This window comes from Bufo bufo, chromosome 6 (genome assembly GCF_905171765.1).
Source record: "Bufo bufo chromosome 6, aBufBuf1.1, whole genome shotgun sequence".
In the NCBI taxonomy this organism is placed as follows: Eukaryota; Metazoa; Chordata; class Amphibia; order Anura; family Bufonidae; genus Bufo; species Bufo bufo.
In genome coordinates this window covers 73,420,931-73,545,026 of record NC_053394.1, presented here as the reverse complement: position 1 = coordinate 73,545,026, position 124,096 = coordinate 73,420,931, and the positions used below count along the sequence as shown (strand labels likewise).

The 124,096-nt window shown below is 44.6% G+C and overlaps 2 protein-coding genes across 3 annotated transcripts; one reads left to right on the top strand and one right to left on the bottom strand.

Moving 5' to 3' along the window:
• Window positions 1–5,118: 5,118 nt before the first annotated feature.
• Window positions 5,119–16,114, top strand: HNRNPH3 (heterogeneous nuclear ribonucleoprotein H3). Of its 2 annotated transcripts, none has more exons than XM_040435759.1 (12): window positions 5,119–5,269; window positions 6,770–6,858; window positions 8,345–8,500; window positions 8,771–8,911; window positions 9,462–9,600; window positions 9,927–10,114; window positions 11,681–11,767; window positions 12,888–13,000; window positions 13,146–13,281; window positions 13,410–13,526; window positions 13,638–13,727; window positions 15,837–16,114. In XM_040435759.1, the coding sequence occupies exons 2-12, from the start codon at window positions 6,780–6,782 to the stop codon at window positions 15,917–15,919; spliced, it is 1,329 nt and encodes a 442-aa protein (XP_040291693.1). In that variant the 5' UTR covers window positions 5,119–5,269; window positions 6,770–6,779; the 3' UTR covers window positions 15,920–16,114. The 2 variants fall into 2 exon arrangements, with proteins under 2 accessions (XP_040291693.1, XP_040291694.1); XM_040435760.1 differs by having other exon boundaries at window positions 13,638–13,732.
• Window positions 16,115–18,725: 2,611 nt separating this feature from the next.
• RUFY2 (RUN and FYVE domain containing 2) lies at window positions 18,726–63,446 on the bottom strand. Its single transcript, XM_040436369.1, has 14 exons — window positions 63,410–63,446; window positions 50,702–50,815; window positions 45,403–45,573; window positions 44,511–44,628; window positions 42,029–42,130; window positions 41,625–41,748; window positions 37,801–37,865; window positions 34,311–34,376; window positions 32,240–32,309; window positions 29,883–29,981; window positions 29,107–29,220; window positions 24,800–24,964; window positions 22,641–22,735; window positions 18,726–19,003 (listed from the first exon to the last, which is right to left on the bottom strand). The coding sequence occupies exons 2-14, from the start codon at window positions 50,775–50,777 to the stop codon at window positions 18,895–18,897; spliced, it is 1,374 nt and encodes a 457-aa protein (XP_040292303.1). The 5' UTR covers window positions 50,778–50,815; window positions 63,410–63,446; the 3' UTR covers window positions 18,726–18,894.
• Between the last annotated feature and the right edge of the window lie 60,650 nt (window positions 63,447–124,096).

Below are 124,096 nucleotides of genomic sequence, written 5' to 3'. Positions count from 1 at the left end.
GCCATGGCAGCGTGCACCTGCACATTGGAAGGTGCTGATTAACTCCCTTTTTTTTTGCAAATGGAGGCACTGGGGGAGTGGGGGACATGGCAATGGAGGGGCTGATGGCACTGGGGGAACGGAGCTGATGGCACGGAGGGGGGAAGCTGATGGCACTGGTGGATAGTGGAACTGGGGGAACTGATTGCACGGGGGGGAACGAAGGGTGTTGGGGTCTGATGAGTTTTTATAAAGGAAAACAGTCTATTAATTCATTTTTTCTTATTAGAGTACTCGATTAATCGTAAAAGTATTCGATAGAATACTCGATTTCTCAAATAATCGTTTACTGAAGCCCTACTTCGCAATAATACGAATCTCCATACAGTATTAGAATGTATGGGCTCCAATGAGCCAAACTTAGTTATTCACGAAGTCGCATGTGACTTCATTGAATAACTTTGGTAAGTGATTTTTAAAGTGGGAAACCACTTTAAAAATTGAAGCCAAACTCTGGTTCGGTTCTGACTAGTACCTCGGAACCAAAGCCGAGTTCGGTTTCAAATTTTAAGTGGTTTTCCATTTTAAAATCAATTACCAAAGTCACAGTATTATTCAATATTTTTGAACGAAAAGACACTAAAAAATAAACGCAAGAACAAGGGGATACATTCTGAAGTTAGCTGGGGGTAAGATCAGGAGGGAAATATTGGCAGGAAAGAGTGGTTGAAGCTTGGAACAAACTTCCAGCAGATGTGGTTGGGAAATCTACAGTATGAGAATGTAAATATACCTGAGATACAAACACGTATCTGATCGCTAGCGGAGAAGACCGCTGCATTTACATGCACTGATCTCCTCCAGAGTATGGGGAGGAGTGATCGCTATTGCCATTGCTCTTCCCCATACTGTCTCGTTGTTTCCCAGAAGCAGATCGTCTTTACACAGCATGATCTGCCACCGGGACACAAAGATTTTTATGCTGCACTAACGATCCAATTAACCGATGAACGAGCGTTTTGCTTGTTCATCAGGTAATTCGCGGTACATTTACACCGCCCGATCATTGATAAAGAGCATTACTATGAACGCCTGTTAGTGATGATCTTTTTAATTCTCAGCCCAAGTAAAGGGCCCTTAAAGGGGTATTCCCATCACAGACAATGGGGCATATCGCTAGGCTATGCCCCCATTGTCTGATAGGTGCAGGTCCCACCGGTGGGACCCACATCTACATCGAGAACGGAGCGGGGAGAGCGGTGGTTGGAGGACCCAGGGTTTCCCAGGGTCCGGGCCCCAGCCAAGCTCTCTCCCATACAAGGAAATAGGAGCGAACCATGCTTGCGGAGCTGCCGCTTCAATTCATTTCTATGTGATCTACGGAAATAGCCAAGCCAGTGCTTAGCTATTTTCGGTATAGAAATGAATGGAGGACGGCTGTACACGCGCAGTGCACCCTCCGCTACCTTTCCCCGCCCCGTTCTCTGTGTAGCTGCGGGTCCCAGAGATGAGACCCGCACCTATCAGACAATGGGGGCACCTCCTAGCGATATGCCCCCATTGCCTGTGATGGAAAACCCCCTTCAAGATTAGAAAAAAAAGAAATAAGGGCAGACTAGATGTACCAGGTGGTATTTTTCTGCCCATAATCATCTATGTTTCCAAGGAGGAATACTGGGTGCGATGCAAATCAGGTACACTACTACACAATGGTGTCTTGGTACCATCAGGACAGATAATATTACCATAACACAAGCATAGATAACCATATGTAAGGTGTCAGGACTGGTATTCAGAGTCAGATACTGGTGGAAGAGAAATCATTTGTATGGATGCATTGTGTACACCTCCATGTGTTATGTATACACTTCTATGTCTGCTGCAAATTAGCAAATCCACTGCAGGTCCAGTTCCACCAATCTACATATGACATACCTGGTATTGCTAAAATAGAGGGAGGGTGAATTTTCTTGTTGGTTTTCCTGATGTAAAGGTAGATTAAGGCTACGTCTACACAATGACATTTGTCGCACTAATGTCGCGCGACAATTTTTATAATGGCAGTCTATGGTGTCGCACTGGAACATGCTGCGACTGCGACGCAACAGTCGCAGAAAATCCATTCGAGATGGATTTTTCTGCGACTGTTGCGTCGCAATTGCAGCATGTTGCATGTTCCAGTGCGACACCATAGACTGCCATTATAAAAATTGTCGCGCGACATTAGTGCAACAAAATGTTGCGCTACAAATGTTGCAGCGTAGTTGTGCTCTATCTGTGCGGCAAATGTCGTCGTGTAGACGTAGCCTTAGACGGCTAAATAATTGGGCTGATTATCGAGAACAAATGTTCCTGTGAATGCTCATTCTCGACAATCTGCCCGTGTAAAGGTGCCACCGCTCACCGGATGAACGAGTGAAATGCTCGTTCATCTAGTGAAACTGTTGTTTGTGTAGACAAGTAGATTATCGTTTCTAGAAGACATAAAATCGTGCTGTCTAAACAGTGATCTGCTGCCCAGAAACAATGCAGCTGTATGAGGACAAGGGATTGCAATAGCAATCCATTATTCTCATACTGTGGAGGAGATCGCTGCATGTAAATGCAGCAGTCTTCTCTACTTAACAAGCAGCCGACTATCGGGAAGGAACGGATTCTTTCAGACAATCGGCTTTAGCTCAGCACGTCTAAATCCACATTAACAGGAAATGATTGAAATATATGATGTCCTCAGAGACGGGGGATGTATTCACACATGCACTAATGCTGCTGGATTTTATCACTTCCACACTGTACTGCCCCAAAACCTAGTCTTCAGGGCATGCTGCTTGTATTTGTCAAGTTTTCTCCCATTGAGTTGAATATTTAGAAATAAAAAATGGGTACAACAACCCAAATAGGACATTCACAATTAATATAGTTGCGCCAATTTTTTCATACGGTTCTTTTTGACTTATCCAAATATCCTACATAAGAGAGTAAAGCACGAGGCTGCCCAAAAAAAAAACATGAGCTAAGGCTCAGTGCACACTATGTCTGAGCTGTACGTTTAATGTGTACGCAGGGAAAAGATGATGGTGTACATAAAAAAACATATCTATAGGACCGTATTCACCCGAGGGACCCCAATAGTGTCCTCTATCATGCCGGTAGGCACAGCAGACTACACTTTTCTATACAGAGGCAAATTTGGTGCGCATTTTCCCTCTGCAGATTTTCAACACCTATATGTTAGATACACTGCTATAATACCAAAAGACTCAACTTATATATAGCACTTATATGTTCTGTTGGATATTCTTAAAGGGGTTTTCTCATCTCAGACAATAGGGGCATATCGCTAGGATATTCCACCATTGTCCTATAGGTGCGGGTCCCACCGCTGGGACCCGCACCTATATCTAGACTGGAGCCCCGAAAGTGAAGGAAGGCGCAATGCGCATGCGCCCTCCATTCATTTCTATGGGGCCCCGAAAATAGCCGAGCGCTGGCTCAGCTATTGCCGTCTGCCCCTATAGAAATGAATGGGAGCATGGGCCACGCCCTCCCATTCACTTTTATGGGAGAGGCGGGGATTAGCGCTTGGTGGTGGGCGGACCCTAGGAAATCTGAGGTCCTCCAGCCACAGCGCTCCCCGTTCCATTCTCGATATAGGTGCGGGTCCCAGCGGTGGGACCTGCTCCTATCAGACAATGGGGGCATATCCTAGCGATATGCCCCCATTGTTCAAGATGGGAATACCCCTTTAAGTAAAATCACTTGCCAAACATATGTATAATAATACATTTCTCTATAAGGGTCAATGTGCACAAGTTCCACATGAATTTCCGGGTGGATTCCTGCACCCAAATTGCAATAAATAATAGCGTTTTTTGGTGCAGATTAGATGCGTTTTTGCTGCAGATCTTATAAAATGCTCTGATGCTCCACTCAGAGGGGCTGCCTGGGTGAAGAAGGGGATGATACGTCCAGGTTCAGCTCTGAACCCGGACAACCCCTTTAAAAGCAATGCAAGAAGGGACCAAACACATTATATATATATATATATATATATATATATATATATATATATATATATAATTTCATTCATATATATTCACAGCTGGTGCAAAATTACTATTGTGCCAAAACAACATAATAAATGGTTTATCCAATACAATAGTTCAGTCATAATGCAGTATTGATGGTGTATGTATAAACCACCGTTAATTACATTTAATTATAGCATAGTGCTAAGAAATACACCAGTCTTAGCATGTTACCAACCAAGTGGCAACATAACAGGCACAGGGTAACCAGGACCCCTCAGACCCCTGTATCACCCCACGGCTCCTTCAGAGGATACAGAGTAATTCTAGGATATGGAATAGCACATCATCACTGAACTATAGTACTGGATATACAGTTTAGGGCTCATGCACACAAACGTGTCCGTTCCGTTTTCTTTGCAGACGGTATCTGGAACCATTCATTTCAATGGGTCCGCAAAAAAACAGAAGTTACTCCGTGTGCATTCCGTTTCAGTATGTACATATTTCCGTTCTGCAAAAAAATAGAACATGTCCTATTATTGTCTGCATGACGGACAAGGATAGGACTGTTCTTTTAGGGGCCAGCTGTTCCGTACGGAATGCACACGGACGTCATCAGTATTTTTTGTGGACTGCAAAATACATATTGTCGTATGCAGGAGTCCTTATTAGGTTGTACATTGGCACATTTTTGCACTAGCTGTGAATATTTTAAAGGTAGGTTCTTGCATTGCTTTTAAAGGGGTTTAGAGTGTGTAACGGGGTTGTCAGAGTGTTTAACTGATCGTGGGGGTCCGACACCCAGCACCCTTGCTGATCACCTTGGTGCTCAAGTGAGCAACATGTCCTCTTCTTTGGCCAGTGACTATACTTCATCGGTCACACGCTCTAGGCGCAGCTTAGACCCATTCAAGAGAATGGGACTGAGTGGCAGTACAAAGTACAGTCACTATACAATGAAAGGCACTGTGCTGTGTAATGTAAATTAGCTTTTATACATGTAGAGAAACAATAGGCTCCACTAAAATGGCGCCGGATGAACAAGACAGGAAGTAACCCCCCCTCCCCCTCTCTCTGTTTACGTGCCAACAGACGTCCTTGCGTCACATCCTGTCTTGCCTTCCCGCTTTCGAAGAGAGACGGTTGTGACGTCAGCGCGCACAGCGTCTTGCCCCGCGAGTGGTGTGTGTATGAAAGGAACGCCCCGCGCTCTCGGCCAGTCTCTCCTACAGTAACCACACCGTCTGCAAGTCCTCCAGGTAAGTGGCTCCCGATTGTTGACTGGATGCTTGGCTGTGAATACTCGGCGGCGCCGTGTGAATGGCGCGGCGTTTATTCAACAAAAGCTTCCGGCCTGTTCCTCTTCACGCTCCAGTGTGCGGCTCGCGCAGTAACGACCGGGCCGCCGCCATTTTGTGCCGACTTGTAGTACAATAGCGACGGGTAAATCACTCTGGGAGTGCGGCGGGAAACCCGCGGTGGCTGTAGTCAGGGGCGCCGTGCCTGGGTGAGGTGATTGTGTGTGCGCGCCATCGCGCGGTTTCCGGTCAGCAGAGCCGCCTCCGTCCGCACCCCACTGGTTTGCCGGGAGAGTCCCCAGCGCTTTATCGCTGCGTTACACCGAGCCGTTTACGCTGCGGTAATGTTGCTCGGACATAATTGAGTCTCATGCGGTTCTCATGTGTAACCCGCACGTGTCGTGGGTTGGGCCTAGAGATCGCAGTTCTCCCCGCGCATGTCACGTCGGCTGATGGCCGCATGTACCGGGGAGGAGAGAGGCGGCGGCAGCGCCATGTGCGACCGGGCAGTGTAGTCCGTGCGGGGAGGACTTCCTCTGTGCTTTGTTCACACCAGGAAATCGCCGGTTATTATCCCCGCAGCGAAGGGCCACAAGGCCGTGTCTGGGGTGCGTGCTCGGCTTCCCCAGCACTTTGCTCAGTGCTATGGTGTCTGCTGGCGCTATGTAAATGAATGGTTCTGCTAGAACAGGGGCACAACAGTACTTACCGGAGTCTGCTGCTAAACAAATCTATAAGGAGAGACAACAAGTGCCCCCCCCCCCCCATAGTAGTAATCACCATTGTGCCCCCTTCCCAGTAATAATGCCCCCTTAATAGTAGTAATGCCCATTGTGCCTGCTCCCTCCTGTTAAAAAGTACCTACTCACCTTGTCCTGTTCCTGAAGCTCAGATCACTGTGAAGCACTATGTGAGCCTTATGCAGGTTTCCATCCCCTTTAGACTCTATTATGTACCACATTCAAAGTAGTACCAAACATGTCTGGGCTGTTTAGTGCCTGAAGATACAGGGTTTGTATAATGGATCAAACCAATTTGTATGTCAGAAATTTAGGTTCTTGCTTGCATATTCCACCATAAAGGCCTCCTGCACACGAGTGTGTGCCTTCTGCGGGCTGCAATGCACGAACATATATGTGTGTGTATATATATATATATATATATATATATATATATATATATATATATATATAATATTATAGAGAGAGCAGCACTCCAGTATGGTGAAAAGAGGCTTGAGAAAGGCTTCATGTTGGAGGCGAATCGTCTCGTCACCATTGGGTCAATAAATGGCTTTCTTTTTTCACCATACTAGATAGATATATATACACAAACATGGCCGTGTCTGGTGGCCTGCAGATGTGTTTCATGTATTGACGAGACGCTGAGCTGTGTGGAGATACTGGGTCTGTATGTGGCAGAACTACCTGCTGTGCCTTGTTAATGTTAATTTCCCTTCAGAGCTGTAACCATGTCAGACGAATGCATCGTGAGAGTCCGAGGACTGCCGTGGTCCTGCACTTGCGAGGAGGTGCTGGAGTTTTTCTCAGGTAATGCACACAATGCGGATGTTTGTTCTGTGAAGGAATTCCTGTTACTTAATCTCTGGCTTTTACCTTGAAACAATGGGACACAAGTATCGGGACAAAGGTGCCCACAGCGAGTACTCGGCGCAGACAGGGAGCAAAGACCTCAAAACTGGCTTTATAGAGGGTTTTCTAAGTCTGCCCCATAGCGTAGCCCCCTTCCACAGCAAACGTTTTGAAGTGAATGGGGCGGAGGAGCTGTATCTGCACTGGTGAGCAGAAAACACAGCGCTGACGCCATCTGATACTGACTTATCCTGAGGATAGGTCATCAGTATAAGAAAGCGGACAACCCCTGTGGTTGCTGTGGCCAGCTAAACCTATTTTTCCTTTGCACCAGTTGTGATAAATCTCCCCTTAAAGGGAACCTGTCACCGGGATTTTGTGTATAGAGCTGAGGACATGGGTTGCTAGATGGCCGCTAGCACATCCGCAATACCCAGTACCTATAGCTCTGTGTGCTTTTATTGTGTAAAAAAAAACGATTTGATACATATGCAAATTAACCCGAGATGAGTCCTGTACGTGAGATGAGTCAGGGACAGGACTCATCTCAGGTATATTTGCATATGTATCAAATCGTGTTTTTTTTTCACAATAAAAGCACACAGAGCTATGGGGACTGGGTATTGCGGATGTGCTAGCGGCCATCTAGCAACCCATGTCCTCAGCTCTATACCCAAAATCCTGGTGACAGGTTCCCTTTAAGGGCTGTATTACACCTGCAGAGGGTCAGCCAGATCATTGCTAACAGACATTTGTAGGGACGCTTGCTAGTGGTGACCTGCCTGTGTAGGTGCTGCCTGAACAAGATTGTTCATTGGGCAATCGCATGGCAGATTGTGCCATCTAATCACACTCTGCTCCCAGCAAATAATCAATCGCGATGGAGTTAGCGATCTCTCCATGTAATAGCAGCGGTCTCCTCCACTAATGAGCCAGTGATTGGCTGGAAGGAACACTTCCCTCCTGACAGTCATAATGCTCATCTGCAGGTCTAATACAGCCCATAGTCTGTGCTACATTATCAGGAGGACAGGAAATATTTGGGTGGAATGGAGGTGGTGGTGCTATACATATACAATGTGCATGAGGCACAACTCTATTCTCTTCTAGCTGTATCATAGAGGGGCTTGTTTAATAGCCCTCACTCCCCTGTCCACAGGATGGAGAAAAGGGGTTCAAGTGCTGGAACATCCTGCGGTCATGAGAATGGGGGGGTCTGCAAGTACACCTGTGCGGCATTCTCTTTAGGCAGTTTGGCGGCACTTGCGGACCTTTGTTCTTATATGCCATAATCGCACACATTCCCTAAGAGTGACACCACCCCTTTAATATTGTTGGGCAGCCTATATAGTGCACTGGCAGATGGAAAACATTGCTCACTTAGGACTTTTTTACCCCAAAATTTGTGTATTTATAAGCACAATGTGCACGGTTTTATTTGTAGACTGCGGTATTGCGGATGGAGTGGGCGGCATTCACTTCACAACGTCCAAGGAAGGCCGTCCTAGTGGCGAAGCCTTTATTGTACTGGAAACAGAAGACGATCTCAAGAAAGCATTGGAGAAAGACCGCAAATACATGGGCCACAGGTACATTGAAGGTAAGGACTGCTGTAGAGCAAGCACTCGGCCTCATCATCCCAGAAATTCAGAGCGTGCTTCTAGTGAAGCTGCTTATCGACCTCCCCAAGATTGTGGGAGAACTTGCCTAATTTGCCATAAATGTGGTGCAGGGGGATAACAAGACCAGCGAAGGAAGCACTGGGGTCTTGATAAATCTTTCCCTATGTATTTCCTTGAGGAAATTGACAATGTAGTGCTTTTTTTTTCTTTTTTCTTTTTTTTATTTTCTTTTTTTCCCCCTGTTCTAGTTTTTAAATCAAACAACACTGAAATGGAGTGGGTTCTGAAACACAATTCCAGTGAAGGGGAGTCTGAGACCGACGGCACGGTCCGACTCCGTGGTCTTCCATTTGGCTGCAGCAAGGAAGAAATTGTGCAGTTTTTCTCAGGTACCTGTAGCTTCATAATACTTGATTTGCTGTAGTTAAGCCTTGACATTGAATGTTAATTAGGACCTAAATCAACACAGCTCTTCGTTATTGAGAATCCATTGTACCGTAACCTGCTAAGTAAGAAGCTTACAGTGTAATAACTGGTAAATGGTTTATATGGCTCACTTACACCAGCGTGTTACATGTCCATGTTCTCTTCCATGTTTTCTTTTTCTCAATAACAGGATTTTATCCTAGCTGTAGGATATGTGTTTTCCTTTATCTGCTGGGATCATTTTCTGTTTTGTTTTTTTTTTTTTTGTTTTTTTTAAATATATATTTCTATAAAGAATGAATTATGGAACTAAGCATTGATCATGCATTGCGTGAGTGAGCCCTAAGTAACTTGTAGAAATGTTAATATTGCGGGGTGGCGGGAGCAAAGCATTAATAATTGAGCTGATGTTAGGCTATTGGGATTTTTAAAGTTGTTAGTATTGTTAAGATGGGTTTGTTGCAGCCTTTAACACTGTTCCCCTTGATGGGGTTATTTGTCCTTGGGTTAAAGGGTTGAGAATCCTGCCAAATGGGATAACATTGACGATGGACTACCAGGGGAGAAGCACAGGGGAGGCCTTCGTGCAGTTTGCTTCAAAGGAGATAGCAGAAAATGCTCTGGGGAAACACAAGGAAAGAATAGGGCACAGGTGGGGATGGACAGAACGGGACGGTTATCTCTGTTTTGTTTCATGTTTTCTTTATTATTTTTGGGCTCCATGGTGGTGGGAGGGGGTTCTGATTTTATTTTTTAATCGTAAATACAGTCAATGCAAAGTGATATCTACTAATTTTCTCCAAATGCTTTCTTTGAGAATCAGCTTTCCATTTTCTGAGCTCTTAAAACTCGGTTGTGCAGATGCCTGTAGTACCGCTTATACATTCAGTGGAGCCACTATATAGATTTTATTATTAAAGGTAGGCGCTTTTATTTAACCCTTACTGACATTTCTTTTCTCCAACACCTCTGGCATAGATACATTGAAATCTTTAAAAGCAGCAGAAGTGAAATCCGATCATCGTATGATCCGCCCAGAAGGATGATGGGGGGGCAGCGCCCTGGCCCATATGACAGGCCAATGGGAGGTCGTGGTGCTTATTACGGAGCTGGCCGTGGTGGTAACATGTATGATCGCATGCGTGGTAGTGGAGGTTATGGGGGTGGTAAGTAAGAATAAGACGTCATGCTTGCATTATTGCTCTGAACTTCTACATATACACTCACCTAAAGAATTATTAGGAACACCATACTAATACGGTGTTGGACCCCCTTTTTTCCTTCAGAACTGCCTTAATTCTACGTGCCATTGATTCCACAAGGTGCTGATAGCATTCTTTAGAAATGTTGGCCCATATTGATAGGATAGCATCTTGCAGTTGATGGAGATTTGAGGGATGCACATCCAGGGCACGAAGCTCCCGTTCCACCACATCCCAAAGATGCTCTATTGGGTTGACATCTGGTGACTGTGGGGGCCATTTTAGTACAGTGAACTCATTGTCATGTTCAAGAAACCAATTTGAAATGATTCGAGCTTTGTGACATGGTGCATTATCCTGCTGGAAGTAGCCATCAGAGGATGGATACATGTTCTTATTCTGTTTATGCCAAATTCGGACTCTACCATTTGAATGTCTCAACAGAAATCGAGACTCCTCAGACCAAGCAACCTTTTTCCAGTCTTCAACAGTCAAATTTTGGTGAGCTTGTGCAAATTGTAGCCTCTTTTTCCTATTTGTAGTGGAGATGAGTGGTACCCGGTGGGGTCTTCTGCTGTTGTAGCCCATCCGCCTCAAGGTTGTGCGTGTTGTGGCTTCACAAATGCTTTGCTGCATACCTCAGTTGTAACGAGTGGTTATTTCAGTCAACGTTGCTCTTCTATCAGTCGGCCCATTCTCCTCTGACCTCTAGCATCCACAAGGCATTTTTGCCCACAGGACTGCCGCATACTGGATGTTTTTCCCTTTTCACACCATTCTTTGTAAACCCTAGAAATGGTTGTGCGTGAAAATTCCAGTAACTGAGCAGATTGTGAAATACTCAGACCGGCCCGTCTGGCACCAACAACCATGCCACGCTCAAAATTGCTTAAAGAGGACCTTTCACCATAATAAAACCTCTAAACTAACTATACAGACGTGTAGAGCGGCGCCCAGGGATCTCCCTGCACTTACTGTTATCCCCGGGCGCCGCTCCGTTCTCTGGTTATAGCCTCCGGTATCTTCATAGTTAGGCTCCACCCAGGGGAACCTGACGCCGTCATGCAGCGCTCAGCTCATAGCCTGAGTTTTTTTTTCTCTCAGGCTCTGAGTTGAGCGCTGCGATTGGTCAGCGCTACAGCATGGGAGAAGGAGACGCCGGCAGGTTCCGAACGGAGCGGCGCCCGGGGATAACAATAAGTGCAGGGGATCCCTGGGTGCCGATCTACGCGTCTGTATAGTTCGTTTAGAGGTTTTATTATGGTGAAAGGTCCTCTTTAAATCACCTTTCTTTCCCATTCTGGCATTGAAGCAACTGCCATGTGATTGGTTGACTAGATAATTGCATTAATGAGAAATAGAACAGGTGTTCCTAATAATTCTTTGTGTGTATGTATATATATATATATATATAAATTTTTATTTTTTTATTTTTTATTTTTTCTTCAGCAAATACATTAGTTAATAAGTCTTAATTTCATTGAAATATATTATGCGGTTTTAATTTTAGTTGAAATCTTGTCTATTTAGGTTATGGAGGATTTGAGGAGTACAGTGGGTACAACAACTTTGGTTATGGGGCAGATGGTTTTGACGATCGACTCAGAGAAAGCAGAGGTATGTCCGAAGGGGGAATGCTTTGACGCCGTGTACGTGACTCAGTAGTTTGCAGTTAGATTCAAAGGAATGACTCACATCTCCAGTATTTAGAGGAAACCAAAGTTAGGTTCACACCACATTTGTGCCAGATGTACAGACACATTATAAGCAGGCACACTAACTTTCTACCGTGCAGTTCTATAATGGGACTCTGTCGGACATAAGTCGCCCTCCGGCTGGATGTGAACAGACTGACTTGACTAGCAGATATCTACTCTTTTTATTTTTTTTTATTTTTTTTATAGGAAAAGCTTTTATTGAGTATGAGAAATATGGAGTGATCTGATCACCCCCTTTCCTTCATTATCTTCACCAAGAAGATCAGAGCAGATTTTAGCGTAATTTGCACAATTAAAAGCAGGATTGTTACCTCTGTATTTCTGAGACTAAACGTGCCTATTCAGCTAAATCTAATGACTTTGGTATGACTGCCTATCTGGTCTGTTTGGAGGGTGCCCTGATGTTTTCCAGATGGCAGATATTCTTGAGTGGTTCTCATGTCCCTATTACAGAACACCTGCTTGTTTGGCCAAGCCCAGCGTGTGTATGACTGGGTCGGGGAGGAATAGCTGACTTAACAGCTAACTTAAAGGGGTTATCCAGGTAAAGGTAATGTCCTCAGTATAGATTATCATATCACACTGGTGGGGTCCAAGCCTCTGAGTGCAGGCAGGTTCCAGCAGCTTTCCAAGCACAGTGCTGTACATAGCATAGCGGCTGTGCTTAGTATTGCAGCTCGACCCCATTGACTTGATTGGGGCTGAGCTGCAACTAAGCCATATGACCAGTGTACGGTGACATCACATTGCCTAGGAGACCACAGCACTGATTCTAACAGCTGATCAGCAGGGGTGTCGGACCCATGCCAATCTGATATTGATGACCTATCCTAAGGGTAGGTAATCCATATAAATTACCAGATAACCCCATAAGTTGCCCGCTATTAGTTGTAAAAGTAATAATGGTAGTATGATTTGGGTATGTTGCAAAATTGTGCTCCCAGGGATAAGGTAAAGGCCATATTAGAAAAAAGACCTAGTTTGTAATTGAAATTAACGCATACAACCATTTTCCTTAGGTATTCCCCAAGGTTACCCTGGAGCTGGAGATGCAAGCTCAGGTTTTCACAGCGGGCACTTTGTTCATATGCGCGGCTTACCATTCCGTGCCACTGAAAGCGACATTGCCAATGTAAGTAGTTTGGTGCTTGGGATATCTTTGTGGTTTAAGTATAGTAGAACATTGTACATTTTAGCTGAGAAACTTGTCAGAAATGTCTGCCTTTCTCATTACCCTAAAGAGCATAAATAATGCCTGAACATTTTTGTATTTGTAGTTCTTCTCCCCACTTACACCAATCAGAGTTCATATTGACATTGGAGCAGATGGTAGGGCCACCGGAGAATCTGATGTGGAATTTGCAACCCATGAAGATGCTGTAGCAGCCATGTCAAAAGACAAAAACAATATGCGTATGTAGACGTCTTAATTTGTATATTTTTTATTTATTTTTGTTTGTTTTTTAGTTAACGAGTTACATAAATTCTTGAGCAATTCTGCGGTAAAGCCCTTATTTATGTGTCTTTTTTTTTTTTTTTAGAGCATCGGTATATTGAGTTGTTCCTGAATTCAACAGCTGGTGGTGGTGCTGGTATGGGTGCTGGAATGGGCGCAGGCATGGGTACAGGAATGGGATGTTACGGTCGGGAAGCTCTAGGTATGTTTTATGCACTAACCTGCTCTACAGTGTTGGTGTACTGTTTTTTTGGTTGCCCCTCAGTGTCATGCACCTGTAGTCACCTTTAGTTGTATTTTATTTTTCCCTCAGATGGCGCAGGATATGGTGCTGTAGGGAGAATGGGCATGACTGGCAACTACAGTGGATGCTATGCTAACCCTGATGGTCTCGGTGGTTATGGTAATGTATGACATGCCATGATTAATGGCTTTGCAGGTTACTTTCTTACTTTTCTAATTATAGTATGAAAATTGCTGATAAGACTCCAGGTTCTTGGGGAAAGTGTGGGTTTTTTGTTAGTTTTTTTTTTGCGGAGCCGCGGACAGCACACTGTGTGCTGTCCACAACTTTTCCATCCCCGTTGAAAATGAATGGGTCTGCATAATTGCAGAACAGATCGGGGGCCCAAAGTGCGGACGTCTGAATGGAGCCTTAAATGTTCTCCAGGAAAAGAATGCTATTTTAAAGGGCTTCTGTCACCCCCAAAACTTATTATTATTATTATTATTTTTTGGGCTTGTTATAAAAGGATTTTAACAACTATTCCCTATATAGGGATCTTACCTTTTTGTCTGTGGCTTTGTTTCCTTAAAAATCGATCTTTTAAAATATGCAAATGACTTCACTACCAGCAAGTAGGGCGTCTACTTGCTGGTAGCCGCTGCAAAAAACAGCCCCCTCCTCCTGTTGATTGACAGGGCCAGCGAACGCTCTCCTCCTCCGGCTGGCCCTGTCAGCATTTCAAATCACGCGCCTATCTTCATTCGGCGCAGGCGCTTTGAGAGAAGGACGCTCGCCCCCTCAGTGCGCCGATGACATCTTCTCTTTCGGTGACGTCATCTGCGCAGGCGCACTGAGGGAGTGCTGAGGAGGCGAGCGTCCTTCTCTCAGAGCGCCTGCGCCGAATGAAGACAGGCGCGGGATTTGAAATGCTGACAGGGCCAGCCGGAGGAGGAGAGCGCTCGCTGGCCCGGTCAATCAACAGGAGGAGGGGGTGGTTTTTTGCAGCGGCTACCAGCAAGTAGTCGCCCTACTTGCTGGTAGTGAAGTCATTTGCATATTTTAAAAGATCGATTTTTAAGGAAATGAAGCCACAGACAAAGGTAAGATCCCTATATAGGGAATAGTTGTTATAAAAGGATTTTAACAAGTCCAACAAAAAAAATTGTTTTGGGGGTGACAGAAGTCCTTTAACATAAAGAGAAAAACCTTAACAAATCCCCAATGCTGCTTCTTGTGACCACTGCAGCCAGTTTGTGGCATTGCTGAACCTAGGAGCTGAGGCACCGAGAAGCAGACAGTTGTTCTTTTAAAAATTACCCATACCAGGATGGATATATATATATATAACACCCATGGAGCCTGATTTGTATGTTTAAACGATGTTATCCAATCTGCTCCTCACCTAACAAAGTAGTTGGCACAGTTGTACACGCTGTCCCTGTCAGAGTTGCATTTTTTTTTTGTTCTGGTGAATATTCCTGAGGTTCCACTTTAGTCGGTGGGATGTTCCAGTAAAATCTATGCCAATCTACAGAGCCTTTCCCCCTGCTCTGTATGACGTGATGAAGACTTTAGGTGCAATTGATGATTTTAATATTTTTTTTCTATAAACTGCTTGCAAGTAAAGGGGGCTGTCCAGCTCCTCAAGATAGGTGAACACTAACTGATCAGCATGGGTCAGACACCACACATCCTGCCAATCAGTGTAGCTCCAGCACTTGGACTACTGTGTAGTGGGGGCAGCTCTTTACTACAAAGCAGCTCCCATTAAAGAGGTTCTGCAGTTTGTTTAAACTTAAGATCTATCCTCTGGATAGATCATCAGCATATCGGCGGGGGTCTGACACCCGGGACCCCCGCCGATCAGCTGTTTGAGAAGGCGGGAGCGCTGCAGCCTTCTCACGGTTTCCCTCAGGCCCAGTGACGTCACGACTAGTATCAATGGCCTGGGCACGGCTAAGCTCTGTTCACTTGAATGGAGCTTAGCCCCGCCCAGGCCAGTTGATGCAAGTCATGACATCACTGGGCCTGTGGTAAACAGTGAGAAGGCCGTGGTGCTCCTGAAGCGCCGCTGCCTTCTCAAACAGCTAATCGGCGAGGGTCCAGCAGCGTTGCACTGATCAGCTCTGCCCATTACAGTTGACAGAGAGCTGTGTAGTTCTGGTACTGGAGATGAACACACAGCTGATTGCTGATCAGTTAGTGATGGCCTATCCAGAGGAAAGGACATGACTTGATACATCTGGACTACCCATTTTAATTTGAATGTTTTTTTGTTTCCCACAGGAAGGGGGAATTCTGGAAACAGTGGGGGCTACTTTGGACAGCATGAGGGCATGAACACAGCTGGATGGCGTGGACTATATTAAATGCTTTGTTACAATGACCGTTGTGTAAGAAGCAGTTCGTTAGTTATGTTTTTGTGTTTTGCTCTTGTACAGAATTTGTACAAGGATGTTGATCTTAAAAATTTTTAGTGAGCCGAGTACAGTGGACATTGTTACTGTAGGATTTAATTTGTTTGAATGCAAACATTGACTTTGAATAAATTTTTTTTATAATCACCTGTGTCGATTTATGCTTCCGACTCAGACTAGATTCTGCTATCGGACTAAACAGTGATGTAGCTGGACATGTGGTGGTTGCATTACGGCTATACCATAAATGTCGGATAAGACTATGCTGGTCCACATATGAGAAGAAATGACAGCGCTGGAGGGGTGGAGCAATGAAAGGTTCTGTCACGGCTCGGGGGGAGGAGCCGTTACAGAGCCAGGGGCATTGATAGAACTCTCCACTCGGCCAACATCCCTTTCTGCATGTGTTGTCAAACTGGGAAGGTGGGGGGTCCTTTTCATGCCACATCAGCAGCTAATTTGCCTAAACCACCTAGAGGTACGGGTAATGCACTAAACAAATTGCTGTGATCACATCAAGGCCTTGTTCACACCAGGCAGTGGTGTTCCAGCCTGATTCTGTCCAGAATGCACTGCACCGCTTTGCGGCCGGCTAACTATATTGTTGGGGGGGGGGGGGGGGGGGGCTGTTGAAGTGATTGCCTGCATAGTCGGCGTGTGTAAATGCGCCGTTAAACACAGAGAATGCTATCAATCACTGATGCCCCTGTGTACAGTACATTGAGTGTCTCTGGGCCAGTTACAGAACCAGGCGAGTGGTATATATTGCATTTTATATATTACAGAGCTTTTTCTTCTAAAATCAGTAAATAACACTGAGCTGTCTACTCCTCCAAAAAGGGCTTGTCCAGGGTTAGGGTACTTTCACACTAGTGTTATTTTTTTCCGGCATAGAGTTCTGTCCTAGGGGCTCAATACCGGAAAAGAACTGATCAGTTTTACCCCCTTGCATTCTGAATAGAGAGCAATCTGTTCAGGATGTCTTCAGTTCAGTCTTTTTGACTGATCAGGACAGAGATAATACCACAGCATGCTGCGTTTTTTTTATCTCCGGCCAAAAAAAACTGAACACTTGCCTGAATGCTGGATCCGGCCTTTTTTTTTTTTTTTTTTTTTTTTGGAATGTATTAGTGCCGGATTCAGCATTCAAAGTGCTGGATCAGTCCTTCTGCGCAGACCGAAAAAAATAAATGCTGGATCTGTTTTTCCGGATGAAAGACGAACCCGGCATTTCAATGCATTTGTAAGACTGATCAGGATCCTGATCAGTCTTACAAATGCCATCAGTTGGCATACATTTTGACGGATCCGACAGGCAGTTCCGGCGACTGAACTGCTTTCCGGATCGCTCTGCTGCAAGTGTGAAAGTAGCCTTAGAGGGTTTTGGGCTATGCTGATATACCAGTCACAAATGGACTAGCAAAGATGTTAACAATTTTATTTAGCCATTTTAATTATACTTCTGTAATCACCAAAAGTCAAAACAGGAAATAAGTGGATTGACAGATCCAATGAGGGCTGGCACTGAGTTCTCCTGGACTCCCAAATGTCAGATTATCTGCTTTGGAATCAGATCAGAAATTAGCAGCAGTAAACTACATAAGTGTAAGTGCTGTGGGAAAAAAACCTGTCTAGTTTCCTGGCAGCAGATCGATGAAATAGCGTTTCGGTGCATTTGCACTGCTAGATCATTGCTAACCAGCGTTACTACAAACGGAGATAATCTGTTCAATTCTTGGTCCTGGTGCAGGGCCCTTTATGCTTATGGATTTCCACTGTGGATTTCACCCCATCTGGATGCAAGGAGTGTTCTGAACATGCCTTCCGGACTGAATCCTGACCCATTCATGTCAGTGGGTCTGTGTACACGAGTAGTGTTCATCACTGATCATCTCTGCATTCAGAAAAAATTGTAACATGTTTTATATTGAGTTTTTCACACAGCTCTGGCTCCATAGGAGTCAATGCGGCTTGCGGGAATAGGAGGCATCCGGATGCAATGTGTTTTTCACTGATGGATGCTAGGAGACGTAGATGTCTATTTTTTTTTTTTTCTGTATTTCTTCACTCGCATGAAAATCTCTTTCAATCCAGATACAATCCGACGGAAAAACGCAAACGCTGAACTCAGTTGCAGAAAAAGCTGATTCAAGTTGCTTGCCAAACCATCAGTTTTTTCCTGAATACATCTTGAAACAATACAGATCGCTTGTGTCAAAGAGGTTTAAGGCCTCATGCACGCGTCCATGCCCGTATTGCAGGGCAACAATATACGGTCCACGGCTTTGTGCACACCGCATCACGGATGCGGACCAATTCACTTCAATGGGTCTGCAATCCGGAAGATGCGGAACCACCTCCGAGTGCATCGTGGGGATTCTATCCGTACCTCCACACTGCAAAAAAAGTTCTATTTTTTTGCGGTGTGGATTCAAGTTGAATGGGTCTGGATCCGTCTGCGGCAGCCGCACGGATGGTGCTGGTGCAAATTACCATGTGCATGAAGCCTAAGTTGTGGATTTTCCTCTGCAAATTTAAGTTCCATGGGAACTCCGCATACAGTGAATACACAGTTATATACTTACAAGTGCTCAAAGTATCACAACTTGGTGGAAATCTTCTGTTGGCTTTAGATCTGCAGGACTCATTGTTTTTCCTGTACTCTGCAATAACTTAAAAGCTAATCTTGGCCCAAAAAAAAATGAAGACAAGCTCAAACAGTAAGAAAATACTCTTTACTATTATGGGAGTTAATTAACCATTAATACATCATTTCTCGGTGTGTACAAAGTGCTGTAAGTAACATCTGTGTATTTTAGTGTATTACAAATGTATATATACTGCAGGTAAAACAAATTCTACTAAATAGATCAGCAAAATGTATGTTTTTACTCCTTCCCTACTGATGTCACTATATGTATGCAGTGCTAGAATGATATGTCTTTAATGAGCTTATATTGTGGAGCAGATTCTACTCCCGAGTGCTTCATGTAGGATATGTCAATGTGTCTCGGCTTGGTTAAAACCTCTTTATCACTGTTTTGAGAACAAAAGTATGTGACAAATAATAGTAAAAAAAAATAAAAAATGGAGAGAACAGAAAAGACAAATTACTATAATGCAGATGAATGCTAGGATTGTTGCTTAGTACTGTACGTTATATACATTTCTGTGTAGTTTACACAGAACGACTACAGCTCGTCCAGCCCTAATACCAGACTGTGGGTGTACACAGCATTTATAGGATAAAGTCACCAGTTACGGTAATATCAGTTGTCCTCATATGACGTTAGGGGTTACATATACAAGTTCTACAGTAATGTCACTTAGCTTTTACTAGAGGCCTAAATGCTAAAACTGCAGAGCTGTAAAGCAGTGCAGGACTGGGGGATATAGTGCAGCTTCACTGGGTACAAATGCCCTTTGTCAGCCCTGAAAAGCTCTTTGTGAGTTGTACTGGCAGCCATATTCATTGTTACACACAAGTAAGGAGATTTTGAATTTCTAATAACTTGGAAAAGGACAACACAATGGCCCACTTTTGCAACGTTTCCAGCACCACAAGAGATTCTCCCTTAGGGATAGAAAACTTGCATATAAAAATAAGCAGCCCCCATGGAGAGACTCCTAGAGCTTCCTCAGGAGTCCCAGCAGTTTAAAAGGGTTTTTCTGAGATTTCCAGGACCCCCGCCAATCGGCTGTTTTGAGGAGGCAGGGGCGCTCCTGTGAGCTCCGCTGCCTTCTCGCAGCTTACCAAGCACAGCACCGTACATTGTATAGTGGCCGTGCTTGGTATTCCAGTTCAGCCCTTTTCACTTGAATGGGACTGGGCTGTACTTAGGCCAAGTGACAGATGAACATGACATCACTGGCATAGGAAAAGCAGAGAGAAGGCCGCTGCCTTCTCACACAGCTGGGTGTCAGACCCCCACCAATCAGATACTGATGACCTATCCTCTGGATAGGTCATCAATAAAAAAAATCTCAGAAAACCTCTTTAACCACCTAGCTGTTTTGCCGGAGTCCAGCTCCAGCAGTGGGACAATTAGACAACTGGAGGGGGGAAAGACTGTTTTAGATGCTGCTATCCCCTGAATGGTGGCAGCTAGAAACATGCAACTGGTCTTGTTTGAAAGCTGGCTTTGATACAAGACCAAAATGACAGCTAAAGTCCAAGCAACAGAGGAGAAATCACTGTCAGGAATAATCGCGGGTAAAACCTGTTTTTACTTTCAGCTGTATTCACTGCATCCCGATTTCTATCAGTGATCTCTTCCCCTGTGCTGGACATATTGCTGTCATTCTGGTATAGCCTTGAAAGCTTGGAATATCAGATTTCAAACAAGACCTAGCTGCTACCATTCAGGAGATAGCAGCATCTAAAGCAGCCCACCCCGTCCAGTTAGATACTTATCCCACTACTGGAGCTGGACTGGGGCAAAACAGTTAGGGGGTTAATTCTACCTGTGGAGTTGCATTTAATCTGGCTCCTTCAGATATCTGTTTGGTCCTGAGTTTATGGATTGCTATGCTGTTGGCCTGGCCTTGGTACACATGGTCATTGTGACATTGGATGCAACTAAGAGCAGCACAGAATGCATGTGGGCAAATTTTTCAGGCAGTTTGCAGGTTGCGCCAGGATGTGGTGACCCATCGGGTTCTTGAAGCTTTACAATTGGGAGTGGATGTGAGGAAGACATGGATTTTTTTTTAAAGGTTATAAACAGATGAACTTCTGAGGAAATAATGGAAAGTAGCAGCGTTTAATCCTATTATTGTAGGAAATATGTACAGCCAGGTTTTTAGATATCTGACTAGACTATTTGAGGAGCATTTAAAAACTTGATCGCCCAGTTTGTAGAGTCCTTGCCCACGTAGAATTTATTGTGACTGCTTCTGTAGTCACCATACAGCTGCTGACTTAATGTTCACCCCTTTGATTAAGTCGTGGTTGATGGATATGAAATAGACTTCCATGCCATATGATGGGATTTTTCTGTTTTGGGTTTCCAGGTGGATTTTGCTGTTCAGTTCCTAGTCCCATATCAGCAATTCTCTAAATGGCACCAGATGTAGGGTAGGGAGACATCTAAAAGGCCTCTTGCGGCTTGCTCCTGCATTTCAGAAAGTCGTTGAGACCTAGGTATTGTTTGAAAAGATCTAAAACTTGGTTTCATGTCCCCTTCTCCAACAATTTCATAAATAACTCCTTCAAATCAGGGTCACAGCACTCTAACAGAGTTCAGTTCCTAAAAAATCTTTGAGTGTCTTTTATTAAGACCGGCGTTTTTCACTTGGTAAGGCTACTTTTACACTAGCGTCGGGGCTCCGCTTGTGAGCTCCGTTTGAAGGCTCTCACAAGCGGCCCCGAACGCATCCGTCCAGCTACCAATGCATTCTGAGTGGATGCGGATCCGCTCAGAATGCATCAGTCTGGCAGCGTTCAGCCTCCGCTCCGCTCAGCAGGCGGACACCCGAACTTGCAGCGTTCGGGTGTCCGCCTGGCCGTGCGGAGGCAAACGGATCCGTCCAGACTTACAATGTAAGTCAATGGGGACGGATCCGTTTGAAGTTGACACAATATGGCTCAATTTTTTAAACGGATCCGTCCCCCATTGACTTTCAATGTAAAGTCTGGACGGATCCGTCTGAACAACTTTCAGACTTTGAATTTTTTCTAAACTATAATGCAGACGGATCCGTTCTGAACGGATCCAAACGTCTGCATTATAGGAGAGGATTCGTCTGTGCAGACACCAGACGGATCCTCTCCGAACGCAAGTGTGAAAGTAGCCTTATCCAGTGGGGTGAGAAAGGAAGGACTTGTTTTTACATCCAGATTTCCTGCCCCTATTATAGGGTGTCTCTATCGTAGTGCTGTCGTGGGATCAAGAAAATCGAATACCCTTTTGAGTAAATAGTATTTTGGTGTAAACTGCTTTAAAAACTACATGCAAGAAATATACAGAAAAAGTCAAATTTTCTAGGTACTTAATTTGAAAGGTGATGAGAAAATTGGAGAACACTCCACATAACGTTAACACAGAGCACAATATTGTGAGGGTTTATTACCACTCTGCAGTATGTGAGAGCGGTATATGGGATAACTGTAGGGTAGTGCAGTAGAATCAGTCCTGTTTTTTGGGAAAATGATTTCTGCTGTTCTGCAGGGACCCTGTCAAAATATACTTCTCTATAAAAAGGACTCCTTAGGATTTTTCTAATTGGATATTTCAGTCTTTTCTGCTAAGTCTTGTTTCTGGAATTTCACCGTATGTCACCATTCACACAATCTTAGGACGGCCGTGCCCGTGTTGCAGAAGACAAACCGCGGATCTGCATCTCCCATGTACACCCTACCTCGTGGTGCGTCCTTTTGACTTCAATGGTTCCGCGATCTGCAAGATGCGGCCAAAGATAAAACAGGTCCTATCTTTTGCGGCGCAGAGGCATGCACCTGGAAGCACACAGAAACACGCGGAAGGGCTTCTGGGTACGTGTCTCCAAGCCACAAAAGGTAGGACATCTTCTATCTTCGGCTGTATCTTGCGTATCGCAGACCCATTGAGTGTACACGGCCGATGCCTGTGTTTTGTAGATTTGCGGTTTGCTGTCTGCAACACGGTCATGTGAATGCAGCCTTAACTGTGGTTTCACTTTTTACGTCACTTACCTTGGTTCTTGTGGTTTCATGGCAGCTGCAATCTGACCGGACTTCCCGTCTTGTCTCTCTTTCACATCCCGTTCTTTGGCATTCTCTTCATAATTCTGTACAAAGTGGCAATAATTTTATCACAAACATTTTCAATAAAAATATATAGCTATCCACACTGTATAAAATGCAGACTTGCAGTGTCTTTACCCAAAGAGATTTCACTGTCCTACCTTGGTTCTTTCCCATGCTACTTGAGAAATTCTAAATCCTCCAGTGCTATATTACAACACACATTCATCATCTGACCACACCACAGCTCTGTACAGTGTGTAGTGGTCGGGCCTGCTTACGGCAGCGCTGCAGTAACCAGGTACAGCCATTACATAATGTAGCAGCTGGTATACAGCAGCTCCTGCAAACAGCTGATCTGATATTGATGCCCTGTTCCATCCAAAGGAAAGGTTATTAATATTAACACAGGTTTTTTTTGTGGCAAAAATGGCATGTATTTTTTTATCATTTTTGTGACATTTTTAGGTGCCTATTACCGTATTTTTCGCCCCATAAGACACATTTCTTCCCCCCCCCCCCCCCCCCAAAAGTGGGGGGAAAATGCCCTGATGGGAAGCGGTGAAAATGCTATACTCACCTCTTTCTGGTCCTCGGCGCTCTGCTGTGAAGGCTGCGCACATGTGAGGGTGAGTTGTGACCTCACACTGTGCGTGCCGAACACAGCAGACTGAAGAGGAGGATTACCGAGTGCGGGCGGTGAGGAGCAGCGGCGTCCGGAGCAGGAAAGGTAAGTGATTTTTTTTTTTTATTTCAGGGCTGAAGAGAGGCATATGGGGGCTAAAGAGAGGCATATGGGGGCTGATGAGAGGCGCATGGGGCTCTTATCTGAGGTCTGATTATGGGGTCATTCATATTGGGGTCTAAGCTGAGGTCTGATTGGGGGTTTGATCTGAGGTCTAATTGGGGTCTTATTAACATTGGGGGTCTGATTGGTGGACTGACCTAAGGTGTAATAAAAAATAATCATTTCTTATTGTCCCCCTCTAAAACCTAGGTGCGTCTTATAGGGTGAAAAATACGGTAATTCATATCTAAGGGAAATATGCATGCTGTGTTTTGTAAGGAGCACTAAAAATGCACAATGCAAAGCAAAAAGCACCATGAAAAAAACACTTTGTGGTTTGTGGTGCATCACATAATACACCACAGAATGTAAAGTAACATCTGGCCTAAAAATAAAATATGAAAAAAATCCCACCAAAATGCAGAGAAAACCGGTAAAAATGCTAAAAACAGATTGCGTGAAACCACTCAGCTCACACTTTCATGCTCAATGTTCTTGTAAAAAAGGCACAGTTTTTGTGGTAGTTTTTCAACCAAAGCCAAAATTGAATTTAAAAGGAGTGGAAAACACAAAGGAAGGATTTGTACTTTTCCTTCCGGCTGGATCCACTCTTGGCTTAGGCTCCAAAAACGACAGTCTTTAAAAGGGTTCTCTGGGAATAATATAAAATGGCCACCAGCAACCTGTCCTAGAATGTGAGAAGGACTAGTTGCCACCACTTGCAGAGCTGCCTCACTACACTGCTCTACAATACGTAATGATGATGCGATCCTGCCTACGATATGCCATCATGGCCGAGCAGCCTGACAGGAACATTCACCAATATGTAAGTGCCAAAACATACCGTGTAGTGAGGCCCCGCACCCTCACCCCTCAGCTCTGTTGGCAAACAGTCTTGCTGACATTCTAGGACAGGTTACTGGTGGCCATTTTAAATCATTCCCAGCGAACCCCTTTAATAACAAACCATTATTACAAGGTAGTTGTAATTCTGATGCATCTCCTGGAGTCCTGTGCCTGCAGGCAGGTGGAGCCGATTTTAGGAGTAATGTGAGCCAGTTTTCTGACACTCAAAATAGTGAATGTAATAGGCAGCAGGTGACCTATCCGTGGCCCATTCCCTCTCTCTCTGGGAACAAGTCTCAAAATATTGGTGAAAAACCGCAATTGTGACAAAATTTGCGACTTAAATGTGGTTTGGCAGGAAATATATTTTAGGTCAACAGAACATAATTTGTATTTCCTGGAAACCTCTCTAAACTTCAGAGGCAGCTTGCACAACAGGATCAGCCCCTCCACATACATTCTATATAATACATACCTGCTTTTTCTCATACATCTCATAATTATTTGCTTTCACTTCTTTTAGTTGTTCTTTGAGGCCGATGAGCGTTTCTTGTTTGTCCTGAATATCTTTCTCCAAGAAATTCACTGCAAATTCAATTTCACGTTGCATCCTAGCTGGCACAAGATCCGTGTCAGATTCCTGTAATGGTGGTAAACACAGGGATCACATGAACCTCTGAAGAACTAAAGCATGCTTTATGGCATGACAGGCTGTGAAATGGTGCTTGAAGTGTAAATTGGCTGCTGCATTACCATGAATTGCCAGGAAGCATCACTTTATGAGGTTTATTTTTACTACTTTAAAGGGGTTGTGTCACTTCAACAAATGGCATTTAGTAGGCACATACTAATGTATTGTGATTGTCAATATTGCCTCCTTTGCTGGCTGGATTTAATTTTACATCACATTATACACTGCTTGTTTTCATCATTACGACCACTATAGAAAAAAGTACCAGCCTATGTGTGCTTCCACGGTCCTGGCTACCAGAGAGGCCGGCACTTTTTCCCATAGTGTGTAAAAATGGCCGCCGCTAATGGATTGCAGCGGTGGTCATAACCTCTTGATATAAGAAGTGTATAATGTGATGGAAAAATGAATCCAGCCAGCAAAGGAAGCAATATGGAGAATCACAATACATTAGTAAGTGCCTTGTATTAACTTTGTCTACATGATAAAAGCCACTTGCTGAAGTGAGACGCCCCTTTAACTGTACTTTTTAGAGTTGTCTAGTATACTTCAACATGCATTTTCATCTCTTAAAGCAGGGATGCCCAACCTGCAGCCCTCCAGCTGTTGCAAAACTACAAGTTCCAACATGCCCGGACAGCCTACAGCTATTAGGGCATGCTGGGAAGTTGTAGTTTTGCAACAGCTAGAGGGCCGAAGGTTGAGCATCCCTGTCTTGGGGTACATTCACACGACTGTGTGTAATGCTTTCCGTTTTGCGGTCCGCAAATAACGGAACCGCATGTCCGCATTTTGCAGACGAATAACTTCCTTTTGTGTTCCGTATGTCGTCTTTTTTTTTTTTACGGTTCGCAAAAAACGGAAGGAAAAAAAAAAGAGAGAGAGAAAAATTTGCAATTTGCGGATCCATTGACTTGAATGGGGCTGCAGACCGATCTGTGCGGACAATAGTAGTACAAGCTTCATATTTTTCAGGACCAGAAATGCAGAAACACGGATGCGGACCACATACTGAACGTTGTCCGCACATTTTATTCACCCATAGAAATTAATGGATCCGCATCTATTCCGTAAAATGCGGAACGGATCGGATGCGGATCAAATTATACGGTCGTGTGAATGTACCCTTAAAGCGATTAGTGACATAAAGCATACAGGGAGTGCAGAATTATTAGGCAAGTTGTATTTTTGAGGATTAATTTTATTATTGAACAACAACCATGTTCTCAATGAACCCAAAAAACTCATTAATATCAAAGCTGAATATTTTTGGAAGTAGTTTTTAGTTTGTTTTTAGTTTTAGCTATTTTAGGGGGATATCTGTGTGTGCAGGTGACTATTACTGTGCATAATTATTAGGCAACTTAACAAAAAACAAATATATACCCATTTCAATTATTTATTTTTACCAGTGAAACCAATATAACATCTCAACATTCACAAATATACATTTCTGACATTCAAAAACAAAACAAAAACAAATCAGTGACCAATATAGCCACCTTTCTTTGCAAGGACACTCAAAAGCCTGCCATCCATTGATTCTATCAGTGTTTTGATCTGTTCACCATCAACATTGCGTGCAGCAGCAACCACAGCCTCCCAGACACTGTTCAGAGAGGTGTACTGTTTTCCCTCCTTGTAAATCTCACATTTGATGATGGACCACAGGTTCTCAATGGGGTTCAGATCAGGTGAACAAGGAGGCCATGTCATTAGATTTTCTTCTTTTATACCCTTTCTTGCCAGCCACGCTGTGGAGTACTTGGACGCGTGTGATGGAGCATTGTCCTGCATGAAAATCATGTTTTTCTTGAAGGATGCAGACTTCTTCCTGTACCACTGCTTGAAGAAGGTATCTTCCAGAAACTGGCAGTAGGACTGGGAGTTGAGCTTGACTCCATCCTCAACCCGAAAAGGCCCCACAAGCTCATCTTTGATGATACCAGTCCAAACCAGTACTCCACCTCCATCTTGCTGGCGTCTGAGTCGGACTGGAGCTCTCTGCCCTTTACCAATCCAGCCACGGGCCCATCCATCTGGCCCATCAAGACTCACTCTCATTTCATCAGTCCATAAAACCTTAGAAAAATCAGTCTTGAGATATTTCTTGGCCCAGTCTTGACGTTTCAGCTTGTGTGTCTTGTTCAGTGGTGGTCGTCTTTCAGCCTTTCTTACCTTGGCCATGTCTCTGAGTATTGCACACCTTGTGCTTTTGGGCACTCCAGTGATGTTGCAGCTCTGAAATATGGCCAAACTGGTGGCAAGTGGCATCTTGGCAGCTGCACGCTTGACTTTTCTCAGTTCATGGGCAGTTATTTTGCGCCTTGGTTTTTCCACACGCTTCTTGCGACCCTGTTGACTATTTTGAATGAAACGCTTGATTGTTCGATGATCACGCTTCAGAAGCTTTGCAATTTTAAGAGTGCTGCATCCCTCTGCAAGATATCTCACTATTTTTGACTTTTCTGAGCCTGTCAAGTCCTTCTTTTGACCCATTTTGCCAAAGGAAAGGAGGTTGCCTAATAATTATGCACACCTGATATAGGGTGTTGATGTCATTAGACCACACCCCTTCTCATTACAGAGATGCACATCACCTAATATGCTTAATTGGTAGTAGGCTTTCGAGCCTATACAGCTTGGAGTAAGACAACATGCATAAAGAGGATGATGTGGTCAAAATACTCATTTGCCTAATAATTCTGCACTCCCTGTATTGTTAGAATATGTCATCATTTGATGATCGTTGGGGATCTGACCTCTTTGACCCTCAGACTGTGTGCAGAGAAAGACTTTCATTTTCAGTATAATTGGGTGTCCCAGGGGTGGACCCTCGCCGATCAAAAAGCGATGAGATATATTCTAAAGATATGCCATCAATTTATGAGACGTGAATACCCCTGTAAGTGTTATATCATGAAGATTTCTGATTGATATCAGAGAATGGGCATTTTTTTACAACCAGACATAATAATTCTAGGCACATAAATGCATAGAGTTTAAGAAACTCCTAAATTTCTGTTTGATGTTGGGGTTAGGTCCAACTAAATGTCCTCACTGCAAATATGACATGGCTTCTGGAGATCAGTTGGCTGGATGTGATGTATACAATTATTTTAACATAGTGTATTCTGCTAATGTTGCCATTTGTTCATATACTGGGCTACGTGAAGGACCTAACGATCACCAAGCTATACGGATGCTTTACATGGCCTGGAAACTGATGCAATGCGCAGCACTGGCTGGATGAGAACAGCCTTACTAGGAGCGAATATGTGTCCAAAATAAGCTGGCAACTAAACTTGGAAAAGGAGGTCTACAGGATAAGAGTAGCTATGCCTAAATTTGAAAAATGATGGGTGCTTTTGACTGATTCTGCCGGTCTAGTGTCAAGAGAATTGATGATATATTGTTTGAGCTATAACTCACAGACTGTGCGCTCTGTGGTTTGACGTGTGGTGGTAAGAGGGTCCATCTTCTTCCATGTATTTTGGAATGTGCCATAGTATGTTTATTTCCTTTATATTATATTGTATGGTCTCACTCAGATGATATTTGTATATGATCAACATTCTGCTGTGGTTTGGGCTGAAAAAGTCGGGAGATGGACATGGACTTGAAAAACTCATGGATATTCTGGACTTTTCAAGACTGGCGCACTTTTTCTTTTAATGCTGGTTATGCGGAGGGGGGATTATATTCAAAAATCTTTAATAAAGAAACTATTTTTTTTAAAAAGCCATAATACATCTCACAGCAAAGAGTTTTCTATGTTTCCCTTATTTCAAAAGGGGTTTTATTGATAAGAGAAACCCCCCTTTGTTCTAGGCATTGGTGGGCTCCCAGTGGTCAGACCCCACTGATCCCTATAAGGGTGTAACTAATGAGAGAAGTGGTAACTCTATGCAGTATGTTAATGGCCACACAGTTTGCCACAAAAACAAAATGCACAGCCATTAAGAAAATTGCAAGAAGCTAGCACTGCTCTCATTAGTAATCTGCACAACCCTGCTGTGCTGGACCACATGGAGGCAGATGCTATGTGTGACAGCACCCTAACATTGCACCCTACAATGCCGTAAGCGTACCTGTTCCAGCTGTGATTCGTCATGATGAGTGCATATCTCAGTAAAGATGTCGCTCATTCCATGTCTTGAATGTTGTCTGTAGATGTGCTCAGCTTCAATTTCAGCTTTGGCCGCCTACATGAAAAGCAACTGAATTGAGTCTTAAGGGTACTTTCACACTTGCGTTAAAGTTTTCCGGTATTGAGTTCCATCCTCGAGCTCAATACCGGAAAAAAACTGAACTGAGTTTTATCCTAAAGCATTCTGAATGGAGAGCATTCCATTCAGGATGCATCAGTTCAGTCCCTCTTACGTTTTTTGGCCGGAGAAAATACTGCAGCATGCTGCAGTTTTCTCTCCGGCCAAAAATCCTGAACGCTTGCCGGAATGAATTGAAATGCATTAATGCCGGATCTGGCCCCAAGTGTTCTGGCAAAACGGATCCGGTTTTGCGGTCCACGCTTGCGCAGTCCTTTGAAAATGAGAAAAAAAATAAATACAGGATCTGTTTTTCTGGATGACAACCGGAAAGAGGGATCCGGTATTGCAAAGCATTTGTGCCCGGATTGCCGGATCCGGCAGGCAGTTCCGGCGACGGAACTGCCTGCCGGAATCCTCTGCCGCAAGTGTGAAAGTACCCTAAGATGATACATTCGTACATGGGTCATTATGGCCCAGATGTGGCAGATATATGGTGGTCTTTAGGCATGAAGTAATACTCAACATAGCACTTTTCTGTATTGGATTAATGTGCAAATCACCCGCTGAAATGACTTATCAAAGAGATACTTCTTTACCTCAAGTTGTTGCGCTCTCATGAAAATCAGAGCATTTTCATTCCTTAACTGATGATTTTCTTCCTGAATTTTGATGATATTATTCTGAGCTATGGCTAACTAAAAGACAAAAAAAAGAAAACATTTAAGATCCTACAGAACGAGCTGACCATTCACAAGCCAATCTCTGAAGTCTTATACCTTTTCCACACTTCCACTGCAGTCCCTGTAGTTTGCATTTGGAGACTGTATCTGGCTAGGCCGGTGTGATGGCTAACCTCCGGCACTCCAGATGTGGTAAAACTACGACTCCCAAGATGTACAGTTATGGCCAAAAGTTTTGAGAATGACACAAATATTCGTTTTCACAAAGTTTGCTGCTAAACTGCTTTTAGATCTTTGTTTCAGTTGTTTCTGTGATGTAGTGAAATATAATTACACGCACTTCATACGTTTCAAAGGCTTTTATCGACAATTACATGACATTTATGCAAAGAGTCAGTATTTGCAGTGTTGGCCCTTCTTTTTCAGGACCTCTGCAATTCGACTGGGCATGCTCTCAATCAACTTCTGGGCCAATTCCTGACTGATAGCATTAGCAACCCATTCTTTCATAATCACTTCTTGGAGTTTGTCAGAATTAGTGGGTTTTTGTTTTTCCACCCGCCTCTTCAGGATTGACCACAAGTTCTCAATGGGATTAAGATCTGGGGAGTTTCCAGGCCATGGACCCAAAATGTCAACGTTTTGGTCCCCGAGCCACTTAGTTATCACTTTTGCCTTATGGCACGGTGCTCCATCGTGCTGGAAAATGCATTGTTCTTCACCAAACTGTTGTTGGATTGTTGGAAGAAGTTGCTGTTGGAGGGTGTTTTGGTACCATTCTTTATTCATGACTGTGTTTTTGGGCAAAATTGTGAGTGAGCCCACTCCCTTGGATGAGAAGCAACCCCACACATGAATGGTCTCAGGATGCTTTACTGTTGGCATGACACAGGACTGATGGTAGCGCTCACCTTTTCTTCTCCAGACAAGCCTTTTTCCAGATGCCCCAAACAATCGGAAAGAGGCTTCATCGGAGAATATGACTTTGCCCCAGTCCTCAGCAGTCCATTCACCATACTTTCTGCAGAAGATCAATCTGTCCCTGATGTTTTTTTTGGAGAGAAGTGGCTTCTTTGCTGCCCTTCTTGACACCAGGCCATCTTCCAAAAGTCTTCGCCTCACTGTGCATGCAGATGCGCTCATACCTGCCTGCTGCCATTCCTGAGCAAGCTCTGCACTGGTGGCACTCCGATCCCGCAGCTGAATCCTCTTTAGGAGACGATCCTGGCGCTTGCTGGACTTTCTTGGATGCCCTGAAGCCTTCTTAACAAGAATTGAACCTCTTTCCTTGAAGTTCTTGATGATCCTATAAATTGTTGATTGAGGTGCAATCTTAGTAGCCACAATATCCTTGCCTGTGAAGCCATTTTTATGCAACGCAATGATGGCTGCACGCGTTTCTTTGCAGGTCACCATGGTTAACAATGGAAGAACAATGATTTCAAGCATCACCATCCTTTTAACATGTCAAGTCTGCCATTTTAACCCAATCAGTCTGACATAATGATCTCCAGCCTTGTGCTCGTCAACATTCTCACCTGAGATAACAAGATGATTACTGAAATGATCTTAGCAGGTCCTTTAATGACAGCAATGAAATGCAGTTGAAAGTTTTTTTTGGGATTAAGTTAATTTTCATGGCAAAGAAGGACTATGCAATTCATCTGATCATTCTTCATAACATTCTGGAGTATATGCAAATTGCTATTATAAAAACTTAAGCAGCAACTTTTCCAATTTCCAATATTTATGTAATTCTCAAAACTTTTGGCCACGACTCTACACATGCTTGGATTTTTTCAGAACTCCATAGAAATGAATGGAGCATGCTGGGAGTCGTAGTTTCACCACAGCTGGAGTGCTGGAGGTTAGTCATCACTGGGCCGCTAGGGTATTCAGGCATACCTGGAATCCTTATAAATAAGTGTCCAGACCACTTTATGTAGGACCTATAACCTCTCCTGACATTTCTGCTTTCTTAGCTACTTGCATTCCCCATGTACTAAGAATTCTGAAGCAACTATTCTACATTACATGGTGGATGCAAGTAGCGGCTAAAACAGACCTGTCAGGAGAGGTTACAGGTCCTAAAGCTTTTTACACCGCCGGATCATCACTAACGAGTGTTACTATGAACGCTTGTTAGTGATAATCTTTTCAATTCTCGTCCATGTAAAGGGCTCTTTAGTGTACAACACATACAACAGACAGGGCACACAACGGAAATTGAGACTATGGATGGTTGGAAATAGTCCCTATTTTAACTACATTACCTCTTCAATAAGTTTTGCATTTGACTTCTCCATTGTGTCAATTCTTGTGTGAAGACTGCTCACTGTGCCACTGCAAACAAGCGAGAAAACAGTTGTTACACTGCTATAATATTAGGATATAGGTGCTTAGGATATGCTTATTTAAGACTAATAAAAAAGAAATGACATAGCACTAAACCAAGAAGACGTAAAAGAAGGTAGCAAGAGTGAAAGAATGACAGTCCCTATGAGACAGAGCTATTTTTTAGATCAAAGGTTCATAGGAACGCTCATTCCTTGGCCTCTATAATCGATCCCCCAATCATCCAAATGCTTGTTTGTCAGCTAATTTGCATCTCTTATCAGGGATGGGCTGCTGATAATCAATAAAACTGTGACAGCAATCATCCCTCTCCCATATACTTTGCATGGTGTAATACGGGTTTATCATTGATCAGCGCTGGTCTTGCCCGACCATTGGACAGTCGTATAGAGTCTTAAGACTCTTATGTTAGATGGTGTTCACCAGGTTTTCAGTTTTTATTATTAGGCGACCTCTAAATGCTATTTTGCCCTTCAGGTGCAATGGAAACCTGTTAAAACAAAGAGAGCCATCATGCCAGTGTGAAGTGACATGTTTTTGCCTATCATGTTCGAGAAGACATACATGATATTTTCAGTCTCTTTTGTATGATTGGTCTCCCGTGTGCGACTCCCAAACAATCAGTTTACGAAATCTTTAAAGAGGATCTATCACAAGATTTCACAGGTTTTAACTGCATAGATTATTAAACAGATTTCTTAAAGGGGTTCCCCATTTTCACCCAAGCAGCCCCTCTGAAATGAGCATCGGAGCATTTCATGCTCAGATGCTCTCCCTTTCCCTGCGCTGAATTGCGCAGGGCAAAGGCTTTTTTTGGACATCCGGTGACGTACTGGGCTCTCCATGGGGAAAGCTAGGCAGTGCTAAAATATAAACAAACAGCCCTTGCCCTGTGCAATCCAACGCAGGGCAAGGGATAGCATTGGAGCATGAAATGCTCCAATGCTCCTGTCAGAGGGGCCGGAGGGGTGAAAATGGAGATATGTCTGGGTTTAGCTCTGAACCCGGACAACCCCTTAAAGCGCCCTTTACACGGGCCGGGAATCCCGCACATAATCGCTAATGAGCGAAACCCTCGTTCATCGGGTAAAAGATCATTTATGCGGTCACAAAATTATCGTTTGCCGACAGCAGATCATGGTGTGTAAACAGCATCTGCTTCCGGCAAACAACTAGTCAGTATGGGCAATGGCCTTAGCGATCACTCCTCCTCAGACTGTGAAGGAGATTGCTGCATGTACACGCAGTGGTCTCCTCCAGTGAAGAGCGGGCGCTTTTCGGAAGTAATGCTTTTTTCCCAACAATCGCCTGCTGTGTTGTCCCGTGTAAAGGGATTTTTAGACCTGACAAGGCTGCTGTACTTACTTTGAAAATCCAAGTTAGAATGACTGTAAATTGTTCATGACTGTCAGCTGGCATAAGGAGTCTTACAGGCAGAGATCGGACACTTACTCACTGGGTAACCACCTAGCTGGCATTAGAGACAAGTTCTTCCTTCGGGTTGAGAGATAATCTGCATATCTTTTTTTCCAGACAGCATAGCCTGTAAGACTTTATATGCCAGGTGGCAGTCTCCACAAGGAGAAACACAATCCTGAGAACTAATATACTATTAATTATTGCTTGTTCTATATCATAGACATAATGAATACTGTTAATGATTGTCTTTTATGGTCAGCTACCAAGAATTGTGTAAATTGTTGGAAAAGAATGGAAATTAGTGGTTAGCACTGGTGCTTTGCAGCGCTGGGGTCCTGGGTTCGAATCCGACCAAGAACAACATCTGCATGGAGTCTGTATGTTCTCCCCGTGTTTGCGTGGGTTTCCTCCGTGTTCTCCGGTTTCCTCCCACACTCCAAATACATAATGATAGGGAACTTAGATTGTGAGCCCCATTGGGGACAGTTGAATGCTAATGTCTGTAAAGCGCTGCGGAATATAGTAGCGGTATATAAGTGCATAAAATAAATAAATTGGTCGCCCACTTACTTCAGCTGTCTGTTAAGTTCTTCAACATAGTTTTTCTGGTCCAGTATTGCAGAAATGTGCACATTCCTTACAACGAGAGACATCAGTTACTTAACATTTCATTAATACAAATGTTAAAAAAAATGAGAAACTTGACAGAATGTGAAAAGTACAGACAGGGTCGGACTGGCCCACCAGAGGGTCCTCCGGTGGGCTCAGGATCTGATTCCATAATGGGTCCCAAAGATCCAGAAGAAAACACCCATTTGGCTGCCTTTCAGCCAATCACTTGCCAGTTTAGTCTATTTCTTTGAGCTGAACCCAGACATACCCTTATTTTCACCCCTGCAGCCCCCCTGAGGCTAGCATCAGAGCATCTAATGCTCCGATGCGCTCCCTTGCCCTGCACTAGATCGCGCAGGGCAAGGTCTCTTTTGTTTTTAATAACACACGGCCAGGGAGAAACGTCCGCCCGGCAGTGTGTTCGGTAACGTCACCAGGGTTCCTGTCAGCCCCATGGAGAGCCCCGGTACGTCACCGGATCTCCAAAAAGTGCCTTTGCCCTGCGCGATTTAGCGCAGGGAAAAGGAGAGTATCGGAGCATAAACTGCTCCGATGCTCATGTCAGGGGGGCTACCGGGGTGAAAATGGAGGTATGTCTAGGTTCAGCTCTGAACCCGGACAACCCCTTTAAGCTTTATTGATGATGTAAGGAGCTGGGCCTTGAGAATAATTTCCTCTGGTAGGCCCAAGGAACCCCAGTCCGACATTGAGTACAGATCATATCTACATTGGGCAAATAATACAGTTAAACAGGTTGTTCAGCTTTCAGACATTTTAAAGGGGTTGGCCACTTTCTGGTTACTAATGCTCAATGTGTTTGTAAGATAATTATATGGCACTTACTAATATAGCCCACTGGTCAAACCAGAGTGTGTGGATTCTCTGTGTCAACCAAGGGGTGGCAGCCACTAACCCCTAGGACTGGGATTAGCAACCTTCGGCACTCCAGCTCCTGTGAAACTACAACTCCCAGCATGCAAGCATGCTCGGCTGCTCTTTTAACTCCTATAGAAGTAAATGAAGCATTCTGGGAGTTGTAGTTTCTGAACAGCTGGAGTGCCGGAGGTTGCTGATCTCTGCATGTCTAGGGTGTTATTCAGCACTCTCTCAGGATACAGGACAGAACGCAGCAAGAGAGAAACTGAACCACCTACAGGATTAGCTAATATGGTTGACGGCTGACTAACAGAGTCAGACAACAGGTAATGCTCCAATTGCTCAAGGTGAAGCAACAACCGCAGTCCAATAGCAGACATGGTGGTGAGCAGTGGTATTTGCAGAGAAGACTGGAGTAAAGACAGCAGCTGATAATGATGATTGTCAGAAGCAGAAGCTGAAGAGTGGTCCGAGACAAGCCAGAGGTCAGAAGCCGGTATCAGATAGTAGCGTGGTACAGAGCATCAGACATGCTCAGGGTCAGACAGGTCCAGTAGTCGATGCAGGCGGCAGACAGAGAATGGTCAAACACAAAAGATCATATCAAACCACCGATTTTATATCATTTATATTACTGATATGATAACTCAACGCTCAGGCAACTTCCTGGAAAAGGAAGCTGCTATTTAACCTTGTAACCCCGCCCAGTGGGCGTGCTGGGAGGCAGGAAGCACACGCCCCTGGAAGCATAAATGACAGGAAGCGACGGGCACTCGCCCCTATGGGATGTCAGTATGGTGTGGAGCACAGAGGCAGCATGCGCCTGCCACATCTGGTGCAGACAGGAGACATGACAGGAGAGCCAGCGGGTGTCACAACCAGACAGCTGAGAAGCTCTGACAGGAGCTGTCCAGAACCTCCTCCTTGAGTTTCTTTGTTTTGATTTCAGTTCTTCATCTCGTTAGCCTATCTCAGCTGTCATGCAGTTGGACTGATTGCTTCCCTTTAAGTTCCTCCCCATGATGCATTAGGTTGCGGCTTATACAACTTCCTGGAGTGTGTGCGCATGCCTTTCCTAGTTCCCAGTCGTCTGCAAGATAAGTACTGTTTATGTATTTGTGATTTTCTGTTTGCTGGATCCAGGTGACCCTGGCTCCCTCCGTGTCTGTGTAGGGGGCCGGTGGTCTTGTCCCCTCACTATTGTAGGGTCTTCAGCTGTAAGATAGTCGAGGTACGTGGATATGCGCCCATCCACCTTTGGGGTGTTCGCATAGGCTGAGCAGTCTCATGCAGGGGTCTCCCTTTTGTTCCTTAGTTGTGGATCCAGTGACTCATAGATTATATTGTATTGTCTTGTTTCCCTGTACACCATCCGTGACAGTGGGAGGTATGGCAGAAGGCCCAGACCTAACAATAGCCTTTATAGAAATGATGTGCCATTTTCTATATTACCGCCCCTCGTTTGCCAGGTCTTCTGGTATACACACAAAGGTCTTGTCCATAAAATGGCTGCTGATAGAGATGTGACCTCCGTGTGATATCTCCTCTATTCAAATGAGTTAAGTGCAGGCGCAGTGTGCCTGAATAAAGATGACATCACATGGAAGTGATCTGCCCGGTCACATGGCCCTCCATTAGTGGACAGCAGAGAAGATTTGTCTAACAAGGGGGCATGGCTTATCACGTACAGCAAATGGCACAGAATATCAACAAAGACTATATTAGTAAGTGCCATACAGTCATCTTACATACACACTAATCACAAGTAGCCAACCCCTTTAAGTGTAGGCCGCAGCACATTGTACATGTTGAAAAAAATCATACTCATCTGCTTAATTCCGGCTCCCTTCACTGGACTTCTAGTCCCCAACCTGTAAACTTCTGGATGGACAGGGTCATATGTGCTGCTGCAGCCTATGACTGGCCAAAGCAATGATGCATCTCCAAGTGGCACATCATTGCTGGGCACATGTCGCTTGGGACTGTGTCACCATTTAGGCCAGTCATTGGCTGCAGCGACAAGACGGGCACCAGCGAAGGGAGCCAAAACGGCATTAAACAGTGAGAAGGGCACGGCGCTCCTGGAGCTCCGCTGCCTTCTTAAACAGTTGATCGGCGGGGGTCCCGGGTGTCGGACCAACGCTGATCAGATGTTGATGATCTATCCAGAGGATAGATCATCAGTTTAAACAAACTGCAGAACCTCTTTAAGTGATCTCCTATCCTGAGGACAGGAGGGACATCACTAGCTGATCAGCGTGGGTTTTAAACCCTGAACCCCTGCAAATCATCTGTTCAGCAATAGCTCCGACACCGTAAGAAGAGACCTCTATTGAAGTCGATGGGAGCAGCGCTGCAGTGACAAGCTCAGTCCACTACAAAGTAGACAGAGTTGTCTGCTTCCAGCAGTGGAGCTACTGCCGAACACTGATTAGTGGACCCCTGCTAATCAGCTAGTGATGGCCTATCTTGATAAAAATCACTTAATGTATGCTGGCAGTCCTCCAGACAAGTCCTTTGATCAACAAACAAACTCTATGATTCCATTACAACACAGGCATAGAAATATTACTTTCCCTCTCTGTCATGATCGTCTTCTTCTGATTTGAGATATATGGAGAAATCAATCACTCCAACCTACAAAATATACAAATGAAATATGATGTTAGGGACCTTATAAAAGAGTATTATAAAAAACAACTCTTTTTAGTAGATGTGTTGCGATCCTAGATCAGGAATCCAGGTCTGTCTCACTGCAACCTGGTCACTTGTTTGTCATGGGGTTGACTAGCCAGAAGCTCCAGTGAAAGAGATCAAGTCTCCTGAGTAACACTGTGGCCACCCTGATTCCTGCAAAAAAAGAGGGTTAGTCAGCACCTCCCAGTGCGCAGGTGCACGCCGCCATGGCAAAGACCTAGAGGAAAAAAAAGGAGACAATGCGGCAGCACTCTGCAAATCAGACAAAGTACAACAATGCTTACAAAAATTATGGTGCTAATACTACGCTTAAAAAGCGAGATGCTTGGTCAATGCATTTTGTACAAAACCATCTAAGCCCGTATGCCAAACGTCAAGGCGATCTCTGTTACACGGGTCCTAACACTAAATACTACCTGTTATGCGCCATAATGACCGCCATAAAATTCAGGGAGTGTTGGACCCACATGCATGTTGGATCCACTCTGCCTTTTTCCGTTTTTTGTGCCAAAATGGCCTCCATTACAAGGGATGCAGGTACCAACATGCATGCTGAGCCCACTCTATACCCTTCCTGGTGCTAAACAGCTTCCAATGAATGTAGTGAGAGCAGGCCACAGCTTTATACTGAAAATAATTAAAATCAGCCTATGGGGCAGACAGGCTAATCAGGAGTGCACGACTCGCTGGAGTGCCACATCTCCAGCATTGTAAATCTGCAAAAAAAGAGGGTTAGTCAGCACCTCCCAGTGCGCAGGTGCACGCCGCCATGGCAAAGACCTAGAGGAAAAAAAAGGAGACAATGCGGCAGCACTCTGCCGCACGGGTCCTAACACTAAATACTACCTGTTATGCGCCATAATGACCGCCATAAAATTCAGGGAGTGTTGGACCCACATGCATGTTGGATCCACTCTGCCATTTTGGCACAAAAAAACGGAAAAAGGCAGAGTGGATCCAACATGCATGTGGGTCCAACACTCCCTGAATTTTATGGCGGTCATTATGGCGCATAACAGGTAGTATTTAGTGTTAGGACCCGTGTAACAGAGATCGCCTTGACGTTTGGCATACGAGCTTAGATGGTTTTGTACAAAATGCATTGACCAAGCATCTCGCTTTTTAAGCGTAGTATTAGCACCATAATTTTTGTAAGCATTGTTGTACTTTGTCTGATTTGCAGAGTGCTGCCGCATTGTCTCCTTTTTTTTTCCTCTAGGTCTTTGCCATGGCGGCGTGCACCTGCGCACTGGGAGGTGCTGACTAACCCTCTTTTTTTGCAGATTTACAATGCTGGAGATGTGGCACTCCAGCGAGTCGTGCACTCCTGATTAGCCTGTCTGCCCCATAGGCTGATTTTAATTATTTTCAGTATAAAGCTGTGGCCTGCTCTCACTACATTCATTGGAAGCTGTTTAGCACCAGGAAGGGTATAGAGTGGGCTCAGCATGCATGTTGGTACCTGCATCCCTTGTAATGGAGGCCATTTTGGCACAAAAAACGGAAAAAGGCAGAGTGGATCCAACATGCATGTGGGTCCAACACTCCCTGAATTTTATGGCGGTCATTATGGCGCATAACAGGTAGTATTTAGTGTTAGGACCCGTGTAACAGAGATCGCCTTGACGTTTGGCATACGGGCTTAGATGGTTTTGTACAAAATGCATTGACCAAGCATCTCGCTTTTTAAGCGTAGTATTAGCACCATAATTTTTGTAAGCATTGTTGTACTTTGTCTGATTTGCAGAGTGCTGCCGCATTGTCTCCTTTTTTTTCCTCTAGGTCTTTGCCATGGCGGCGTGCACCTGCGCACTGGGAGGTGCTGACTAACCCTCTTTTTTTGCAGATTTACAATGCTGGAGATGTGGCACTCCAGCGAGTCGTGCACTCCTGATTAGCCTGTCTGCCCCATAGGCTGATTTTAATTATTTTCAGTATAAAGCTGTGGCCTGCTCTCACTACATTCATTGGAAGCTGTTTAGCACCAGGAAGGGTATAGAGTGGGCTCAGCATGCATGTTGGTACCTGCATCCCTTGTAATGGAGGCCATTTTGGCACAAAAAACGGAAAAAGGCAGAGTGGATCCAACATGCATGTGGGTCCAACACTCCCTGAATTTTATGGCGGTCATTATGGCGCATAACAGGTAGTATTTAGTGTTAGGACCCGTGTAACAGAGATCGCCTTGACGTTTGGCATACGGGCTTAGATGGTTTTGTACAAAATGCATTGACCAAGCATCTCGCTTTTTAAGCGTAGTATTAGCACCATAATTTTTGTAAGCATTGTTGTACTTTGTCTGATTTGCAGAGTGCTGCCGCATTGTCTCCTTTTTTTTCACCCTGATTCCTGTTAAAAGTACCTACCCAAACAGATGCGGCCATCTGAAAATTACCAGCGCTCTTTCTGCGAGTGCCTTTAATAGAGATGGCAGCGCACCGGTGTGGCCACCTCTCCACTGAACATAGTTAAGTCTGCTTCATTCACTTTTATGGGAGCTAGAAGAACAGCCAAGCCTATTTGCATGTTGGGAGTGGTAGTTTCACAGCAGCTGGAGTGCCGAAGGTTGCTGATCCCTGACATACAGTGTTATGGGAAATCTCCCGAAATACACAACAAACTCAACATACCCCACTTTAAACCATATACTGTCACTCATAGGGCGCATTTCTGTAGTGGCCCATGGTGGCCAATGACTTTCCTGTAAGTAAAAAAATGGTGTACAGATATACTACTACTTAGAAAATGTTGAAAAGACACTCTTGGCATCAATACACGTCTAAGGACCTCTTCGGGATATGGGCATATGTGTATATTTTCCAGCGCACGACCCTCTGTGGTGAGGAAGGCGGCTTACTATGCCAATACTCCTCATTTTATGTCATTTCAGAAATTTCTTCAGAATGTGGATAGCCCCTTTCAATTACACTCGCTACTCCTCTGCCTTGCCCTCCCACACTGAACAGACTGCTTGCTTGAAACAATGCAGAGGCTATATTCGCTTTGAAATTAATGGCAGTCCATGTAACACAGTCTGCCACGGCAAGAGCAGCTGCTGGTGGTGGCTCTCTTCTCTTGCTAACGTAGGCATGACCTTCTTTGATATCCATATTTCCTAATAGGTCATGTGGAGAGGGGTGACTGTATCAGATAACACTTTTTAAATCAAGTTCCCCTCTACTGCCATTTATCTTTAGCGACTACTAAAGGTGGATTTAGCGGGCCAACTGAGGGGTGATTGTTGGGAAGGAAGCGTTCCTTCCCGACAGTCGGCTGCTCGTTCAGTGAAGGAGACCGCGGACTTACATGAATCTCCTTCACTGTATGAGAACGAGGATCGCTATTCTGATCCCTCGTCCTCATACAGAATCATGGCTTCTGAGCAGCTGACCACTGTTTAGACAACACGATCTGCTGCTCAGAAGCCATGATCAGTGGTGCCTGCATGAAGGACAGGATCACCCGATAAAAGAGCGCTTCACTCGTTCATCGGGTGATCAGCAGCACATTTAGACGGCCAGATGATCGGGAACGACTGTTAGCAGGAATCCACCTTAACACTGGACTATACAGGTTTACTATAAATTGTTTTCTTCAGAATTCCACCTAAAGAAATAATATTATTTTACAGAATATGATTGTACTATAAAAATGTGGCAATAAATGGATGAATTACATGTATACATTTATATAACATACTTGCGAGTCCAGGTCTTCCCCTTTCACACAGAGATTGGCATCAATCACATTCAAGCCAACCAGAAGCCCAACTATAACAGTTCCTTCTTCTTCCATCATTACTGCATGATTTTCATAAAACTCACTGGGAAAAAAAATTGCTGTAAGTAATAGTCCTAAATCACAGTTCAGAATAGCATATATTGTAAATCAATGTGAAATCACAACTGTCATTTTTATATAGAAGTTTCCCCTAATTAATGAAATATGACTTATCAACTGGATTTGGTACAATGCAGCTTTGCTCAAAATATAACCCGAGCTTCCCAATCTTCACTGAACATTTAATGCTCATCTTGCAAAATTCTTCCTTGTTTTTATATAGAAAAATCAGGAATTGTATCTGTGCGATTGGAGGTACCGACCTTAAAATATCTCTGCGCATGATCAGGCAACGCAGGTAGTCCGCTAGTTTCTTTTGCATCATTGATAACCGCAGCCAGGCTCGAGCTCGACCAAGGGGGGTTCTAAAATAGAAATGATACCCAGATACTGTACAGAAAATTGTTAATGCTGGGTATATAGGTAATACAGTAGTAATAGGCTACCCAAAACATTAAAATTCATTAGAGCAGCATTTTGCTCTACAACCAGGATGGGAGGTAACTCCAATTCCAACTTTTAACACTTTGACTGTTGCAGTCTGTGACCACAGCATGATCAAAGGGGATTTCACCCTCTGATTGAGTCCTAGTGATCTGATCGGAGGCTGGGTAAGCCCTCTGCAGTCAGCCCTGGGACCTGGAATGGACCCCAAGTCTGTAAATTCATGAATCCTGCCGTTAGGGCACTGCCATAGAGACACAGAGCATAATGTATTAGCATACAGGAGTATGAGAAGGCATTCTAAGTTTAAAATAATTTGGTAAAACAGAAATTCCTTTGTGGGATTCTAAAAAATATAATAATATTTTTTTAAATAAAAATAAAAAAGTAAAAAAATTATAAGCAATTTTTTTTTCATTAAATAGCTTTCATTGCATATACCGTACTTGCATACTACATACAAGCAAAAAACTGTACTTATTAGGTATTCACATGACTGAAATAACCTGAAAAACTAATTTAATGGATTATTCAGTGGGAAATATGTATAGTATAAACAATAAAGTAAAAAAAAAAGTATAAATTACAAAGCAATTAATACAGTTTCTTGAAAATATATTAATACCCCAGGAACTTTTCCACATTGTTCCATGTTACACCCACAAACTTAAATGTATTTTATTGGCATTTTATGTGATAGACCAACACAAGTATCAAGTATGCGAGAAGTGAAAAGAAACTGATACATGGTTTTAATTTTTTTAAATAAAAATCTGGAAAGTGTGACGTGCATTTGTATTCAGCCCCCCTGAGTCCATACTTTGTACGACCACCTTTCACTGCACTTACAGTTGCAATTCTTTTGCGGTATGTCTCTACCAGTTTTTGCCCATTCTTCTTTTCAAAATAGCTCAGTCAGACTGGATGGAGAGCGTCTGTGAACAGCAATTTTCAAGTCTTGCCACAGATTCTCAATGGGATTTAGGTCTGGACTTTGACTGGACCATTCTAACACATGACTATGTTTTGATCTCAACCATTCCCTTGTAGCTCTAGCATTATATTTAGGATTATTGTCCTGCTGGAAGGTGAACCTCCGCCCCAGTCTCAAGTCTTTTGCAGCCTCTGTATTTAGCTCCATCTATCTTCCCATCACCTCTGACCAGCTTCCCTGTCCCTGCTGAGGAAAAGCATCCCCACAACATGATGCTGCCAACACCATGTTTCATGGTGGTGATGATGTGTTCAGGGTGATGTGCAGTGTTAGTTCTCCACCACGCACAGCATTTTGCATTTAGGCCAAAAAGTTCAACTTTGGTCTCATCTGACCAGAGCACCTTCTTCCACATGTTTGCTGTGTCCCCTACATGGCTTGAGGCAAACTGCAAACAGGACTTCTTATGGCTTGCTTTCGAAAATGGCTTTCTTCTTGCCATGCTTCCATAAAGGCTAGATTTGTGGAGTACACGACTAACAGTTGTCCTGTGGACAGATTCTCCCACCTGAGCTGCAGATCTCCGCAGCTCCTCCAGAAAGGCCATGGGCCCTTTGGCTGCTTCTCTAATTAATGCTCTCCTTGCCTGGGCTGTCAGTTTAGGTGGATGGCCATGTCTCGGTAGGTTTGCAGTTGTGCCATATTCCTCCCATTTTTGGATAATGAATTGAACAGTGCTCCATGAGATGTTCAGGGCTTAGGATATTTTTTTATAACCTAACTCTGCTTTATACTTTTCCACAAATGTATTCCTGACCTGTCTGATGGGTTCCTTGGTTTTAATGATGCTGTTTCATCACTAATGTTCTCTAAGAAACCTCTGAGGCCTGTAGTTATAGTGAGAATACATTACACACAGGTAGACTCTATTTACTAATTAGGTGAATTCTGAAGGCAGTTAGTCGCACTGGATTTTACTAAGGGATTTTACTTAGGGGTATCAGAGTACAGGGGCCTGAATACAAATGTACCCTACACTTTTAAGATTTTTATTTATTAAACCATGAAAACCATGTATTATTTTTCTTATCACTTCACACATACTTGCTACTTTGCGTTGGTCGATCACATAAAATCCCAATTTGTGGGTGTAACATGAAAAAATGTGGAAAAGTTCAAGGGTTATAAATATTTTTTCAAGGCACTGTATGTACTCTCAAACAGCGCCACAAAAATGCATACTCTCTCACATAAAAATAGGCCTTATACAGCCATGTCAATGAAAAAATTAAAAAGTTATGGCTGCTTAAACATGGAGAGGCAAAAACTGAAACAAACTGTTGGTAATTATGGGGTTAAAGGCACACCTGAGTCCTGGCAAATCCCTCACGCTGGCTGCGACTTCTTCTGCTTCTGGACATATTTTCTCCACCATCTCCAAAGGACCCCATATTGTTCTGTTAAAGCTAAGGAAGGATTTTCTCACTGCCAAGAAGAACACGTTAAAAGATTATATTCAGTCCTATAGCTATCCCTGACATTACAAGTACACTGTACTCACTCAGTATATGGATTAATGTCAGTTAAATACTATGGAGACTTTTGGGGGCATTTTGATTGCATTTTACTTATCTTGGGCCAAAATATTTTTCCAATCATTTTTTAATGAAAGTTTTCAACGATTTGACTTCTACAACCTTCAGTTTCACTGCATCTGTACACTTGTCCCTTCAGCTGCTCTAATGGGAGGATCTGCAGCCCTTATCTGTGAACTCCTGCCAGCTCATAGACACTCATTTAAGCTAAATTCTCATTAGTTTGATAGGATTTTAGCTTAAATGAACATTGAAGAGCTGTTAGGGAACTAGAGGTTGAGCTGTCAGAGTGGCTCTATTTTGATATTTAGGAAAAAGGAGAAGGAACAGACTGAAGATGCAATGAAACTGAAGGCTGTGGAAGACAAACTGTTGAACATCTTTAATAAAGACAAACTGCAAAAAAAAAAGATTTTAGGCCCGAGACAAGTAGAATGCAATAATAAAAATGCTCCCAATGGTGTCCATAGCCTTTAATTTATTTGATATCTAACGTCTGTGGTTAGATACAATCAACTGATGCCAGAGGCCTACACCACTGCTAGGTTCTGATAACATACCCCGACCAGTCCCAGCTTCATCAGACCTACTGTGGACTGAAATCTCCATCCATGAATAACGGCAATTATGGCTGTATATGTTGTGACAGGCCCATATAGTCTACCTTTCAGTCCATGCTTGAGACAATGTTCCATCACCACAAAGAACTGCTGAAGAGGAGGGTAATCAGAATCCAGGGTACGGCCGTAGCTCAGAGCTGATTCAATGAGTCCTTTTATACTGAGCTTGGCCATATTCAGCAAATTTGCTCGCTCGACAACAGCTGGATCTCTCGCTGCAGGATGATGATAGTATTTAGAAGCCATCATTAAAATGAATTATGCATACATCCGAAAACATTGCAAAAAATCAATATCAAATGCAGTCAATGGTCTTAATGGTCTCTAATTTCTCATCTGTAATATGGTCAACTGAGAGAATCAAATGTGAATATATGATTAGAGTCAGCCACAGTGAGTGAGCATGGGAGATCTACTCCATTGGGGCTGTGTGGGTGACTGGCGCATATCACAATTTTTAAAAATCTGAGTATAATGCCATTTTTCAATATTGTGATATTACTTTTCCCTTAAATCAGCAAAAAAGCAATTCCGGCACTTTTTTTTATATGCATTTTAAATTTAGGGCCGTGCAGCTGCTAACATGTTACTTTTATTCTTTTGGTCAATATCATTTGAGGCAATACCAAATACTTTTTTTTTTTTTATAATGCAAAAAAATAAAAAATGTATACTGTATTGCCACATTACAAGAGTTATACCTTACCTAGCAGTGGGCTTGTTATTTACAGGACGAGATGTAGTTTTAATTATTATTTTGGGATGCATGACACTTATTTATTTATTTATTTTGGGGGGAGAAGAAGCAATTCTGCTTTAATTTTTTACGCATTAATAACTTTATAATACAGGTTGGAAAGACTGTACCAATGCCAAATGTATTTGTATGAATGAGTGTTTTTTCCACTTTTACAAAATAAAAACAATTTTTATTCAAAAATGTTTACTTCATTTGTATTTACCGTGTGTGCTTTTTTTTAAAACTAACTTTATAAACATTTAAGATTTTTTAAGTCCCACTAGGGGAGTTTACAATACTATCAGTTTATATAATGCTTTCTTATAATGAGTATATCAGCATTATTGCCTGACAGTGTAAAACTAACATCCTCTGTCTAAACACCTTGATGCCACAGTTGATATTGACTGCGCCCTCTAGAGGGGTAAGGATAGTTTCACATCTGCAGAAGACCCTCCAGCAGGATGTTCCAGCCTCCGGCAGCCGATTTTTGGCATTCTCTGCAGGAACAGCCTGCAGCTGATGGCCGGTCAGTGTTATCTTTGATTCCAACTCTTACAGTGGGCGCCAATCTATGACAGCATAACACCAGCCAATAAAATAGTCATGTTCTGAACCCCTTCCATTCCAGCAATGCTGCTCTGGTGCTTTCCACCGCTGCAGCCATGAAGGCATGTCTTAGCTGCAGCAAATCAATGGCCTCAGTAGTATACGGCACAGGACAGCTGAGGCCAGTTATTGGCTGCAGCGGTCACATCCTGTATACGGACACATCGCCACTGCAGTCATGATAACAAAGCCTGGCGGGGAGACGGAGCAATGATGATGGAAAGAGGAGGTTTTGAACGGTGAATATAATAGATTTTTATTATTTAATTACACTAACTGCCTCTTAAAAAATTAACTTGGAGAACCCCTTTAAATGTTTTTTATTTTTTTTATATACTGTTTCATTTGCAATTCATTTTTGTTCTCATTTTTTTTATTCCCACAAGGCAACTTTTATGTTTTTTTTAAATTATAATATACTGCTATACTTATGTGTGTTGATGTACTTCTATGCCAGTTAGGGCAGTGATGGCTCACCTCCAGCACTCCAGCTGTGGTAAAACTACGACTCCCAGCATGCTGCATTCATTTCTATGGAGTTCTGAGAACAGCCAAGCAAGGGCAACATAACATAGTAACATAGTATATAAGGCCGAAAAAAAGACATTTGTCCATCCAGTTCGGCCTGTTATCTTGCAAGTTGATCCAGCGCGCCTACATCATCCTGGTTGCCATCATCCTCATCCATCTGCTGCTTTATTTCGTCCCCTGATGAACCAATGACTACCTTCAGCGGGGAAACGCGTCGGGACCTACAGTGACAGATCTTCTAAGGGACTTCTAGGGTATTCCCAGGGTTTAGCCACCGAAAAGTGGGGTCGCCCCTTTTGGGGCGGGTGCTCCGCTTTTAGGCAGGGATAGCCTGAAAGGGACACCCAGGGACTGATCCTACCCCAACATCATATCCTATGGTCATAGGGCGCTCCTCTCTTCAAATACATTACTGGAACCATGAGTAAATGTATCAAGCTGCCCACATACCTTATGCATAGCATTTATTGATGTATACATACCTAGAAATTATCAAATTTTTGGTATGTAGCCACACTGCTTTGTTTGTGGGCATTTAATTATAGATTTTTGTAGGGGTAATTATTTTAACATTATATTATAAAATAAAAGTTATATTTTAAAGGTTTATTGCAAGTAAGCTGGTCATTGATCCCTTGTCACGGATGTTTTAGGGGAGAACACCAAAAGACACTAGGCCTCACCGCTAGGGAAGGAAAAGGGTCACCACCTATAAAACCCTGCTCCTGGCCCTAACTCCTATCTGTATGGGCACCTCTCGATGGTAGAGATGCCCATACACAGGAACCTAGAAAACCCTGGTGGCCCTCAGATGCCCTAATAGTAATGACAGGGCAGAGACAACCCGCTCCTTCCCTGGTGACGGAACCAGCGTCTCGCTGAGGCCTAGTAAACAACAAAGGTGGGGGGGAATACAAAACACAACAAGCGGAACACTTAACTTCTAAGGATGATGGATGATGGACGAACAGGACTTCAACACGAACCACACTCCAGCTCTTCCAAAAACCAAATGAAGCTATCCAGAGCAAGGAGTAATGGGTAAAGTCAGACTAAATAGGGGGAGGTGAGGGTCACATGATCCACACCTGAACAGGAGGTGTGGACATACAAGCAACACTCAGACAAAGTGAAACCAAAAGAGGCTGTCAGATAACTAATGTGCAGATAATCTTTCAGACCTTCTCAAACCTGTCACCGGCGTGACATCCCTCTTTGGTAACACTTTCTCTGTTAGTTGATCCAGAGGAAGGCAAAAAAAAAAAACTGAGGTAGAAGCCAATTTTCCCCACTTAAGGGGAAAAAATTCCTTCCCGACTCCAATCAGGCAATCAGAATAACTCCCTGGATCAACGACCCCTCTTTAGTAGCTATAGCCTGTAATATTATTATTACACTCCAAAAATACATCCAGGCCCCTCTTGAACTCTTTTAGTGAACTCACCATCACCACCTCCTCCGGCAGAGAGTTCCATAGTCTCACTGCTCTTACCGTAAAGAATCCTCTTCTATGTTTGTGTACAAACATTCTTTCCTCCAGACATCTAAAGTGAATAACCCTAATGTTGATAATCTTTCTGGGTACTGTAGTCCACCCATTCCAGTTATTACTTTAGTTGCCCTCCTCTGGACCCTCTCCAGCTCTGCTATGTCTGCCTTGTTCACAGGAGCCCAGAACTGTACACAGTCCCCCATGTGTGGTCTGACTAGGGATTTGTAAAGTGGTAGGACTATGTTCTCATCACGTGCATCTATGCCCCTTTTGATGCAAGCCCTTATCTTATTGGCCTTGGCAGCAGCTGCCTGACACTGGTTTCTACAGCTTAGTTTGCTGTTCACTAAAATTCCTAGGTCCTTTTCCATGTCAGTGTTACCCAGTGTTTTAACATTTAGTATGTACGGGTGACTTGCATTATTCCTTTCCATGTGCATAACCTTACATCTGTCACTTATCACCCCAAGCCTTCAATCTATCCAGATCTATCTGTAGCAGTATACTGTCCTCTTCCGTGTCAATTACTTTACCCAGTTTAGTGTCATCTGCAAAAAATAATATTTTACTGTGCAAGCTTTCTACAAGATCAATTAATAAATATATTGAAGAGAATGGGGCCCAATACTGACCCCTGAGGTACCCCACTAGTGACAGTGAAATTTTAAAATCAGTTTGAGAATTAGTGAGACTGCAGAGTGCACCTATGTTTGTTATTGTTTTGTTATATTGTTATACTAGTGACAGTGACCCAATCTGCGTGTGTACCGTTAATAACCACCCTCTGTTTTCTATCACTGAGCCAGTTACTTACCCACATACAGACGTTTTCTCCCAGTCCGAGCATTCTCATTTTATATACTAACTTTTTATGTAGCACAGTGTCAAATGCTTTGAAGAAGTCCAGATTCAATGCGGTCAAGTCTAGAACTTACCTCCTCATAGAAACTGATTAAATTAGTTTGACATGACCGATCCCTCATGAAGCCATGCTGATATGGCATTATTTGCTTATTTTCATTGAGGTACTCCAAAACATCTTGAGAGTTGTAGTTTTACCACAGCTGGAGTGCCGGAGGTTAGCCATCACAGGGTTAGGGCAAAGCACTGGTCTACCCTGATCATCCTGGTCAATTAACAGAATACCAGTACAAGAATCTACAGAACATATGTATCACGTATAAAGACAGCAGATTTATATGTCATTCAGTAGGAAACCTGAGTGACAACAAGGATGTACTGAGATGGCCACCATTAGTAGTCAGAAATTTTGGAGTTAGGGTAATTGCCCTTTTGACCAGCAGCTCCTAGAGCTCCAAGAACCCTCAACAATCAGTAATTATCAAATGAATGGCTCATCATATAAAACATGGATGGCCTGGTCTTCCAGAGTGGGAGTTGCTCTTGGTTATCAGCTTCCTTCTCTGGCTCACAGACGACTGTCCCGAGTTGAGATCCCCAATGTCATGGCCAAATGCACTAATAGGGTAAATGGATGAGGGGGTGGACTGGCCATAGACTCTACAGGAATATTTCCCAGTGGGCATTAATTAATGCTAACAGCATCAGGTACTTATGTCCCAGGCCGGGATCCACAGGTGCCCTTATGAATTCAACTGTATTAACGTCCTGGTTCTGCATGGGCGGTACTGTGTGCTGCACTATGGTACAGCTGGCCCCGCCTACTTCTGTTGTCCCTGCCTACTTGTTTTGCCCCACCTTCTGACAATCTGGATCCGCCTACAACATGGGACCACTTTTAGTTTCTTTCCACGGCCACTTAGAATTCCCTGTCCGCCCTGATTGTCTTTATGAGATAGTACGGGTACACACGCTATTACAGCTTCACCATTGCTGCCAATGTAAATGCCACATTTCCGGCTCTTTATGGTGCAGACGCTGTGTGGTACTGCATGGCAGGAATGTAATATCATGTGACACAGAAATATGCAACGAAATTAAAATGACAAACCTGGCTGGGATACCACAGCTGATGTGATGTGGGAGACCCAGTTTACAGGGTTCCTTGGTGCTCCGAACTGGGTCATGATGTGAAAGAGAAGTCGCCCTGTTCCTGTTGTGTGATCTGTGCAAAAAAAATATAAATTCTCTGTAAACCTTCCTGCCTCCGCATCACCAGGAGAGATTTTTTTTAGCCCTGGGAGTAAAGAATGAAGGTTTCTCTTGAATGACAGCAAACAGAGATCTTGAAAACCATGCTTGATATAAATTAGAGCTCCTTAAGGTCTTAGGAGTCCAGTGGGTAGTCCTACTCAGCGGCTAACATACTTTCCTATATGACTGTGCATACAGAGAGAGTTGACAATCACTAATTAGGTCCGCCCACTGGACTCCTTAGCCCTGAACGAGTAGAGATTTAGATCAATTAAATTCTAGTTATGGTATACTGAACCTTTTAGACCCCTATATATATATATCTGCACAGCTCCTCCTGCTCTAGAACATGCTGCCTGCAGACCAGAATGAAGGTTCCTTTTTCAGACTGCATAATGAGCAATTCTTAATTTAAAAGGGTTACCCCATGAATAATGTAAAAAATGTAAATCATACACAATGACAACCTCTTTCTAACACAGCTAGAATCAGCCCTGTTCATTACGTGGATCCAGAGATCTCCCCATTCACTGCTCCAATTGTTCTGCTAGATTTATTTCAAGCTGTCAGCTTAAGGGGCATGTCCTTTCTCAGGGGTGTGTCCTTTCTCAGGGGTGTGTGTCCTTTCTCAGGGGGCGTGTCCTTTCTCAGGAGGTGTGTCCTTTCTCAGGGGGTGTGTCCTTTCTCAGGGGGTGTGCCCTTTCTCAGTGGTGTGTGTCCTTTCTCAGGGGGCGTGTCCTTTCTCAGGAGGTGTGTCCTTTCTCAGGGGGCATGTCCTTTCTCAGGGGTGTGTCCTTTCTCAGGGGGCATGTCCTTTCTCAGGGGTGTGTCCTTTCTCAGGGGTGTGTGTCCTTTCTGCTGCAGCTGGTGGCAGTTGAAGGATGGAACGGAGCATGTGCATCCACCTCAGTGAGCAGGACAGAGGAGTTAGAAAAAGAAGAAACAGCAGGTGGCGCTGTACAGAAAGATTTCATTGAATAACTCAGTAGCTATAATACATTTTAATTACATGCAGTTACAAAAGTATTCAGATCCAGGTGCTGGTGTGGAAAATGTAGAATATTTTTCATGGGACAACCCCTTTAACAGACACAATTTATGACTGTGAGTGGAAGAGGCGGCTGTGAGGACTGTATAGGATATAGATTGTTCCCTTCTGCTCTCACACGACCATATGTGCATTCACATGACCATATGTACAGTATTTTCCTGCGTATAAGACTACTTTTTAACACATGAAAATCTTCTCAAAAGTCGGGGGTCGCCTTATACGCCGGATATCGTCTTATATGCCGTATACGGCATGATGAAACTTACTTCCTGGCCGGACTGGAGAAGCTGTCCTTCTCCAGCTTCAGGAACAGGCGCCCTCTAGCTGAGCCACCGTGCGCTGCATTGTGGCCAGCCGCTCCTGAAGCAGCCCCCTCTCCCTGCTCTCAGTGGTTTTCTCATGCCGGCAGTATCACATTGCGTACTACCGCTCAGATCGTCTTGAAGACGGGGGGGCTGGGCAGGCAGGGAGAGCTGACCCACCCTATCCAAGCAGGCTTTGTATGCAGTGTGCACAGAAAATACCGATACATCGCTTGCTGTGATTGGCTGGTTGTTGTATACTGGGTTGGATTGGTGATTCTGAGGGAAGGCAGGGGGAAGCAGGAGCAGCTGAACTTCAGCCAATTCTGGAACGTTGGAACGGTGAATCTCTAATGAAGTTTGGTGTGCATCTAATTATCTGTGGTAAAAAAAAAACTGTCTATCTGGGGAGCAGATACATGTGGTGGTAAATACAGTACAGCACCAGTATCTGTACATACAGTACAGCACCAGTATCTGTACATACAGTACATCACCAGTATCTGTACATACAGTACAGCACCAGTATCTGTACATACAGTACAGCACCAGTATCTGTACCGGTTGTATAGTACAGCACCAGTATCTGTACATACAGTACAGCACCAGTATCTGTACATACAGTACAGCACCAGTACATACAGTACAGCACCAGTATCTGTACATAGAGCACAGCACCAGTACATACAGTACAGCACCAGTATCTGTACATACAGTACAGCAACAGTATCTGTACATACAGTACAGCACCAGTATCTGTACCGGTTCATACAGTACAGCACCAGTATCTGTACATGCAGTACAGCACCAGTATCTGTACCGGTTCATACAGTACAGCACCAGTACATACAGTACAGCACCAGTATCTGTACATACTGTACAGCACCAGTACATACAGTACAGCACCAGTACATACAGTACAGCACCAGTACATACAGTACAGCACCAGTATCTGTACATACAGTACAGCACCAGTATCTGTACATACAGTACAGCACCAGTATCTGTACATACAGTACAGCACCAGTATCTGTACATACAGTACAGCACCAGTATCTGTACATACAGCACAGCACCAGTATCTGTACATACAGCACAGCACCAGTATCTGTACATACAGTACAGCACCAGTATCTGTACATACAGTACAGCACCAGTATCTGTACATACAGTACAGCACCAGTATCTGTACATACAGTACAGCACCAGTATCTGTACATACAGTACAGCACCAGTATCTGTACATACAGTACATCACCAGTATCTGTACATACAGCACAGCACCAGTATCTGTACCGGTTCATACAGTACAGCACCAGTATCTGTACATACAGTACAGCACCAGTATCTGTACATACAGTACATCACCAGTATCTGTACATACAGTACAGCACCAGTATCTGTACATACAGTACAGCACCAGTATCTGTACCGGTTGTACAGTACAGCACCAGTATCTGTATATACAGTACAGCACCAGTATCTGTACATACAGCACAGCACCAGTACATACAGTACAGCACCAGTATCTGTACATACAGTACAGCACCAGTATCTGTACATACAGTACAGCACCAGTATCTGTACCGGTTCATACAGTACAGCACCAGTATCTGTACATACAGTACAGCACCAGTACATACAGTACAGCACCAGTACATACAGTACAGCACCAGTATCTGTACATACTGTACAGCACCAGTACATACAGTACAGCACCAGTACATACAGTACAGCACCAGTATCTGTACATACAGTACAGCACCAGTATCTGTACATACAGTACAGCACCAGTATCTGTACATACAGTACAGCACCAGTATCTGTACATACAGTACAGCACCAGTATCTGTACCGGTTCATACAGTACAGCACCAGTACATACAGTACAGCACCAGTATATGTACATACAGTACAGCACCAGTATCTGTACATACAGTACATCACCAGTATCTGTACATACAGTACAGCACCAGTATCTGTACATACAGTACAGCACCAGTATCTGTACCGGTTGTATAGTACAGCACCAGTATCTGTACATACAGTACAGCACCAGTATCTGTACATACAGTACAGCACCAGTACATACAGTACAGCACCAGTATCTGTACATACAGCACAGCACCAGTACATACAGTACAGCACCAGTATCTGTACATACAGTACAGCACCAGTATCTGTACATACAGTACAGCACCAGTATCTGTACCGGTTCATACAGTACAGCACCAGTATCTGTACATACAGTACAGCACCAGTATCTGTACCGGTTCATACAGTACAGCACCAGTACATACAGTACAGCACCAGTATCTGTACATACTGTACAGCACCAGTACATACAGTACAGCACCAGTACATACAGTACAGCACCAGTATCTGTACATACAGTACCAGCACCAGTATCTGTACATACAGTACAGCACCAGTATCTGTACATACAGTACATCACCAGTATCTGTACATACAGCACAGCACCAGTATCTGTACATACAGCACAGCACCAGTATCTGTACATACAGTACAGCACCAGTATCTGTACATACAGTACAGCACCAGTATCTGTACATACAGTGCATCACCAGTATCTGTACATACAGCACAGCACCAGTATCTGTACCGGTTCATACAGTACAGCACCAGTATCTGTACATACAGTACAGCACCAGTATCTGTACATACAGTACATCACCAGTATCTGTACAGACAGTACAGCACCAGTATCTGTACCGGTTGTACAGTACAGCACCAGTATCTGTATATACAGTACAGCACCAGTATCTGTACATACAGCACAGCACCAGTACATACAGTACAGCACCAGTATCTGTACATACAGTACAGCACCAGTATCTGTACATACAGTACAGCACCAGTATCTGTACATACAGTACAGCACCAGTATCTGTACATACAGTACAGCACCAGTACATACAGTACAGCACCAGTATCTGTACATACAGTACAGCACCAGTATCTGTACATACTGTACAGCACCAGTACATACAGTACAGCACCAGTACATACAGTACAGCACCAGTATCTGTACATACAGTACAGCACCAGTATCTGTACATACAGTACAGCACCAGTATCTGTACATACAGTACAGCACCAGTATCTGTACATACAGCACAGCACCAGTATCTGTACATACAGTACAGCACCAGTATCTGTACATACAGTACAGCACCAGTATCTGTACATACAGTACAGCACCAGTATCTGTACATACAGCACAGCACCAGTATCTGTACATACAGTACAGCACCAGTATCTGTACATACAGTACAGCACCAGTATCTGTACCGGTTCATACAGTACAGCACCAGTATCTGTACATACAGTACAGCACCAGTACATACAGTACAGCACCAGTATCTGTACATACAGTACAGCACCAGTATCTGTACATACAGCACAGCACCAGTATCTGTACATACTGTACAGCACCAGTACATACAGTACAGCACCAGTATCTGTACATACAGTACAGCACCAGTATCTGTACATACAGTACAGCACCAGTATCTGTACATACAGTACATCACCAGTATCTGTACATACAGCACAGCACCAGTATCTGTACATACAGTACAGCACCAGTATCTGTACATACAGCACAGCACCAGTATCTGTACATACAGCACAGCACCAGTATCTGTACATACAGTACAGCACCAGTATCTGTACATACAGTACAGCACCAGTATCTGTACATACAGTACAGCACCAGTATCTGTACATACAGTACATCACCAGTATCTGTACATACAGCACAGCACCAGTATCTGTACCGGTTCATACAGTACAGCACCAGTATCTGTACATACAGTACAGCACCAGTATCTGTACATACAGTACATCACCAGTATCTGTACATACAGTACAGCACCAGTATCTGTACATACAGTACAGCACCAGTATCTGTACCGGTTGTACAGTACAGCACCAGTATCTGTATATACAGTACAGCACCAGTATCTGTACATACAGTACAGCACCAGTATCTGTACATACAGCACAGCACCAGTACATACAGTACAGCACCAGTATCTGTACATACAGTACAGCACCAGTATCTGTACATACAGTACAGCACCAGTATCTGTACATACAGTACAGCACCAGTATCTGTACATACAGTACAGCACCAGTACATACAGTACAGCACCAGTATCTGTACATACAGTACAGCACCAGTATCTGTACATACTGTACAGCACCAGTACATACAGTACAGCACCAGTACATACAGTACAGCACCAGTATCTGTACATACAGTACAGCACCAGTATCTGTACATACAGTACAGCACCAGTATCTGTACATACAGTACAGCACCAGTATCTGTACATACAGCACAGCACCAGTATCTGTACATACAGTACAGCACCAGTATCTGTACATACAGTACAGCACCAGTATCTGTACATACAGTACAGCACCAGTATCTGTACATACAGCACAGCACCAGTACATACAGTACAGCACCAGTATCTGTACATACAATACAGCACCAGTATCTGTACATACAGTACAGCACCAGTATCTGTACATACAGTACAGCACCAGTATCTGTACATACAGTACAGCACCAGTATCTGTACATACAGTACAGCACCAGTATCTGTACATACAGTACAGCACCAGTACATACTGTACAGCACCAGTACATACAGTACAGCACCAGTACATACAGTACAGCACCAGTATCTGTACATACAGTACAGCACCAGTATCTGTACATACAGTACAGCACCAGTATCTGTACATACAGTACAGCACCAGTATCTGTACATACAGTACAGCACCAGTATCTGTACCGGTTCATACAGTACAGCACCAGTACATACAGTACAGCACCAGTATATGTACATACAGTACAGCACCAGTATCTGTACCGGTTCATACAGTACAGCACCAGTATCTGTACCGGTTCATACAGTACAGTACAGCACCAGTATCTGTACCGGTTCATACAGCACAGCACCAGTACATACAGCACCAGTACATACAGCACCAGTACATACAGCACCAGTACATACAGTACAGTATACAAATGGCTAACATCAAGACCCAATCATGGCTCTACCAGCAAGAAGAAAGAAATATGAAGCCAGTTTCAAACTTAAAGTTGTAAACTTTGCCATGGAACATAATAACTGCGCTGCTGCAAGACAATATGGAGTAACAGAAAAGATGGTTTGGGACTGGAAAAGCAAATGAAAAAGCATTAAAGAGTTCGCCAAGGGGTAAGTGTGCATTAAGAAGAGGCACCCCACGTTGGCCAAAACTCGAAAAACATGTAGCAGACATGGTGAATGAGCATCGCCAAGACGGTTATGTGGTGACACGAAATAAAATACGTTTGTTTGCACTTCAGTGGCCAAATCTAACCCAGATCACAGCCACAGATTTACGGCCCCTGTATCCTGGTGCACTGGATTCTTGGAAAGGCATAATATGGTGCTGAGGCAAAAGACGAAAATTGCACAACAATTACCTGCAGATCTTGATGCCAAAGTAAATAGCGTTGGAGGGGTAGTCTTATACGGCGAGTATAGCCCAAACCCTATATTTTAACTGGAAAATTTGGGGGTCGTCTTATACACCAGAAAATACGGTATTTAATTTGCAGTCTCTAAAACGTGGATACGCAAAAAATACGGAAGACGTCTGTGTTGCTTCCATAATTTTTTAATTTTTTTTGCGGATCCATTGTACAAATGTCTATTCTTGTCTGCAAACGGACAAGAATAGGACACGTTCTATCTTCTTTGCGGGGATATACGGATACTGACAGCACGCGGTGTGCTGTCCGCATTTTTTGCGGCCAAATTAAAAAGAATGGGTCCGCATCCAATCTGCAAAAATAGGGTCATGTGGGACCTATGACTGCAATTTATTCTAGCGTTTTGCGTCTACAGCTCCAGACTAGAAACCCTGTATGTGGCCTGATCCCGCAGTCGTGTGTTGCTTCTTTCCTTAGGCCTATTGATTCTTCCTGACCTGCAGCTATAGGGAGCACACATGGGGCACAGCTATAGGGAGCACACATGGGGCACAGCTATAGGGAGCACACATGGGGCACAGCTATAGGGAGCACACATGGGGCACAGCTATAGGGAGCACACATGGGGCACAGCTATAGGGAGCACACATGGGGCACAGCTATAGGGAGCACACATGGGGCACAGCTATAGGGAGCACACATGGGGCACAGCTATAGGGAGCACACATGGGGCACAGCTATAGGGAGCACACATGGGGCACAGCTATAGGGAGCACACATGGGGCACAGCTATAGGGAGCACACATGGGGCACAGTTATAGGGAGCACACATGGGGCACAGCTATAGGGAGCACACATGGGGCACAGCTATAGGGAGCACACATGGGGCACAGCTATAGGGAGCACACATGGGGCACAGTTATAGGGAGCACACATGGGGCACAGCTATAGGGAGCACACATGGGGCACAGCTATAGGGAGCACACATGGGGCACAGTTATAGGGAGCACACATGGGGCACAGCTATAGGGAGCACACATGGGGCACAGCTATAGGGAGCACACATGGGGCACAGCTATAGGGAGCACACATGGGGCACAGCTATAGGGAGCACACATGGGGCACAGTTATAGGGAGCACACATGGGGCACAGCTATAGGGAGCACACATGGGGCACAGCTATAGGGAGCACACATGGGGCACAGCTATAGGGAGCACACATGGGGCACAGCTATAGGGAGCACACATGGGGCACAGCTATAGGGAGCACACATGGGGCACAGCTATAGGGAACACACATGGGGCACAGCTATAGGGAGCACACATGGGGCACAGCTATAGGGAGCACACATGGGGCACAGCTATAGGGAACACACATGGGGCACAGCTATAGGGAGCACACGGGCCATGTACCTGAGGGAGCCCGATGGCCCCTGACACGTAGACGCCCGCACTATAAATGGCACAGGGTAGATTTTGCACTGCAATGGAGAACATACCCGATATTCGTTGTATAGAAAAATACTTCAGTCGCTCAACATTTCAAGATCTCTGTGAATTAAAGGGATTGTCCCACAAAAGGTGAGAAATGTCTGACCGCTGGACGCTCCACTGCTGGGACCCTCAGCCCCACGTTCCTGCTCACTGATGAAGACTTTCTCTGTCAGTCCCATAGACTTTGAAGGCAATGTACATGTCCGACCGCTGCTGCAATCCGTGTCCTCCTCCCTGCATGACCAAACACAGGGCCCGGGCCCCCAGCGATCAGACATGTATCATATATCCAGTGACAGGCCATGGTGTAACAACTCTTTATACCGTATTAAAATCTTGCCTGGCTCTGGATTATGACCAGGATTCCAGATGATATACCATCAGTATTGCTTCAGTATTTCATCAGGATTTATATGTGTATTCGCTCCTATAGACTGTAATGTGCGTATTTGGAAACAAATTTCTGTCAAATACTGATGGAAATGATCCGCCCATGTGAATAGCTCTATTCGTTAACATGAGCAGCGGATTCCGGTACATAAGATGCGGGCCATGTACAGATACGCTCGTGTGAAAGCGGCCCAAAACCTGATTGTTAGTCTACATGCACACCACCGTGCCATTTTTTGCGGTCCGCAAACTGCGGATCCCCAAAAAACGGAAGCCGCAATTTGCGGAACGGGCGGTCCATCGTAGACATGCCTATTCTTGTCCGTAAAACGGACAAGAATAGGACATGCTATATTTTTTTTTGCGGGGCCTCGGAACGGAGCAACGGATGCGGACAGCGCACGGAGTGGTGTACACATCTTTTGCGGCCCCATTGAAGTGATTGGCCCTGCACCCGAGCTGCAAAAACAGCGGCTCGGATGCGGACCAAAACAACGGCCATGTGTATGAGGCCTTATATTATGTACATTTAGAGGCCTCCAACCGGAGACGTGGAAATAATTGTATCTAATCAATGCTTTGGCTCATGCATTTTATCTACACTGATACACTGTAGCAAACAGGGCAGGGGTGATTTGTGCTGTTCATCTGTTTTCTCATATTTCTCACAGCACAGTCACTATCATAGTCAGTGTTTGATCAGTGACTGTGAGCCACAACCAGACGCAGGTCAATAACATAGAAGAGGTCTCCATTATACCTTATCTCTGCGTAGGCTCCAATCACTGATGGAAATTACTGATCAAACACTGACCAAACACTGACTGTGCGAGAGCAGCCTTACCCTTTTAAAGCCCTGAAGCGAATCGTTCACATTATCGCTAACGAGCGTTCGTATGAACGTTCGTTAGCGATGATCTGGCAGTGTAATACTGCTGCCAAATACCCGATGAACACGCAAACACTCATTGATCGGGTAATTGGAATCTTTTAACAGGTTTAAAAATCCTTGTTTGTTGGCGGCAGATCGCAGTGTAATCACGATCTGCTGCCGGCAAACAGTGATTCAGCACGGGGACGAGCGATGGCATTAGTGATCGCTGCTCCCCTTACTGAGGAGGAGATTGCAGCTTGTAATAGCAGCGAGCAGGCGATCGCCGGGAAGGAACGCTTTCCTCCCAACGATCGCCTGCTGAATCGGCTGGTGTAATAGGACCTTTCATCTGCCAGCAGATACAGGATGCTTTAAATCTGAAATCCAATTAAAACTACATACGACATACCCCAATACAGGGAGTGATTTATTAAACACCACTATTACTCTTCGATAATACATTCTGGAGGTGAACTCCATTATACATTCTTCTGTAAGATGTCCTGGTGCTGCACATGTCCCTGAGGTTAGTAGACCCTGCTTCACTGCGCATCCGCCAGAAATAGATCACAATGGTACATGCGCTTGTGATCATGCTCCCTGTCATCAGGGGTGTCGATCAAGTCTAGGGGGACGAGGTTAGGATGCGGATATCCCGACTCCTGACTTCTGTGTTTTAATCACTAGAACGGGCGTCCTGAGCCCCCCCCCCCCCACCCATTCCTCTTCAATGATGGAGAGTGGGTTTGTGTGCCTAGTTGGGCGAGATTAGCGGGCGGATATCCTGACTCCTGACCTCTGTGTTTCAATTGCTAGAATGGGTGTTGTGAACCCCCATCCCTCCTCATTGATGGAGAGTGGGTTTCTGCACCTAGTTGGGCAAGATTAGGGTGCGGATATCCTGACTCCTGATTTACTTGTGTTTCAACTGCTGGGACCCCCATCAATCGGTACAACGGGTGTCCTGAGCCCCCATTCCTCCTCAATGATGGAGGGTGGGTTTCTGCCCCCAGTTGGGCGAGATTAGGGTGAGACTATGCTGACTTCTCTCGGCAGTGTTTTCACCTCCTTCCTTGGCACACAAAGGCTATAAAGTTTGAGGCATCTCTTTGGGTAATAAGAACCCCTCTGGATTACCTCCTGGAGCGCTGCGATCAGGTAACGGCGACGGTCTGGGGAGGGCAAAAACATCCTGAGGGGTTACCTTTAAATGAGTTCTAAACGGTGCGTCCAATCACAGGGCCTACAACCGTCTGCGCAGCTCCATGCTGAAGGCTATATTGTTTTCTTGTAATGGAAATAGTTCAGACCCCATTGACTGTAATGGGGTTTGTATGGTTTCCATTCGGGGGTCTGCACTTTCAGTCATGCAGAACTTTTTTGTCTGCTCTTTTTGGTGGAATCGGTGATGGAGCGGGGGATGGGGGGGGGCGATCAAAGCCTCCGATGTGAACAAACCCTTACAGAAAATGTGTCACCAGCTAAAACCAGAGAGTAGCACATCTCCTTTCTTACTAATCTGTTTTTACTTTCTGATTACAGATTTTTTATTCTATTTCCTGAACATGATTACGGGGGCGGCCATCTTTCCTGAACTGTTCTTAACAGCATTTAGAAAACATTAAAGGGGTTATCCAACACCTATAACGCCCCCCCAAAATGCCCGGGCACTTCATACAGGTTATACTTACCTCGCTCCCTTACCTCGACACCTGCGTCACTCCTGATGCCCGCACGGCCGCCGCTGCATCTCCCTGTCACGTGGATCGCAGATAACGCTAGGGAGGCTCGTTCCCTTCGCGGCCGGCTATTGGCTGCCCCAGAACTGATCTGCGGGACGGGAAGATGCAGCAGCGGCCGTGCGGGCATCTGGAGCGATGCAGCTGCTGGGGAGCGGGGTAAGTATAACATGTATAAGGTGCCCGGGCATTTTGGTGTTGGATAACCCCTTTAAGAAAACTGCGTTACGGCAGCCCCATGGTCCATAGACACAATGGTCAGGAGGAAACCTCAGTGACTTCTATGGGAGAGTTTTCTAGGTCATTGTACAAGGAAAGAATAGATAAGCTCCAACAATCACCTATTGTGAATGGAGGATCCTGTCTTATCTGTACACAGAGGTGATATCATTACAGGCAGGATTGGAATGACAGATAAGCAGATAACTACAGTAAAGTGGCGCCAATTATTCGAAATAGTGGCTAGTGCAAAAACTGCAGGATTTTTGTTTTTTGTTTAAATATAGATGTCGACATGGAAAAAAAAAACCCACAAATTCTTAAAAAATGTGCTAAACATAAAAAACGCTATTTAAATAATAGGTTGTTTCCCTTTGATCCTATACCATGAGATGACCGTACATCCAGCCATTTCATCCAGACGTATGTGAACACCCATAATGACCGCTGCCCATGACGTGTACGACCCCAAAAAGTCAAACATAGAATATAATATAATATAAAATATATATATATATATATATATATATATATATATATAGTGCCCCCTATAGAGAAAAAACAAGTAAAATCATACGTTCTCAATAATAACACATAGGGGTCTCTGTAACATGTGGATTAACCCTGTCACCTCCCAACTAGCACTAGAGTTATTGTATAATCACATCTGACAATCAAGGGGTTAATGGCAGGGATGTAAAATGGCAGATGGAAATGTTTTTCTCATAAAAAAATACAACAAATCTGAATCTTTTTCACCGATGATGTAAAGATCTGATGTCCACTAGGCAGCACATGAAGCCCTGCGGACAGACTGCACTAATATGGCAAAAATCCCATCAACAAATCGTGTATAGACCACAGGGACTCTGAGGGAGTCACCAACATGGCCAGCAACTACCACGACTCCCATCCTCCTACATGACAGGCACGGCTCGCACCCCGTGCACCCCGGAGCCCCCTGCAGACGCTGCTCACCTCAGTCAGCGAGATGCAAGACGTCGGCCGCCTTCCTTCCGATGACAGGGCGTCCGCCCAGATGCTGTGCCATGTGCGCATGCGCACATTATCCTCCCATCGCTATGGGAACTCGTGCGCAGCTTCCAGAATAGCACACTTGCGCGCCAGACAGGGGGGTGTTCGGTTGTAGTGAACCCTGGCTGCGCAGACGGAGCAAGTGACTGGGCTGCTGTCCAATGTACTGACTGAGTGTCAGGGAGTTCACAGCGCGGGGGCCATAAGATGAGAAGGCCATGTTCTGATGGTGTGCTGTATTACTGATGTGTGGTTTGCTCTAGCAGTCCTTATGATGGCATTATTAGCAGGTGCATGGGGTTCTGGCTGTAGCTATGCCCACATTGTGCCCCCTCACAGTAGCCATGCCCAGATATTTGCCCCCTCACAGTGCTAATGCCCACATTGTGCCTCCTCACAGTAGTTATGCCCACATTGTGCCTCCTCACAGTAGTTATGCCCACATTGGGCCCCCTCACTGTAGTTATGCCTACATTGTGCCCCCTCACTGTAGTTATGCCCACATGTGCCCCCTCACAGTAGTTATGCCCACATGTGCCCCTTCACAGTAGTTATGCCTACATTGTGCCCCCTCACAGTAGTTATGCCCACATTGTTCCCCCCTCACTGTAGTTATGCCCACATTGTGCCTCCTCACAGTAGTTAGGCCCACATTGTGCCTCCTCAATGTAGTTATGCCCACATTGTGCCTCCTCACAGTAGTTATGCCCACATTGTGCCCTACTGATAGTACTTATGTCCACATTGTGCCCCCTCAAAGTAGTTATGCCCACATTGTGCCCCCTCACAGTAGTTATGCCCACATTGTTCCCTCTTACAGTAGTTATAGCCACACTGTGCCCCCTCAATGTAGTTATACCCACATTGTGCCCCCTCACAGTAGTTATACCCACATTGTGCCCCCTCACAGTAGTTATACCCACATTGTGCCCCCTCACAGTAGTTATGCCAACATTGTGCCCCCTCACAGTATCTATGCCCCCATTTCACAGCAGTTGTGCCCTTCTTTCAGTAGTGTCCCTTTCACACTAGTTATGCCCCCCTTTGACACTAGTTGTGCCCTTCTTTCAGTAGTATCCCTTTCACACTAGTTATGCCCCCCTTTCACAGCAGTTGTGCCCTTCTTTCAGTAGTGTCCCTTTCACACTAGTTATGCCCCCCTTTCACACTAGTTGTGCCCTTCTTTCAGTAGTGTCCCCCTTACTATTAATAAACTAAACAAAAAAAACAAAAACATTAAATACTCTCCTAGTCCGTTCCCCGGTGATCGGTGCACATCCTGGGCTCCCCGGCAGTGGGTAGGAGGTGGTTACACATCCCACTGCTGGGCTGTGTAGGAGGAGGAGCACAGACTGATTCCCAGGTCGGCATGCGCCTCCTCCACAGCCCAGCAGTGGGATGTGTGACCGCATCCTGCCCGATGCCAGGGAACGCTGGCAGCTGAATGGTGAAGCAGGGATCGGAGGTTTGATGGACCTGTGTCTTTTGTGACTATGATGTACGTCCCACCTTTGGGATCTGCACCTCTCCTGAATAGGCCCCTTACCCAACCCCATCTGGTCTGTATACGGTGGCCAGAGGCCGCCTGATGTGTGTCCCACACAAGTGAACTGGAATTATGGAAACAGCGCAGCACGGCGAGCTCCATTGTTGTCACATAGGTTACACTATAGCTCCCTTTCACATGTATGGGCATCACAGAAGCAGCGGGCACAGCCCGCTCTGTTGTTTCTATCGTCTTGCCAGGCTAGGCTGAATGTGACATGTGGGCACCAGTCTACAAATAAGTGCGGCTCCCAGAGGTCCTCCACAAAACGGAGGTATCTCCGTATACAATGGAAGACTTTGTAATGTATATGCCCATGATCAGGAAGAATAATCTCAGCTACCTCAGGAAGGTAGGTTGTCATCATTAGTAGGACATTCATATCTCAGACATCTATAAGCACCGAGGGACGCTGTAATGATTAGGTGAATTAAGAAAGCCAACTTATGTGGTGCCAGGGGCGTAGCTAAAATCTCATGGGCCCTAGTGCAAGAGTTCAGCTTGGGGCCCCGTCCCTCAAGAAGTCTGGTAACGGTAAGTTAGCTCCCACTAGTGTCAGGGGATTTGCTGTATATATTCACCCCTCCTTTCCTCTTAACTATTCATTGGGGTTCAGAGGGATTACATCATACATTTCCTTAACTAATGCCTCATTCACACGTCAGTGTTCGGTCAGTGATTTCCATCAGTGATTTTGAGCCAAAACCAGGTGCATCTCTAAACACAGAACAGGTGCAGATCTTTCCCTTATACCTTATCTCTGTGGAGGCTCCGATCCTGGTTTTGGCTCACAAATCACTGATGGAAATCACTGACCAAACACTGAAGTGTGAATGAGGCCTGAGGCTTAAGCAGGTCGTCCTGTTTTTAAGAAGTTGGGTCGGGCTTAGGACCGGCATCTGAGTTCTCATGAACAGAAACCTAATAGATCCCTTTATAGTCAGTGGGATCTGTTTGGCTCCGTTCGTGTCAGTTATGGGCCGAACCAGCACTTCCATTATTTTCCCTAACAGGAGCCAAACAACAGAAATCAATAAGAGGCCTTATTTCTTCTTGTCCTTTGATTACCACTTTAGGAGCCACTTACCTGATGCATTTGTACCCCCCAATTCCGCCTCCATAGAAGACTGTACGCAGTATAGAAGTTCTATATAGTAAAAGCAAGACAATCAAGCCCCTGTAAATGGGACCAACCTGCTGTGATGTTTAGGCTGTGCTCCCTCCTCTCTTACCTCATGATCATCAAACACTGAGGGAAGAAAGCTGCAGCAGCGTCCCCCCCCCCCCTGTCCTCCTGTTATACACTAGATGCACACTCCCTCTTCCATTACTAGCATTGGTCTGAGAGCAGGGATGATGTCTCAGACTAGTGAAGCACACTGTGCACAGGGTAATCGGAGGAGGTGGTGGCCAATTTAGGTGAATACAGAGGAGACCGGGGATCGGCATCAGAAGAGAAAGGAGGGAGTTTCCGTCGGGATGTCACATTTTTATTAACATTTACAATAAATGGACTGGATCAGACTGTCATTGTAGTTAGCGGCTGTTCACATTTGTGGCATATATAAAAATACAACAGACTATGTAAAATCGTTATTAACCCTTTAAGGACTCAGCCCTATTTCACCTTAAAGACCCGGCCATTTTTTGCAAATCTGACCAGTGTCACTTTAAGTGGTGATAACTTTAAAACGCTTTGACTTATCCAGGCCATTCTGAGATAGTTTTTTCGTCACATATTGTACTTCATGACACTGGTAAAATGAAGTAAAAAAAATCATTTTTATTTATAAAAAAAAAATACCAAATTTACCAAATATTTTTTAAAAATTGCAAATTTCCAAGTTTCGATTTCTCTACTTCTATAATACATAGCAATACCTCCAAAAATTTTTTTCCAGTTACAAAGCAAAGGTTAACAGCCAAACCAAACTCAATATTTATGGCCCTGATTCTGTAGTTTACAGAACCACCCCATATGTGGTCATAAACTACTGTACGGGCACACGGCAGGGCGCAGAAGGAAAGGAATGCCATACGGTTTTTGGAAGGCAGATTTTGCTGGACTGGTTTTTTTGACACCATGTCCCATTTGAAGCCCCCCTGATGCACTCCTAGAGTAGAAACTCCCAAAAAGTGGCCCCATTTTAGAAACTACGGGATAGGGTGGCAGTATTGTTGGTACTAGTTTAGGGTACATATGATTTTTGGTTGCTCTATATTACACTTTTTGTGAGGCAAGATAACAAGAAATAGCTGTTTTGGCACCGTTTTTATTTTTTGTTATTTACAACATTCTTCTGACAGGTTATATCATGTGATATTTTCATAGACCAGGTTGTCACGGATGCGGTGATACCTAATATGTATACTTTTTTTTATTTATGTAAGTCTTACACAATGATTTCTTTTTTTAAGAAAAAAAAAATCATGTTTTAGTGTTTTTCAGTTTTTGGGAGATTACCTTGGGTAGGGTATGATTTTTGTGGGATGAGATGACGGTTTTATTGGCACTATTTTGGGGTGCGTGTGACTTTTTTATTGCTTGCTATTACACTTTTTGTGATGTAAGGTGACAAAAAATGGTTTATTTAACACAGTTTTTATTTTAAATGTTTTACGGTGTTCATCTGAGGGGTTAGGTCATGTGATATTTTTATAGAGTCAGTCGATACGGACGCGGCGATACCTAATATGTATACTTTTTTTTTATTTATGTAAGTTTTACACAATGATTAAATTTTTAAGCAAAAAAAATCATGTTTTAGTGTTTTCATAGTCTGAGAGCCATAATTTTTTCAGTTTTTGGGCGATTACCTTAGGTAGGGTATGATTTTTGTGGGATGAGATGACAGTTTTATTGGCACTATTCTGGGGTGCGTGTGACTTTTTGATCGCTTGCTATTACACTTTTTGTGATGTAAGGTGACAAAAAATGGTTTATTTAGCACAGTTTTTATTTTACATTTTTTACGGTGTTCATCTGAGGGGTTAGGTCAAGTGATATTTTTATAGAGCCGGTCGATACGGATGCGGAGATACCAAATATGTATCCTTATTTTTTATTTATGTAAGTTTTACACAATAATATAATTTTTGAAACAAAAAATAAATTATGTTTTAGTGTCTCTATATTCTGAGAGCCATAGTTTTTTCAGTTTTTGGGCAATTATCTTAAGTAGGGTCTCATTTTTTGCGGGATGAGATGACGGTTTGATTGGCATTATTTTGGGGTGCGTGTGATTTTCTGATCGCTTGCTATTACACTTTTTGTGATGTAAGGTGACAAAAAATGGTTTATTTAGCACAGTTTTTATTAAAAAAAATTTACGGTGTTCATCTGAGGGGTTAGGTCATGTGATATTTTTATAGAGCCAGTCGATACGGACGCGGCGATACCTAATATGTGTACTCCCCCCCCACCTATTTTTTACCAATTTTTTACCAATTTTTTTTACTTTATTTGGGGAAAATGATGTTTTTGTTTATTTTTACATGAAACTTTTAATTTTTTGGGGGGCAAACTTTATTTTTTAAACTTTTTTTTTTCACTTTATTTTTTTGTCCCACTTTGGGACTTGAACTTTTGAGGGTCTTATCTTTTACAATGCATTCCAATACTTCTGTATTGGAATGCATTGGCTGTATGAGTAATACTGTGTGTATTGCTCATACAGCTTCCGGCCTGTGAGATCCAGGGAGCTGGGTCTCACAGGCTCGTCACCGGAAGCTGGGCGATGCCAGCTTCCATGCCATCGGGTCCCCCCTACAGCCGCATGGGGACCCGATGGCACGCCCGATCACCGCCGCAACCTCAGGTAAAAGCCGCAAACCGCAGGTCTGAATTGACCTGCGGTTTGCGGCGATCGCCGACACGGGGTGGTCACGGGTTACTCCCACGCATTTTGCCAAGGTGCCTGCTTAATGAATTGAGCAGGCACCGGGTTCCGATCACCGCCCGCCGGGCGGCGGTGATCGGAACAACACATGACGTACTGGTACGTCATGGGTCCTTAAGGACTCGGGAACCATGCCGTACTGGTACGTACTAAGTCCTTAAGGGGTTAATCATGCAATATATAATCATAATAAAAGTGAATAAATATAGCTTTAAAATAAAACAATAAATTAGTAAATTCAGCCCAAGTAACACATGTATATTTTTCATGCGTTTTCCGTGCATTATTTTAGCGTTTTTTTAATGTATTTTCACTACAAATATAACGAAATGGACATAATTGCAAGTTGTCTAACCAGGATAAACATGGTTGCAGTTGTCAAGTTGAGATGGAGATACGGAGAATGGTGGTGGGGGCCAGCCGAGGAGGGGAGATCGAGGGGCTGGGAAACAGCCGGACCTCGATGTCCGGCCCCAGACTGGCGCCCGTCCCAGCGTCTATAGAAACCCAAATAATTCCATTTCAGCATTGAGACCTGCTGGAATCAAGGTATTGAATTCAAAGATTCTTTTGGATTCTGCTCTTGACATATTTGCAACACGATTTCCCCCTCTCCATGGTCTTCTAATTTTCTCAAGGGCCACATATGTCGAGGGGTCGCAATTATGGTAATCCTTAAAATGCTTAGAAACAGAGTGTAATGCATAGCCCTTCTTTATATTAGCAATGTGTTCCGCTACTCTTCTTCTGAAAGGTCTTTTCGTTCCACCGATATACTGTTTGTCACATGGACATTGTAATATATAAATAACATATCCATTGAATCGCATGTAAGGCTATGTTTTATTTCAAAGTAAAATGAGTTCTGCATTGATTGTACGGTCGTAGTTTTCTTCGAGAAAGTGGTAATTCTACAATTCTGACAGCGACCACATTTATAAAAGCCCTTTAGTGTTAACCAGTTTAATGTAGTTCCACTTAACTTATTTTTAACTGTAGGGGCCACTTTCAAGCCTAAGTTTGGGGCCTTAGTGTATGCTATTTGAGGAACATTTGTTAATGTGGACTCTATAATCTTATCTCTTAATAAATGGTGCCAATGTTTGGTGATAATCTTTTCAACTGACCTATATTGCAAATGGTAAAATGATTCGTAAAGTCTCATCATCCTGATTATATTCTTTTTTAGGTATAAAGAAATCCTTCCTGTTCATGGATCCTACTTTATCCAGGGAATTCTCAAGCAAATGACTAAGGTAATTTTTCTCTAAAAATTGCTGTTTGAAATCTACGGCTTTGATTTCAAATTGTTCCCCATTAGTGCAATTCCGCGTAATTCTCCTGAACATCTGGGCAGGTGGCAGCTGGTGTATAAGTTAAAGCTATTTCTCATAATGGTTTTTTTAGTATGTGCTGCATATTAGGTTACGATTATTTATATTGATAGTTAGGTCTAAAAATGTAACATGTGTTTTACTTATAGTTGATGTAAAGCCGACATTTCTTTCATTCATATTTATCTCTTGCAAAAAGTTATTTAAATGTTCTTCCGTGTCCTGCCAAATGAAAATAATATCGTCTATATAACGACGCCATAGCACTGGACTTGTCCCCAGTTTAGATTTAATGGTGTCCTCCTCCCATTGGGCCAGTTATTAGCATAACTGGGGGAAAATCTGGTACCCATGGCCGTCCCTCTCTTCTGTATGTAAAATTCAGAATCAAATAAAAAATAATTATGCGTCAGTATGTAATTCACTCCTTCCATTAGAAAAGAGATCAAATCGCCATGTAGCGTACTATTGGAAGTTAGTTGTTTACTTAGGGCTTCTAAACCCTGAGCATGTTTAATGATTGTATATAGAGAATTGACATCCATGGTGCCTAGAATCCAGTTTTCTTCAAAATCCAATTTTTCTAATGTAGTGATAATATCTGTAGTATCTTTAATGTAAGATAGGATTGATTTTACAACCGGCTGTAGCAGTCTATCGATATACTGTGATAAATTAGAGGAAAGAGAGCCGATACCTGATATCATCAGCCTTCCTGGTGGATTATTATAGTTCTTATGAATTTTGGGAATGCAATAAAAAATAGGTGTTCTTTTTTTGTGTTTCAACAATGTATTTAAATTCCCGATCTAAAAGGATACTTTTATCTAGTCCCCTATTGCAATATTTTACTAACTATTTATGATAATCAATAATAGGGTTATGTTTCAATTTGTTGTAAGTGGATTGATCATTAAGTTGTCTCTTACATTGTTCATAATCTTCTGTATTTAAAATTACCATAGCCCTTCCCCCCCCCCCCCCCTTTATTGGCTGGTCTGATAGTGATATTATTAGACGACTGTAGTTGTTTTATGGCCTCTATTTCCTTTTTAGTTAAGTTGTTTCTTTTTTTGTTACCTTATTCTTCAATTTTCTTAAATCCATTTCTACATTTTTCTTAAATGTCGCTATTTCATAACCAATCTCTTATTTAGGGTAGTTCTTTGATTTAATTTTTAGATCCGTGTATTCGTACTTCATTGACATTTTCCCTAATTATTGGATTTTTGATGTAATGCTTTTTTAAACAGATTTTTCTAATGAATTTCTCAATCCCTATATAAGTAGAAAACTTATCTATAGTAGTGGGTGGTGCAAATTTCAATCCTTTGTTTAATAATGATGATTGTGCTTCTGTCAATTGTACTTGACTTAGATTAATTATTATTGATGTGTCCTGTACTGATTGTGCAGGTATCTTCTTGCTCTTGTGCCTTCCCCTACGTGTTTTCCTTTGTTGTTGTACGTTCGTGTTCTGTTTGGTGTGTACATATTGTGACTGTCTACTTTGTGATTGTGTTTTGGTGAAATGTCCCTCTTTATATTGTCTATTTGGTTGTAGTGTCGTTGTCTCAAATTGTATTTGTGTCTGTGTGTGTGGGTTCTCATTTTCCTTCTCATTGGAGTGGGAGAACGTGACTGTCTTGATCTTATCCTGTGGTGTGGTGGGGTCTGATCTAAAAAAAAAGTGGTGTAGTGAGGGCTTCAAATCAATTAGTGGTGGGTACATTATATTGATTAAAAGAGCTGTCACAGTGTATCTCTTTTGTTTCTGGTGTTTTAGTCAGTGATTGTTTAAGACCCACTTGTGTTTGTATTGATTTGGGATTAGATTGACAGTTTTTTTTTATTTATTTTTTATTTTTATTAATAATCTCTTTCTCTAATAGGTCCAGACTTTTACAGATCTTTTCTTGCCATCTTTTAACTGATTCATCCTGTGGGAATTGATCTACTACTTCCTTTATTTTGGAAATTTGATCCATAATGTCCCCCAGAATTTGCGTACATCTATTTTATTAAATTGCAAGATTGAGTTTTGAGGAATGTGTCCCATTCAGTTTTGAAGGTATCGCTTAATAAATCTTGTGCAGGTTCCTTATTTATCAATAAACCTTTTGGTATCAGGACGCTTTGTAAATACTGATTAAGTGATTTAATCTCCCTTCTATTTCTTAGTTGTTTATGTAACAGTTTTTCAAGATCTTTGAATGTGTCATCTATTGATTTGGGACAATCATTAATATCATTATTAAATACATCAAAAGTATATGTTTCAATACGTTTGTATTTGGTGTCCATATAGTCCCAGATATCTATCGGGGCTCAACATGTGACGTACTCCACATGTGACGCTAAAGAACAAGCGGGCGATAAGCTTACCAGCGATACAATACAGTTACGTAGCAGAGAGACACGCTGCAACAAGACCGGTAAAGTACATTTAACAAGTGTATCTTCAACAAAGTATTACTACTGACTGTTCTAAGGACAGGATTTGATACATTTTAATCAAAATGTTTATCTCATAATGGTTGCTGCTACAAACATTAAGGAGGCTGGCACACAATTCTACATCTTAAATGTGATATCCTAAGGAATTCCATATCACAATACCACGGTGGTACCATCGAATATTGCACAATCAATTTATTAGAAAACAGTGACATTTTAAGGTTGATATTTGGATTGTGAGCTAGTACTTCTTTTAAGGATACAGTTACTTGGAAATTGTGGGGATATTACCATCAGAAAGAACTCCCACCATCTCATACAATTGTATAAGTGAACCTTTTGATCCATTTTTTTTATAAATTCTATTTATTTTAGATTCATTTTCAGGTATATATGGGGATTTATTTGCATTATATATTAGTTTTATATATTGTGTAGTTTTTGTGAATACAATATTTTATGTATAGCGGCCATTGCATTTATGTGAGTCCATTCAGTGCCAGATAGCAGAGTGCCCCCCATATTCTTTATTTTATTATTGTATCCTTGAACGACATTGGGTGTGTCGCGGGGTGAGCACCGGTCCATTGTTTATCAATTAGGTTGAGCCACTGCACTTTCTACATAATTCTACATTTTTATTTACATTTACCCTAATTTCCCGTGAATGAACTACATGCTGTGAACGGTGTCTGGCTGCAGGGACCTATGTGGCTTCTGTTCCTGGAGGCTTTGCAAACAGAAAGTTGTCCAATTTCGTAACTCTTCAGATTGGTCAGATCTGGCTGTTTGATCCTGTTACAACCTCGAATTTGCCCAGTAGAACTACAGTGGTGGGCAAAGTCCTAGCTACGATCTATGGTCCCACAAGCTTTGAGGAACTTCTTTTATAATCTTAGGACATCATGGCTGCTTATGTGTAACAGCACCACCAGAAGGTGCGATTTGGCGGCCTTGTCAGTTGAGAACATAGGAACTCAAAAACTGAGATAAAGCATAGGAAAGCTAATAGACACGGGTGTAGACAGCAATGGAAAATAAATCACAAATGAAAGGAAAAAACATAGAAAGGTGAAAGTAAAAAAAAAATTGTGGGGATTTTCCCTCGTTGCAGTCCTAATTACCGGTGTCACGACCCTTGGCTAGGTCGTGACTCTGTGTCTGCACGTGCGGTTGCCTTTGGCAACTTGGTTTGCATGTGAGGCACTTTTCCTTGGATGTGGTGTTTCCCCATTTTGGTATGCACGGGGTTAAGGTTTGTCTGCTAGGTGTGGTGAGTGTGACCTCAGGCCTCCTTATATGTTGGTGTGGTGGAGCCTGAGGTCAGTTTGATTTTGTTGTCAGTCTGTGTTGGAGCTCTGCTCCCTGGCTGAATGTCTTGGTCTGTGTGAGCCACCCTTATTTATTATTTTGTTTACCTTGCGCTGTCTGTGTGTCCCCTCCGCTGTGTTTCTGTCACTCCCCCCCCCCCCCCCACCTGTTGTATGTAGTAATGGAATGGGTCTTGCCTGAAAGTTTGATTGTGGTGTGTTGCTCCGGAAGGGGCTTGCTTTCCCGGAGGGGTTTAAGCGAAGACAAGACTGTGGGTTTCCCAGCCTGGAGCCTCCTTCCATCACGGCTGCGGCAGGTAAGTCTGGATAGCATTGTTATGTTGCTGTGTAACTTACCTGCCGTACTGTTTATTCTATGGTCTTGCATCCTGTCTGCTACTGGGCCTCTGGAGACACCATTCATCCGTGGTGAAGGATGAATGGGTGGTCTCTGCCCTGTCATCAGGCCTAGGGCATAGCAGGGATAGCAGGGTCCTAGGTTGGTGAGCATGAGCCCCCTTACCTTCTGAGGCGGCTCATGCGCTAGGAGTCTAGGGAGAGCTGAGGGTTACATTAGGAGCCTGCTCCCTGTTCCCTGCTATCTGGCCTTGCAGCCACTGACATTGCACGGTGGGGGGGTTATCCCCATTCCCCGCCGTGACATAATAATAAATAACGGCTCTGCAGTCGCTTGCCTTCGAAAAAGGGTGCAGCATGTATTGCCTGCCGTTTTCGGCATACATGCGCGTTCTCCGGAGGGAGAGCATCAAGGGGTTCACCGTTAACGGCGCGGTTGGTGGCTTTTTCCCCGCCACCTTGCTAACTGTTGTCCGTGTTGGTATCCCCTCGTCCCTCTCAGGGTTCCTTGCTCTGGTCGGCTGCTGGCAGCATTCCTTCGTATACCTGCTCGGTGCCGGTTTGGGAATGTCTGCTGGCAGCGACCTGGAGTAGGAACGTTCTCCTGAGTTGGACGCGGTGTCCAGTGTTCCTTCTCCAGACTGCTTTGGTGGCTGGCTGCCTCGGACCTAGGTGTTGGTCCAGGTAGGTTGGTGGCAGTTCTGGAGGGATATACGGGCACCTTTCTGGCAGTGCCTCCAGTTGTTCTTTCCTCCAGTCTGCTTTGGTGGCTTGCGACCTGGGACCTTTTGTTCGGTTTGTTGGCGGCAGTTCTGGAGGGAGACACTGGCGGTTATCAGGCATTGCCCCTCCCCCCTACCTGTTTGGCCCCACCAGCTTCCCCTTTTCGGTTGGAGGGGGCTTTGAGGGGTGGGAGTGTCACGACCCTTGGCAGGGTCGTGACTCTGTGTCTGCACATTGGGGTTGCCTTTGGCAACTTCGTTTGCATTTGAGGCACTTTTCCTTGGATGTGGTGTTTCCCCATTTTGGTATGCACGGGGTTAAGGTTTGTCTGCTAGGTGTGGTGGGTGTGACCTCAGGCCTCCTTATACACTGCTCAAAAAAATAAAGGGAACACAAAAATAACACATCCTAGATCTGAATTAATTCAATATTCTTCTGAAATACTTTGTTCTTTACATAGTTGAATGTGCTGACAACAAAATCACACAAAAATAAAAAATGGAAATCAAATTTTTTAACCCTTGGAGGTCTGGATTTGGAGTCACACTCAAAATTCAAGTGGAAAAACACACTACAGGCTGATCCAACTTTGATGTAATGTCCTTAAAACAAGTCAAAATGAGGCTCAGTAGTGTGTGTGGCCTCCACGTGCCTGTATGACCTCCATACAACGCCTGTGCATGCTCCTGATGAGGTGGCGGACGGTCTCCTGAGGGATCTCCTCCCAGACCTGGACTAAAGCATCTGCCAACTCCTGGACAGTCTGTGGTGCAACGTGACGTTGGTGGATAGAGCGAGACATGATGTCCCAGATGTGCTCAATTGGATTCAGGTCTGGGGAATGGGCGGGCCAGTCCATAGCATCAATGCCTTCGTCTTGCAGGAGCTGCTGACACACTCCAGCCACATGAGGTCTAGCATTGTCTTGCATTAGGAGGAACCCAGGGCCAACCGCACCAGCATATGGTGTCACAAGGGGTCTGAGGATCTCATCTCGATACCTAATGGCAGTGAGGCTACCTCTGGCGAGCACATGGAGGGCTGTGCGGCCCTCCAAAGAAATGCCACCCCACACCATTACTGACCCAATGCCAAACCGGTCATGCTGGAGGATGTTGCAGGCAGCAGAATGTTCTCCACGGCGTCTCCAGACTCTGTCACGTCTGTCACATGTGCTCAGTGTGAACCTGCTTTCATCTGTGAAGAGCACAGGGCGCCAGTAGCGAATTTGCCAATCTTGGTGTTCTCTGGAAAATGCTAAACGTCCTGAACGGTGTTGGGCTGTAAGCACAACCCCCACCTGTGGACGTCGGGCCCTCATATCACCCTCATGGAGTCTGTTTCTGACCGTTTGAGCAGACACATGCACATTTGTGGCCTGCTGGAGGTCATTTTGCAGGGCTCTGGCAGTGCTCCTCTTGTTCCTCCTTGCACAAAGGCGGAGGTAGCGGTCCTGCTGCTGGGTTGTTGCCCTCCTACGGCCTCCTCCACGTCTCCTGATGTACTGGCCTGTCTCCTGGTAGCGCCTCCATGCTCTGGACACTACGCTGACAGACACAGCAAACCTTCTTGCCACAGCTCGCATTGATGTGCCATCCTGGATAAGCTGCACTACCTGAGCCACTTGTGTGGGTTGTAGACTCCGTCTCATGCCTCTGCTAGAGTGAAAGCACCGCCAGCATTCAAAAGTGACCAAAACATCAGCCAGGAAGCATAGGAACTGAAAAGTGGTCTGTGCTCACCACCTGCAGAACCACTCCTTTATTGGGGGTGTCTTGCTAATTGCCTATAATTTCCACCTGTTGTCTATCCCAGTTGCACAACAGCATGTGAAATTGATTGTCACTCAGTGTTGCTTCCTAAGTGGACAGTTTGATTTCAGAGAAGTGTGATTGACTTGGAGTTACATTGTGTTGTTTAAGTGTTCCCTTTATTTTTTTGAGCAGTGTATGATGGTGTGGTAGAGCCTGAGGTCAGTTTGATTTTGTTGTCAGTCTGTGTTGGAGCTCTGCTCCCTGGCTGAATGTCTTGGTCTGTGTGAGCCACCCTTATTTATTATTTTGTTTACCTTGCACTGTCTGTGTGTCCCCTCTGGTGTGTTTCTGTGACTCCCCCCCCCCCCCACCTGTTGTATGTAGTAATGGTGTGGGTCTTGCCTGGAGGTTTGATTGTGGTGTGTTGCTCCGGAAGGGGCTTGCTTTCCCGGAGGGGTTTAAGCAAAGACAAGACTGTGGGTTTCCCAGCCTGGAGCCTCCTTCCATCTTGGCTGCGGCAAGTAAGTCTGGATAGCATTGTTATGTTGCTGTGTAACTTACCTGCTGTACTGTTTATTCCATGGTCTTGCATCCTGTCTGCTACTGGGCCTCTGGAGACACCATTCATCCGTGGTGAAGGATGAATGGGTGGTCTCTGCCCTGTCATCAGGCCTAAGGGATAGCAGGGTTCTAGGTTGGTGAGCATGAGCCCCCTTAACTTCTGAGGCGGCTCATGCGCTAGGAGTCTAGGGAGAGCTCAGGGTTACATTAGGAGGTGACCTGCTCCCTGTTCCCTGCTATCTGGCGTTGCAGCCACTGACATTGCACGGTGGGGGGTTATCCCCATTCCCCGCCGTGACAACCGGTCAGGCTTCCTTAACTTTTTTAACTACAACTGACCTGTATTCTGGTGCAGAAGTGAATTGTAGATACTTTCATCATATTATTCAAGCTGCTGTGTGTAGACAAGGTCCCTCTACACATGTGATCCATACAAAGTACATTGGTTATAATGTAGTTATTACTTCCTAGCATATTACATATCAATAACATCTATCTCCAAGATAGGTGATAAGTGTCATACTGGTGATAAGGTGTCTAGTGTCAGGTGATAAGTGTCCTACTCGTGGGAGTCTGAGCCAAGTATACACACCAGGACAGCTGCAGTAAGGACGACTTCAGTGCATGAAGGAAAAAGCAAGCAGAGCTATCAGGCTTCACCCTCCTGCTACAGCCTGGAGCCGCTGGACCCCGGGTAATGCTGTATTAATGCCTCCACTGCCCTCCTACTTGTTATTATTAGACCTTCCTAGACCCTCAGAAATGCTTATCACTCCTTCACTGCCCTAGATCACCCTGAATGCTAGAATTAACCTGCTCATTGCCTTAAAACACTAGGAATCTTTACATGAACATTTCACTGCTCAAGATCGCCATTGATACCCAAATTAACTCCATCACTATTCTAAGCCACCGGGTATATTAACCTTTTGATGCTCTAGACCACCAATGATTCTGAAATGAACCCCTCCCCTAGGATTCTAGGGATATTGGCATTTACCTTTTCACTGCTCTAGATCACTGGAGATGCTGACACTAAGACTTTTCTTGTTATAGACAATCAGGCATGAAGACCTTAACCCTTTGAGGACATGGCGACTTTCCATTTTTGCATTTTAGTTTTTTTTATTGTTCCCGGAGCCATAACTTTTTGGTATTTTTCCTTTCACATAGATATAGTTTTTTTGCAGGACAAGTTGCACTTTCTAACGGCACCATTTTAATATTGCATACGATGTAGTGGGAAGCTGGAAAAAAATGGGGTGGAATTGAAAAAAAATATGCATTTTTATGGTGACCTTCATTCTCTGGGTCAGTACGATTATAGTGATACCCCATTTATAAAGTTTTTCTTGTGTTTTAATGCCGAAAAAATTTCTCTTTGCATCACCAAATTCTGCCCCCATACCTTTTTTTAAATATTTCCATCTATGGGGATGTGTGAGGGCTCATTTTTTGCAGGGTGCTCTGTGGTTTTTATTGATAACATTTTGGAGTATGTATGACTTTTTGATCACTTTTTATTCAATTTGTTGGGGAGGTGAAGCGATGAAAAAAGGTTAATCGGACATTTTCATTTCTCTCGTTGCTCTGCTCACTGTATGGGGAAAGGGGTGATTTGAGTTTTTATATATCTTTTTTAATTTTTTTTTATAACTTTTAAAACTTTTTTTTTACACATATTTTAAGTCCCCTTAAAAGCACTTGTCCCATAGGCTGCAATGAATTACCACTGCAGCCTATGGGAGTATGTTCCTGTGGAGCCCTGCCACCTTCAGGCCTCCATAGGAACTACTGCTGTCATAGCCTAAAATCCTTCAGAGAAACCGAGGCTACGGCAAGGAACGAACGCCTCTCCCAATCGCTGCATGGGGGAGCCGTAAGGGCCACTGTAGCAGAGTGCTCCTGGACAAAGCTGCCTCCGTTGCAGTGGTTGCAATTGACCACAGCATCCGAGAGTTATTAATAATTTTTTTAAATTGGATCATTAAGGCCAGTGGTTGTCACAGTAGCGTCAGAGATGGAGAAGTGATAGATTTATCAGTTAAGTAAACTTTAATGCAGTGTCTCCACCTTGGGCCATCTTGATCCCAGACCACTCTTTGATGTGGTCTGATTGTTATATGTCACAATTGTAGGCAAGCAAAAACTAATAATGCCCAGACTGTTGTATCATTCATGTCTTTTATTGAGAGCATTCAGTAAATATCCACAATGCATGGACAATAACTTAGTGAACCCCTGACTTTAATATTCTGTACATCTTCCAACAAATGTTTCCTGTAGCTGCAAATAAGAACTGCATAATGTTTAGGAGACATTTTGGACCATTCCTCACTTAAAAATGTTTTTCATTTCTTCTATATTTATGGGATGAATTGTGTGCACAACCATCTTCAGGTCTTGTCCCACCTTCATAGAGTCAAAGTCAGGAACCTGACTTGGTCATTCCAATTCACAAAGGGGGTCATTTACTATGCTAAAATATGCCTAAATTAGGCATATGTCAGCCGCAGATAGCGGCGCAACGGTTAGTTGCACTGCTATCCGCGACTTTACCCCGCTCAAGCCAGGTCTAAAATTGTGTGCGGGGAAGGGGACGGCTGGTCATTCATTATTTTCTACGCCTTTTTTTGGCATAGAAAATGGTCTAAATGTAAGACAGCTTGGAAGTTGTCTTACATTTAGAAGTGTCGCTGGATGCGCTGAAGTTATGGAGAGGCCGGTGTCTCTTCATAACTTTGGTGGATCCACCACCAGTTTAGAGCTTTATTAAGACTGGCGTCTAAAACTCCGGTCTTAATAAATGTGCCCCCCAATTTTTTTTTCAACCATTTTTAGTTGATTAACTTTTGTGTTTTGAGTCATTGTGTTGTGGCATCCCTCAATGTCTCATCAGTTTGAGATCATGGACCTGGAAGAAGCCATGTGTAGGCATAACCCTAGGTCGGGCTGGACTTGTGGATCAGCATGCTGCATGTGATTTTATTTTGAGAAGTGTGTTATGGCACTGGGTGTCGAACCACTGCGTCAACCAGATCCCCTGTACAGGGATCTGAACTTTGCTGCAGGGGAACCACCAGGCCGATACGCTACCTCTTGGAGTAGCCTCTGTATGATTGACAGTGCACCAGTGCAGAGCACCAAATGATCAGCGAAAACTGTTGTCATGGAAAGGGTGAAGTCAGGGCAGGCAGAGTATGTGTAAAACAGAAAACAGTTCGAGGCAGTGAAGAGTCAATATCCAGGAGAATGGGATTTTGATTATTTTTGTATATCAGTAGACAGAGTGTGTTGTGATTTTCTTTCTATTAAACCCTAATTAGAAAGAGGAAATCTGCTAAGGTTGCTGCACAAACAGGAAAGTCTTTTATATTTCAGCTACCATAAAATTAGAATTCAGTCATAAGGTGTTGATGAGCAAATATTTGAAATATGTTTTGAGATGCCCATTAAGAAGAAAATGTGCAGGTCTGAAGATGGGAAAACGAGCTTGTTTCTATAGTGACATGAAGTGGAGAGCCATCTGACTATAGTTCTAAGGATATAAAAAACAATATAAACAAATTCTGCTGATCAGCCATCTAAAGGTTTCTCTTTTAGGCCACTTTTGCTTTGGAGGCTTCTGACAACAGGATGGAAACCTTGTGATCTTCGTAATAGTTTGTCTGTTGGGCGCCAGTTGTGTCTAATAAGTCATGAAGCCACCTCTTGTGGTCTTCTCTGGTAGTGCTCCCATGCTGGGGACCAGGAATAAGGGACAGCCTTGCTGGGAACCAAGAATAAGAAGTAGAGCCATGCTGAGGACCAGGGATAAGAAGAAGAGCCATGCTGAGGACCAGGAATAAGAGAAGTAGCCATGCTGCTGGCCAGGAATAAGAGGAGTCATTGTGCAGTGGACCACTGATGTGATTAGAAGGCACCATGCTGGGCACCAGGAATAAGAGGGGAGCCAAGCTGGGGACCAGTAGTGAGAGGGGATCTATGGTGGGGACTAGGAATAAGAGGTAAACCAAGAACAAAACCATGCTAGGGACGACCAAGTATTAGGTTACCATACTGTGCACTACAAATAAAAATGATGCCATGTTGGTGACGAAGATTTAGACAGGTGCCCTGCTCTGGATCAGTAAGTAGGGATACTACCATGTTGTGGACCAAGAAGGAGGGGCCTATCTTAAACTGGGACAGCAAAGGGTCACAATGGGAAAGGAGAAAGAGAGGGCGGTCACCTATGGTTATGTGTGTGGTCGTGGTGACTTGTGTACAGTACCAAGCCTGTTTTATCAGTCATAGTATGGGACTGGTTGTTTGTGATATGCTGATGCCAGGCATTCATTTTGTCTCTTTAAATATTATTTGTCATTTTTGAGGGCTGTACATATTTGCTGACGCCATCAGACATTTTTGCATTCTGTATACTTTTTTCTTTGAGTGGACCACCTATGTAAAGACCATTTTTCTGTGCACAGTTGGGTGGTTGGCTCAAAGAGTTTTCATTGTATTTTGTTCTGTGCTTCAAGTGTCTGGATGTTAGACAACATATCCACACATCTTTTTTTTTCTTTTTTGGCTTTAATGGCCTATCTTAAAGGGGTAATTACCTTGAATAATGTAAAACATGAAAATCAGACATCATATAGTACATGATAACTTTTTTCTAACAAAGCTAGAACCAGCCCTGTACCTTACATGGATCCTCTTAATAGAAATGCTCTTAATAGAAATATTAATGTGGATCTATAAGTCCCTCCTATAGAGCCCCCAGTAGTAATAAGAGTGCTTAATGTCCCCTGGATTTAAAATGTCCCCACAGTGCCGTTCAGTATTTATAATACCCCCTACTGTTATAATGCTCACACAGTGCCCCCAGTATTTATATTACCCTCTACTGTTATAATGCTCATACAGTGCCCCCAGTATTTATATTGCCCCCTACTGTTATAATGCTCACCTTGAAGCGCCCCCAGTATTTATAATGCCCCCTGCAGTGACCCCTGTAGTTATATTCCTCAGTTTACTATCCTCAGAAATTATAATCCCTTAGCCCCTCCACCATACAGTCCCATGTAAATTATATTATTTCCCTCCTCCGCCATAGAGACCCATGTAAATACCATCACACCATCTCTCCAGCCTCCTCCAATATACAGTCCCATGTAAATAACATCCCTCTCTATCTACAGCCCCCTCCAAAATACAGTCCCACGTAAATAACATCACCCCCTCCCCAGCCACCTTCAACATACAGTCCCATGTAAATAACATCACCCCTCAATATTCAGTCACATGTAAATAAAATCACTCCACCCCACTGTCCCACGTAAATAACTTCAGCCCTAACATACAGTCCCAGTTAAATAACTACAACTCCCAACATTGCTCTGCCTCTCACACTGAGTAATCTACCCCTTTACTTACCTCTCCTCATGTAGCAGACCTCACCACAGCTTCTTCCCAGGACTTCTCTTCACTGCTGAACCGTCCTCTCCTGTACTGGTCACATGATGGTGACATCATCACAGGTCCTTTTCAGCTACTGCATTAGGAAGTGATCACATGGCCTGTGATGTCACAACAGGTCCTTCATCTCTTGCAGTGCATTAGATTCAATTGTATTGCCGTCCTGAGGATGGCAATACAGTTAGATCTATCTGGCAGGCAGGACATTCAGGGCCTGGGACAAAACATCAGGGGCCCAGGCCCCGAATGTTTTAACCTAGCAACGCCCCTGTATACAGATACATTTTATTGGATAACTCAGTGGCTATGCAAAATATTTCATTACATGCAATTACAAATGTATTCAGATCCAAGTGCTGTAGAATATTTTTCGTGGGACAACCCCTTTAATGAAAATGCCACTTATGAATGCCTTATGGGCATTCTACAGGGAAATGGACTTGTAACTCAGCCTGCAGTCAGATGAAATTAATATTTTAAACTTAAAGCATTTTCTATTTCGGATGGAAATGAGGGGGTTTGTCATTAGAAATGAGTTGCAATGGCAAAGACTGGAGTTTGAAGCAGCATGTAATTCATTCAGAGAAAGGGTGATTGCTTGCCGCATGATCTGACCATTTAATTAGATCACTTGTAGTATTGCTGGCTATGTGTAGAGCAGACAGGGCCAGCGCCACCCATAAGAAAGGTACGCCACCGCATAGAGCGCACTCTTGCTGGAGGCGCCGGCCCCCGGCCCGTGGAGCCGCCTCCTAGCTAATTTATTCACTTCACTTGCCCCTGTGTAATCTCACACAGGCGCACTGACAGAGGCATCGTCGATCGAAGTGCGCATGCGCCATCTTCCAGCGCACCTCGAGATTAAGGCGCTTCTCTGCAATTACACAGAGGCAAGTGAAGTGAATAAATATGGGGGATCTGTGGATGACACTTATGGGGGATCTGTGGATGACACTTATGGGGGATCTGTGGATGACAACTGTTACAAGTGATGGCCTATCCTGATCATCTGATCGGCGGGGGTCCGCCATGCTGATCAGCTGTTCTGGATTATGTCTGGTACTGGAATTGAACAACTCAGTCGGTTTTGCCTCAGTTGGAGCTTGTTACCACAGCCCTGCACCCATTCACTTCACTCTGTAGCTCCGGCAGGGCATTCCAGTGCTACAGCAGAACGGCTGATCGCTGGGAGTGCAGAGTGCTGGAGCCGCACCAGTCAGATAGTAATTGCCTATCCACAACCCAACCCTTTAAACTGCCTTGTTTAGCCATATTTATTTTGTGTGTGTTTCCGCAGGAATTGTAGTCTATTTGGAGCATATACTCTGACTACAAACATACGTGACATTTTTCACTTTGCACGCTTGTATAGTACCTATATCTGCCATTTTGGTCTATTAATGTCCATATGGAAGTATAGGCAACAGATTTTCTAAAGGCCAATAGGACTCCCTTTTGTTTTTTAAGATAATGAGATTGTACCGCTGCCGGAACTTGAGGAAGCCTAATCCTATGAATATCCTTTTGAACGATATGTGTCTCCTGGGCACGTAAAATGTCACAATTAAGCCGGAGAGCTTCCTTCCACATAGATGATCTCTTCTGAGGGCCATGGAGGCCCTTTACATTTATAGATACTAATTTACAGTAATTACCATTCTGTGGCACCAGATGGCTGTATTTGACTTATCATCAGTATGGACATATAGGAAGCGCTTATCCCAGGAATAAACCTATGGTAGCATGACCCTCTGAAGCAACTCAGTGATATATATATATATATAAATGCAGTCACCAAGTGTCACGGAACCATGAACCAGACGTACAACAAGGGATAAGTGAAAATAAGAAGGCTTTATTGAAAATAAAGCTGTAAAGCAAAAGTCCAAACGGATGGCGAAACCGAAGCAGAGTCTTTGCGAAGCCAGAGGTCAGGAACCAGAAGGGTAGTCAGACGAAGCCAGGATCAGGAACCAGCAGGGTAGTCAGACGAAGCCAGGATCAGGAACCAGCAGGGTAGTCGGACGAAACCAGGATCAGGAACCAGCAGGGTAGTCGGACGAAACCAGGATCAGGAACCAGAAGCAGCAGCAGTCTAGAAGCATGTGAACACAGGAGGACCAAGCAAGGAACTGAAGCCACAGACCTCCTATATATATGAGCTGGGCATCCAGCTCCTCCCAGTGGGAAGGAGGAGCCGCAGGGTGGGAGGCTACAAGAAACCCAGAAACCAAGATGGCCGCCAGCACATGTCAAACGAAGGAGAACAGCAAGAAGGTAAGACCATGACAGTACCTCCCCCTCAAGGGCCCCTCCTCCGCGGAGTAAAGAACGGTTTCTGAGGGAAGCGTGCGTGGAAGGCTCGGAGCAAGGCAGGAGCATGGACATCTGCGGAGGGAACCCAGGAACGCTCCTCTGGACCATAACCACGCCAATGGACCAAAAACTGCACCCGACCGCGGACCAGGCGTCCAGGATATTGCTCACCTCATACTCCTCACGATTACCCACTTGGACCGGACGAGGCCGAGTAACCGAGGAAGTGAAACGATTACACACCAGTGGCTTCAACAGGGAGACATGAAACACGTTGGAGATCCGCATGCCAGGAGGAAGCGCAAGGGCATAGGCTACCGGGTTTACCCTGCGAAGCACTCGGAAGGGACCAACAAAGCGAGGCGCCAGCTTGGGAGTAGGCACTCGAAGGTTGAGGTTGCGGGTGGACAACCATACACGGTCTCCGACCTGGTAGGAAGGAGCAGGCGCTGCGCAGAGACCTCAAGGGACTTCTGGATCAGTACCCAAGAAGCACGTAGGACGGAAAGGTGATCCTCCACAGCCGGAATATCCTGGGGAGAGAATACCTCCGGTAACACGGCAGGTTGGAACCCATAATTGGCCATGAAGGGAGACGTCCCAGAGGAAGAGTTCACCGCCGTGTTCCTGGCAAACTCAGCCCAAGGCAGGAGGTCAACCCAATTGTCTTGGTGATCGGAGACATAGCAACGAAGGAATTGCTCCAAGGCCTGATTGGATCGTTCTGCGGCCCCATTGGACTGAGGGTGGTAGGCCGAGGAGAAGGAGAGATGAATCCCCAACTGGGAGCAAAAGGCGCGCCAGAACCTGGACACAAACTGACTCCCCCGATCCGACACAATCTCCTTGGGCAAACCGTGCAACCGGAAGACCTCCCTGGCAAAAATCGTGGCCAACTCTTGTGCAGAGGGTAACTTCTTGAGAGGAACACAGTGGCACATTTTGGAAAACCGATCCACAATCATGAGAATGACCATATGGCCTCGGGATGCAGGGAGGTCCACAATGAAATCCATCCCCAGGTGTGACCATGGGCGCTCCCCGGTGGCTATGGGTTGCAGAAGGCCCAACGGAAGGTGCCGAGGGGACTTACTCTGGGCACAAACGGAGCATGCCGCTACATATGCGGCGATGTCGGAACGTAGGGAAGGCCACCAGAACAGACGTGAAACAGCCCAGGACAGCTGATTCTTTCCAGGATGCCCCGCGGTCTTGGAGTTATGGTAGGTTCGCAACAACCGAGTGCGCAACTCCTCAGGCACAAAACATCTGCCGTTGGGTCTCCCAGAGGGAGCACCAGATTGAGCCGCCAAAATCTGCTCACCCAGGGGAGAGGTCAGGCTGGTGCGAATGGCGGCCAAGATCTGATTCGGAGGTATGACCGAAGTCGGAATCGACTCCTCCCTGGACAGCTCGGAGTACTGCCGTGATAAGGCATCCGCCCTGATGTTCTTGGAACCGGGTAGGTAGGAGACCACGTAATTAAAACGTGACAAGAACAGAGCCCATCTGGCCTGACGTGGTGTCAATCTCTTGGCCTCAGAAAGGTAGGTCAGATTCTTGTGGTCCGTCAGGATGAGGACCGGAACCACCGAACCCTCGAGCAAGTGCCTCCATTCTTTAAGGGCCTGCACGATGGCCAATAACTCCCTGTCACCAATCTGATAGTTGCACTCCGCGGAAGACAGTTTCCGGGAGTAAAACCCACAAGGAAGCAGAGGACCCTCTGGTGTTCTACACTGAGACAGAAGGGCGCCTACTCCCGTCTCAGACGCGTCCACCTCGAGGACAAAGGGCAACCCAGGGTTGGGATGCGACAGAATCAGAGCCGACACAAAGGCGGACTTTAGAGCCTCAAAAGCTCGGATGGCCTCGAGCGGCCAGACCTGGGAATTACTGCCCTTCCTGGTCAGATCCGTGAGAGGCTTGGCTAGCATGGAAAAGTCCCTGATGAACTTCCGAATAATAATTGGCGAAGCCCAAAAAGCGCTGCAGGGAACGAAGACCACTGGGCTGGGGCCACTGTAAGACAGCCGAAACCTTCTTAGGATCCATGGAGAACCCCTCAGCGGAAATGATGTAACCTAAGAAGGTTACCTGGGATCGGTGAAATTCGCATTTCTCAAGCTTACCGAACAGCTTGTTCTCTCGTAACCGTTGCAACACTCGTCTGACATCCAGAATGTGGGCCTCCATGGATTCAGAATATACCAAGATGTCATCCAAATAGACCACCACACACTGCTGCAACAGGTCACGGAAAACATCGTTGATGAATTCCTGAAAGACTGCGGGCGCATTGCACAACCCAAAGGGCATAACCAAGGATTCATAATGACCGGTCCTGGTGTTAAACGCGGTCTTCCACTCATCGCCCGCCTTGATCCTTACCAGGTTATATGCCGCCCTCAGGTCGAGTTTGGTAAAGACCGTGGCCCCTTTAAGGCGATCGAACAGCTCGGAAATCAAGGGTATCGGGTAAGCGTTCTTGATCGTGATGCGATTGAGACCCCTGTAATCGATGCAAGGCCTCAACTCACCGCCCTTCTTTTTCACAAAGAAAAATCCAGCCCCTGCCGGGGACGAGGATTTGCGAATGTGTCCGCGTGAAAGCGCCTCCCTCACGTACTCCTCCATGGCCTCATTCTCCGCTACCGACAGTGGATAGACTTTGCCACGAGGAGGAACGGCACCAGATTGTAACTCTATGGCACAATCGTATGGGCAGTGCGGAGGTAGGGCAACCGCGCGCACCTTATCGAATACATCCCGGTACTCCTCGTATTCAGGAGGCAACAGAGAGTCCGAGGAAGTACACAGCAACTTGACAGACCCATGGATGCAACTAGCCCCACACTGCGGTGACCACGAGAGGATCTCGGCCGATCTCCAATCGAAAGTCGGATTATGCTTCCGGAGCCAGGGGTACCCCAAGACCACCGAGTAGTGTGGAGACGAAATAACCTGGAGGCAGACCGACTCTCTGTGAACGGCACCAATGGCTATCCCCACTGGAAGGGTCTCATGAGTCACGTGTGGCGGCAGAAGGGGTCTGCCGTCTATCGCCTCAAGAGCCAGTGGGGAACCTCGAGCCTGCAGAGGAATGGAATTGGCGGCAGCGAACACATTATCAATGAACAAACCACCAGCACCAGAGTCCACCAATGCCTGGGTCGTCACCGAGCCCCCGACCCAGGAGAGGACAACAGTGATCAGTGGTTTGTCAACACGGGAAACCGGGGACGAGGAGACTCCACCCAAGATCTGCCCCCGACAGGATCTCAGGTGCGAGCGTTTCCCGGACGGTTCGGACATGCCAACCGAAAATGCCCACCGAGACCACAGTACATGCATCGGCCCTCGCGTCTCCGGAGTACCCTCTCCCCCTCGGACAGGCGAGCAAACCCCAGCTGCATGGGTTCACCCCCAGACAAGTCATCCCCAGGAGGCGTGGGAGGAGAGGGAGGCACGGGTGGGACAGCAAACGTAGGCGCCAATCTGTTAGAAAACCTCCGCAGGCTCTCCTTAAAGGAAGGTCTCTCCCTGAGTCTGGTGTCAATCAAAATCAGGAAAGAAATAAGAGACTCGAGCTCCACTGGTAGGTCCTTAGCTGCAACCTCATCCTTCAAGGCATCCGAGAGACCATGAGAGAAAGCAGCGACCAGAGCCTCATTATTCCAGCCCACCTCTGCTGCCAGGGTACGAAACTCAATGGCGTATTCAGCTACGGATCGTGAACCCTGTCTGATGGACATAAGGAGCTTCGCAGCAGAGGCAGCACGAGCCGGCACATCGAATACCTTCCGAAGAGAAGCAACAAAACCGGAAAACTCGGCAACCACCGGATTGTTGTTCTCCCATAAAGGGCTGGCCCAGGCCAAGGCCTTGTCCGAGAGCAGCGAGATCAAGAAGCCCACCTTTGATCTCTCAGTGGGAAAGGCATGTGGCAGCAACTCGAAATAAATGCCCACCTGGTTAAGGAAACCTCGGCACTGAGTTGGCTCTCCCCCAAAGCGCTGTGGAAGAGGGGCAGAACCGGTCATACCCCGAAACACCGCAGGTGCAACAACAGGTGTCGGGGTAGACTCTGGCGCAACAACCGGAGCGGCAGTAGGAGCGGGCCCAGGAGCGACAACCGACCCATCGGCAACGGGAGCGAAATGAGCCGTGCGTTCAAGCAGGGTTTGCAATGCCACAGCGAACCGACCCAACAGGTGATCCTGCTGATCAAGTCTGGCAACCAGCGTGGGTAGCGAGGATGGCCCTGTACCGTCAGAATTCATGGCTTGGTCCTAATGTCACGGAACAATGAACCAGACGTACAACAAGGGATAAGTGAAAATAAGAAGGCTTTATTGAAAATAAAGCTGTAAAGCAAAAGTCCAAACGGATGGCGAAACCGAAGCAGAGTCTTTGCGAAGCCAGAGGTCAGGAACCAGCAGGGTAGTCAGACGAAGCCAGGATCAGGAACCAGCAGGGTAGTCGGACGAAACCAGGATCAGGAACCAGCAGGGTAGTCGGACGAAACCAGGATCAGGAACCAGAAGCAGCAGCAGTCTAGAAGCATGTGAACACAGGAGGACCAAGCAAGGAACTGAAGCCACAGACCTCCTATATATATGAGCTGGGCATCCAGCTCCTCCCAGTGGGAAGGAGGAGCCGCAGGGTGGGAGGCTACAAGAAACCCAGAAACCAAGATGGCCGCCAGCACATGTCAAACGAAGGAGAATAGCAAGAAGGTAAGACCATGACACCAAGTAAAAAGTAGAAGGTTAGTGAATCCACAAATAGTATTAACATGAGTACGTAATAGATGAATGCACTGTATAAACACAAATGTAGAATAAAGAATACTGTGGCAGCTGAAAAACATAACGGGAAAGTCACATATGGCTTGTCACTGAATTTCAGAAGGAACTAAAATACGCCACCATATAAGCCCACTACTGAGGCTGTCAATGCTTGGTCCCACATTTTCCCACTCTGGTTAGACATGCTGAGGAGGATTAGTAGGGTTCTTGGGAGGATCAGGAAATCGAATATTCTGCTTGTGCAATGAGCAGGACACTGGGTCAGTGGGGATGCTGTGCAGAGGGTCAGTATTTATGTATATAAGTTCGTGACGCCAGTTGGAGCTTGCGCAGGTATTGTAGCAGGGCCCTTTAAGATGGTATGAGCTCACGTACCAGGTGAGGAATGCCAGAGGGGGATATTGTCTCTGTATAGTGTCAACGGTGTCTCCTACCTGTGGTACGGCTGGACTCCTGTATCCCGGCTCACATGCAACAAAATGAGTGCTGTTAATAGGAGTAATTGAGGAATGATGGAAATCCACACAGATAATAGGGTCCAACTTGTCTTTACTTGGTGCTATGATATGCAGCTTTTGATCCATACAAGTATACAGCAATAGTCTAGAGTCCCAGCAGGTATTGGCAATATGTGGCAGGAATTTATAAGTATTCTGCATCTGATCATACGCCTATTAGAATCTGGCAGGTATCTATCTTCTGCTCTGTCTGTGGTCTGCTTAGTTTGGGCCTGACTAGCTGGTGAGGTACTTATCTTCTCTTTATCTTTTGAATCTTTACTTACAGGACTGCTCGCAGGGTATGGTGAAGGCTTCCTGGAGATCTGATAGTTCTGTAGATGGCTGATTTCTCTGTCCACCAGCTGAGGTAAGGGACTCAGGCTGGGAAGGTTGATCTTGGGCCTCAGCAGAGGCTTGGATCCTTGGTTGGGGTCCCTGTTTCTGGGAGCTCCTACTAACACAGCCTACCCCAGCAGGGGGTGGCTCACACACTCCTCTAACTTCCTTCTCATCCTCATAAAGCATGGCATGGGACATCCCACTTCTGCTCATGTAGGGGCGACTAGACTGGAATGGTCTGTTCCAGGCTAGAGGCTAACTCTGACCTGTTGCATACTGCTGCCACCTGCTGGTGTACATTAAGAACTACAGCAAATATATATAACAGGCATAAAAATGGTCATTTTGGCAAATACACAGTTATATTACACAAGATGGTAAAACACATTTGCATTAACATTATGAAGCAGGGGAACAGAAGTTTAGTGACATACTCTGGGATGTTACACTTGCATTGCCATTTTTTGGCCCAATTAAATGCAAAACTATTCTTTTATATCAGGATCTTCATCAGAAAAGCCCCAGCGGTACGCTATCTTGTGTTCCCTCAAAGTAGTCATGATAGGGGCTAGTTGTCTGCAGAGATGTTAAAGTGGCCTTCGAAAAAAAATAAAAATGGCCCCACGTTGTAGGCAGGTCTAAATGGACAGAAGGCAGGGCCAACAATACTGTAATGCAGCACAAAATACTGCCCCAGCAGAACCAAATACACAGTGCAGTACAACATACCTGATGTCCAGTACAGCTGAATGCTGGAGGGCAGTTTCTTCTGCCAGCCATGTGCATGATTACCAGATGCTCTAACATTAAATGCTGAGAGCATCAGATCGCCATGTACCCTACCGTCGACCATGAAGGCAATTTGGGTGGGCCCCTGGGCATCGACCCACCAGAAATTTTCCTTGAAAGTCCGCCCCTGGTTACTACTAATGGATCTGCATACAGCTTAATGCATTTGTAGGGAGCTGGAAGCTCACTATTCCTCCTTGTGATAACTAAGAAATTTCCTTAACCCATAACTCCGTACATGCGTTATGCGTTTGCAGGTGTATGGAGCAGGCCTCTGCAGTGGGATGCCGTAACGGAAAAAAATTAAAAACACGCGATTTGCCATTTTTCTTGTCATCTTGTCCCCCCAAAGAAAATCTTGATTTTTCCAAAGGTCTTTATTTATTTTTTAAGTAGTAAAACAAAAAAAGTTTGGTATCACTGTGTCACGGCTGTATGTGAGCAACAATAGTATACACAGTAAAAGAGCTACTGACCGGACCCAAACTAGGGAGGATAAAAGGTGACCCCTGTCAGACCCTCAAAGCTCTCCCTATTCTGCTAAAGCACATGCCCAGATCCAAATGGCGGAACGAGGCATGCCCACGTGCCTAAGACTGATGACCACTGTAACCCCTACAATAGTGGAAGGGGCACGGCCACCGGTGCCCTACTCAGTATATGGAGGGAACCGTGGCCACCTCAGATCCAGTCAGAAAATAATCAGGTACACAACAATGTCTGTACACTTAGCTGAAGGTGTTGCAGCCGCAGAGAAGACGGATCCAAGGACAGCTGGCAATATCCGGAGTGCTTGCTGCAGCAGAACACAGGTCCAGTGAACTGATAGCTACAAGTGAAGATACTAAAGCAAGAGCTACAACTGAAATGAGAACTATAATCCACGCCCTACAATAGGAGGAGGGGTGATATAAAGAGAGGGAAATCAAACGCATGAGGAACAGCTGGGAGGAAGGAAACCAAAAGTAAACAGAGCAGTGAGAACTCCTCCCATCTCTAGTAGTGACATCATCACAGGGGTGGAGAAACAGAGCTGTGAGAACGTCCCAAAGCTCTGGTAGTGACAGTACCCCCCCCCATCTGCGGGTGGACTCCGGACACCCAGGACCCACCTTCTCAGGATGAGCCCTATGAAATGCCCTGATGAGGCGAGTGGCTTTAATGTCCGACACCGGAACCCACATCCTCTCCTCAGGACCATAACCCTTCCAATGAACGAGGTACTGAAGAGAACCGCGGACAATGCGAGAGTCCACAATTCTGGAAACCTCAAACTCCAGATTGCCATCAACCAAAATCGGAGGAGGAGGCAAAGAGGAGGGTACCGTGGGCTGGACATATGGTTTTAAGAGAGATCTGTGAAATACATTATGTATCTTCCAAACCCGTGGAAGATCAAGACGGAAGGCAACAGGATTGATGACTGACAAGATTTTATAAGGCCCAATAAACTTGGGACCCAATTTCCAGGAGGGAACCTTCAGTTTAATATTTCTTGTAGACAACCACACCAGATCACCCACATTCAGGTCCAGACCAGGCACACGTCTCTTATCAGCCACACGCCTATACCTCTCACTCATCTTTTTAAGATTACTCTGAATCTTTTGCCAAATGGTAGACAAAGACGAGGAAAATCTCTCCTCCTCAGGTAAACCAGAAAGAGCCCCTCCCGAGAATGTCCCAAACTGCGGATGGAACCCATATGCACCAAAGAATGGCGACTTATCAGAAGATTCCTGACGACGGTTGTTCAGAGCAAACTCAGCAAGAGGGAGAAATGAACACCAATCCTCCTGGTTCTCTGCCACAAAACAGCGCAAATATGTCTCCAGATTCTGATTGAGGCGCTCAGTCTGACCATTCGACTGCGGGTGAAAAGCAGAAGAGAAGGACAGCCGAACCCCCAGGCGAGAACAGAAAGCCTTCCAGAACCTGGACACAAACTGCGTGCCTCTATCGGAAACAATATCAGAGGGAATGCCGTGCAATTTAACAATATGGTCGACAAAAGCTTGCGCCAACGTTTTAGCATTGGGTAAACCAGGGAAAGGTACGAAATGAGCTATCTTGCTAAAACGGTCCACCACCACCAGGATCACCGACTTCCCCGAGGAACGAGGAAGATCCGTGATAAAGTCCATGGACAGGTGTGTCCAAGGACGGGAAGGTATGGGTAACGGGAGAAGGGAACCTGAAGGCCGTGAACGAGGGACCGTAGCGCGAGCGCACGTCTCACAAGCAGCCACAAAACCCTCCACCGACTTACGAAGAGCCGGCCACCAAAATCTCCGAGCAATGAGATCTACCGTGGCTCTACTCCCGGGGTGACCAGCAAGAACCGTATCATGATGCTCCTTAAAGAGTTTGTGACGTAGCTCAGGAGGCACGAACAACTTCCCAGAAGGACAACGGGCAGGTGCCTCAGTCTGGGCAGCCTGGACCTCGGCCTCCAAATCGGAATATAGAGCAGAAACAACTACCCCCTCCGCCAAAATGGGACCCGGGTCCTCGGAGTTTCCTCCTCCCGGAAAACAGCGAGAGAGAGCATCAGCCTTCACATTTTTTATCCCAGGTCGGAATGTAACAACAAAATTGAATCTGGAGAAGAACAGAGACCATCTGGCCTGTCTCGGATTCATACGCCTGGCCGACTCCAAGTATGCCAGATTCTTATGGTCGGTAAAAACGGTGATAGGGTGCCTGGCCCCCTCCAACCAATGGCGCCATTCCTCGAAAGCCAACTTGATGGCCAACAACTCCCTATCTCCCACATCATAGTTTCTCTCTGCCGGGGAGAGTTTTTTAGAGAAAAAGGCACAGGGTCGCCATTTGGCAGGAGAAGGGCCCTGGGACAAAACCGCACCCACACCCACCTCGGAAGCATCCACCTCAACAATAAAAGGTAAGGAAACATCGGGATGCACCAAGACGGGAGCAGACGCAAAACTCTCTTTAATCTTAGAAAAGGCTGCAAGCGCCTCCTCCGACCAAGAGGAAAAATTCGCCCCCTTTTTTGTCATGTCAGTAAGGGGTTTGACAACAGAGGAATAATTCAAAATGAACTTTCTGTAATAGTTCGCAAAACCCAGAAAGCGCATCAATGCCTTCTGATTCTCAGGAAGCTCCCACTCAAGTACAGCACGGACCTTCTCCGGATCCATGCGAAAACCAGAAGCAGAGAGGAGAAAACCCAGAAATTGAATCTCCGATACCATAAAAAGACATTTCTCCAGCTTGGCGTACAATTTATTTTCCCGCAGAATCTGCAGAACCTGAAAAAGATGATCCTGATGGGTCTGAACATCAGGGGAAAAAATCAAAATATCATCAAGATACACCAATACAAATTTCCCCATTAAATGGTAGAAAATACTATTAACAAAATGCTGAAAGACGGCCGGAGCATTCATCAGGCCGAAAGGCATAACGAGATTCTCGAAATGCCCGTTAGGGGTATTAAAGGCCGTTTTCCATTCATCCCCCTCTCTGACCCTGACCAGGTTGTACGCGCCTCTCAAATCCAATTTGGAAAACACCTTGGCCCCAACAATTTGGTTGAAGAGGTCCGGGATCAGAGGAAGGGGATAGGGATCACGAATCGTGATACGGTTCAGCTCCCTAAAATCTAGGCAAGGTCTCAGAGAGCCATCTTTTTTTTTAACAAAAAAAAACCCGCGGCCACAGGTGACTTTGAGGGACGAATATGCCCCTTCTTGAGACTCTCGGAGATATAAGTTCGCATTGCGATTCTTTCCGGTTGTGAGAGATTGTAGAGGCGTGCTTTTGGCAGCTTGGCGCCGGGAATGAGGTTAATGGGACAGTCAAACTCCCGGTGAGGAGGTAGCTCCTGAACACCGCTCTCGGAAAACACGTCCGAGAAATCAGAGAGAAATGATGGCACAGTTTTAGTAGACACCTCTGCAAAAGTCGCTGTGAGACAATTCTCTCTACAAAAGTCACTCCACTCATTTATTTGCCTTCCTTGCCAATCAATAGTGGGGTTATGTCTAGTGAGCCAGGGTAACCCCAAAACTAGAGGAGAAGGCAATCCGTTAAGGACAAAACAAGATATATCCTCCACATGAGTGTCACCTACAGCTAGCCGGATACTGTGAACAATGCCCTTCAGAGATCTCTGTGAGAGTGGAGCAGAGTCAATAGCAAAAACAGGTATATCCTTTTCTAATGTGCAAACCTGAAAACCATGCATGGCTACAAATTGAGTGTCAATAAGATTGACGGCCGCTCCACTATCGACAAAAATCTCACAAGAAATGACTTTGCTCTCTAGCGCCACCCTGGCAGACAGGAGAAAACGGGAACTGCAGGTCAGAGGAAAAGCATCAATTCCTACATCAACTTTGCCCAAAGTAGCAGATGAAGCAGAATTTGATGATTTACCTTTTGAAGTTTTTCTCTTATTATCGCTCTTAGTACAATTCAAGAATCTCCTAGAGGGACAAACATTTGCCAAATGACCTATGCCCCCACAACAAAAACACACCATACTCTGAGGACTAAATCCTCTTTTATCAGGGGCAAGTCGACCTAGCTGCATGGGCTCCTCCTCAGAGGGGAGCGAGACAGGATGAGGCCCCTGCACACTGAATGAGTCCGCACCACTGCCCCTAGACTGACAATGGCTGGACAGAGAGGTCTCGTTTCTTTCTCTTAGACGCCTGTCAAGGCGTACCGCCAATGACATGGCAGACTCTAAGGACGTTGGTCTCTCATGGAAAGCAAACGCATCTTTCAATCTCTCTGAGAGACCATGACAGAACTGACTCCGGAGTGCAGCATCATTCCAACCCGAATCAGCTGCCCATCTCCGAAATTCAGAACAATAAAGCTCCGCAGACAGTTTGTTCTGGCATAAAACACGTAAGTTAGATTCGGCCAGAGCAATACGATCCGGGTCATCATAAATCTGCCCCAGGGCCACAAAAAATCTTTCCACGGATCGAAGGGAGGGATCCCCTGATGGCAGCGAAAAAGCCCAAGTCTGAGCATTACCCCTGAGCAGGGAGATGACAATCCTCACCCTCTGCTCCTCCTTACCAGAGGAGTGGGGACACAAGCAAAAATGGAGTTTGCATGCCTCTCTGAAGCGAACAAAATTCTCACTGCCCCCGGAGAACGTTTCCGGAAGTGAGACCTTTGGCTCGCAACAGACTCCATGAGCCGGAGCAGAGCCGAATGCTTGAAGCTGAGTCATAGATTGACGGAGATCCGCTACTTCCAAAGAAAGACCCTGCATGCCGTCAACCAGGCCAGAAAGCGGATCCATGTCAAAAAAGGACAGTTTTGGTGGATTATAATGTCACGGCTGTATGTGAGCAACAATAGTATACACAGTAAAAGAGCTACTGACCGGACCCAAACTAGGGAGGATAAAGGGTGACCCCTGTCAGACCCTCAAAGCTCTCCCTATTCTGCTAAAGCACATGCCCGGATCCAAATGGCGGAACGAGGCATGCCCACGTGCCTAAGACTGATGACCACTGTAACCCCTACAATAGTGGAAGGGGCACGGCCACCGGTGCCCTACTCAGTATATGGAGGGAACCGTGGCCACCTCAGATCCAGTCAGAAAATAATCAGGTACACAACAATGTCTGTACACTTAGCTGAAGGTGTTGCAGCCGCAGAGAAGACGGATCCAAGGACAGCTGGCAATATCCGGAGTGCTTGCTGCAGCAGAACACAGGTCCAGTGAACTGATAGCTACAAGTGAAGATACTAAAGCAAGAGCTACAACTGAAATGAGAACTATAATCCACGCCCTACAATAGGAGGAGGGGTGATATAAAGAGAGGGAAATCAAACGCATGAGGAACAGCTGGGAGGAAGGAAACCAAAAGTAAACAGAGCAGTGAGAACTCCTCCCAGCTCTAGTAGTGACATCATCACAGGGGTGGAGAAACAGAGCTGTGAGAACGTCCCAAAGCTCTGGTAGTGACACACTGCATTCGAATTAAATCGCAGAATAAGGACGTAATTTCATTTTTAGTGCATAGTGAATACTGTGGTGTCAAAACCTCAAAAACCATGGCGGAATTCTGTTTTTCCACACAAAGATTTTTTTTTCCTGTTTTCTAATACAAGACATGGTAAATTAAATGGTGGCATTAAAAAATGCATCTTGTCCTGCTAAAAATAAGACCTCATATAACTATGTGAACGGAAAACTAAAAAAGTTATGGCTATTGAAACGTGGGGAGGAAAAATCCAAAATGTAAGCGTCAGCATCTCTGCTGTGGTCCCTACCAGATGTGTTGCAGAGTCTCCTTGTTCAGGTGCATGTTCTGTATGGGTGGCATCAGTGGCCCGACAGAGGGGTAAGCAACACGTGGTGACCTCTTGACAGTGTCCGGGGACCTAGCGAAGCGTTGGGGCCACCCCAAAACCGGCCACTGCATTATAATATAATGGGAACTACACATAGGAAGTAGAGAGTTGATGAAAACCTGTAAGTATTGTTTCAGCTCATGTTGAGAAACATCGTCTGATACCCCCCGAAATCTTGGCTTTTAACTTCTCAACTTCGTAAGCTAAATAATTATTAGTATCGTCCGAATAACTATGAGAAGTAGCAAAGACCCCCATTTTAATTTCAATGTACTGAGGTGTAAATTGGCTGAAATACGCTTGTCAACATCTGTGTGCATAGAGTGAATACCAATAACATTTTCCTAAAGGATTGTCATCTCAAACATTGGTGGCATATCGCTAGAATGTGCCACCATTGTCTGATAGCTGCAGGTTCAACCTCTTAGACTCACACCTATCTCTAGAACGGAGGTCAAAAAGAGAAGGAGAGCAGACCAGGCATGCGCAGCTGCCCTCCATTAATTTCTGTGGGACTTCCGAAAATAGCCAAGCATGCACTCTATTTTCGGCACAGGGCAGGGCAAGGGAGAGAAACTCATACCAGCTGACTGGGTGTAGAATCGGTGACAACCCCTTTAACCACCTCCGGACCGCTGTACGCAGATTCGCGTTCCGGAGGTGGCAGCGCTGCGCACAATCACGCATATACGCGTCATCTCGCGAGACGCGAGATTTCGCTCAAAGCCGGCCCGCGCATGCGCATCGCGGGCCGGCAAAATTCAAAGGACAAGTTCGTCACCAGCCTGCCAGCAACGATCATTGGCTGGCAGGCTGGCGATTTTCAAAAAATCCAATCAAAAGTCATATAACAGATCATATTAGTAAATATGATCTGTTATATGGCTTGTCTGCTCCTGTGCTGGTCCTTTTCGTCGGTTGGATCCAGCACAGGAGCAGACTGAACTGTGAGTACACCAAACACTACACCTTAGCCCCAGATCACCCCCCTGCACCCCAATTAACCCTTTGATCACCCCTTTGATCGCCCCTGTCAATCACTAGTGAAAGGAAAAAAAGTGATCAGTGTAAACTGTCACTTTTTTTTTTTCACTGGTATTGGCTGTTAGGTTTTAGGGATAGTTTAGGCCCCTTGGTTAGGTAGTTAGCGTCAGTTAGCGCCCACCCCACCGCACCGCAGTCACTTTTATTCGCTGAATAGCGTATCGCTAATCAGCATTTGTACTTTTATAGTATCTGTAAGTGATCAAAACTGATCACGGTCAGATCTATAATAGTATTAGTGTCAGTTTAGTTCGCCCTCCACCCAAAACGCAGTGTTTGCCCGATCAGGCCTGATCGGTCGCCCACACGTGCGTTCACCCACGCCCGCCCCACCGCAGTGACAAAAAATATATATTTTTTGATCACTGCACATTCATTTTACACGCACTGCGGCGATAAAAAAATCAGTTTTGATATTTTTTATCAACCGCAGCGGCCTCCGGTACTTCGCTAGCCTCCCCTTTGTAAGACAGGCTTGCTTTTTTTCTTGGGTAGTCTCAGGGAATACCCCTAAATTTAGTAGTCCAAAATGTCAAACAGGGGGTATTCTTCTGAAGAGGCCAACAGGATTCTGACCCAGTCGGATGAGGAGTGGGAACCCTCATCTGACGAATCTAGCGGGTCAGAATATGAACCTGTGGAAAGCAGTGGCTCTCTGACCCAAAGTTCGGACGAGGAGGTGGAGGTCCCTGGCAGCACCAGGCGTACCCGGCCCCGTGTCGCTAGACCACAGGTTGCGCAGGATCCGCTTCAAGAGCAGCAGAGTGGGGCTGTCGCTGCCGGATCACGTGGTGAGGCATACACCAGCAGCGCAGCCCTCCCTGGACCTAGTACCAGCACTGCCGTACAACATGGTGACGTGGCGAGCACCAGAAGGGCAGTTGAAGCTGGTACGGTGGCACGTGCACTAGTTACCCCGTCGCAGCCACCGCACAGACAGGCCCGTAGAGCCCCTAGAATCCCTGAGGTGCTGGCAAACCCTGATTGGCAGTCACCAACTTCAGCCGCACCTGTAGTTCCCCCTTTCACCGCCCAGTCTGGAGTTCGGGTTGAGACAGCTCAAATCGGTTCGGCCCTGGGATTTTTTGAGCTGTTCTTGACTGCGGAGCTCTTGGACTTAGTCGTGGCAGAGACAAACCGGTATGCCACACAATTTATATCCGCCAACCCGGGAAGCTTTTATGCCCAGCCTTTCCGGTGGAAACCAGTCCAAGTTTCCGAAATTAAAATTTTTTTGGGCCTTCTCCTCAACATGGGCCTGACAAAAAAGCATGAATTGCGGTCATATTGGTCCACGCACCCGATTCATCACATGCCCATGTTCTCTGCTGCTATGTCCAGGGCACGATTTGAGGCCATCCTCCGTTTCCTGCATTTTAGCGACAACACCACCTCCCGTCCCAGAGGCCACCCAGCTTTTGACCGGCTCCACAAAATTCGGCCCCTCATAGACCATTTCAACCAGAAATTTGCAGATTTGTATACCCCTGAGCAAAACATCTGCGTAGACGAGTCCCTAATACATTTTACCGGGCGCCTTGGCTTCAAACAGTACATCCCAAGCAAGCGTGCCCGGTATGGGGTCAAATTGTATAAGCTCTGTGAAAGGGCCACAGGCTATACCCACAAATTTCGGATCTATGAGGGAAAAGATCAGACCCTGGAGCCGGTCGGTTGCCCTGACTACCTGGGGAGCAGTGGGAAGACAGTCTGGGACTTGGTGTCACCCTTATTCGGCAAGGGGTACCATCTTTATGTGGACAATTTTTACACAAGTGTGGCCCTCTTTAGGCATTTGTTTCTAGAACGGATTTGCGCCTGTGGCACCGCGCAAACTAGTCGCGTGGGCTTCCCCCAACGGCGTGTAACCACCCGTCTTGCAAGGGGGGAGAGGGCTGCCTTGTGTAACGAAGAACTGCTCGCGGTGAAATGGAGAGACAAGCGTGACGTTTACATGCTCTCCTCCATTCACGCAGACACGACAATCCAAATTGAGCGAGCAACCCGTGTCATTGAAAAGCCCCTCTGTGTCCACGACTATAATGCGCTCATGGGAGGGGTGGACTTCAATGACCAGATGTTGTCTCCGTATTTAGTTTCCCGCAGAACCAGACGCTGGTATAAGAAGGTGTCTGTATATTTAATTCAATTGGCGCTGTACAATAGTTTTGTTCTCTACAGTAAGGCTGGGAGAACACGATCTTTCCCCAAATTCCAGGAAGAGATCATCGAGAACCTCCTTTACCCAGGAGGTTCCGTGGCCCCATCCACCAGTGTAGTTAGCCGTCTACACGAGCGACATTTCCCCAGTGTCGTTCCTGGTACCTCAACCCAACCGTCACCCCGAAAAAGATGTCGTGTCTGTAGCAGGAGTGGAATAAGGCGTGACACCCGCTATTTCTGTCCTGACTGTCCTGACCACCCTGCCCTATGCTTTGGTGAGTGTTTCCGGAAGTACCACACACAGGTACACCTAGCATAGGGATTGCATCTCACAGGACAGGCACACAGGGCTATTAGGGCCCTTTTACTCTCAGCTGCTGCAAACCTCTCCTTTCACCTGGGATAAAGTGCATAACGTACTTCGCCACATCTTTGGGCGATTTGCGCTTTGCACATTGTCCCATGGGGAAGGAGAGGTTTGTTCTATAAAGGTAAAAAAAACTAAACAAAAAAAAAATTACCGGTAAGTAAAAAAGTTAAAAAAGTTAAAAAAAGTTAATATGTTCTGTTCTAAAGTTAATAAAGTTATTGCTTTGCGGCCTGGTTTTTCTTTTTTTTTTTTTTTTTTTTTACCTTCCAGGTGGACCAACCGATCGACCAGCTGCAGCACTGATGTGCATTCGGACAGAAGCATTGCGCTGCTGTCAGATTACACGCAAGTCGGTGTATGCGGCGCTGCAAGACGAGATTTCTCCTCTGCAGTAAAAGATATGTTTGCCGAGGCATATGAGCTGAGGAGGTGGCGGTGTTCATATACTTTGGCAAACACTTTGTATATATAAAAAAAAAAATCCCGGCAATGATTTATTCATCCACATCGATTGATGTGAATGGAGAAATCTGGTTTGCCAGGGCATACGAGCTGAAGTGGGTATGGATGTTGGGCGGAGCTCCTATGTCCTGGCAGACGCCTTTCCCCTCCTTTTTCTTTTTTTGGCAGAGATTTTTTCATCCACATTGATCGATGCGAATGAAGAAATCTGTGCCGTTCATTTTTTTCTTTCAGCCCAGAGGCTGAACGGAAAAAAAAAATCTCATTACCCGTATGCTCAATATAAGGAGAATAGCAGAAACTCCTAATGCTGGGCATACATGTAATGATTGCGGAGACCCTCAAATGCCAGGGCAGTACAAACACCCCACAAATAACACCATTTTGGAAAGAAGACACCCCAAGGTATTCGCTGAGGGGCATATTGAGTCCATGAAAGATTGAAATTTTTGTCCCAAGTTAGCGGAAAGGGAGACTTTGTGAGAACAAAATCAAAAAAATCAATTTCCGCTAACTTGTGCCAAAATTTTTTTTTTTCAATGAACTCGCCATGCCCCTCATTGAATACCTTGGGGTGTCTTCTTTCCAAAATGGGGTCACATGTGGGGTATTTATACTGCCCTGGCATTTTAGGGGCCCCAAAGCGTGAGAAGAAGTCTGGTATCCAAATGTCTAAAAATGCCCTCCTAAAAGGAATTTGGGCACCTTTGCCCACCTAGGCTGCAAAAATACATATACCCATGCTGGGTGAGAGAAATATCTTGGCAAAAGACAACTTTTCCCATTTTTTTATACAAAGTTGGCATTTGACCAAGATATTTATCTCACCCAGCATGGGTATATGTGAAAAGACACCCCAAAACACATTCCTCAACTTCTCCTGAATACAGAGATACCAGATGTGTGACACTTTTTTGCAGCCTAGGTGGGCAAAGGGGCCCATATTCCAAAGAGCACCTTTCGGATTTCACAGGTCATTTTTTACAGAATTTGATTTCAAACTCCTTACCACACATTTGGGCCCCTAGAATGCCAGGGCAGTATAACTACCCCACAAGTGACCCCATTTTGGAAAGAAGAGACCCCAAGGTATTCGCTGATGGGCATAGTGAGTTCATGGAAGTTTTTATTTTTTGTCACAAGTTAGTGGAATATGAGACTTTGTATGAAAAAAAAAAAAAAAAAAAATCATCATTTTCCACTAACTTGTGACAAAAAATAAAAAATTCTAGGAACTCGCCATGCCCCTCACAGAATACCTTGGGGTGTCTTCTTTCCAAAATGGGGTCACTTGTGGGGTAGTTATACTGCCCTGGCATTCTAGGGGCCCAAATGTGTGATAAGGAGTTTGAAATCAAATTCTGTAAAAAATGACGAGTGAAATCCGAAAGGTGCTCTTTGGAATATGGGCCCCTTTGCCCACCTAGGCTGCAAAAAAGTGGCACACATCTGGTATCTCCGTACTCAGGAGAAGGTGGGGAATGTGTTTTGGGGTGTCATTTTACATATACCCATGCTGGGTGAGAGAAATATCTTGGCAAAAGACAACTTTAACCATTTTTTTTATACAAAGTTGGCATTTGACCAAGATATTTATTTCACCCAGCATGGGTATATGTAAAAAGACACCCCAAAACACATTCCTCAACTTCTCCTGAATACAGAGATACCAGATGTGTGACACTTTTTTGCAGCCTAGGTGGGCAAAGGGGCCCATATTCCAAAGAGCACCTTTCGGATTTCACAGGTCATTTTTTACAGAATTTGATTTCAAACTCCTTACCACACATTTGGGCCCCTAGAATGCCAGGGCAGTATAACTACCCCACAAGTGACCCCATTTTGGAAAGAAGAGACCCCAAGGTATTCGCTGATGGGCATAGTGAGTTCATGGAAGTTTTTATTTTTTGTCACAAGTTAGTGGAATATGAGACTTTGTATGAAAAAATAATAAAAAAAAATCATCATTTTCCACTAACTTGTGACAAAAAATAAAAAATTCGAGGAACTCGCCATGCCCCTCACGGAATACCTTGGGGTGTCTTCTTTCCAAAATGGGGTCACTTGTGGGGTAGTTATACTGCCCTGGCATTCTAGGGGCCCAAATGTGTGGTAAGGAGTTTGAAATCAAATTCTGTAAAAAATGACCTGTGAAATCCGAAAGGTGCTCTTTGGAATATGGGCCCCTTTGCCCACCTAGGCTGCAAAAAAGTGTCACACATCTGGTATCTCCGTACTCAGGAGAAGGTGGGGAATGTGTTTTGGGGTGTCATTTTACATATACCCATGCTGGGTGAGAGAAATATCTTGGCAAAAGTTGGCATTTGACCAAGATATTTATCTCACCCAGCATGGGTATATGTAAAAAGACACCCCAAAACACATTCCTCAACTTCTCCTGAATACAGAGATACCAGATGTGTGACACTTTTTTGCAGCCTAGGTGGGCAAAGGGGCCCATATTCCAAAGAGCACCTTTCGGATTTCACTCGTCATTTTTTACAGAATTTGATTTCAAACTCCTTACCACACATTTGGGCCCCTAGAATGCCAGGGCAGTATAACTACCCCACAAGTGACCCCATTTTGGAAAGAAGAGACCCCAAGGTATTTCGTGATGGGCATAGTGAGTTCATAGAACTTTTTATTTTTTGTCACAAGTTAGTGGAATATGAGACTTTGTAAGAAAAAAAAAAAAAAATCATCATTTTCCGCTAACTTGTGACAAAAAATAAAAAGTTCTATGAACTCACTATGCCCATCAGCGAATACCTTAGGGTGTGTACTTTCCGAAATGGGGTCATTTGTGGGGTGTTTGTACTGTCTGGGCATTGTAGAACCTCAGCAAACATGACAGGTGCTCAGAAAGTCAGAGCTGCTTCAAAAAGCGGAAATTCACATTTTTGTACCATAGTTTGTAAACGCTATAACTTTTACCCAAACCATTTTTTTTTTACCCAAACATTTTTTTTTTATCAAAGACATGTAGAACAATATATTTAGAGCAAAATTTATATATGGATCTCGTTTTTTCTGCAAAATTTGACAACTGAAAGTGAAAAATGTCATTTTTTTGCAAAAAAAATCGTTAAATTTCGATTAATAACAAAAAAAGTAAAAATGTCAGCAGCAATGAAATACCACCAAATGAAAGCTCTATTAGTGAGAAGAAAAGGATGTAAAATTCATTTGGGTGGTAAGTTGCATGACCGAGCAATAAACGGTGAAAGTAGTGTAGGTCAGAAGTGTAAAAAGTGGCCTGGTCTTTCAGGGTGTTTAAGCACTGGGGGCTGAGGTGGTTAAAGGGAATCTGGCACCAGCAACCTCCCTATCCAGCTGTTTGCATAGACACTTTGCTATGATTCACCTGATTAAAATGCTGTTTTTCTTTTGTTGATCAGAGTCTTCGTTCCCGAGTTTTTCTTAACCACCTCAGCCCCCATAGCTTAAACACCCTTAATGACCAGGCCACTTTTTACAATTCTGCACTACACTACTTTCACCGTTTATTGCTCGGTAATGCAACTTACCACCCAAATGAATTTTACCTCCTTTTCTTCTCACTAATAGAGCTTTCATTTGGTGGTATTTCATTGCTGCTGACATTTTAACTTTTTTTGTTATTAATCGAAATTTAACGACATTTTTGCAAAAAATGAAATTTTTCACTTTCAGTTGTAAAATTTTTCAAAAAAACCGACATCTATATATAAATTTTTCTCTAAATTTATTGTTCTACATGTGTTTGATTAAAAAAAAATGGTTTGGGTAAAAGTTATAGCGTTTACAAACTATGGTACAAAAATGTGAATTTTCGCTTTTTGAAGCAGCTCTGACTTTCTGAGCACCTGTCATGTTTCCTGAAGTTCTACAATGCCCAGACAGTAGAAAAAACCCACAAATAACCCCATTTCGGAAAGTAGACACCCTAAGGTATTCGCTGATGGGCATAGTGAGTTCATAAAACTTTTTATTTTTTGTCACAAGTTAGTGGAAAATGATGATGTTTTTTTTTTTTCCATACAAAGTCTCATATTCCACTAACGTGACAAAAATTAAAAACTTCCATGAACTCACTATGCCCATCACGAAATACCTTGGGGTGTCTTCTTTCCAAAATGGGGTCACTTGTGGGGTAGTTATACTGCCCTGGCATTTTAGGGGCCCTAATGCGTGAGAAGTAGTTTGAAATCAAAATCTGTAAAAAATGCCCTGTGAAATCCGAAAGGTGCTCTTTGGAATGTGGGCCCATTTGCCCACCTAGGCTGCAAAAAAGTGTCACACATCTGGTATCGCCGTACTCAGAAGAAGTAGGGCAATGTGTTTTGGGGTGTCTTTTTACATATACCCATGCTGGGTGAGAGAAATATCTTGGCAAAAGACAACTTTTCCAATTTTTTTATAGAAAGTTGGCATTTGACCAAGATATTTATCTCACCCAGCATGGGTATATGTAAAATGACACCCCAAAACACATTTCCCAACTTCTCCTGAGTACGGCGATACCAGATGTGTGACACTTTTTTGCAGCCTAGATGCGCAAAGGGGCCAAAATTCCTTTTATGAGGGCATTTTTAGACATTTGGATCTCAGACTTCTTATCACGCTTTAGGGCCCCTAAAATGCCAGGGCAGTAAAAATACCCCACATGTGACCCCATTTTGGAAAGAAGACACCCCAAGGTATTCAATGAGGGGCATGGCGAGTTCATAGAAATTATTATTTTTTGCACAAGTTAGCGGAAATTGATTTTTTTTTTCTCACAAAGTCTCCCTTTCCGCTAACTTGGGACAAAAATTTCAATCTTTCATGGACTCAATATGCCCCTCACGGAATACCTTGGGGTGTCTTCTTTCCGAAATGGGGTCACATGTGGGGTATTTATACTGCCCTGGCATTTTAGGGGCCCTAAAGCGTGAGAAGAAGTCTGGAATATAAATGTCTAAAAAATTTTACGCATTTGGATTCCGTGAGTGGTATGGTGAGTTCATGTGAGATTTCATTTTTTGACACAAGTTAGTGGAATATGAGACTTTGTAAGAAAAAAAAAAAAACAATTTCCGCTAACTTGGGCCAAAAAAATGTCTGAATGGAGCCTTACAGGGGGGTGATCAATGACAGGGGGGTGATCAGGGAGTGTATATGGGGTTATCACCCCCCTGTCATTGATCACCCCCCTGTAAGGCTCCATTCAGACGTCCGTATGTGTTTTGCGGATCCGCGGTGTCCATGTTTTGCGGATCCACGGATCCGCAAAACACATACGGACGTCTGAATGGAGCCTTACAGGGGGGTGATCAATGACAGGGGGGTGATCAGGGAGTCTATATGGGGTGATCACCCCCCTGTCATTGATCACCCCCCTGTAAGGCTCCATTCAGACGTCCGTATGTGTTTTGCGGATCCGATCCATGTATCCGTGGATCCGTAAAAAACATACGGACGTCTGAATGGAGCCTTACAGGGGGGTGATCAATGACAGGGGGGTGATCAGGGAGTCTATATGGGGTGATCACCCCCCTGTCATTGATCACCCCCTGTAAGGCTCCATTCAGACGTCCGTATGTGTTTTGCGGATCCGATCCATGTATCCGTAAAAAACATACGGACGTCTGAATGGAGCCTTACAGGGGGGTGATCAATGACAGGGGGTGATCAGGGAGTCTATATGGGGTGATCAGGGGTTAATAAGGGGTTAATAAGTGACAGGGGGGGGTGTAGTGTAGTGGTGTTTGCTGCTACTTATTACTGAGCTGCGTGTGTCCTCTGGTGGTCGATCCAAGCAAAAGGGACCATCAGAGGACCAGGTAGCAGGTATATTAGACGCTGTTATCAAAACAGCGTCTAATATACCTGTTAGGGGTTAAAAAAAATCGCATCTACAGCCTGCCAGCGAACGAACGCCGCTGGCAGGCTGTAGATCCACTCGCTCACCTTCCGATCCTGTGAACGCGCGCGCCTGTGTGCGCGCGTTCACAGGATATCTCGCGTCTCGCGAGATGACGCATAGATGCGTGACTCTGCCTGGAGCTGCCGCCTCTCTGCCTGGAGCTGCCGCCTAGGCGGTCTGGAGGCGGTTAAAGAGGACCTTTCACCGATCCTGACATTGTGAACTAAGTATCATGCCATATACAGCGGCACCCAGGGATCTCAATGCCGCTCCGTTCTCCGGTATGTTCGGGGACTTGGTTATAGTAGGCGGAGATTTAGGGGACTTGGTTATAGTAGGCGGAGTCTGCCCTTGTTCTGCTGGGTGTCTCCTTCTCCTAGGCTGTAGCGCTGGCCAATCGCATCGCAGAGCTCACAGACTGACACTCAAGCGGTTGGAAAGCATCCTATGGGCTCATCTATTATCTATCTAATGGAAAATTCCTTCAGGATTCACTCCAGCAACTTTTATAGAATCACAGTTATAACTGTATGTGCGCCTGCATTGTAAAAATAATTTCATTTGGATAACCTATGAACTTTACCACTAGAGGGCACCTTAGTATCATGTAAATTATTTTTGTATAGAGAACAGGGGTTTGCCCATCTCATACATGGGTGGCATATCGCTAGAATATGCCACCAATGGCAGATAGGTGTGGGTTGAAAATTTCTGGAACTCTCATAGAGGTGAATAGAAAGGTGGCCGCACCTGTGCACTCTCTATTCACTTCTATGGGAGTTCTGGAAATAGCGACGCTTGCCAGAGGTGGGACCCGCACCTATCAGACATTGGTGACATCTGTTCCGAAAATATACATAATATGTCATATTTAGTAGAACTGCAATTTTTTGAACACTACAAACAATATTAGGACAGATGCACACGGCAGTTGACTTTTTGAGGTCCGCAAATTGTGGAATCCGCAAATACCGGATACCGGCCGTGTGCATTCTGCATTTTTCAGATTGGTACGTCCTGCACACCGTTAGAACTGCTTACTCTTGTCCGCAAAACAGACAAGAACAGTTCTATTTTTTTTTTTAGGGGCCGCGGAACAGACATATGGATGCGAACTGTGCACGGTGTGCTGTCTGCATCTTTTGTGGCCCCATTGAAATAAATGGGTCCGCATCCGATCCACAAAAACGCAGATCAGATGTGGACCAAAACTAAAGTCGTGTGCATGAGCCCTTACGGCGACCACAAACCGGCCTTGGTACAACTGCAGGACTTACAGGATAAACTGATAATCGCGGCCTCTCTATATTCAGGCTGTAACATCCCTCATCTCCATTTAGCAACCTGTGCCAGCCAATGAACTATGACTCCCATTCTCCCATACTACACCCTATCTATCCAATTGTTAAACTCTGCGGAATAGGGTGGTGCTATATTATTATCAGAGCATCATATACATAATGAACAATAAAAGATCAATAATCCTAGAATCTTTTGGACGTTTAATTGTTTAGTATTATAGAGTACACCACTAGAGGTCGCCCTATGATAAAGCAAATTAACTAGGGATATACGAAGATCACTTCTACCCAAAATGTAAAAATGATGTATTATAAGATCAGCCACAGTTTGTTAATGCATGTATCGAACTTGCCATTTTTTTGTTCCTCAAGAAAGTCAGTTGTTCAAATTTCCAGAAATGCCACCAACCCTTGCCCCCCCCCCCACCCCAGTGAAAAAAATGCAGTTCCAGGGCAATAATAAACAGCTGATTTTGCTGGAAAGAGTTGTGGGCAGTTTAGCCAAAATGACAGCTGCCCAAAGGGTGCCTGCACGCGGTGCGCATTTTTTCCGAACAGATTTTTGTGCGGAAGAAAACAAAGCATAATACTGCACCAGCAAAGTGTATCAGATTAGACAAATCTCATGTGCACTTAGCTTTTTTCTTAGGTGCGTAAATTGACCTGGTGTGGATTAAAAAAATTGCACCATGTCAATTGTGGTGTTTTTTGTGCAAATTTCACCTTTTTTAATAGAAAGGTGAGATCTGCGGGATATCTGCACCAGAAACAGCATAAAAACGCACCAAAAACTTGATAAATAGTGCATTTTCTTGTGCAGTTTTGGTGGGGATTTCACATGGATTTTCTGCACATGAATCTGCACTGTGTACAGCAGCGGATCTGGGGATCTGGGCGAAATCTAGAACGGCAAAATCCACACCAAATCTTGGAAATGCTGCGGGTTTGCTGCAGATTCCACCTTCTGCATGGCAAAAGATGAACCCATGGCAGATATCTGCAAGACAAATTGACTTGCTGCAGAGTTAGTATCCACGCCATATGTCAGATCACGTGTAGATTCCAGTTTGGGACCTTTCCACTGCTACTGTAAAGGTCGTGGATTTTCTGTGTGCAGTTCTGCTGTGGAACATGTGTAGGGTTTACTTTATGTGTGGCCGTATCCTTGTAGACCAGCTATCCCTTCTGACCCATAGAGAGGGGTCTGGAGCGGGGGGGCCCCTCTCTATGACATCTGGATGCTCTAATACAGGGATCAGCAACCTAAGGCCCCATGCACACGGCCGTTGTTTTGGTCCGCGTCCGAGCCGCACATCGTGCGGCTCGGGCGCGGACCCATTCACTTTAATGGGGCTGCAAAAGATGCGGACAGCACTCCGTGTGCTGTCCACATCCGTTGCTCCATTCCGCGGCCCCGCAAAAAAATATAACATGTCCTATTCTTGTCCGCAAAACGGACAAGAATAGGCAGTTATATTAATGGCCGCCCGTTCCGTTCCGCAAATTGCGGAAGGCACACGGGCGGCTTCCGTTTTTTGCGGATCCGCGGTTTGCGGACCGCAAAAAACAGCACGGTCGTGTGCATGTAGCCTAAAGCTGTTGAGAAATTACAACTCCCAGCATTCTCCATTCACTTCTTTCGAAGTTCCAAGAGTTACTGAGCAAGTGGACCTATGATTTTGGGAGCCATGAAATGTCTTATGGTGTAAATATATATATTTTTTAAATATATATACCGTATATATATATATTTTGCAGCTTGATGACATAAGCATATTTAGTATTGTGCTGCTAAGATTTCCCTGAAATCTGACTCTGTCTGCAGTAACGGCACTTACTTTCCACGTGTCTACGAGTGTTTCGCACAGATCTTATAAGATGGTATGTGACATACAAAGGGATTAGAAATGAAGAAGACTGGAGTGGACAGGCCTGATCGTATCATCTACGGGAGGGCACAGTCTATCTCAGTTCAGACATAGGTTCTTCTGGTGTCAAAATGAAATTACTCACAAGAATTATGTCTCACAGGTTGCTGCTATATTTACCCAGCAATGAGAAGCACGTACAAGAAAGGGGCGCATGAGTGGATAACTGCTGTATAATATATGACCAGCATCTGCTAACTACATAAGGGGCTCACATTGAACCGCCGGCTCAAGCCACTGAATAGCGAGTAGAACAAATTGCAGAGATTTAATCTGCCTGTGTATTACGGGATGTGCACATGAGCCACTCTAAGAGGTCTCTTCTCCGTACGGACATGGAATCAAGTGTGTACATAGAGAAAGCTGTGCCTCTGGCGCCACCTGTTGGAAGGCGGATATCCTGTAAGTCAAAGGAGATTATTATTCATTATTATTAAAGCGCCATTCATTCCATGGCGCTGTACATATGAAAAGGGGTGCACATACATACAGTTGTGTTCAAAATAATAGCAGTGTGTTTAAAAAAGTGAATAAAGCTCAAAATCCTTCTAATAGCTTTTATTTCCATACACACAAATGCATTGGGAACACTACACATTCTATTCCAAATCAAAACATGAAGAAAAATAAATCAAATTTGTGTTGTTCCTCTAAGAAAATTGAAGAAAAGTGAATATTAGACTGTTCAAAAAAATAGCAGTGTTTGTATTCTTCTTTACAAACTCAAACATTCACCATATAAACTGAAAAATGTTTGAAGATTTTGCTTTCCTTTGAATCACTTGACTAACATTTAGTTATATAACCGCTGTTTCTGAGAACTGTTGTACATCTGTGTTGCATGGAGTCAACCGACTCCTGGCCCCTGTGAACAGGTATTCCAGCCCAGGATGATTGGACTACATTCCACAGTTCTTCTCTATTTCTTGGTTTTGCCTCAGAAACTGCATTTTTGATGTCACCCCACAAGTTTTCTATTGGATTAAGATCCGGGGATTGGGCTGACCACTCCATAACGTCAATCTTGTTGGTCTGGAACCAAGATGTTGCACGTTTACTGGTGTGTTTGGGGTCGTTGTCTTGTTGGAATACCCATTTCAAGGGCATTTCCTCTTCAGCATAAGGCAGCATGACCTCTTCAAGTATTCTGATGTAATCAAACTGATCCATGATCCCTGGTATGCGGTAAATAGGCCCAACACCGTAGTATGAGAGACATCCCCATATCATGAAGCTTGCTCCACCATGCTTCGCAGTGTACTGTGGCTGGAATTCAGTGTTTGGGGGTCGTCTGACAAACTGTTTCCGGCCACTAGACCCAAAAAGAACAATCTTACTTTCATCAGTCCACAAAATGTCTCTTTAGGCCGGTCAATGGGCTCTTTGGCAAATTGTAACCTCTTCAGCACATGTCTTTTTTTCATCAGGTGGACTTTGCGGGGGCTTCTTGCAGATAGCTTGGCTTCACATAGGCGTCTTCTAATTGTAAAAGTACTCACAGGTAACTTTATACCTTCTTTGATCTTCCTGGAGCTGATTGTTGGCTGAGTCCTTGCCATTTTGGCTATTCTTCTATCCAGGGCTTTTTTTCTCAGAGAAAAGGTGGTGGAACTCACCCCCCTCCCCTGGCCACGCCCCTACCCAACCCTAGGACCGCCCCCTACCCACCCTAAGACCGCCCCCTAAAACCGCCCCTTTAGAGAACAGGGATGCAAGTAAAATTTGGGGGGGGGGGGGGGGGCTATAAAAGTCCAGCCCAGCAAAGAAACCCCCCAGATGGGGATGGCACTGTTAATGGGGGATCTGGGGATGGCACTGTTAATGGGGGATCTGGGGATGGCACTGTTAATGGGGGATCTGGGGATGGCACTGTTAATGGGGGATCTGGGGATGGCACTGTTATGGGGTGGAGGATCTAGGGATGGCATCCACAGATCCCCCATCCTATAACAGTGCCATCCACAGACCCCCCCCCCCCATCCTATAACAGTGCCATCCACAGACCCCCCCCCCCACCCCATAACAGTGCCATCCACAGACCCCCCACCCCATTACAGTGCCATCCACAGACCCCCCCACCCCATAACAGTGCCATCCACAGACCCCCCCACCCCATAACAGTGCCATCCACAGACCCCCCCACCCCATAACAGTGCCATCCACAGACCCCCCCCCACCCCATAACAGTGCCATCCACAAACCCCCCCACCCCATAACAGTGCCATCCACAGATCCCCCTCCACCCCATAACAGTGCCATCCACAGATCCCCCTCCACCCCATAACAGTGCCATCCACCCCATAACAGTGTCATCCACAGATCCCCCTCCACCCCATAACAGTGCCATCCACAGACCCCCCCATCCTATAACAGTGCCATCCACAGACCCCCCCCACCCCATAACAGTGCCATCCACAGACCCCCCTCCACCCCATAACAGTGCCATCCACAGACCCCCCCACCCCATAACAGTGCCATCCACAGACCCCCCCCCCCCACCCCATAAAAGTGCCATCCACAAACCCCCCCACCCCATAACAGTGCCATCCACAGACCCCCCCCACCCCATAACAGTGCCATCCACAGACTCCCCCACCCCATAACAGTGCCATCCACAGACCCCCCACCCCATAACAGTGCCATCCACAGACCCCCCCACCCCATAACAGTGCCATCCACAGATCCCCCTCCACCCCATAACAGTGCCATCCACAGACCCCCCCACCCCATAACAGTGCCATCCACAGACCCCCCTACCCCATAACAGTGCCATCCACAGACCCCCCCCACCCCATAACAGTGTCATCCACAGACCCCCCATTGCCGCTCCAGTAAGGTTATAAAATGTGTAATTAAATGAATAATGATAAATGCTGCCCCCTCAGTAGTATAACTTTCAATATATTGTACTCACAGCCGGCTACTGTTATCGTAATGCAGGCCGGCCGGGCAGACGAGCGGCAGCGTCACTGACTGATGTCACGTGCCTGCGCCGCCTGCTTCATTCATAAAGTAGGCCGGGCAGGCACATGACGTCAGTCAGTGACGCTGCCGCTCGTCTGCCCGGCCGGCCTGCATTATGATAACAGTAGCCGGCTGTGAGTACAATATATTGAAAGTTATACTACTGAGGGGGCAGCATTTATCATTATTCATTTAATTACACATTTTATAAGTCTCTACTGGAGCTGCGGGACTGGAGCACAGTGAACGTACCGGCCCCCAGCTCCTCCTCCCAGTCCCTCCCCGCTGATACATCGCAGGCTGCGATGTCAAAAGGTGGCGGAATGCCGTTCCGGTGCGTTCCGCCAGAAAAAAAGCCCTGCTTCTATCCATTCGAATGGTAGTTTTTCGCTTTCTTCCACGTCTTTCAGGTTTTAGTTGCCATTTTAAAGCATTTGCGATCATTTTAGCTGAGCAGCCTATCATTTTCTGCACTTTATTATATGTTTTCCCCTCTCCAATCAACTTTTTAATCAAGGTACGCTGTTCTTCTACACAATGTCTGGAACAACCTATTGTCATCAGAATTTCAGAGAGAAATGCACTGTAACCAGCATGTACAACATTTGCTGCCTTCCTTCCTAAAATAAGGGCAATAATTGCCACCTGTTTTTCAAATAATGAATGACCTTACTCATTGAACTCCACACTGCTATTATTTTGAACATGCCCCTTTCAATTAGTGATTCAATTCCACAGAATAAGCAGCATGCATGTCATGATTGTTGGGTCTGTTGGATTTCTATTACTCTACTACACCTGCTAGTAAATTATTTGCTATGTAAAATCATAATTTCTACCAAAAACTGTGATTGATCAGGTTAGTGATGTCTGACTGCTATTATTTTGAACACAACTGTATTACAGACAATTGCACTAAGCATGAACAAGACGAGTTACAAACTGGTACAGAAGGAGAGAGAGCCCTGCCCACGAGGGCTTACAATCTACAAGGTATGGAGGAAGGACACAGTAGGTGAGGATAAAGGGTTTTCAGGTTTCTTTTGAAGGATTCCATTGTAGGTGAGAGTCTGATATGTTGGGGTAGAGAGTTCCACAGTATGGGGATGCACGAGGTTGTCCAAGAAAACATGGCTGTTATCTTCCAAAGACAGTGCCGCGCCTGACCACAGTTTATGTGTTGTAGGTCATCCGCATTCACTTCAAGCCCTGCGGTCCAGAATTCTGGCTATTGTAAAATAGGGCTTTTTGACTTCTTCGGCTTACTTGCAAAAAATGCTGCAACGTTTTGCATTCTTTACATCACTCATTCCATTTTTGGGAAGTGTGTAGGAAAGAGGGCATGGTTAGCCTGTCAAGCTGATTGAAAGAGGTATTTTGGCTGTTACATGTTAGACCAGCGAAGGTCCTACCGCTGGGACCCCCACCGATCATGAGAATGGAGACACCATAGACCTCGGAGCCACCGAAATGATGGTTGTTTTGGGTAGCTCATTTTGGGTGGCTCGTTTTTGTGATCAGTTGGGGTAGGAACCCCACTGATCTAATAGTTATTCCCTATCCTATGGATAGGAGATGGATTGTAACAACCAAAATACCCCTTTAAGTGAGATTTATTAACTATGACTTTTTTTAAATAAAAAAATAAATGTCCCCTCATGATAAATCTCCCTTGTGTTCGACCTTTTAAACAGGCGTTGAGATATAATTTAGGATTATAGCCAAGCCAGTATCTCATCTGCAGACATCTATTTTGGGGTGTTTGCGCTGCTTATCAGTGCAGAGCCAAGAGAACTGGCCTAGCTGGGGGAGAGGCCTTTGTCAGGTAATCAAGAAAGCGAAGACAAGGCTCATCTTGTACTTTAACCCCTTCCTGACAGCAATTTTCCATTTTTGCATTTTTGTTTTTCACTCCCTGCCTTCCCGGAGCCATAACTTTTTTATTTCTCCATTCACATATGAGGGGATGCTTTTTGTGGGACAAGTTTTTATTGGTCATTTTGACATTCACAGTACAGGATAAATAGTTTTATACTTTAATAGTTTAGGCATTTTCGGACGTGACAATGTCTATGATATTTATTTTTGTTAAATATATATATATATTTTTTTTAGCTCCTTAGGGTTGCAATTATCAGGTTTATACATTCATGTTTGTGAAATTCAGTATATTCCAATGCAGTGCTGCCATCTGCAGACCTACATTGGAATATACCCATGATAGGCCTGGTAGCCTTGTACAGGCTCAGGCCTATCACCAGTAAGGAACACCTTTCCTGATCTCAGCGAGGGTAAGGCGTTCTGGCCCCAGGAGCGTTGCACTCTTGGGAAAGCGGCCTTAGATGCTGTAGTCACAATTGACCATGGCATCTGAGCAGATAAATGTCTGCAATTGGATCAGCAATCACAGCTTTAGGATATTTGATACAATGGAACACTTCCAGTAAGTTTCCATACAGGTCTGATCTCTTTAAGGAGAGCCAGTACCCTGCTTAAGCTGCATTTCTAACCTAGTAAGTGTTCTACATCTACAAATATAGTACATATCAGTCTGTTCCTTAAAGAGAGTGTACCCACTTTTTGTGACTTTGGACTGGAACTGTGACTGCCCTCTTGGACCTGGCGACCATTCTCTTGGTTGCAGCTAAGATATCACGCAACCAGCATGTTCATGATGATGCGAGGTTGGTACACTGTAACACCCCAATAAGCGCAGATAGAAGCCTCTTAGAGGCTCACAGAATAGGACAGTGACATTGGTGCAAACTAACCTAGAAGAAACTGCTGTGGAGGCTGAGATTCCCAACGTACTCAGTTACTGCACTGTAAAGTCAGAGATCGTTTTATCTGTCGTAGTGCAACATCTATGTCTGATTCATGAACCCCTCTTACAAGTACAACTACTCTGTACATGGATCCTGCTAAGGAATGGAACATGACTTATTTCCATGATGCATTCTCAAGGAAGTGCACAAGAGAACATTGTTCAGTATGTTAATGCCATGACCACTTTTTGCCTTTGTTGCCTAAGGATGTTAGTAATTTTACAGTAGTAATTCTTCTCCCCCATTGGTTTGAAGCTTAGATTTCATAGTTAACATTGCTTCATACACTCAAGTTCCTTGGATTACAGCAGAAATGACCTTCACTGCTAAATGTGAGCTCTGCAAATCAGGCTGCTGCCCACTCACATAGGTTCAGTTACACTCGTTGACAGCAGAGCCTGAGTAAACCAACTATTTTTAATTTAAAAAATCATTACAAGTGATTCTTAGCCTGGGTATACCCTTCTGTTTTCAGATAAACATTCAAACTTCCAACTGTTTACACAAACTTTACTCCTTTTTCCCCATCTACAATAATTAATTTTTTTTTTTAAGCGTACCTGAGTTTTCAAAAACAGTTTGCATAATGTATGTGTTTCTTTGTACAATCATAGCTGTGAAGGAACTTTTTTGGGCTTCCCTAATGTCTCTTGCAGCCATATTATTCCCCGTTTCTGCTGCACAGCTAGATGCATTTCTCTCACAAGCAGGGGGGAATCTCCCTTCTTGGGAATCTGACAGCACTTTGTATTCAGCTCCGGAGCTTACAGAATAGATAAGAAGGGAAAGCTCACACTTATAGTTACACAGGAGGCTCCTATAATCTTCAGAAGCTGTGTAGAAGCAGTTCTCTTATCAGGCTCACAATCTCAACTAGCTCTGACACGCCCCCATTTCCTGTGAGCTGTCTTCTGTGTCTCTGTTACCAGGGACAGATCTTGCGTGACAATAGGGAATGGACTGCATATTAGGTGGAAGTGAGACCCCTAGTGGCCATGACTTTACAGAATTTTCAGGTGGATGCAGGCAGATTTTTTAAATGAAGTGGTTACACCATTCTCTATTAAATAAAATGAAATGAAATTGTGTGAAAGTGCAGTGACTCTTTAAGTTATCCATGGGACAAAACACTAGGGCAATGATCAGGAAACAACTATTAGTTTCTGATCATTGCCTAATTGTTTTGCAGCCTTTAAATGCAGCAATCATCTTGTCTGTATGAGGATGAACAATCGCTACTACGATCGTTTATTCCTATACAGAATCTATGCTTGTTGGCAAGACAGGACAATGTGACCAGGACAATGGTCACCTGACAAACAAGCATTTTGTATGTTTGTTGGGTGATTGGTGGGACATTTACACTGGGTGATTATTAGGAAAGAGTGCTCATGACTCAGTCCAATCCCAATAATTGCCCTGATTATCTATCTGTTCATGTAATTGGGACTATACATGCAGTATACCATTGATAAAGTTTGCACATGATCTTTGTTCGTTCAATTTTATATGTGGTGACCAGAACGTGAAGAAGAGAGTGATAGACCAAAGAAACTGGAAACAATTGTGAGGGGGCATGTAAGTATGCTTGACTCCATAGGCGGGGAGAGGGAAAAATTTTAAATTTAAAATCATCATGAGTATGCCTGTAGGTTGATTTTTGCTTTTGACGATAGCGACAATATGCCATCACAAAAGGTAATATATATAATGCTATCATAGAGGTTTCTCCCATCATTCTTCCACCTATACATGTAAAATAACAAACTCAGAGGAAGAATCTAAAGTTGAGTATATATCAAATATCCTAAAGCTGCCTTCAGTAGATTTGTTTAGTCATTGACCGTCAATTTCAAGTACATCGGTCCTCAAAGGTGTTGTCTGAGTTGTTTAAAAAAAAATACACGGACATATTGTAGTACTGAATAATTTTTTTAAATTATTTTCCCAAAGCCCTCCATTTAAGTGCCATTGATCCAGTTTTCCACAAGATTGCCGTGGTGACGTCCATGTTTACCGCACATGATGTCTGCAGCCAGTCACCGGCCTCAGTGGTATATGGCATGAGACCAGTGATCAACTGCAGCAGTCACATTCAGTATATGATCACATCATCATTGCAGTCAGACCAACAAAGCCCTGGTGGGTTTTCTTTTTAAACATCTCAGACAACCCCTTGTGGGCAGGGTTGGCAATGACACACTGCACAGGTTTCAACTGTTTAAAAGTCCAAGTTTTATTTCTTCCCAAAACAATATAACAGAAGCCAAACTTAAGTTTTCACATTGAGCAAATTCATAAACATAAAGAAAACACCTGCCTGTCTGGGCGCTAGCTAAACAACAGTTTCCTCACCTATACTCAACATTAGATCAGACTTTGAACAACAAGCAGGTCTTGCAGCTTCCAGGCGCTGACTATGAATGAGCCTCTCAGCCCTGTTTTTATTAACCCAGTAATGATCCCAGTAGCTACACCTGGGTTTTCCTCGGGCTAGGGCAGTGATGGCTAACCGGCACTCCAGCTATGGTGATACTGCGACTCCCAGCATGCTGCATTCATTTCTGTCGAGTTCTGAGAACAGCAAAGCAAGTATGCATCTTGGGAGTTGTAGTTTTACCACAGCTGGCGTGCCGGAGGTTAGCCATCACAGGGCTAGGGGAAAGTGTTGTACTGGAGTGGGGACGAAATGGCAGGTCCCACTACCAACCTATCAAACATTCCTTAAAAATCAAGCCCATAAAACAGTTTAAAGAAAAGTGTCTCAGCAAACCATCCTTTGTTGAAACAACCCGCTTTTCTGGATTCTTTTTACTATCTGAGGATTCTGGGTAAGATGTACACCCCTCCAGTACTTTACCAGCCACCATGCTACACCCTTTAATTTTTAAGTTTGCTGAAGCTTTAAATGGCCACTGCAAGGGTCAATACCAGAGGCATAATATGAAGCTTCTGGGCCCCAGTGCACAATCTGTAACAGGCCATACACCTACCATGGGCCATTTATGATATTGGTGTCTTCGTATGTAGCAGAGGGCTTCAGGCACGACTACTATGTACTCCATACAATGCACACAGCAAAGTTGCATGCACAGGCCCTGTGGCACATGGGGTCCTCATCGTTCCGTAATACAGAGCTGTGCACGACCATTTTTTGGAACCCTTACAAGAATGGTTAATCTTTAACGCTGCTTCTTTCAATAATAAAGGAACTTCTCTGACTTCATTACTATCAGAAGCCAGGTTTTAGGTGACGGAAAATGTCATTCCTATAGCAACTGCACAACAGTTCAACCCTTTGTTTTAAAATAGAAAAGCATAGGTAAGATTTTATGCTCGTGAAATAGTTTAGGCTTTATGTAAGTTTTGGCATAAGAGGTATAACTTCACGACGGTTGGCTCTCCTGGATCTGTCCTATTCTCTAAAAGACCATAAAGTGGTCATAAACTCTTTTCATGAAAATAATAAGTCCTGTTGGTTTTCATATAGCGAACTCCTGATTTCTGCCACGTCTCCAGTGTGCCATTGCTAAAGCTCCCTGCGCTGTTAACAGGCGTCATGTATTATTTAATATGGCGTGAACTTACTATGCTATAAAAATACATCAACAAGAGGTAATTACTCAATAAGTAAGTGGGGCGTATGTGGGTTATAAAATCGCAGTCTCCGCTGCACATACTTTTCTATAGCTGATATATTAATGACATTGTTACCAAGAACTGTAAATAATAAATGCATAATGCAAACATTGAGCAGGATTGATATATCATACTGTGCAAATGAAAGTAAGAATGTGTTAATAGTTAATTGTTATCAATCACAATCAACAAAATGCAACGTGAATGAACAATGCCATAGAGCAGACCATGCATCAGCTATGGGGTCCATGAGGAAATAATGCTAAGCTTAACTTATCACTTTGTTTACCTGCCCAGGGATCCCCCTCTCTACTACTGCAGCAATAGGGGAACCAGGGGGCAAGTACCAGGCACAGTAAGATATGTGAGGCCTCCCTCTATGTGCACCTCCACTAATCTCCATGTTCCAAGAATTGGTGCTGTTCTGAAGGTAAAGGGTGGTCACACCAAATATTGATTGGATTTAGATTTATCTATTTGTTCATTAAACTTTGCATTTTGGAGCCAGTCACTTGCCACTAAGGTCTATTTTTTTTTTAATTCAAAACCTATAAGACTTTATTGATGTTTTGGGGGTTGGGCCCCAACAATAATTTCCTCTGATGGGTCGAAGAAACTCCAGTCTGACACTGAAAGGAGCCTCCTAAAGCAGTGTGAACAAAGCCTTATACTGGTTATTTCAGTGAAGGTTCATGCCATTGTTTATTGTTTGTAAGGTATGGACAATGAATCGCTACTAAGGTTCTTTTGGATAAATATTGATTTGGACAATCTGCAGATGATATCTGGGACCTAGATGCAGGTGTCCTATGGGTAATTTGGGCAGGTAGCTGGTACAGGCTGACATGAGTCAAAGGTACACGATATAAATATCTAATCTACAAGTCCTCCCAAACTTAATTTATGGGCTTTCATCCTTTTTTCAGCCTCAACCGAAAAGAAGCAACTGGAAATTCGCCACACATCCCATTTATCTATGAATACACGGACCAGACATAGCTTCAGGTTTTAAAAGACATCATGGAAACAGTCATAGGTTCTAGGAGATTAATGTATGACAAACCATGGAAGTATTACACCCTCTGAAACTGTGGTTCACCACACCAGCCTAGCAGAATAATACAGTCATGGAGACCTAGATCCATCTAACAGCGAGATAATACACTATGAGATATATATAATGGAATTTCTATCCTGACTGAAACTCGGATTGAAAGCCTTTTCCAATTAAAGCCCCCAATCATCTGCACTTACCATAGAAACATAGAAACATAGAATGTGTCGGCAGATAAGAACCATTTGGCCCATCTAGTCTGCCCAATATACTGAATACTATGGATAGCCCCCGGCCCTATCTTATATGAAGGATGGCCTTATGCCTATCCCATGCATGCTTAAACCCCTTCACTGTATTTGCAGCTACCACTTCTGCAGGAAGGCTATTCCATCCATCCACTACTCTCTCAGTAAAGTAATACTTCCTTATATTACTTTTAAACCTTTGCCCCTCTAATTTAAAACTGTGTCCTCTTGTGGTAGTTTTTCTTCTTTTAAATATGCTCTCTTCCTTTACCGAGTTGATTCCCTTTATGTATTTAAAAGTTTCTATCATATCCCCTCTGTCTCTTCTTTCTTCCAAGCTATACATATTAAGGTCCTTTAACCTTTCCTGGTAAGTTTTATCCTGCAATCCATGTACTAGTTTAGTAGCTCTTCTCTGAACTCTCTCTAGAGTATCTATATCCTTCTGGAGATATGGCCTCCAGTACTGCGCACAATACTCCAAGTGAGGTCTCACCAGTGTTCTGTACAGCGGCATAAGCACTTCACTCTTTCTACTGCTTATACCTCTCCCTATACATCCAAGCATTCTGCTGGCATTTCGTGCTGCTCTATTACATTGTCTTCCCACCTTTAAGTCTTCTGAAATAATTACTCCTAAATCCCTTTCCTCAGATACTGAGGTCAGGACTGTGTCAAATATTCTATATTCTGCCCTTGGGTTTTTACGCCCCAGGTGCATTATCTTGCACTTATCCACATTAAATTTCAGTTTCCAGAGTTCTGACCATTCTTCTAGTTTTCCTAAATCCTTTTCCATTTGGCGTTTCCCTCCAGGAACATCAACCCTGTTACATATCTTTGTGTCATCAGCAAAAAGACAAACCTTACCAGCGAGGCCTTTTGCAATATCACTTATGAAGATATTAAACAAAATCGGTCCCAGTACAGATCCCTGTGGAACCCCACTGGTAACATTACCTTGTTTTGAATGTTCTCCATTGACTACAACCCTCTGTTGTCTGTCACTCAGCCACTGCCTAATCCACTCAACAATATGGGAGTCCATGCTCAATGACTGCAGTTTATTGATAAGTCTTCTATGTGGGACAGTGTCAAAAGCCTTACTAAAATCTAGATATGCGATGTCTACTGCACCTCCACCGTCTATTATTTTATTCACCCAGTCAAAAAAATCTATAAGATTTGTTTGACATGATCTCCCTGAAGTAAACCCATGTTGTTTTTCATCTTGCAATCCATGGGATTTTAGATGTTCCACAATCCTATCCTTTAATAGGGTTTCCATTAATTTGCCTACTATTGATGTCAGACTCACTGGTCTATAGTTGCTCGATTCCTCCCTACTACCTTTCTTGTGAATGGGCACGACATTTGCCAATTTCCAATCTTCCGGGAAGACTCCTGTTACTAATGATTGGTTAAATAAATCTGTTAACGGTTTTGCCAGCTCACCACTAAGCTCTTTTAATAATTTTGGGTGTATCTCATCAGGCCCCTGTGACTTATCTGTCTTCACCTTAGACAGCAAACTTAGAACATCTTCCTCTGTAAAGATACATGCATCAAACGATTTAATAGTCATTCTTTCTAGTGGAGGTCCTTCTCCTTTTTCTTTTGTAAAAACTGAACAGAAGTATTCATTAAGGCAGTCGGCTAGCCCTTTATTGAAAGCTTTTAGTCTTGAAAGCTTTTAGTAATTAGAAAATAATATATAAAATAACGTTACTGGTCCTTGACCTTCCTAATCTCCGCTAGCTATCATTCCTTCACCATAAGACCACTTCTTCATTTCACTGGTCACCATGGAAAGTCTCCTGTAAGACTGGGAAGTGCCTCTGATGGGCTTTAAAATCTAGGCTTTGGGTTGTAATTGTAGCTGCAAGAGGAATTAACTTTAGAATTGAAGATTTATTTCCTATTATTATGTGTTAGCTTTCTGCATGTAATTGAGGAAAGCACGAGATAAGATAACATCCGGCTATCGAATTTTTAGGAGCAGTTTGGTATGATAACGAAAGCATGGATTCAGTCTTTATATGAACTACTGATAACTGAAACACTCAACTGTAAAGAGATTGTTCTCAAAGGTATAGGGCAAAACAAGGGTTAATGTCCATAAAACCCAGATATAGAGTTTTAAAAATATTTGTCTTTCTTGAATTCTTTTTAAATAGTTTATATCTTCACTACTTTTAAGAGTCTATCACTGAGGAACCACATCTGTGGACC

Excerpts from the sequence above, each read along its gene's own strand:
- RUFY2 (XM_040436369.1), bottom strand. The coding sequence starts at position 50,777 with ATGACCCAGTTCGGAGCACCAAGGAACCCTGTAAACTGGGTCTCCCAC. Across the intron at positions 45,574-50,701 it reads AGCTGTGGTATCCCAGCCAG|CGAGAGATCCAGCTGTTGTC; the intron begins GTTTGTCATTTT and ends ATCATCCTGCAG. Across the intron at positions 19,004-22,640 it reads ATGAAACCACAAGAACCAAG|TGATAAAGAGGTTTTAACCA; the intron begins GTAAGTGACGTA and ends TTCTCAAAACAG.
- HNRNPH3 (XM_040435759.1), top strand. The coding sequence starts at position 6,780 with ATGTCAGACGAATGCATCGTGAGAGTCCGAGGACTGCCGTGGTCCTGC. Across the intron at positions 8,912-9,461 it reads AATTGTGCAGTTTTTCTCAG|GGTTGAGAATCCTGCCAAAT; the intron begins GTACCTGTAGCT and ends CTTGGGTTAAAG. Across the intron at positions 13,728-15,836 it reads TGATGGTCTCGGTGGTTATG|GAAGGGGGAATTCTGGAAAC; the intron begins GTAATGTATGAC and ends TGTTTCCCACAG.